This window comes from Pistacia vera, unplaced genomic scaffold (genome assembly GCF_008641045.1).
Source record: "Pistacia vera cultivar Batoury unplaced genomic scaffold, PisVer_v2 Contig19, whole genome shotgun sequence".
In the NCBI taxonomy this organism is placed as follows: domain Eukaryota; kingdom Viridiplantae; phylum Streptophyta; class Magnoliopsida; order Sapindales; family Anacardiaceae; genus Pistacia; species Pistacia vera.
Window position 1 is genome coordinate 324,397 of NW_022195990.1, and position 144,179 is coordinate 468,575.

Consider the following 144,179-nt stretch of genomic DNA (forward strand, 5'->3'; position numbering starts at 1 on the left):
AGCTGCTGGAGAAGAAAGGATGTTGACTTTGAACGAACTCGATGAGTTTCATCTCAAAGCATATGAAAATGCCCGGATCTATAAGGAGAAGACAAAAAGGTGGCATGACAAGCATATCCGGAGAAAGGAATTCGAAGTAGGGCAGAAGGTGTTGTTGTTCAACTCCAAACTTAGGCTTTTCCCTGGAAAACTTAAGTTTAGATGGTCCGGACCATTCACTATTACGAGGATTTACGCATTCAGAGCAGTGGAAGTTACACATGAAGATAAAGGCACGTTCACGGTTAATGGACAGAGATTGAAGCCATACATTGATGGGGTGATGAGTTGCAGTTCCATCCCAATCCGGCTTGACATCCCAACTTAAGGGATTGAGAGAGTCGAGCTATCGACTATAAACAAGCGCTTCTTAGGAGGCAACCCAAGTATCTTTAATTGTTTTGTTTTTCAGTTCAGTTTTGTTTTGAATTTGTTTGATTTCATTTTGAGTTTGTATGAGTTTTAATGTGTGTGTTTTTGGGTGTTTCAAGTGAAGTTTTCATTAAAGAAAAGGAATCAAAGAGTCCCAGACTTCGCCGCGGCGAAGAATACTTCTTCGCTGGAGTGAAGAGACCTTGAAAAAATGTTGATAGCTGCTGGACACTTTCGCCGCGGCGAAGGATTTTTCTTCGCCGAGGCGAAGAAAGAAAAAAATTTTTGTGAAAATTTTCCTAAGGCATTTCGCCGCGGCGAAGAAAGTTTCTTCGCCGAGGCGAAGTAAGCCTTGTGCTCTCGGGAAGTTTTCGCCCCGGCGAAGAAAATTTCTTCGCCGCGGCGAAACCTGAGAAAATTTTAGGGTTCATAAACGAAGAACGTCGTCGCGGCAACGCTGCTTTTCTATAAATACTAACTTTTCTTTTTCATTTTTCACGCATCCCTTCACTTCCATTTGAGAGAAAATTTTTCAAAATTCAATCTTTTGCTTCCCTAGTGCTTCTCCAACCAAATTTCTTACTCTATAACATTCCTAAACACCAAAACAACCCATTTCAACAACAATTTTCGCGAAAATTTCACAAAAATTTCTGGATAAAAAATTTGGGGTTTTTCAATCTGGGTTGTTTCCGGTTCAATTGGTGGCGAATACTCCTTCATTTTGGTAAGATCTCAATAACCCAAGGCTTTTTATCGAAAAATTTCAAGTTTATAATCATAGATCTGAAAATTTTATTGCGATTGACTTGAGAATTATTGGGTGATTTTGAGTATTGATATTGCTTGAGGAAGAGTTGTTTGGGCTTTAAGTGATTGTTAGGAGTGTGGGTATTGAATTTGTGGAGTGTTTGTGTTGAATTGAAAATTCGAAGTTTGGGGGTTGAATTGTGAATTTTTGGAAGTGTGGGTTGTTTTTGCAGGTTTGAAGTGGCTACGTAGAACAAGTAGGTCTGAATTTTTGGGGTTATAATTTTGGAGTGGAATTGTAGTGTGAACGATAGCTCCGAAAGTTAAGCAGCCATACAAGTTTTTCTGCAAAAAAATAAAAGTTTTAAGTCTATTTTGTAATTTGACAGTAAAATTTTTAAAATGTTGCAAATTATCCCAAATCCCATATAAAGTTTTAGGATTTTATAATTTGTTGTGTAATACATTGTTGATGTGCTGATTTGGGTGTGATTTGTGTTGATTTGGATATGATTTATGTTGATTTGGAAGCAAATTTACCAAAAAATTGGATCTGATTTGTATAAAACAAGATCTGCGGGTTATATATAAATTGGGCCAAACGAGTGAAAATCGAGCCAGTTCAAGCTCGAGTTAATCGAGTCATAATCGAGCTTTTCGAGTTGAGTCAAACGAGTTCGAGTCGAGTCACGAGCCGGCTCGATTATAAACGAGTCAAATTTTCCTGACTTGTGACTCGGCTTGAACTCGTTTAATGCTTAACCGAGTCAGGCTTGTTTAGGGTGATACTCGGCTCATTTATAGCCTAAGGTGTGTTGTCGACATCGGTGGTGTAATTTGGGGTGTTTTTGCAGGATTTCAAATTTGTAGAGACTTATGTGTACTTTTAGGGGTGATTTTGCTAGATTTCAAACCATTAGATATGCTAACGTCACTGGTTTGACCTGCCCATCAAACCAGTTCAACCGATCAACCCGAAACCAGACCACTTTGTTGGGTTTCACCCCGGGTTGGGTTTTAAAATACTGTTCATTATATATCAATGAATTAATAGCTTATTCGTTACCTTACGGCTGCCATTGGTAAATATATATGCAACGTAGTCATTACCTGCAAGAGAAACCAGCGCGACGGAGGAATCAAGGTCATCTTTGGTATAATGCTTTTCCTCTAGCAGCTGTTGAAAATAATCAATCTGGGTTGTCATGTTTGGTACAGTCATCAATGTGTTGAAGACTCAACTTCCTCCATAGGCAAAGTTCATACCACTTCCAAGGAGATCGCTTTTTACAAATTTTCTCCATCTGAAAGGTAGTGGTGATCTTATGCTCAAGAATGAATCTGCATAAATATATGTTTGGCAAATTTAAAATTATTAATCCTTCGTTATATTAAAAAAAATTGTAATGAAAAGTTAATACTCAAATATCTTGATTGAATGTTTAGATCAATTAATAATTTCAACCTTCTAGATTCGTTTCCATTAATTACCTTATATATTGAAGAAGTTAATGATAACGTGCTTGCATTGAATTTTTAACTAAATATATGCGAAGTCGGTTTATGGCAATTTTTAGGGGTGAGCGGTTCAGGTACCTTGCATTTTTTGGGGGAACTAGAACCGAAACTGCACAATGCAGGTTCTCAAAAAAAAGGAACGGGATCCAGAATCGCACAGTACAGGTTCTTAAATTCAAGGAACCAGAACCTAAAATACAGGTTCAGGTTCATTTCCCGGGTACCCTATAAAAAATCAATTACCCCCTTATTAGTTTAAAAAATGACAAAAATACCTTAAAAGTTTATAGATACACCCCTAATAAATTTTGATTACTTATTCATTTGTGTCCAATGTAACTCATAAATCCTCTAATCTCTAGGCAACACTTGAATTCAATCAATTCATATAAAATTCCTCAATCAAAACCAAAACCAAAACAATTAATCAAACAATCATACTATAAATCTATAATTTAATATTATAATTAATTAAATTTCTAATCATTTAATTAAGTATTGTACTAATGTTTATAATGGAATATTATAATTAATTAAGTAATCATACTATAAATCTATAATGTAATGTTATAATAAAATAAATTTTTAATCATTTAATTAAGTAATGTACTAACGTAGTAAATTACTAATGTTTATAATGTAATATTATAAATTTATAATTAATTCCTAAATTATTTAACTATATAATGTTATAATTAATTAAGTGATTATAATATAATGTAATGTTATTATTAATTAAATAATTATTTAATTATAATATAATGTTTTAATTAATTAAATTTCTAATCATTTAATTAAGTATAGTACTAATGTTTATGATAGAACGTTATAATTAATTAAGTAATCATTTAATTAAGTAATCATACTATAAATTTATAATGTAATGCTATAAATAATTAAATTTATAATCATTTAATTAAGTATTGTGCTAATGTAATAAATTACTAATGTTTATAATATAATGTCATAATTAATTAAGTAATCATTTCATTATGTAATGTTATAATTAATTATGTGATCATATTATAATGTAATATTATAATGAATTAAGTAATCATACTATAAATCTTTAATATAATATTATAATTAATTAAATTTCTAATCATTTAATTAAGTATTGTACTAATGTTTATAATGTGATGTTATAATTAATTAAGTAATCATTTAATCATATTATAAATTTATAATGTAATGTTATAATTAATTAAATTTCTAATCATTTAATTAAGTATTGATCTAATGTAGTAAAATTATTAATGTTTATAATATAATGTCATAATTAATTAATTAATCATTTAATTATGTAATGCTATAATTAATTATGTGATCATACTATAATGTAATATTATAATGAATTAAGTAATCATACTATAAATCTTTAATGTAATATTATAATTAATTAAATTTTTAATTATTTAATTAAGTATTGTACTAATGTTTATAATGGAATGTTATAATTAATTAAGTAATCATTTGTTTATAATGTAATGTTATAATTAATTAAATAATTATACTATAAATCTATAGTGTAATGTTATAATTAATTAAATTTCTAATTATTTAATTAAGTAATGTACTAAATTACTAATGTAATGTTATAAATTTATAATTAATTAAGTAATAATTTAACTATAATGTAATATTATAATTGATTAAATAATCATTTAACTAGTAATGTATTAATGTTTATCAATTTATTTTATATAATTAATTAATTACTAATTTACTACAAATATACTTTGAATTTGATAATTAAAGTAAATAACTAAATATTATATTATTATTCAATCAAATATATTATTTTATTCAAAAATAATTCTTTTAATGACATTAAAATACTTTTAATTGGTCATAATTCCAATTATACACTTAATTAATCAAAATTTTAATATTAATATATTATAATATATTAAAGTTTTTTATATGGTGTAGTTTATATGTAATAAGTATAATTGTATATTTATTTAATTAGGTTATTGTAAAAATTTAACTTTTTCCATTTTATTTTTTTATATGTAAAATTACAATAGACCCCTATTCTTCACAGATATTTCATTTTAACCCAAGTTCCAAAACTGGGTACTCGCTACATGTTCTTTTTTCTAGGTTCCGATTTTGGTTTTGGTTCTTACACATGTAGGAACCGGAACGGAAACCGCACAGTGTCGGTTCCAAAAAAATAGAACCGGAACCTACCTGCACAATGTTGGTTCCAGTTCCGATTTCGGTTGTACCCATTACCCGTGTTCACCTCTAGCAATTTTAGGACTTGGACAAAAATTCTAAAATTAGGTATTTTACATTAAAGTTGTTATTGTTAGTAGAGATATATGATAACAAAGTCGATAAAAAGAAAAAAAATATACTGAATTTGATTTTTTTTTTTTTTTTTTTAAGCCCATGCTTTCTTTAGACGTTCTAAAAGAAAAAAAAAAAATCAATATCGAGAAAGTAGATAAATAAAAAGAATTGTTGAAACAAATAATTGAAACTTTTAGCTTGATTCTTGACATAAGATGAAAGGTTCAAGTAGGGTATAAAGTGTGTTTATTTCCCTATCATATTCCTATTCTTATTCCAAATCAAAATGGATATTTGTTTTCCTATTCTCAAAATCCTTGCACTATTTTTAATTTTCAAATCCTACCTCGTAATAACCATCCAACTTACCTAACAATAATATTTAAAAAATACTATTCTAAATAACTAAACAAATGAACCCAAGAGTTTAAATTTATGAGTAGAACTAGATTGAAAATAATAGATATTCTATTAAATGAAAATATAAATGCATGTGCAGAAAGTCTGCATTAGAAGAATAAATATTCAATAAAATAATATCAGATAAGGTTTTGATCGAGAGAATAGTATTCCATTTAATATATGTGACTGAAAATAGTAAAATTTCGTAATGTCATTTTAACCATTTTTCTGAAAAATTAAAGAAAAACTTTAGCAAAACAATGGAGGGATTTGAAGCTGCTGATTGATATAATTCAAGAAATAGATAGAGAAATTAAACATACCAACATAATCAGTCAAGACACATCGATCCGAGCATCGGCCAACCAGTTTTCCAGGAAAGGTTATCCCATAAGGTTCATTCCATGCAGATGAAGATTTTGCCGAATTTCCAGTATCCGCATACGAGTCTCCGAAAACAAAAAGCTTAACAGCGCCATGGCGATGGCGATGGCCATGATGATGAAGATATGCACGCCTTCCATTCTTTGCAAGAACTCCTGCAATATGAGAGAGTGAACAAAATTAATGCAGAAGATACAACAAATTTCATGAAATGAAAATTTTAATTAAGAGATTTGTGTCACAAATTGAAGACTAAAAACAAAAATGGCACAAAGACAAAGACACTTTTAATAAAGGTCAAAAATAGAGTAAGCTAGAGAAAAGACTTTTTCTACTGTATCTCTTATTCAATTAACTGATAGCCTTTTAAATAGGCAACACATCAACGAAAAATGAACTAAAATTAGCAACAACTTTGACCACTAACTCATGATTTGTAAACACTACTAAAATGCCTAAAGACTAGGTCTGCACAACTGAATTCTAAGGACCCACGTGAAGGACTACTTTGACAAATTCATAACAAACCCTCCCTTAAACTGATGTCTTCAAAAATTTCAGTTTAATACAATAAAAAAACTCCGAAATCCCTCAAATATCCAGCTTACAAACAGCCAGCAATTCTATTAACTTCAGAAACGAAGGCAATTTGAGGGGCTTTATGAATATGTCTACAACCTGATCTTCACTTCTACAGTAGATGAGCTCAATTGTTCCCTTCTTTGTGAGATCTCTTAAGAAATGAAACTTCACATCTATGTGCTTACTTCTCCAATGTAGAATAGGATTTTTAGAGAGTTTGATTGCTAAATTGTTGCCACAAAAGATTGAAGTAGGCCCGTGTCTCTTGAAATGAAGCTCTTCAAGAATTTTCTTCAACCATATGGCTTGACATGCACATGAAGTTGCAGCAAAAAAATTCGCTTCAATGGTTGATAAAGTGACAATTGACTATTTCTTTGATGACCATGAAACATCCCCTAAACCAGGGGCGGATCCAGAAATTTCTACTAGGGTGGGCCAAATAAAAATCAATTGTATATAATATTCGTATTCTATTTTTCCAGTCAATATTGTCACAAAAACAAAAACAAAAAACAAAAAAACAAAAATTACATTTATTATTGTCCTCGGCGGGGCTTCATATTGAGGAATCGTTGCATGACCATCTCCTTATCAACACTGTCAAATATATCTTTCTCAACATATGGAATTAGGCTATCATTCAAGAATTGATCTCCCATCCGATTGCATAAATGAGTCTTCACAATTTTCATAGCAGAAAATGTCCTCTCTGCACTTGCAGTTGCAACTGGTAAGGTTAAAGCCAATGTGATGAGCAAATATACCAATGAGTTAATAAGATGCTTCTTCTTTTCAACCATTTTCTGAGCAAGACTGGTAATATCATTTAGTTCTGAAAAATCACTATTTGAGCTCATATCATCAATGTAATTATCAAGTTGAAATTCAAGTGCCATAAGATCAGTAGAAGAAAATTCAAGTGGATAAAATTGAGCAAAACAAACTAATTTTCCCTTATCAAATGCTTGAAAGCAATCACTTGGATTTAGGGAGGCCATGCAAATAAGTAATTTTGTATTACCTTCATTAAAACGACTGTTAAGCTCTGATAGTTGCAAATCTATTATGGCATAGAACAACTCAACACGATAATGAAATAAATTTGTCATCTCTCGAACATTACGCCGCGATCTCCCTTGTGCAACAAATTTCTCTCGCATATTTGGCATATCTATATTATGAGCAATGCGAAAATGAGAAACTTCATCAAGTAGATTATCCCATCCATTATTTCTTATCAACAATAATCTTCTTTTTGACAAGTGAACCAAAGACATAGCATTTATAATATCTTGATCCTTTCTTTGCAATGCTTGTGAAAGTTCAAATGTGATTCCCAAAATGTTTTTCATCATGTGCAGGTTAAAAGAAAAATCAAAAGAAGTCATATAATCCACCAAATCACTTGCTTCAACTCTATTATCAGAATTTTCAATAAGATCCTCAAGCACTTCAATAACAGATGAAAACAAATTAATCAAGCTCAATAAAGTCCCATAATGTGAACCCCACCGTGTTTCCCCTGGTCGCTTAAGACTAGTATCTTGATTAAGACCTTGTCCTGTTGAAAGCTCACCACTTTCAATAGCTTTTTTCACCTTCAATGCTTGTTTCTCATTAAGAAGATCCCTACGTCTAGGTGACCATCCAACAATATTTATCACACAAGAAACTTTCAAAAAAAGTCTCTCAATATTTGTATCCTTTTTTGCCACAGCTACAAGTGCTAATTGAAGTTGGTGAGCAAAACAATGCACATAGAAGGCATATTCATTATCTTTCAATATAAGTGCTTTTAACCCATTAAACTGACCTCGCATATTACTCGCACCATCATAACCTTGTCCACGTAATCTTGATATGCTCAAATTGTATTTAGAGAACAATGTTTCGATTCCCATCTTTAGTGACAAAGCAGTCGTATCCGTGACATGCATAATGCTCAATAGACACTCAACAACACATCCTTTTTTATTTACATAACGTAAGATAATTGCCATCTGCTCTTTGTTGGATACATCACGAGCTTCATCAACTAGTATAGAAAAAAAAGCATCTCCAAGATCACTAATTAGTTTGTTGACGGTTTCAACTGCAAATGCATTGATTATATCTTTTTGGATACTAGGAGCAATCAATTTATCATGTCCAGGAGCATTCTCCAATGCGACTAATCTATATTCTTCATTTTGCTCAGCTGTATAGTGTAAAAGTTCAAGAAAGTTTCCCCGATTCATTGAATTAACAGACTCATCATGGCCACGAAAAGGCAATCCTTGCCGAAGAAGAAACCGACTAGCAGAAATTGATCCTTTCAACCGAATACGATAATCTTCTCGCTGTTGGTCAGATTTCTTATTAATAATTGTACTTACATGCTGCTTTTGGTTCATCAAAGCTTGACAATTTTTCACAGCTTGATTATGATAGCTGTTAGGACCTCCAATATGATATTTAAAATTTTCAAGTCTCTTCCAATTGCGAAACCCATCAAGAACAAAAGAATCACCACCACTTTGCTCACCTATATCTGGTTTGAAAAGATAACAACATAAACAATATGCAGCATCATTCTCAATACTATATTCCAACCAGTAAGGATATTTGTCAAACCAAGAACATTGGAAACTCCGTTCATGATCACCAGATTTTGATTTGGGAAACTTATGGTTACGAGGTTGACAAGGACCCTTTTGTAGATAACGCATTCTGACTTGGTCTCGAACATTAGGATGATAAAACGTAATTCTTGGTCGAAATCCAGGATCAAAAGGAAGATTTTCCAAGTCAACTTCGAAGCAATTTTTCTTTGAAAAAGGTTGGTTTTCATGATCATTGACACCAGAACAAAGTTGAGATGTCTCAGCAATTGACTTTCTTTTAAAATATTTTTCCATATCTAAATACAAAGAAATAAAATTATATAAATACAAAGAAATAAATTAACTCACTAATTGAATTCTATAATAACTATAGAAATTCTAAATTTCCCAACTTAAAGTTTTTTAATCATCAACTTAAAGTCTTAAAGATTTAAACAATACATAAAAATAAAACCCTCCTTGATTCTATCTATATTTCTATTTCTATTATCTATATATTATTTTTCTTCCGAATTTTGGGACCACAAAACAATCATTTACCTATCACAAAATATTAGAATCTAAAAACTTCCCCTTTTTTCCTAAAAGTTTTCTCAATAAAAAATTCAATGCACAATGCTATTATACTAATACACACAAATAACAAAAAAACACTATACACAAAGAAAAAAATACTAACCAGAGAAAAAATTAACTGATAGAATTTTGTTGAAGAGGAATTAGGGAGAGCACCAATCCAGCACAGGAGTTGTGGAAGACGCCAGCGACCACCGCAATGACTTACTGAGGGTTTGCAAATTGCAATTGCAAAGGGAGATTGTAATTTTACACGTTTCATTAAAAGATTGAAGGTGGGCGGTGAGCAAGTTTTTTAGTACTAAAGGGGAGAGTGGGCCAAGACTTTTAGTTCTAAAATTAAGAGTGGGCCACAATTTTTTAATATTTTACAATAAAAATTAAGGGTGGGCCAAAGTCAAAGTAAATAGAATAATGTATTTAATTATTTTTTTTTTTTAAATTGAGGGTGGGCCATGAATTCACTTTGGATCCGCCCCTACCCTAAACCAAGGATAAAAGCATAGCCTGAAGTTCTTTTTCTATCATCTTGATCCCCAACATAATCACTGTCAGTAAAGCCAATCAAGTTTGACTTTTCTCCCTTCTTGTAGAGCAGCCCAAATTCCATTGTACCTTGCAAGTACCAAAGTATTCTCTTGGCAGCTAGCAGATGCATCTCTGTTGGATTCTCCATGTATCTACTGATGAGACTCACTGAATACATTATATTTGGCCTTCTTGTTGTTAAATACATTAGACTTCTTACAATCTGTTTGTAAAGAGTGTCATTAACCTTCTTTTCATTATGAGCTTTATTTGGCTTCAAACCAAACTCAGTTGGTGTACTCACTAAATTGCAATTGTTCATCTAAAACTTGTCTAAAATTTGTCGCACATTTTTTTTTTTGAGAAATAAAAATTCCAGCAGCAGATTGAACCACCTCAATGACAAGAAAATAATGCAGCATTCCAAGATCAGACATATCAAGTTCACTCATCATGGACTTTTTAAACTTTTCAAACATGGCCATATCATTTCCAGTGTAAATTAAATCATCTACATACAAGCATACAAAGAACATCTTTCCTCCATCTTCAATTTTAATATAAAGTGTATTCTCATATGGACATCTTCTAAAACCTTCCTTAAAAAAATAAGCATCTATATGGCTGTACCAAGCTCTCGGAGCTTGTTTAAGCCCCTACAAAGCCTTTTTCAACTTATACACCTTATGCTTATTACCTAGCTTCACATAACTAGGAGGTTGATCAACAAATACCTGTTCTTGTAGGTCTCCATGTAGAAATGCTGATTTCACATCCAACTGGAAGATAGGCCATGAGTTTTGAGCTGCCAATGTAATCACCAATCTAATTGTGTCATGCCTCACAACTGGAGCAAAAACTTCTTTGTAATCAACACCAAATTCTTGCTTATAGCCCTTGGCCACCAAACGCGCCTTGTACTTGTCAACTTCACTGTTCTCCTTCAACTTTGTTTTTATAAACCCACTTCACACCAATGGTCTTTTGCCCTTTTGGAAGCTCTGTCAACTTCCAAGTGTTGTTTCTTTCGATGGCCTCAATTTCAACATTCATAGCCTTCCACCACTTTAATTCTTTAACAGCCTCTTTGAAAGTTACTGGATCACAATATGAAAACAGGGCAAAATGGGTAAGTGGATCCTCAAAATAATCAATTCCTATTACCTCATAGTCTTGCATCCATACTGGCCTTCTTCTAACATGTTGAGAATGTAAACGTTCTATAGCATCAACCTGCTCATCATATGTTACTGCTGCTAGTGAAGTTTTAGATGTTGTAGAACCTTTATTTCGAGGATCTTCAAGAGTAAAATATGTGCTGGAAGAATTGGCTGTGGTTGGAGAAGTACTCAGATCTGCTGTAGGTGGTACCATAAAATATCAGCTGAAAGGAGATGGATGATCTTCTAGGAAAATTGATTTCTGTTGGGAATGAATGGTGGGCTGATTAGAAGTATCCATAAAAGGGAATGAATCTTCGTGAAAGTCACATCTCTGGAAATCAGAAATTTATTTTCTGTTTGATCATATAGCCGATACCATTTTTGATGCATAGGATATTCCATGAAAACACAGCGAGTGGCTCGAGGACCAAACTTGTCACTAGCCGTAGGATTAGTAGCATAGCACAAGCAACCAAATACTCTGAGATGGCTAATATCGAGAAGTTTCCCAAAAATAAGTTCATAGGGAGTCTTACTATTAAGAACTCTGGTAGACATCTAATTGATCAGGTAAGTGACTGTAACCACACATTTGCCCCAAAAGGACATTGGTATGTTGACTTGGTGTTTAAGGGCTCTTGCCACTTCTAAGAGGTGTTGATGTTTTCGTGTAACTATACCATTCTGTTGGGGTGTGTAGACACAAGAGCTTTCATGTATGATGCCTAGAGATGTAAAATATGACAAGTAATGGTGATTAAATAAATCACGGGCATTATCTGTTCGGATCCTCTAAATAGAAATATTGAATTGTGTTTTGATCATGGAAACGTAGGCCTGAGTTTTCGAAAGTGTTTGGGTTTCGGAGTGCATGAGATAAACCCATGTCTCTCGGGAGAAGTCGTTAACTATGGTAAGAAAGAATCCGGAGCCATCATGGTTAGCGGTGTGATAAGGCCCCCAAATATCAATGTGAATAATGGAAAAAGGACGAGTAGTGTTTGATGTGCTATATGGGAAAACAGTTCGGGATTGTTTGGCAATGGGACAAACTAGACAACTAGGTTGTGGAATGGAAGCACTATGACCTAATCTTTGATGCAAAATCAAGGAATTTTTATTAAAATTTGTATTACAATCAAAGAATTTAGTTTGAGTAATACAAGACAAAATATTTTGAGACCTATCCACAAAATCAGTGATCCAATAGTAAAGACTGTTATGAACCTTACCCGAACCCATCAGTTTCCCAGTCAAAGGGTTCCAAAATTCACATATGTTAGGAAAAAATTTAAACAGCAATTGTTATCTTGACATATTTTGGAAATAGAGATAAGGTTAAATCTAAAGGCTGGGACAAATAAAACATTACGGAGGACTAAGGTTTTGGTAAGTTGAATAGTTCCTATTTGGTTGCGAGAGCCATGGTGCCATTAGTGAATAGTTCGGCAACAATCTCCTGGGTTAGTGAGTTGCTGATCCATGCTCGGACGAGTGTGTTGCAGCGTTTCCAGCGCTTGAGAAGATGCGGTTCGACTAGTGGAGGAAGGTTTCCATCAATGAACCCTTCCTTATCCTTTGTGATCAACGATAGGTGGAAGTCACAGGCCTAAGTGGCATAGTTTTTGGATCCGGTGAGTGGTTGCTTGACAAGGATCAACTTAGCACCGTCGAATGCCGAGGAGTAGAGAGGGTTACCGAGTTCTAGTCTGTTGGGATTGTTCTAAATGATTTGGAATAACGGGTATGGATTTTGACAAGTTAGGTTGGATGTTTGACCCATGAACCCAAATGGGTTTTGGGGCGAATTGGGTATGGGTTTGTCAGAATTTTGACCCGATCTAGAATTCTGGTTTTGATTTTGGTTTTCAGTTGATTGGTTTAAGGGTGGTGGAGTTATGATTTGCGGGTTGGTATTTGGATCCATAAGGGAAGTTGTCTGGTTAAAATTTGGTAATACTATAGATTTTATAGTTTTTGGTAAAAGAAAATACTAACCCAAGTGCCTTTTGGAGGTTCTGGAATTCTGGCGAAGAAGGATTTGCTGAGAAGAAGGATGCTCAATCCAAGAGGCCTTGATTCACTGACTCTAAAAATGTTGGCTAGAGAAGGCTGTTGAGCGGAAGCAAAAATTAAATAGGATGCTCTGATACCATGTCAAAATATGAGCAATAAGATGCAAAAGAGACAACTGAGTTGCTGAAGAATGCAAGAAGCGGACAAAATGAAAAAAAGACTTTTCTGTATTTTTTTGTACTGTATATTTTGTACTTACAAAGTATTCAATTTATACAAAAAATGTAAGAATGAAAAAGGAATTTGATCAACAGTGTAATTACAGAATAAGCTTAATAAAGTAATTGCTGAAGTTGCTTCTCGATATCTTATAATCTGCTTGATTCCAGGATGCATAATTCCAGCAATTAAATGATTTCCTTCCTATATTGCATCAGATGCACTTTACTTGTGGGTGTTCAATGGCTTCGAGCTTGTGCTTGTTAAACAACCCTTGGTCAGATCAAATAACTACACAACATGGGCCAGAGATTTCCGACAAGCCTTAATCACCAAAGACAAAGAAGGGTTCATCGATGGAACCCTTCAAAAACCAGTTGAGCCACACCTCATCAAACATTGGGATCGGTGTAACACCCTCGTCCGAACATGGATTAGCAATTCCCTAACCTAGAAGATTGCTGTCGGAGTAACCCAAAGAGAAAACGCCCAAGAGATGTGGGCAAATATCAGAGAAATGTATGGTCAATTGGACCTCACAAAGCTTTTTACCTTGCAACAAAATCTTGCCGACATCAAGCACCACAATCTTCCCGTAGCATCATACTTTAATCATCTCTAAGCGATATGGAACGAGCGTGACACAGTTGAAGAACTGTTTGAAGGGCTATCAACAATTCTTCAACACATCAAATAGGTAAAAGATCAAGACCGGTTGATTCATTTCCTTATGGGTTTGAAAGACAGCTCATTCCCTTTCGCACTCAAACATTGGCGAAATCACTGTTGCCATTTCTCGGTTGCACTTACCAGCTTGCCGTCCAAGAAGAAAGCCAAAGGTTGAACTCGCAAGACACTTACCATGCCATTGAATCCACCACCTTCAACGTGTCTCAACAAAGATGGCAGCAAAATGGGTTATGTGATATGAAGGGTGAGATGGAAAATGGAAAGGGAGTCTTTTGAGTGGCTAGGGTTGTCTAGGGAAGAAAATAAAAATGTTTTATATAGTGCAACAAATGGTCTAGATCGATTCGCCCAATCCAATAGTCAAAAGGCCTCCTCTTATTTTAATGGATCCAATGGCCATAACTACAATGCATCCAATAGCCTGTATCCTTCAAATGGGTCCAATAGTGCTGGATCTTCTAAATCTAACAAATGAGAAAAATATTGTGATTATTGTAAGCGGAAAAATCACAACTGTGACACTTGTTGGAAATTACATGGGTGCTCTCCTAATCAAAGATCTGGGATCGCTACAGCAAATCAAGTTGTTCAAAATACTAATTCAGGAAACGAGATTGTAGCCCCCGTGATCAGTCTTGAACAGTATCAACAATTACTTTAGATGTTCAATCAAATTCCCCAGGCTAGTACGACATCTTATGCAAGTACATCTTTTTGTTTCAATTTTATTAAAGATAATATCTGAATAATTGATTTAGAGGCTAGTGACTACGTTATTTGCAATCCCAAACATTTCTCTCACACATCCACAAAATCATCCACATTTGTTCGTCTGTCCAAAGGTACAATTGCCCTAACTACAGAAATAGGAACCGTTAATCTTACCAAACACTTAGTTCTTCCCAATGTCTTGTTCGTTCCGACTTTCTGGTTTAATTTTATCTTTGTTTCCAAGATTTGCCAAGATAATAGTTGTTTTTTAAAATTCTTTCCTAACATATGTGAGTTTCAAAATTATTTGATTGGGAAACTAATGGGCTTAGGTAAAGTTCACAATGGTCTTTACTACTAGATAGGTGATTCTGATGCAAATTTTCAAAATTCTATGCCTTGTATTGCACAAAATAAAATTTCTCATTGTAATACAAACCTCAATAAAAATTCTCTTATTTTGCATTAATGATGTCATAGTGCATCTGTTCCTCAACCTACTTGTCTTAGTTTTCCCATTACAAAGCAATCCCGGACCATATTTTCAACCCACACAACCTCCATTACACGCCTTTTTTCCTTAGCTCATATGGACATTTGGGGACCTTATATCACACACCTAATCACGACGGATCTCGATTTTTCTTAACTACTGTTGATGACTTCTCTTGTGGGACATGGGCCTTCCTCATGCACTCTAAAACCCAAACCCTCACAAATATTACGAATTTTTTGTCCATGGTCAAAACTCAATTTGACCTTTCAGTTCAACGTATTCGAACTGACAATGCTCGTGATTTTTTTAATTCTCACAGTTCTTCATTATTTCCTCTCTCGGTATTATCCATGAGAGCTCCCGTGTCTATACCCTCAACAAAATGACATAGTTGAATGCAAACATAGACACCTGTTAGAAGTAGCATGTGCCTTGAAACATCAAGTCAACATACCTATTACTTTTTGGGATGAATGTGTGGTCACAACTAATGTTTTTAAACCCACCTGGGCCTGACCCGATCAAGGGGAAGGGTTTGGGTTGATCGGTCCGACTGGTTGAACCGGCCAGTCTGACTGGTGATGTCAGCATGTTCAATAGGTTTGAAATTTAGCAAACACACCCCTGAGAAATTACAAATTAGTATATATAGGTTTGAAATCTAACAAACACACCCCTTTTAACTTCAGATTTCATATCTTAAATAACTTTAAATCACCAAATTTCAACTCAATATTTAAAACCAAAAATTAAAAAGAAAAAGTTTTAATATTTTTTTTTCTCTTAACTCGTGCAATAATAATATTATATACGTTAAAATGGTAATGATAATAAATAAAGTTTTTCTATTTAAAAAATTTATTTTGATCTTCAAACTAAAAAAAATATATATATTATAACATTTAGATTTATTATTTTCAACTTTTGGAATAAATGCATTAGGATAAAAGTTAAGAAAATTTTAAGCATAATTTTCCCATTACCCTTTCACTACTTCTCCTACCTTTGCTTCTACATAACTATGGTTCACCAATGACCATGCTCACCAACTCACTGAGTCAACTCACTTCCCTTATTAAACCTCTATATTTCTTGGAACAACAACACTATAAGCAATGTTAAAGCCCTTTCACAAAAACCCATCTTCATTTCACCTAAAAATATTTTGTTTGCTTCTCTTCTTTGCCTCAAAATCCAGTTTTTATTCAACCAAAGATAAATCCCCACACTTGGTTACTAAAGTCTGCAAAATTTTATTTGATCTTCAATGGCAAAAAACCCAAACTCACTCAATTCCCAAACTGAGACCCTACCACATCTCCAAAATCATTGAGACCCACAAGAATGCAGACTCGGTTTTGCATTTGATTTTCTTCAATTTTGTTTTATATTTCCAAATGGATTGCACATCAAAATTGAAGAAAAGCAAAAGTGATTTGAAGTTATCAAGATTGAAGATGAAGAAAAGCAAAAGTGCAATTTTTCAAAGAAGAAATGAAGAATTGAAGATTTGAAGATGAAGAATGAAGATTTTGGGCGAAAACCGATGGAAGAGTGACAAAATGGGTTAGGGCTCGACGGTATGAAGATTTTGGGGGGAAACCGATGGAAAATTGGGTTTAGGAATATAAAAAGGGGGTTTTATGTTTGACCTGGTTTTTAGGAAAAACCGGTTGGACGACAAGTTGCTACAGTACCCGCGATCCAACCGCGGGTGATTCTGGGTGAAATGAACACCTCGGTTTTAGGCTCTCCTGGCTCTACTCACCAGTTAGGTCTCGGTTAACCAGTCTAATTGGTTGGGTCGTGCCGGGTTTTGAAACCTTGGTCATAGCTACTTACTTGATTAATTGGATGCCGGGTTGAGTCCTTAATGGTAAGACTCCCTATGAGTTTCTCTTTGGCAAGCCACTAAAAATTGATCATCTTTGGGTCTTTGGTTGTTTATGTTATTTTACTAATCTTGGGGGACATGACAAGTTTGGTCCTCAAACCACTCGGTGTGTTTTTATGGGATATCTGATGCATTAGAAATGCTATCGGTTATATGATCCAATTGCAAATAGATTCTTGGTTTCTAGAGACGTGATCTTTATGAAGACAACTTTCCTTTTATGGTCAGTGTACCACATCTGGCACTGATCCTCAATAGTCTTCTCATTTTATGGAAGACACCTCAGATGTCTCCCCACCAGAACGTCGTTTCACCATGCATCCTATCACTAATGTGAGACTATCCACGACAGATGCAGACCTTGCTCCATCTGTTCCGCATCATACAAACATTCCTCTAATAGCCCATCCCCACATTCGAAGAGTCCCCCTTTGGCTCCTGAACTTGCTCAACGTTAGCACGACCACTCAACCTCTCATTAGACAACTGGCTATGTCAGCCCTATTATACAAACTACCTCAGGTACAGTTAATCCCACTTCTAACTATGTCAATTATGACCAACTCTCTCTTACACACAGGGTATGTGTTAGTTAGATTTCTGCAAGTCAAGATCCTTCCTGCTATTCTAATGCTGTTCTACATACACAATGGCATCAGGCCATGGCTGATGAACTAAATGCCCTTGCTCAAAATCATACTTGGGTTCTAGTTCCTCAACCTCCTCACAGGAAGCCTATAGGCTGCAAATGGGTCTGCAAGATAAAACATTATACTGATGGGTCAATTGAACAGTACAAAGCACGCCTTGTTGCAAAAGGCTTCACCCAATATGAAGGCTTTGATTACCAAAAAACCTTTTCCCCGATGGCCAAACATGTTACTATTCAGGCCTTTTTGTTAGTAGCTGCTATACGGAACTAGTCTTTTCATCAAATGGATGTCTATAATATCTTCCTCCATGGAGACCTTCATGGGGAGATTTACATAGATCTTCATCCGAGACTTCACAGACAGAGGAAGAATATGGTATGTCGTCTACGAAAGTCCCTTTATGGTTTAAAATAAGCATCACACCAATAGAATGCAAAATTCATGGAGGCCCTTATGAGCATAGGTTTTGCTTAATCCAAGCATGACTACTATATTTTCTCATGGCCCAAAGGTACGTCCTTCATTGTTCTCATTATATACGTAGATGACATTCTAATCATAGGAAATAATGAGGATGCCATCCGTACCCTAAAGGAGCATCTCAATAGACATTTCCTTATAAAAGATCTAGGGGAGCCAAAATACTTCTTGGGGATTGAGATTGCAAGATCTTCAGCGAGCATATCTCTTAGTCAACGAAAGTATGTCCTAGAGATCGTGTCAAACTCTAGCTTATCCGCATGCAAACCAAGTGCCATTCCTATTTAACAAAACACCAAGCTCACAACCTAACAATATGACCATGAGACGTCATCTTTAGAAGTTGATCCTCTGTTGAAAGATCCCTCTCACTATCAGAGACTTGTGGGAAGACTCATTTATTTCACCATGACACAACCAGATATAAGTTATGTTGTTCACATTCTCATGCATGGGCCAAAACAATCTCATATGGACGCAGCAATTAAGGTGCTAAAATACTTGAAAGGATGTCCTGGCCTAGGACTCCTCCTTCAACGGGATGGAAATTTGGACATCACAGCAAATTGTGATTCAGATTAGGGTATGTGTCCTATGACGAGAAAATCACTCACTGGGTTTTGTATAAAAAATGGAGGGTCTTTTGTCTCCTGGAAGACAAAGAAACAGACAACGATATCAATTTCCTCAGTAGAGACTAAATATAGAGCCATGACAAAAACAACATGTGAGATCGTCTAGATCTTTGGATTACTAAGAGATTTAGAGGTACAAACATGAAAACCTATCACTTTGTACTGTGACAATGAAGCTGCTAATGATGTTGTAGCAAATCCGATATTCCATGAAAAGACTAAACATATAGAGATTAACTGTCATTTTGTTAGAGAAAAAGTTTAGGAAGGGATCATCAAGACCATGCATATTCGAACTGCAGCGGACATCTTTACAAAGCCTTTGTGCAGTCATCAGCATTCATATTTACTATGCAAGCTTGGGGTTTTCGATATTCACAAACCACCAGCTTGAGGGGAAGGGATGTAACATGAAATGCTGAAATCAATCATGCTAGAATCAAGCTGTGAAAATGGGTAATTGCAAATATTGTGCTATTATTGATTTCCTGTGATATTGTGTAATTATAACAATTGATTGTATTTCCTTTGTTAGTTTCCCAGTAATTGTATAAATTCGTGACTGTAAACATTACATTCAATTCAAAATACACATAATTCATAATCTATCTATTTTCTTCTTAGCATTCTTCGGCAATACAATTGCCTCTCTTACCCCTCCTTGCTTAGATTCTGACAGAAATTTCTCTATCCTTATACACTATGACATAGGGGCGGATCCAAAGTGTATTAATGGCCCACCCTCAATTTAAAAAAAAACAATAATTAAATACATTATTCTATTTACTTTGACTTTGGCCCACCCTTAATTTTTATTATAAAATATTAAAAAATTGTGGCCCACTCTCAATTTTAGAACTAAAAGTCTTGGCCCACTCTCCTTTTAGTACTAAAAAACTTGCTCACCGCCCACCTTCAATCTTTTAATGAAACGTGTAAAATTACAATCTCCCTTTGCAGTTGCAATTTGCAAACCCTCAGTAAGTCATTGCAGTGGTCGTTGGCGTCTTCCACAACTCCTGTGCTGGATTGGTGCTCTCCCTAATTCCTCTTCAACAAAATTCTATTAGTTAATTTTCTCTGGTTAGTATTTTTTTCTTTGTGTATAGTGTTTTTGTCATTTGTGTTTATTAGTATAATAGCATTGTGCATTGAATTTTTATGAGAAAACTTTAGGAAAAAAGGGGAAGTTTTAGATAATATTTTGTGATATGAATGATTGTTTTGTGGTCCAAAATTGGAAGAAAAATAATATATAGATAATAGAAATAGAATATAGATGAATCAAGGAGGGTTTTATTTTATGTATTGTTAAATCTTTAAGACTTAAGTTGATGATTAAAAACTTTAAGTTGGAAAATTTAGATTTCTATAGTTATTATAGAATTCAATTAGTGAGTTAATTAATTTCTTTGTATTATAAATTTATATCTTTGTATTTAGATATGGAAAATATTTTAAAGAAAGTCAATTGTTGAGACATCTCAACTTTGTTCTGGTGTCAATGATCATGAAAACCAACATTTTTCAAAGAAAAATTGCTCGAAGTTGACTTGGAAAATCTTCCTTTTGATCCTGGATTTCGACCAAGAATTACGTTTTATCCTAATGTTCGAGACCAAGTCAGAATGCGATCTACAAAAGGGTCCTTATCAACCTCGCAACCATAAGTTTCCCAAATCAAAATCTGGTGATCATGAACGGAGTTTCCAACGTTCTTGGTTTGACAAATACTTACTGGTTGGAATATAGTAGTGAGAATGATGCTGCATATGTTTATGTTGTTATCTTTTCAAACCAGATAAGGTGAGCAAAGTGGTGGTGATTCTTTGTTCTTGATGGGTTTCGCAATTGGAAGAGACTTGAAAAATTTAAATATCATATTGGTGGTCCTAACAGCTTCATAATCAAGCTGTGAAAAATTGTCAAGCTTTGATGAACCAAAAGCAGCATGTAAGTACAATTATTAATAAGAAATCGACCAACAGCGAGAAGATTATCGTATTCGGTTGAAAGGATCAATTTCTGCTAGTCAGTTCTTTCTCGGCAAGGATTGCCTTTTCGTGGCCATGATGAGTCTGTTAATTCAATGATAGGGGAAACTTTCTTGAACTTTTACACTATACAGCTAAGCAAAATGAAGAATATAGATTAGTCACATTGGAGAATGCTCTGGACATGATAAATTGATTGCTCTAGTATCCAAAAAGATATAATCAATGCATTGCAGTTGAAACCATCAACAACTAATTAGTGATCTTGGAGATGCTTTTTTTTCTATATAGTTGATGAAGCTTGTGATGTATCCAACAAAGAGCAGATGGCAATTATCTTACGTTATGTAAATAAAGAGGATGTGTTGTTGAGTGTCATTGAGCATTATGCATGTCACGGATACGAAGCTTTGTCACTAAAGATGGGAATGAAACATTGTTCTCTAAATACAATTTGAGCACATCAAGATTACGTGGACAAGGTTATAATGGGTGAGTAATATGCGAGGTCAGTTTAATGGGTTAAAAGCACTTATATTGAAAGATAAAGATATGCTTCTATGTTCATTGTTTGCTCACCAACTTCAACTGGCACTTGTCGTATGGCAAAAAAGTATACAAATATTGAGAGCTTTTTTTGAAAGTTTCTTGTGTGATAAATATTGTTGGATGGTCACCTAGACGTATGGATCTTCTAATGAGAAACAAGCATTGAGTGAAAAAAGCTATTGAAAGTGGTGAGCTTTCAACAGGACAAGGTCTTAATCAGGATACTAGTCTTAAGCGACCAGGGAAACACGGTGGGGTTCACATTAGGGACCTTATTGAGCTTGATTAATTTGTTTTCATGTTATGAAGTGCTTGAGATCTTATTGAAATTCTAATAATAGAGTTGAAGCAAGTGATTTGGTGGATTATATGACTTCTTTTGATTTTGCTTTAACCTGCACTGATGAAAAACATTTAGGAATACATTTGAACTTTCACAAGTATTGCAAAGAAAGGATCAAGATATTATAAATGCTATGTCTTTGGTTCACTGTGCAAAAAGAAGATTATTGTTGTAAGAAATAACGGATGAGATAATCTACTTGAGAAGTTTCATTTTTGCATTGCTCATAATATAGATATGCCAAATATGCAAGGAGAATTTGTTGCACGAGGGAGATCGCGACGTATGTTCAAGAGATGACAAATTTATTTCATTATCGTGTTGAGTTGTTCTATGCCATAATAGATTGCAACTATAGAGCTTAACAGTCGTTTTAATGAAGGTAATACAAAATTACTTATTTGCATGGCCTCTCTAAATCCAAGTGATGCTTTCAAGCATTTGATAAGGGAAAATTAGTTTGTTTTGCTCAATTTTATCCATTTGAATCTCTACTGATCTTATGGCACTTGAACTTCAATTGATAATTACATTGATGATATGCGCTCAAATAGATTTTTCAGAACTAAATGATATACCAGTCTGCTCAGAAAATGGTTGAAAAGAAGCATTATTTACTCATTGGTATATTTGCTCATCACATTGGCTTTAACCTTACCAGTGCACCGCAAGTGTGAGAGGGCATTTTTGCTATGAAAATGTGAAGACTCATTTACGCAATCGGATGGGAGATCAATTCTTGAATGGATAGCCTAATTCCATATTGAGAAAGATATATTTGACAGTGTTGATAAGGAGATGGTCATGCAACGATTCCTCAATATGAAGCCCCGCCGAGGACAATAGTAAATGTAATTTTTGTTTTTGTGACAATATTGACTGGAAAAATAGAATACGAATATTATATACAATTGATTTTTATTTGGCCCACCTTAGTAGAAATTTCTGGATCCGCCCCTGCTATGACATGATCATATAAAAGTATTTGATACAATATGACATTCTTTATATTTTTGATCGAACTTTGCCGACTCATTACTGTTAAGCGTCGCTGATAATTGTTATATTAGTACTATTATATAGATCATCTCTCGATAATTTTGATAATCACAACAATTATGAATTAGATTTTAGTTTTCGTGTTAAGAGTATGGTTGCATACTGCGTCCACATTATCATTACTTTGATTGGTCCAAATATGTACATCTCAAGTAACGCACTTCAGTGAGAGTAGTAGAGAATCATTATCTCATTATAATGACAATTAAGAGTGTAATTGTCTTCCAGATTTTTTTGGCAATCTCAATACTTAATGCACTAGATTTGTTTCCACATTAGGAAATTTAAAATAATAAATTATATCAATTATGAATTTATAATACAATAAATATTTAACCAGAATTAGCTTCTGCTAATTATAAATAGTAAAAGTTAATTTTGCAATATAGGTAATTAAGGAACATTAATAGATCTCTTTCCATTTAATTCTCCAAAGTAATACCACAACATTACCCTTCTAAACTAAAATCTGTAAAATAAAAAATAAAAAAATTGATTCCTAAATTTTCTTTATATTTATTCTTATGCTTAAAAACTACAGTAATAATTTTCTCAAGTGTTGATGATTGAAGACAAAATTATAAGCAGTAAATTAGGTGAATGTATGAGGCATTTACAGGGTATGGGCCGAGCCCATAACCCTGAGTTAGAATCTAAATTTTTTTTTTTGAAGGTATATATATATAGGATACAGTGACACAACAATGTTTTGCCATATGCAATTTGAAAAAATGAAGTTGAATTTCCACATTGAAATTAAATTTCTAAGTATCGAATTAGTAATCTAGTTTAACCATTTTTTTCAAAGAGTAATGTTGACGCTTGATTTTGGACGCCAATGACTCGCATGTGCAAAGTGCTGAGAGAGCCTTAGAAATTACATGTGATGGATCCATGAGATTTGAATATGGAACTGAGATTATATATGTTGCAGAAAACATAAATAATAGGCTGACAAGAGAGGTTTTTATAGTGGTTCGGATACTCAACAAGCGACTCCTACATCCACTGTTATTTTATTGATCTCTGACTATTTCTATGATTTTGCCTGTAAGGCATACAAAGATGAAGAAATACAGTGTTTACAGAGAGAAAGAATTGAGCTCTTATCTATGGTTAGCTCTCATATGCCTAGCCCCCCTCTTTGGGAAGAGAAGTGCCAATTTATACACTTTTACACTCAATGTAATGAGTGTTTTGCAAGTTGCCTTGACACATGGAAGGCTCTCGTCTATTCATCTCTTGAAAGGAGATAGGGTTGGTATGAATATCTTTGAGCAGATATAGGCTTGGCAGCTAGTACAAAAAGACATTTATTAGGCTGACATAAGCATGACTTTTGAGGCATAACAGAAGCCCTCCAGTTTTTGGAGTGCATAATCGCGCTTCAGAAACTAAGGTCTTTGATCTGAATGGCTGCAGTCTCGAACTGAAGAGCACGAACTGAAATCTGTTAGGACCACGACCTAAAATCTATTAGAAGCACGACCTGAAATCTGTTAGGAGCTCGACCTGAAATCTGTTAGGAGCTTGACCTGAAAGCAAAAAGAGCTCAACTTGAGAGCAACACGAGCTCAATCTGAGCAAAACGAGCTCAATATGAGCAAAATGAGCTCAACTTGAGAGCAAAACGACCTCGACCTGAGAGGTCAAAACGAGCTCGACCTGAAAGGTCAAAATGAGCTCAATGAGCAAAACAACCTTGACCTGAGAAGTCAAAACGACCTCGACCTGAAAGGTCAAAACAAGCTCAACCTAAGAGCACAAAAGATCAGCGATCTCAACGTGTGATCAGCGATCTGAACACGCGATTTGAAGCTAAAGATCAGCGATCTGAAGCCGAGGATCAGGACGACCTATGCGTGCGATCTGCCATCTGGCCACGCGATTGGAGAACTCTGACGCTTGCGATCTGTGATCTGGCCACGCGATCGGAGAACTCTGACGCATGTGATCTGCGATTTGGCCACGCGATCGGAGAACTCTAAAGCATGCGATCTGGCCACGCGATTGGAGAATTCTAATGTATGCGATCTGCGATCTGCGATCTGGCCACGAAATTGGAGAATTCTATCGCAGGTTTGAGATCTGAGCACGCCATCAAGGAACTTGGACGCAAGTTTGAGAATCAGACCTACATGGGCCACCAAACTGTTGACGCTTGATTTTGGACGCCAACGACTCGCACGTGGGAAATGCTGAGCTGACTCAAGAGACTTTTTGGGCTCGTAGTGAGGTTTCTTTCCTTTTCGCTGATCGTCAACGGGCCCCCTGCGATCAGTTCTTCTACTTTCCCCCCGACCAGACATACTGCCTGAAGCGCCGGAGTCGTGACGGCGGAGTGTCACCAATGAATTTTCTATCCGGAGGTACTTCTCCACAAGGTTATAGAATCAAGTGAGGGAACCATCGTCCTCATCTTGTAATTCCTTCCACAAGTCGGTTTGTGGACGAACTCCTGCTATGATGAGAGTCCGAACAGACTCTTCGGGAGTATGAGCCACCTTGTTGAGTTTTTTATGGAAACGGTCGATGTGGGACTAGAAGGATTCATCCCTTTCTTGCCTTATATTACTGAGGTAGCTCAAAGGCATCGAGAACTTTCGGTTCGCTTGAAAGTGCCTTAGGAATGTCGCGCTAATCTGAGGCCACAAATTGATCGATCCTGCTGGGAGCGACCTGAACCACCGTTTGGCATGGGAGGTTAAAGTCACTGCCAAACAACGACATTTTGCTAGATCTGAGACTTGGTGAAGCTCCATCAGGTCATTAAATTCATATAAATGATCATGCGGATAAGAATTTTCATCAAATGCTCCCATGTCGGGTATCCTGAATCTTGGAGGGAGTGGAGCGGCTAGCACTTCGGGAGAGAAGGGAGACGCAGACGTGATCTGCCCTTGCTCATTTTGCTGAGCTCTTAGTCGGTCTAGAGCTCGCTGCAGCTCCTCAATTTGTGGCAATGGAACCACTTGGGGATGGCTTTCACCTATGCGAGTTCGACCCTCGCGATTATGGTTGAGGAAAGTCTGGAGGTCGGGTTCCTCTTCGCCTCGGTCGATGGTTTCGGCCACTCTTGACACACACTGGCTAGAGCTGTGTGATGGCGATGAATGGTACAGGGTATTTTCATGACCTTCGCGGTGGTAAGTACAGCCTCGCGAAGTGTGGGACCCTCTCACACGGTGACGATCAAGATCGTTTTGCTGGCGGTGATAGAAATCGCCCCGCCCAACACTTTTATAGGGGTGTACTTGCGACGTGGCATGGGACAGCTCGGGCTGCGTCTTTTCACCGAGTCTCAGCGAGACTGGTATTCTGCTTGGGACGTGGTCAGTGTTTATTGGCCCTTTGGAGCCCATAGGCCCTTTTTTTGCCACCTACTTACCCTTTTGTCTACGCGCTGCAGTGCTTGCGGCATGGGTTATTTTCCTTTGCTGCGCTTTCGCGCGACCTGTAGGCGTTTTTGGCGGTTGCACCGCCCCAGCTGATTTGGATGGCACGCCTTGGTCCAAATGGTCCAACCTTCGATTGACTGTCTAGAGAGTATTGTCGAACCTCTCCAGGTAGCTTCTAATGGCAGGGTCAAGTTGTGAACTTGATGGAATATCCCCTGTAGCATTTTGCGGAACTGAAGGTATTTTGGAAAAGGTGTCCCCCTGGACTTGGGGGGTCCCTTTAGCACCCTGGTTGGTTCGCTCAGGTTCAGGTTGGTAGGCCATTTGCTGTTGTAGGACCAGTAAGTTAGAGATTCTCCTGATGAAGGATGAACACTAAATCAGGCCCTCCTTCTAGCGCCAAACTGTTGATGCATGATTTTGACACCAACGAAACGTACGTGTGAAATGCTGAGCTGGTTCAGAAGGCACACGTGAATGTAAGAGAAAATGAGAGTAAATACAATGGGGACAACTTTTAGAGTGGTTCGGATGCTAAGGAAGCAAGTCCTACGTCCACTGTTATTTTATTAATGATAGGGGTCAGGTCGCATTAGCTGATTGACTTACTAATTATAGTACAACAAAGAGTGTGCTATATTACAGAGAGAGAGAGAGTAGCTAATCAAGAGTCAAAATGAGCGAATCCCTTGAATAAGAGAGGAGCTCTCTATTTATAGTAGGATAGATTGAGCTAATGATTACTGAATCTGTGAGTTGGTGGGATTATCCATGCAAATCCTTCTTTATGTCACATTGCCTATCTTCTAGAGTGATTTACGCGATTCGGCACAGGGATTGGACACGTGGGATCACCACAGCTTCTGGCTGGTCTGGCGCGCACCCACTATTATGATAAAAGCAAGCTACGGGTGTACCCATGTTCTAACTTTTGCACGCTGACGGGGCCTTACGTCAGCCCTTATATTTTTCAGGCATAACAAGTAATATTACCTATTCCAAACAGTTATCCAAAATTTCACATTCCAAATGATGTATCATCATATAGGTACTATCTACGTAACATTCATTGTATTATCACTATATTTACATGCGACATATGACAACACATCATTTAGCATTATTGTTATTGAAATTTCAACTACTGTTATCAATTCATATGTGCACAATTTCTTAGTTCATCAATAGTAAAGCCTCTCATCGAGGGTCAATAACTTTAAAATGAGAAATTTTCAATACAGAAAACACTTTGTGTTTTTAGCTAACAGAAGAAGAAAAAAATTTATAATTTTTGATGAGTTAATTTTTATGTTTTTAAGTGTTAGTCAATGATAAATAAACGAAATTTGTATTTTAAAAACAAAAATACAATTGTCCACATCTGAAAGGACATTCCTCATAGAATAACTGTCGTATTAGGGGAGAAAAATACATACGATTCATTGACATTGTATTGTAGCGAAAAGAGGAAAACTAGTTTTGTCATTTGTGTGATGAAGAATGAAGGAACCGTACCATGTATTAAAAGATATTGAAGAGAACTGGTTGTGCTTGTGGGATCACATTTCAAGTTCAAAAGCTGGCTTGAAGTAAACCCTACCCAAAAGACAAACACTGCATTAAATTTCTTCTCTTCCACGTGAGAATGAAGGAACCGTACCATGTATTAAAAGATACTGAAGAGAAGTGGTTGTGTTTGTGGGATCACATTTCAATTTCAAAAGCTGGCTTGGAGTAAACCCTACCCAAAAGACATACACTGCATTAAATTTCTTTTCTTCTACGTGAAAAATATGCTAACCCTACACAACAGCTGTTCTTCAAGTATGTTGCCTACCCTACACAACAGCCGTTCTTCAACATTTTCACCACTATTTCTATCTTGTTTTTACCTTTTTTTTTTTTTTTTTTTTTTTTTTTTTTTTTTTATCTTTTGATTTTGAGCTCAGACATACTCTAGAAAAAAAAAAGAAAAAAAAAAAGATTAGGTACTAAATATTGTAAGAATGCCAAGAAAATCTGATCTTCAAGGCAGCTTGTTGACCAGGTATTGTGATCTTCACCTTCCTCTTTGTTGATATAAAAATATGCACCAACCAGAGAATTTCGATTGACCTTGGTGGGACCAGAATGGATGTGCGCGTGATTATGTGTAATCAGCAGTGGGTGAATAATAAATGCAATAAAGTAAATGGCAAAAATATTTTTAAAGTGGTTCGGCGAGGTAAACTGTTAAGCCTACGTCCACTGTTTTCTGTATTTGCTGTGAGAGCTTACAAGGTGAATTCTCTGCCAAAGTCGTAACCCCTTTTTCATCATTTGTGGGGGGTTTATATACAAGGTTTGTATAAAGGAAATAGCAAAAATAAAGGGATTACAATTGATCTGAATTGCAATTTCGATATTCTCGCGATTGGGTACAGTGATCGCGCTGAGATTGATGTTGATTTGGTCATTCCCGCGATATCTAGGATCTAAAGATATATGGGAATTGATTGAATGATCACTTGGGTTGTCCGCAACTAGCTTATGCTGGGTCAAACTATGTGTTGACGAGCTTGTGCTGGGTCGGACAACCGGTGGAGTTGGACTAGCCCTGGATCGAGCTATATTCTCGCGGTTGCCTGAGTTTGGTGGAAAAATTACACACAACATCTACCCCCTAGTGTTCGACGCTCGTTTAGAGCTTCGAAGACTATTACTCGATTTGATGCCAAGCTCGAGATCACCAATAGGTCTCCGGGCATAGGTTAGGTCGAGCTCCCAGGGTTGACCTTATATCCAGTCAACATGCTTCACACTTGTTCACTTCCTGTGATACCTTTGTCAAGCAATGATAATTATATTTCTGCAGAGTCATTTTATTCGTCCTAGTTGGACTTGTAATGGAATATCTGAATTCGCTCTAAGTTATGCATAGACCACTTATTGAAGGGCTTTTCGGATATGTGCGAGGAAATCTTTTGCTACAAGCAACTCCAATTCCGGATCAGTTGTTCACTTTGAGTGTTAGTCACCGGCTTAAGGCCGATTTCCTCTGACGTGTTTTTTCTTAAGAAACTTTCAAGTTTAACTTCGTCGATTTAGGATGTTTCATCCTCAAAGAGTTGGATTTTGGTGTGGCTTTTCGGGATAAGCTGCCTTTTTTCGGACTCTTGACTCCGAGTTCTGTTTTTGGAATATGATCGCATAGGTCTTGACCTTTGAGGCGATAAATAAATGCTAAGTAAGCTAAAAAGAATGTTAACAGTGAACAAAGAGAAATCATGAATAATACCTCTTTTATTGATCAAGTGCTTTGGCCGTGGGCGACCTTACAAAGAAAAAAAAACGCAAGTGAGACCCGAGCTGCTTATTGGTAATACCTTAGCAAATGCTCGGTGTTCCAGACTCGCAATATTGCTTCGCCGTTTATGCATTCCAGATGAAAAGACCCTGGTGCGAACTTTTCTGAGATCCTGAAATGACCCTCCCATTTGGGTCCAAGTGCCCCTAAGTTCGAGTTGTGGGTACCATGGATGACCTTTCTGAGGACTAGGTCGTCCACTTCAAAGTCTCTATTTTTTACTTTGGTGTTGAAGTATCGTTTGACTCGCTGCTGATATAAGGCGAGCCTCAGTTGAGACTTGGCCCGGTGCTCTTCAATTAAATCTAACATCAGTCGGAGAAGGTTTTCATTTACTTCCTCGTTGAAAACTTCCTTTTGAAACAAACTAATTCCCACCTCTATCGGGACCATTGCTTCACACTTGTCGAACTCCTGGTTGTTGTTCTATAAGACCACAATGCTTCGGGCAACTCTTCGGCCCATCTTCCTTTAAAGGCGTCGAGCTTCTTTTTAATGGTATGCTTGATGACCTTGTTCATGGCCTCCACTTGACCATTAGCTTGAGGCCGGTAAACAACGGTGAAGCTCTTCTTGATGCCAAGTTGCTCGCAGAAAGATCTGATGTCTTCACTGTCGAACTGTTTCCTGTTGTCAGTTATTATAGTGTGAGGGATTCCAAACTGACAAATAATATTTTTGTTGACAAATTCTTTCAACTTGTTCGACGTGGTGGTTGCCAAAGGTTCGGCCTCTACCCACTTGATGAAGCAATCAATATCAACCATTATGAACTTAACGCCCCATTTTCCTTGAGGCAAGGGGCCGATCAGGTCAATGCCCCAAATTGCAAACGGCCAAGGGCCTGTTAGAGTAGTCAATTCCTAAGATGGAGCTCGTGGAATATTTGCAAACCTTTGGCACCTATCACATTCGCGCACATAGTCCGCCACTTCATCAAAAATCATCGGCTAATAATACCCCTAGCAAAGTACTTTGTAAGCTAAGGACTTGCCTCTTGCATGATTTCCACAAATCCCCTCATGGATCTCTCTTAGAACATAGTCCGTGTCTTCATGATTGATACATTGTAGCAGCGATACATTGAACCCGTGCTTATACAATTTATCATTTATGAGTGTGTACCGGGCTGCTGTAATACCCAAGATGTCAAAGGTATGTTTCCAACTCAAAATAGTCTTTTAGATGTTTTCAACCTCCCATGACTTTAGGGATTATGCTAGGGTTTGTAGATTTTAATGAAACTTAAATTAAGGCTTTAAGTCATAGAATTAGTTGATGGCAAGTGTAGTTGAACTCATTATACATGAAGTTATTGCCATTTATGTTTTATGAGTTGTTATGTTTAAGTGAAGAAAATGAAGTATTGATGTTGATTGTGGCAAAACTTGTAGTATTGGAGGCCACATGGTGTTGAATGGCTGCTATTAGAAGTGTTGATGTGTTGTTTGTATTAACTTACAATGTTATAGTAATGATGGATGATCATGGGAATAAGGTTTTACACTTCCTTTAAGATGTTAAAGACTATTAAGGGGAGGTTTAATTGATCCATAAGCTGACATATTTGTTAATTGTCAATAGAAGTTAATACGGCATGGTTTAATATGAAAAATTCGGATTTAGCAATTTTAGGGGTTATGTTAAACATGCTTCAGTATTTCGACCATAACTTGACTTATAAAAATCGAAATGACATGATTCTTAAAGCATTAGAAAATTAAGACATAGCCCTATAACTTTTATGTTTATGCCAAGAGCCAATTCGTTTGAGAAATGGATGGAAATGGCCTGAAGAATAAACTTCTGGTTATTAAAGTTTAAGATTTAACATGATCAATTCTTATGATTATGAATTGATTATTAATGTATTGTTGTACTTAAGCCATGTACTAATGTTTACCCATTCGTTAGATGATCTTTGAAAGATATACATGGTCATGGATGCGAATGCATGATTAATGTTATGAAATGGCATGAAGATGCAATGTAATATATGTTTCAAGATGATGATGAATGTGAGCAAGAGGTAATGTAAATGGATTGATAATCCATAGATGAATCAAAAGTATTAAGCTCACTAAAACATGTATTTACATGCCATAAAATGTTAGAGATGCATATAGATAGGATGGAAAACGCATAAGCATATCCTCATATACCGGTTGAGGAAAGATTAATATATGCTTTAGACGCTAAATAATGCGTAAGCACGCCTCTCAATGATATGAGCTCTAGATGAATATATGTTTTAGATGCTAATTAACACATAAGCATATCCTCGTATTCTAGTTGAGGGAAGATGAATATATGCTTTAGATGCTAAATAACGTGTAAGCACACCTCTCAATGATATGAGCTCTAGATGAATTTGAGGCTAGATAAGAGGAAAGATGAATATATGCTTTAGATGCTAATTAACGCATAAGCATATCCTCGTATTCTGGTTGAGGAAAGATGAATATATGCTTTAGATGCTAAATAACGCGTAAGCACGCATCATGATGATATGAGCTTTAGATGAATTTAAGGCTAGATGAAAGGGAAAATGAATATATGCTTTAGATGCTAAATAACACATAAGCATGCCTCCCGATGATTTGAGCTCTAGATGAATTTGAGGCTAAATGATATGAAGTGCTTAAGACGCTATGAAAGGCCGATCGGCTAGACGTTAAATGATTCATATGCATTTAGTTGCATTACATGAGTTATGATGTTATTTACATAGTGAGATGATTTATACTCATGTTAGATGATATTTAGATGTTATGTCATGACATGTGATGTGTGTGCACTATGTTTACACACTTATTTGTATGTGTACACTTGATGTTTTATATGACCATGGGGAAGATGATGAAAAGTATATGAGTTAGTAAAGAAAAGAAACCATAGTTAGATGCAAAAGAGGTGTGGTATGTGAATGGATGTGTTTGAATGAATGTCAAATAACATACTTGGTATTAAAAGGATCATTCCTTACTGAGCTATTAGCGCTCACCCTTTCATGGTTGAAAGTTTTACAGGTATTCCAGAAGCGAAGGATGCTAGAGACAGTAAGGCTATACGTGAGGGGAGATAATTTATTGTCATCTTGACGTTTTATCTTGATGTAAATAATGTAAATGACAAATGTTTTTGAAACACCTTTTTAAAGCTTCCACCGTATGAATCAAAATGACATTAATATGTTTTGATTGATTGATGCCCAAATGAATTCAAGTTTTCATTTTTATTTTATTTTTAAAGGTACAAATTTTGATCCTTCGGTACATCTTATAGTAATGTTGTGGACATTATCATTATCCTTGCACAAGTTTTCTAAATACAACTCGTTCCCCAGACATGAATTCTCCGGATTCTCATTAAGGGATATTCAGAGGGTACCTAATTGGGGAGGGGTTTTACAGCTGCCTTTGTGCGGAGTGTTCTAGCTTTAGTTCTTTCCTCCGGCAGTATACTGTCCCTTAGATAGGCGATGATCACATCCATCCAACTGTATCTCTAACTCATTGTTAAAACTGGTTCGTGCGAAGCGGAGATGCTTGCTTTTGGGAGGAACTTAACTGGGATAGCATTAACCTTCTCTTAGGTCATTGTAGAGGTTAAATGGGCTAATGCGTCCACTTGTGCGTTCTTCTCCCTTGGGATTTGGTGGATTGTGAAAGACCTAAACTACTTGAGCTCGACTTCAACTAGCTATAGATAAGATGACATCCTGTCCTCCTTTGCTTGGTATTCCTTAGTAATTTGGTGGACCACGAGCTATGAGTCACTATAAACATTAACGGATTATGCCCCCATTTCCTTGGCGAGGCGGACCCTTGTGAGCAACGCCTCATATTTAGTCTCACTGTTGGAAGTGGCCAACCCGAACCTTACCGCGGCTCTGGTCGGGTTTCCCTCTAGACTTTCGAGTAAGAGTCTTGCTCCTGCCCTTTTCTCATTCGAGGAGCCATATACACATAAAGTCCATTACCATAAATCGTCGAGCTTCGGCTCCCATTGCTCGATTTCTCCTGAGGTACCTGCCCTTGGTGGGCTTAACTCACCTTTTGGCTAATAGGAAAATTCAGATATAAAGTCTGCCAAGGTCTGACCTTTGATCGTTGTCCTTAGGATGTACTTGATGTCGTGTTGACTCATCTCCATGTCCACTGAATTAACCTACCCGATGCCTCAGGCTTTTGCATTACATTCTTCAAAAGGAAGTTGGTCAGCACGTGAATGGGGATGCTTGGAAATAAGGTCGCAGCTTCCTGGTAGCGATGACAATGGCAAGGGCAAGGGCGAGCTTCTCCATCTCAGGGTACCTTGTTTCCGCGTCAAGTAGTCTTGTGCTTACATAGTATACCAGCCATTGCACTCTTCCTTTTTCGTGTACCAATGCTGCATTGACAACAAACTTTGATACTGATAAGTACAATAACAATGGCTTGCCCTAGATGGGCTTCGACAACAAAAACGGTTGTCCCAGATATTTCTTCAGCTCCTGGAAAGCTCTTTCACATTCTTTTGTGCACTTGAAACCTCTCTTTCCTTTCAGGGTCTCAAAGAATGGTAGGCATCTATTTGTGGCTCGAGAAACAAACCTACTAAGTATGACCACGCACCCTGTCAAGCTTTGCACCTGTTTTAAGCTGGTTGGGCTTCTCATATCGAGTAGAACTTGAATTTTCTCTGGGTTGGCTTCTACACCTCGCTAGTTCACGAGAAAACCCAGGAATTTCCCTAAGCTCACCCCGAAGTCACACTTTAAGGGGTTGAGCTTTATTTGGTATTTTTTGAGGATGTCAAACATTTCCCCCAGATGCTCAATATGGCTTTCTGCGACCTTTGACTTGACAAGCATGTCGTCAATGTATACCTCCATGGTCTTGCCAATTTAGTTAGCGAACATCTTGTTCACCAAACGCTGATGGGTCTCCCCAGCATCCTTGAGGCTAAATGGCATAACCCTGTAACAATAAATTACACGGTCAGTAATAAATGAGGTATGCTCTTCATCGGGTTGATACATCGGGATTTGGTTATATCCCAACTATGCATCTATGAAGCTAAGTAGAGCATTCCCGGTTGTCGCATCTACTAGCTGGTTGATCCGTGGTAGTGCAAAGCTGTCTTTGGGACAGGTTTGTTCATATTTGTGAAGTCGATAGAAGTCTGCTACTTGCCGTTCGACTTTTGACCAAGACCGGGTTGGCAAGCCAATTTGGGTATTTGACTTCTCTAATAAAGTTGATTTTCAAGAGTTTGTCAAATTTATCTTTGAGCGCTCGCGAGCACTCTGCATCCATAGATCTTCTTTTTTGTCTTATGGGTCAAGCTTTAGGGTTGAGATTCAACCTGTGACACATTACTTCAGGGTTGATCCCCACCATATCTGCATGTACCCATGCGAACACGTTGAGGTTTTTCTTCAAGAACCTTGTTAGATTTTTGGTCATTTCTTTGCTCAAATTGCTGCCAATCTTCAGTATGCGAGTTGGATCTTCCTCGCTGACATTTATTTCTTGCAACTCTTCTGTCGGCCCTTCTACAGGTTCTTCTTTATGGATGCAAGGATATATTGTATTCTCAGTGGTCCAGGGTTTGGCTTGGATTCTGCTATAACCATAGTTCTCAAGAGTGGCCACTTTTATGCCATCTGTATGGCCCGGTTGTAACATTCTCGAGATTCCTTTCTATAGCTTCTAATCATCACGACCACCCCGAGAGTTAGAAACCTCATTGCTTGGCAGCGGACTGATGTGACTACACTTAAGTCATCCAAGATCGGCCTTTCGAGGATGACATTGTACAAGGTAGGGCAATCAACCTTTAAAAATTCGGTCATCACTGTCCTAATCTTGGGCTTCATCCCCAGAGTCACGGGGAGGTCGATCGTCCCCTTGGGAACCAGGCTGTCCTCAGTAAATCCATAGAGCAGCGAAGGGCATGCCCTTAGATCTCTCTGTAAACCTCATTCCTCGGAAAGCCCCCAAGAAAATGATGTTCGTTGCACTCCCATTGTCCACCATTACCCTTTGCACTTGGGCATTACCGATTCTAACTACAACTACAATCGCATCATGATTGTGGCGAGGGGATTCTTAGCATTCCTCGATCATGAATCTTACTACCTTGCCCTTCTATCTAGGTTGCTTGGGCGGCTTCTGTTCACAGCTCATTATCTGGGGAACCGAGTCTATCCTTGCATCACGAGCATATTGCTCGCGAGCGCGTCTTAAACTTCCTGCTATGTCGAGCCCCTTGTAGATCATGCCTACCCAGACTTCATTGTTGGTGTTTAGTAAGGCTTGCTAGACCAGGATATAGGCTTGGTTCTGGTTCTGGTTCTGGATCTGGTTATTTTGCTTGCTTGGATTTTTGCGAGCTAGTGACATCCTAACAAATTCCTTTAATTGGCCCCTTCTTATTAGGTCCTCAATATCATTCTTCAAAGCTCAGCACTCGTTTGTGTTGTGCCCGATATCTTGGTGGTATCAATAATACTTTTGTCAATCTCTTTTGCTTGGAGCTCCCTTCATTCTTTCTGGAGCAAGCAGTCTCTTTGTCTCATGGGAGACTTCATAGATATGGGCTATGTCCTGAGTGAGGGGGGTGTATTTTGCGTACTGCAAGAAGGGCCACCTATCTCTATAGTTATCTGTTTTTTGTCTTTTCTGGAACGAACTTGTTGCGATCTATATCATTGTGTTCTTGGCCCTCGCACTTATCCGATAGGCGATCTTTTCGCCTGGCAGGGGCCCCACACACCAAACTTCTGGCTAATGCTACTAGCAAGCTCTCTACCCGTTGGTGTTTTGCGACCATCTGATAGAACTTGGCCAGGCTTACATGATCTTCACTTTGGAGTTATTTCCACAACTCCATGTTAAGTCTGATCCCTGTAATCAATAAAGTTTAGATGGACTCCTTCGACGCTTCTACAACCTTGTGAACTAGCAAGCTCTCTACCCGCTGGTGTTTTGCGACCATCTGTTCGTTCTAGAACCTTGTCAAGTATGAGGTTAATGTTTTGTCTTTCTCTTAACGAATGTTGCTCAAGTAGCTAAACGGCATTGTGAACTACCTCCTTTCTTGAAATTGTTGTAAATACAGCGAGAAGAATTGTTGCCAGGAGTTGATAGAGTTCGCCTTGAGCCTCTTATACCACCTCTTGGCATCTCCCATTAGTGTGACTGCGAAGCACCTGCACTTCGGCAAATCAGAGACCTAGTGTAGCTCCATAAGGTTGTTGAAATTATCGAGGTGGTCTCTTGGGTCCCCTCTCCCATAGAATTTACTTTTTGGCACCTTGAATCCTTGCGGAAGTAAGGCTTGGCGAACTTCCTCTGTAAATAGGGAACTTACTATTTCCTCAGCCATACCATTCTGGCGGGCTTTTAGATCGTCAAATATTCTCTGTACATGATCTAAGTCTTTGTTGTGGTTGCCCTGGTTGGCTCTGTTCAACCTCACTTCGAGCAAATGAGTTCGTAAATCTGTCGCTTGTGAAGCTCCTCTATTGTGCGCATTGATGCACAAAGTTGAGTCATGATGCCAGGTTGATAAGTGCTATCATGCTCGTTAGTTTGTTGCTCGTGACGTTGGTTATAACCAGAACATCGGTCATTGCCAGATTGGTGCACATGGCTCGTCTCGCGAGCCGACGGGGATCGATCTTGTCTTAGGTGTGGGTTAATATCGGCACGCTGACGCTGGGGATATCGTCGAGTGTCTCGAGGATGGTCATCGTCTTCACTCTCCTCAAGTGGCTGTTTCCTTGGCCGCCTCTCAGGGTTAGTTTGCCCTTGAGACTTGCGCTTGTAAGCGGAGTGCAGCTTACGATGTCAGGGGTAGTGGCCGCCTCTTGGCGCCGATGAACCGGAATGGCCGCCTGCAGAATTCATACCTATTGGGTGGCGCTGGTGAAGCACAGCTGGTTAAGATCCTGGCATGGCTACTGATTCCTTAGCTCAGCCACGTTTTGTTGCACTACCTATGCAACCATCGTTCTGATCATTTCCACAATTGGCCGTTGTTGGGATTTGACGTCCCTGTCCCCTGGTTATTCGCAACGTGCTGAGTCGGCAACACGGGTGGTTGGTGTCCAGTGACATCCTGTTGTACCTCGTGATGGGCGGTTTCCACATTCTCAAGGTTTTCGGTGGCGGTCTTTGATCTAGTGTGCACCATTGTGGGCTTGGATTAGGTAGGTTGTCGCGATTGTTCCCAGGAATTGATGTGATGTTGGCGAGGGCCCTTTCTCTAGCGCCAAAATGTTGATACAGAAATCTGCACCAACCAGAGAATTCCGATCGACCTTGGTGAGACCATAATGGATGTGCGCGTGATTATGTGTAATCAGCAATGGGTGAATAATAAATGCAATAAAATAAAAGGCAAAGAGATTTTTAAAGTGGTTCGGCGAGGTAAACTCTTGAGCCTATGCCCACTGTTTTCTGTATTTGCTATGAGAGCTTACAAGGTGAATTCTCTATCAAAGTCGTAACCCCTTTTTCATCATTTGTGGGGGTTTATATACAAGGTTTGTACAAAGGAAATAGCGAAAATAAAGGGATTACAATTGATCTGAACTACAATTCCGATATTCTCGCGATTGGGCATTGCGATCTCGTTGAGATTGATGTTGATTTGGTTATTCCAGCGATATCTGGGAATTGATTGAATGATCACTCGGGTTGTCCGCGACTACCTTATGCCAGGTCGAGCTATGTGTTGATGAGCTTATACTGGGTCGGACAACCGATAGAGTCGGATTGGTCTTGGATCGAGCTATATTCTTATAGTTGCCCGAGCTTGGTGGAAAAATCACACACAACACTCTTGCACCCAAAAGCTTCAAGTAGATGGATTTTTGTCTTCAAATGTTACCAAAAACATTATTTTTTTTTTTCTTTTGCTCTTTCCGTAAGCCTCGACGATATCAGGAAATTTATTGTATGTATGATATATATACTTATAAATATTTTTTAAATGATTATGAATGAAACTTGATAAAATTAATTAAGGGTTTTTTTTTTTTTTTTTACTTTAATTACTTAATGTTAAGGCCAAAAATCGTCTTGGGCTTGACGAGGCCCAATAACGAAATAAACATGTCACGACCCAAGGCCTCAACCCAATCCTGATTGGGCCTACGCTTAAAATCACCTTGTGAACTACCCACTCTATGAGTTGGGCTATCATATAAGTTAAGCTAAACTGGGTTTTAGCCCATTAGCCTGCAACAGTCTATAGATAGGAAAACAGAATCTCATCCTATTTCCTCTTCTACTAAGATTCCAAATCTTTCTCAAACTATCAAACTTGATTTGATAAGGTCAAGAAATCATATCTCTTTCATGATAGGGATTATCTCCCAAAATAGGACTTAGTGTCCTACTAAGATTTCAAATCTTATTTAAACTATTAAACTTAATCTGATAAGGTCAAGAAATCATATCTCTTTCATGATAGGGATTATCTCCCAAAATAGGACTTAGTGTCCTACTAAGATTTCAAATCTTATTTAAACTATTAAATTTAAACTTAATCTAATAAGGTCAAGAAATCATATTTCTTTCTTGATAGGGATTATCTCCCAAAAAAGAGGACTCAATGTCCTACTAGGATCCCAACCCCTTGGGTTCACTATAAAAACAGAGGCTTGCCCTCTCATTAAAGGGGAATCTCCCATAGTCAATCTACACTACTCAAAATCATCTATTTGCTCCTAAGTTCTTGCTCCCAAGAACCTGACGCCTCCGCCGTAGTCCAAGCCTCCGAAAAGACTCCTGGTAATTCTTCATCTCCTTAATTCTTATCAAATAATCTCTTTCAGCCTTGCTGACTTGAGCGTCGGAGTGCCTATGGCAAATAGCACCCCGATGTTTTCCGGAAGCTTTATGCTTGCCCTTTCATGTGTGCAGGTCTAGCGGATTGTCAGTGGCCTCAACCTCACAGGATCAGACCTTATTTTCACGATGGTAGATTTTTTGCATCTACAGTTTGGAGCCCACCGTGGGGCCCCGACAATCATTTGCCAACGACGACTTACAACATGGGAGGTGACACGAAACTCCTTTTGACTAACAATGTTAATCAGAAAATCCCATCACGATAAGAATTTTTTTCTTTATTTTTCTTCGTTTGTTTTATCTGTTCACATGCCATATTATATCTATTCGGCATATCGTAATTTATTTTATATTATATCCATTCAGCGAGTAGTATAAGACCTTGAAGCTCATATTATTGTTCTAAATTAATAATAGCTTCATATTATTATTCTAAATTAATAATAGAATAATAATATGTCAGAGTTTAAAGTGGTGTTCCTAAACCACTTGATTCATTGACTTTGCTTCAACAATCTCTCTTTTCTAATCCTCTATTCAGATAAGGCAATAGCTTCTATCTCTAACCTCTCTACAGGCGCCTTTTCACTTCAATCATCAAACCACCAGGTGGTCCGCCACCGTCATCAGAGCTTTGCAATGCATTACCCGCCACAAAACCAGTCAATTTGTTCATTCAAGAAGATGCCGCAATACGCCAACATCTCCAGGACCTCCGCTCCATTAAAAGGTAACTCAAACTCGACCAGCCTTGATCCAATCCCAATTCAACTTCACGGAGATTTGCCACCACTTTGAAACCCAAAACCCGTTCATTTGTTCTCCTAAAATCGCCCTAACAGCTTCTCCAATCACACAGTAAAATCCTAAAAACACAGCAGTAATCCTATCAAAACACCTAGAGTCATCTACTAAACACGAAGAGAAACCCCCCAAACAAAACCTGCTTAAGTGACGCCACCCCACTCTCGCCTAATCTCCTTACCCCACCGTATTCCAAAACTCCAAACTCGAACCATCGTCCCTTCCCAACCAATACATATCAACTCAAACCACCTTCACATCACAATCTCCAGCACACCTGTCACAAAAGCCCTCACGCTCCCCGCTATTTGCAAACTTTCCACTCCCCACTGCAACTCAGCACCACTAAACAACACGAGTAGTCCACTCAATGATATTTGGGTATGCACATACAATATCAACGTGCCACTTCGGATCAGCCCAAAAGTGAATCACGTGCCCACTCAACTTCAACTGGTTCAGCTCCGACATAGAAAGTAACACCCCTCTCTCCACTCAGTCCAGTAAGCATGGGTGGCAGCACTTGAAGGGGAAAGGTATGTGTCATTGTCTCCTTTTAACTACCACTGTATTCGGTTAAATCTTTCTCTATTCGACCCATTACTTAAATACATGCAGCCCATTTTTCCATTTAACTCACTCTTTATTTAGTCCATAACACATGCATATTAACTCTCTATTCGACTATTTGCTTAAAACATACATGCCATGCATGTCACTGCTCTAGCTTCAATCAAATGTTTTCAACTACAAAGTCGATCACGCCGACTGGGCCACAGAGCCCTCAAAGGTTTCAACTACAAGTCGATCACACCGACTCGACTGCAAGCTCCATACAAGCTCCACTTGGCATACACCATCGGATCGGCCCTGCCCGATTCACGGATTTACACCATCGGATCGGCCCTACCAGATCCACAGATTTACACCTTCAGATCAGCCCTGCTCGATCCACAGATTTACACATTCGGATCAGCCCTGCTCGATTCACGGATTTACACCTTCGGGTCGACCCTGCTCGATCCACGGATTTACACCTTCGGATGGACCCTGCTCGATCCATAGATTTACACCTTCAAATCGGCCTTGCCTGATTCACGGATTTACACCTTCGGATCGACCCTACTTGATTCACGGATTTTACACCTTCGGATTGACCTTGCTCGATCTACATATTTACACCTTCGGATTGACCCTGCTTGATTCACGGATTTACAGCTTTGGATCGGCTCTGCCTGATCCATGGATTTACACCTTCGGATCGACCTTGCTCGATTCACAGATTTATACCTTCGGATCAACCCTGCCCGATCCATGGATTTACACCTTCGGATCGACCCTACTCGATCCACGGATTTATACCTTCGAATCGGCCCTACCTGATTCACGGATTTACATCTTCGGTCGGCCCTGCCCGATCCATGAGTTTTACACCTTCGAATAAGCCCTGCCCGATTCACGAGTTTACACCTTCGAATTGGTCTTGCCCGATTCACGAGTTTACACCTTCGAATCGGCCCTGCCCGATTCACGAGTTTACACCTTCGAACCGGCCCTGCCCGATTCACGAGTTTACACCTTCAAATCGGCCCTTCCCGATTCACGAGTTTACACATTCGATCGGCCTTGCCCGATTCACGAGTTTACACATTCGATCGGCCCAGCCCGATTCACGAGTTTATACCTTCGATCGGCCCAGCCCGATTCACGAGTTTACACCTTCGATTGGCCCAGCCCGATTCACGAGTTCACACCTTCAATCGGCCTAACCCGATTCATAAGTTTACACCTTCAATCAGCCCAGCCCGATTCACGAGTTTACACCTTCGATCAGCCTAGCCCGATTCACGAGTTTACACCTTCGATCGGGTTAGACTGATTCATAAGTTTACACCTTCAATCGGCTCAGACCGATTCATAAGTTTACACTTTCGATCGGTCCAAACTGATTCATAAGTTTATACCTTCGATCGGCCTAGACCGATTCATAAGTAGACACCTTCGATCGGCGTAGACTGATTTATAGATTTACACATTCAATTGGCCCAGACCGATTGAAGGACTTGCACCTCAAATTTACAAGTCATCGACCCAATCCACATAACGATCCATCCGACCTAACGAGCTACTACCACTAATCCGCTCAGTCTGCACTCATTCGATTAAATATACTCTCTAAGCTAAATACTCTTTAACTTAGAGAGTGGGGGGCTAACTGTTAAGGCCAAAAATCGTCTTAGGCTTGACGAGACCCAATAATGAAATAAACATGTCACGACCCAAGGCCTCAACCCAATCCCGATTAGGCCTACGCTTAAAATCACCTTGTGAACTACCCACTCTATGAGTTGGGCTATCATATAAGTTAAGCTAAACTGGGTTTTAGCCCATTAGCCTGCAACAATCTATAAATAGGAAAACAGAATCTCATCCTATTTCCTCTTCTACTAAGATTCCAAATCTTTCTCAAACTATCAAACTTGATTTGATAAGGTCAAGAAATCATATCTCTTTCATGATAGGAATTATCTCCCAAAATAGGACTTAGTGTCCTACTAAGATTTCAAATCTTATTTAAACTATTAAACTTAATCTAATAAGGTCAAGAAATCATATTTCTTTCTTGATAGGGATTATCTCCCAAAAAAGATAACTCAATGTCCTACTAGGATCTCAACCCCTTGGATTCACTATAAAAATAGAGGTTTGCCCCCTCATTAAAGGGCAATCTCCCATAGTCAATCTACACTACTCAAAACCATCTATTTGCTCCTAAGTTCTTGCTCCCAAAAACCTGACGCCTCCGCCGTAGTCCAAGCCTCCGAAAAGACTCCTGGTAATTCTTCATCTCCTTAATTCTTATCAAATAATCTCTTTTAGCCTTGCTAACTTGAGCGTCGGAGTGCCTATGGCAAACACCACCCCGGTGTTTTCCGGAAGCTTTACGCTTGCCCTTTCATGTGTGCAGGTCTAGCGGATTGTCAATGGCCTCAACCTCACGGGATCAGACCCTATTTTCAGGATGGTAGATTTTTTGCATCTACACTTAATAATTTTTATTCTGTTATTTGATTGAGTTATAATTTTTTTTCTTTAGATTCCTTGAATTGTCGAAACGTAACTATGCAATTCAATGCTATGAAATCTTTAGTCCCCTAAAAGACAAATGGTTTTTTTGTCAAAGATTGTGATTCAGATTCTTTTTCTACATTCCAGGAAATTTCTTGCTTTTTTTTTTGTTTTTATTGTTCATTAATTGGATAGTAAGTTCTCTTGAGTTTTAATTTCAAATTTACTCTAATCTCATTTCATTATAAAATTTATTTATTTATTTTGTTTTACGTTAAGATTTAAATTAAAATGTTCAATATTAAGATGTTGTAGTAATCTTGTTATTAATTATTTTTAGTATTGTTATTCTTGCTACTGCCATGTTTTAGCAAGTATATATTGATTTTGTTATTTTAAGTTTCTGAATTTCTCCGGTATGTTCTTATTTCTCATATTTTCTTTTATATTTTTTTTCTTTATTTGCCGGTTATGAAACTTAATTCTGAATTTTTGTTTTTGTTTTTGTTGTTGTAATCCAACATTCATATGATTTTTTCAAATTTCAATATATATAATTTTTATTTTATTTTGCGATTATTGTTGATGATGAGGATACTATAAATGCTAAAGCTGTTGAGATTGTATTAGTCCAAATATATTTAAATTCACCAATAGCTATAAATTGTAACTTTCAAAACTGTGCGACGTTTTATAATGTCTAAAATCAATCATTTATATAAATCCTTACTTAACCCATAACATTAATTTTGTAGGGCATTAATTGCACAACTCAAATGTTTCTGCTGAAGTCTTGCAAGACAATACTGCCTTATGGCAAGGTTACCTAAAATTTCTTCACTTGATTTGGTAGATACACCTTCTTTCTTTTGCTTATTATACCTAGTAAAATATCACATGTATAATATCACTTTCGTATCATACCATCTTTAAGTTTTTTCCTTTAATGAATATAGGATCATAATATGATTTATCTAGGGCTTAGAGTTTGGGGTTAAAATTTGTCAAGGGTGGAATTAAGGGTGACCCCTCTAGACTATAGTCAAAGGTAAAATTCTGAGAAAAAAATGAAATTAAGAGCTTTTTGATATATATATATGTTTTTTTTTTTTTTTTTTTTTTAAGTATTTGAGGTATCCAGATCCACATTGGAGCCTGTCTAATCCTCAAGACCACGGAACACCCTACAAGCCCAATGGATCAAAAGGATTGCACAAATATGGTAGATATCTCTCCTAGCGATTAAACACAATACCCTTTGGGTATAAGTGATCACATCAATGGCTAAAGGGTTTACTATCCGACCACAAGGAGAGAGGTTAAAATAATAATTTATTGTGTGTTATTCAAAACAATTTGATTTCAAAAAGAAGTTTATCTTTAACTCTTGGTAAATAATTACGAGCTTGTTTGATATAGAATTTAAATATAAATTGTTTATTAAAATAAGGGATACAATAAATCATTTTGTGTTTGCTAGAAATGAGTTGGAACATTTTCGAATAAAGTTCCTAGAAATAATTCTAAAAACTACTATAAAGTTAGAAAACAAATAAAAGTTGTTTTCATAGTTTTCTATAGTTTTTAAATTGAAAATAGATTTTGAATATTAAATAAACTACGTTTTCAAACATTAAAAATATTAAGTTACAACTCAAAAATTTGAATTGTATTTTAGTTTTTGAAAATTATTTTTGAATAATAAATTTCTCAACCATCCTTTTTTTTTCCTCACCTCTCTTTCTCTCCTTTTTTTTTTCTTAATTCTTAAATTAGAAACAAGACCATAAATCTAAAAATAGTGTTTAACCCGAATTTCATACAGCCCACAACAGTGTAATGGCCCAGCACACTTAGTGGGCCGTACTTCGAACAAAACATAACGTGGTCATCAAGGGCTGTCATTTTCTTATCAAGTTTCATGTTAACCTAATTTTATTATCTTTAAGTATTTTACTTCTAATTTTTTTTTTTTTTTTGGGAAAAAATGTTCCATTTATCGTAATACAGATCTTAAAATTTAAAAATATAAAAGATGAGATCAAATTATACCACTATGTAAGGGTGTAATCCGACGATACATCCAATGTTATCTCAACTTGAGTCTCGACATATTTTGTGATGTTTGACATGACCCTTACCTTTACACAACTGTTTTTATACCTCTAAACTCATTATCTTAGCTTGACATGTCTCATAAATCCCTTTTTCAAAAAATTGGTTGATTCACGGTGGCACAAAATGTTCAGTGTTATCTGAACTTGACATGTCTTATCAATATCTTTTTCAAAAAATCAAATTATGTTATGTTCAACACAATCCCTAATTTTACATCGCAATTTTCACACCTCTCAGTTCATTATCTTAACTTGACAAGTTTTGGAAATCGCTCTTTCAAAAAAAAAAAGGATCAATTTATAGTTGACACTATATATTCATTGTCATCTAAACTTGACATATCTGTCAATCTCTTTTTAAAAATCAAATCATTTTATGTTTGACACAACTCCTTAGCTTACACCGCAATTTTTATAACACTTAGTTCATTATCTTAACTTAACATGTTTCGTTAATCTCTCTTTCAAATATCAATCGATTTACAACTGGCACTATATGCTCAGTATTATCTCAACTTGACTTGTCTTGTCAATCTATTTAAAAAAAAAAAAAAAAAAAAATCGAATAATGTTATGTCTAACAAAATCCCTAGCTTTACACCACAATTTTCTCACCTTTCAATTCATTATCTTAACTTGACATGCGTCAATAATCCTTGTTTAAAAACATTAATCAATTTGCAGTTGATACTATATGTTATCTAAACTTGACTTATCTTGTCAACTTTTTCTCAAAAAATGAAATCATATTATGTTTGACATAACCCATAGTTTTATATTGCATTTTTTACGCCTAGAAATTCATTATCTTAACCCGATGCTTCTCATCAATCCTTTCTTGAAAAACTTAGTCGGGTTATGCTCAACACAATCCTTAACGAGTGTTCTAAAACCCAGATCAATCTGACATGTTCGACTGGTCCAACCAGGAACCAACCCCTTCTCCAGCACAGAAACACTCAAAACCCGGTCTTAACTTATGGCCTGGATTGGAGTGGCAAAATAGTAACGAATCATCGGTCCGACTGACCCAGTAGCTAAACCGGGTCACCAAATCCTAATTACGGCAGCTTTCGAAGCCAACCATCCCACATCACACCACCATCAACATCACCTTCATCTCCACATCAAAACCCCCATCATCTCAAACTCTGATTGGCTACTGGTCGTCGTTGTCGCCACTTGTTTGCTTCGCGAAAATTGTCTTCCTCCCTGATTTCGACAACTTCTGGCTCCAACCATCCCACTTGGCACCACCATTAGCATCACATTCATCTCCACATCAAAACCCCCACCATCCCAAACTCTAATTGGTCACCGACTATCGTTGCCACCACTTGGCTGCTTCGTGGTTTCCTACCTAGATCGTAGGGGTTTGTTTTGTTGGATTTCAAACCTGCAAGAATTGATGTGTAATTTTACAGGGTGTTTTTGCTAGATTTCAAACCCGCTGGACATGCTGACATCACCAGTCCAACCGACCGATCCATTTTCGATAAGCTGAAGCTATGTAACATTAATGAAATATGCAATTAATGGAACCAAGATGACTATTTTAGTCCTTAAGTTTGGGCATTGTTTTGTGTTGCTAAAAGTAATTGTCAACTAAACTTTGTCAATTGAAAAGTTCTGGGAAGTGAGTAAAGAGAAAACCCATGATAATTTTCTTCTATGGCTAGGTCATTATCTTTACATTTTTTCCAGCAATACTACTGAATCACATTGTTTGCTCATTTGCTAATCCAATTTTCATGAATGACTTATGATACATCTTTTATATGGATATGAATTAATGGACTTCTACTCCTTCATAGTAAGATCCAATATCAAAGCTATCAAAGTCTATGATTAAATTATTATAAATGTGCCATCTACGTCCTTATAACATGGTATTTTGCTTCGATTGAAAAATATTAATGTTTTAAAAACAATATGTTTTCTATTCTCTTGTACGGTTGTATATTTGCTTATGCAAATCTTTTGATGTTAACTGTGATGCATATCTTCGGTGGATTTACATTTGATTTTCACAGTATTTAATGCTTCTTAAGTTTGTTTTTCTTTATCCTTGTATATATTTTTTTCTAGCTTTTTTTTCTTACGAAAATGCTTTTTAGATTCTTTTATTGGTAATCATCGTAAGTTGCACTGCCATGTTTGTCTTGTGCCTATCTAAAGCGATCAGGGTAAACCTGTGATGTGATACACTCCCATAAACAACCATTAGAAACAAACATAAGAATAAATCTGGGGTATGTTCCATAGACTTCTTGTATTGATAGATATTCAATATGTTGCTTGTCAGTGTCATTTCTAGATAGGATGGACATCTGTTGGAAGATTATTCATTATTACTTATTTTAATATTAAAAATCAACTAGTATTTTGTACTACAGTCAAGCTGAATGCTAACTAGATGGTTGTTGGAACACTTTTTGGGTTTGATCAGTTTATGAATCCATTGGTTGACAAATATAGTTTAGGTGAATGGCAATGAGAAAACTGATATAGGGTTGTGCTCGACACAATTCTTAACCAGTGTTCTAAAACCCAGATCGAACCGACTGGTCCAACCGGGAACCAATCCCTTCTCTAGTCTAGAGACACTCAAAACCCGGTTTTAGCTTATGGCCTAAATTGGACTGGAATAATAGTGATGAACAACCGGTCCGACCGATCTTATAACTTAATTAAGTAACCAAACCCCTAATTACGACAGCTTTTGATGCCAACCATCCCACCTGACACGACCATCAACATCACCTTCATCTTCACATCAAAACCCCTATCATCTTGAACTTTGATTGGCCACCACTCGTTGTTGCTGCCACCTGTTTGTTTTGTAAAAACCAAATGTCTTCCTCCCTGATTTCGGCAGCTTCTGGCACCAACCATCACACCTGACACCACCATCAACATCACATTCAACTCCACATCAAAACCCTCATGATCCCAAACACCAATTGGTTGCTGATCATCGTCGCCACCACTCGGCTGCTTTGCGGTTTCTTGCCTAGATCGTAGGGGTGTGTTTTGTTGGATTTCAAACCTGCAAGGATTGATGTGTACTTTTGTAGGGGGGTGTTTGCTAGATTTCAAACCTGTTGGACATGTTGACATCATCGATCCAACCGACTGGTCCTACCGATCAGATCAGGCAACCTGGGAACCAACCCCTTGACCAAGCAAGGGGCGATTCGAGTTTCGGAATATTGTCTTCAACTCAACATGGCTATTTCTATACCAGTCACCATAACTTTACATTCTACATTCAATTCATCTATTTATTTTTACAAGTTCATGTTTAACATTGCAAAATTGACATTATTATATATCGAGACATGTATATCATATTAAAATCTTCATGTTCTTTCTGATATCTCACAAAAGATTGTGTCCCCAACATTATAGTCATTTCTTCAAGTTCCCACATGAGAAATTAAAAAGCTTGAAAACAATATTATTTTAAAATTACATTAGGGAAAAATTAGTTCATCAAATATCCAAGTTGATGAAACTAGATTTCAAATGGCTTCAAGGGCCATGAACATAAAATTCAGCTTTTTTAAGAGACCCCATTTGCAGCAATGTTAAGTAATTTTCATTCTAATTTTTGTAAGATGATAATTAAAAATCATAATGTTTTTTACTTTTGTGGACCATTCCTTTATAAGCCACTCTCTTTATAGCTTTGCTTCCTGGTAGTTGATAGCTTTAATACCTTGCCTAGCTCTTCACCTAATTTCAATTCCTTCCATCATTCAACTTTTGGCTATTTGTGACACCCATGCTTTCTCAAACTTTTGTGGTTTCAAATTGCATTTTTTTATGATAAGGATTTTCCTAGAATGCCTATTTGTTGTTAGTATTATATTACTATATTAGCATGATGAGATTTTCATTTAAAATTAATCATATATGGTTACTTATTTAATAGATTTCCTTTTCAATATTAACTATGATCGTTACTATGGTTTTTTGACAGCCGCCCTTAAGGTGAGTGGTTAAAACCACTTATCACTAGGGATGAAAGTCAAACCAAGCCTCTCGCAAACAGCTCGATAATTGCTTGGACTTGACTTGACAAAAGTCTAATCGAGCTCGAGCTCGACTATTGTCACGAGTCGAGTTTGATCATAGTACAACTCGACTCGAAAAGTTTGCGAGCTTTTGCGAGCTCGAGGATGTAGTTTTTAAAGTTATAGGGGATCATATGAAATGTATAAGTTTTTAAAATTGCAAATCCACCCATATTCAAATAATCTAAAATCAATTTGGGAATTTTGGGGATTAAGAAATTAGAATCTCCTTCGCCTTCATACTTTGTCATTCACTGGTTGCTATTTCCTATCTCTCCTTCGCCCTTTTCTTCCCCCTCCTTCGTTGGTCACCATTTTGCTTCATCTCGTCTCAGCCTCTCAGGTACTGTGAAAACGTATTGCAACTTGCTTAAATTCTTTAACTTTCTTTATTCTTATTATTTGAAAACAAACTATTGAATGATTGAGATTTGCCAATTGATTGTTGGCTGAGGGGATCCATTATTATTGTTTGATGCCTTTTTTTTTTTTTCTTTTTTTGGACTGGTGGCTATGTTGCTCTTATGGGATGTTTGTGGGGCTGGTTCTCCATGTGGGGATGGTTGTGTAGTGTGGTTTTTTTTTATGCGTGGTTGTGGTTGTGGGGATGTTTGTGGCTATAGAGTTCAAGTTTACGATACCGAGCTCGAGTTCGAGCTTGATTCCTCAGGCTTGACTGGGCTCGAGCTCTAAGTCGAACTCTGTACTATAGCATCTGAGCCGAGCTTGAGTAGCCAAATACTCGGCTTGGCTCGACTCGATTACACCCCTTCTTATCACTATCTAGAAAAACACTATGCATCAGCGCCGAGATCTCATATCGGTATACATAATTGTAATATGTTGACGCCTTTGTGGCGTCAGGGTAGTGGTATTCCTTCAACGTAGATAAATTGCTTCAGTTAGGGGCGGATCTAGAGTATATTGGCCCACCCTCAAATTTTTTTAAAAAACTATTCATATGTAATTTTTTTTTTCTTTTTACGACAATTTCAACTAAAAACATATAATATGAATATTATATGCTATTACATTTTATTTTGGCCCACCCTAACAAGAATTTCTGGATCCGCTACTGGCTTTAGTGGAATACTAATTTTATTCCATAAGCCGATGTCATGCATGGATAATATTTTTGAATACTCTTTCAGGAAGATTATTAAGTGGATTCAACATTAATGAAGAGGTGCTCAACTCCCCCAAACTACTTGGTACGTCTGTAGGTATTTCATGATTTTCTTAAAACAATGTTCATACTTATAAGATTGGGGAGAGAATTAATTTAGCCGTAACATTGAAGATGCATACAACATCTGTACGCATAGCTTTCATATTCAATAGTGGAGATATACAACTGTAATATGTTTAAACCCCGTTATAATATGTTTTGAGGGACAACGAAAATAGGTTACATAGAACTCATTAAAAACTCTTGTAAAGGCAAATCATTTTCTTTATATATTCAACGATAATACTATACTTACAAAGAAATCTTATAAAAATTTACATACAAAGTGAAGTGACAAAAATTGAAAAGAAGAGTCAAACAAAAAGTTTTATATTCAATAACATAACAATGACGTAGGTTTTGCATGATAAGCAGTTGAACCACTTTAAAAAATATGTTTTGTTCTTTAATATTTTATGTTAATTACCGTACATTCATCATCGTATTATCCCATCGCTGATCCATCATGATTACCATACATCTTACGAGATTCTAAAATTATCAGTCACTTACCTCTGGTTGGTGTAAATTTTTGCATCAATAACAGTCAATTTTAATTAAATGATTTTACTATATCACCACGATGATTTAGTAAAATTGACTCATGTAAAATTTTCTAATTCATCTTGCCTTCAAGTTCATTGAATCGCTCCATACCCATGTTCAATAAATGATGTCTCAATTTAAGTCATTTAATACAACTTTCATTTCTTTTCCCAAAATAGAAAAAAAAAAAAAAGAAATACACATTTATATGCTGGGGATTACAATGTCCCTACCACTAGATAGTCTAGATTGGATTGTCACACCAAATCTGACAAGGTGTAACTTTAATTCCCTAATAAAGAAGATGTTGAAAACAAAAACAATATATAAAACAAACATTCATATTTTTTTTCGCTAAAAGTTAAATTATATGCCCCAAATGTCACCCTACAATTTGCTACTAATCTTTTGAGGTTGAGGCGGATAGTCCTTCTTTTGGGTCGGATTCAAAACATGATTAATTAACCAAATTAATTTAATTTATTCTAACTTAATTAACCTAATTTTAAAATTTCATTACTAATCATCTTATTGTTACTTTTGTAAAATATTATTTTTAAGGAATGATACTAAACATGTTTTTTTATTTTTTTCAAAAGAAAATATAAAATTAAGTTTTTTATCATCATTTTTGGCACTAATTTTTTTTGAAACAAATTTGCAAAATAATATTGAATTTTTTGATATTGTATTAGGATATCATATTGTGGGTTTATTTCATTTACCCCTTATGTGTTCGTTAAGCTAATTACGATAATTAGAAAGTATTATGTACCTCTATCATTTAGGTTAATATTTTGAAACGCCCAATAAGTTTAGAAATATAATGAAATGCCCCCATTATTGATAAATATTCTCATTAATTTGACTAGTAATATTTCTAAGAATAATACTTACGATTTTAGAAATTCACTTAAGCATTAGGCAATCATTTTTCATTAGATTTAAAAAAAAAAAAAAATAAAGGATATTTTTTAAAATTAAAAAAAAAAAACTTAAAATAAGATTATCGGTGATATTTCTAAAATTTGAAGTGATCAATATTTTAGATTAACCCAGACTTCAATCAACTATGTCGATAATATTTAACTTCAAGAAAACGATACTTTTTATTGAAAGTACAATTCGATGATTAAGATGATTCCTTGTATATAAATTATTGAATCCTAAAATAACAAAAATGTTTTTATATCTCTCTCTTCTAGGATATCATGTTCCATACATGTGAAAGACAATTATATCAAAGTACACAAATTTAGATTAATAATCCACACGACAACAAAGAGTTACGAGGCCGATAGACAGTTTAAAAGGAACTATAAAACAATTAAGGTTTCAAACTTAATCATATAAACATAATTTAATTAATTACATCTAATTAACTATCATACTTGAATCTGAAACTACATTATTAAAATTGCAATGAATCGAAAGTCAATACACTTAAGAATCACATCATATATTATTATTAATTTATGCAAAATACATTTCTTGAATTCCAATACAAATTATTCATCTCTCAATCTGGCACAAAAATCAACAAATCTTAAATTAAGCTGCAGAATTGAAATTAATTACACTTATAAGAAACTTCAAATCTCTTCATGCCAGACCATTTCCAATTTTCGCTTTGAATCTTTTTCTTTTTGGAACAGTCAAACTCCATTTTTCTCCTAAGAAATCACAATTAATTGTTTCCACTGGTCAGAAGTCATCTTCAACCTGCACCCACATGACTCCTGAAACATACCATTTTAACACATTTTCATGTGACTCTTCACCTATGTATTTAACTCAATTCTCAATCTCATATAAGTCCTGGTATATATAGATCTTGCATAGCACCCCCCGCGACCGTATTGCATCGAGCCAATTTCACTCAACAAATTGCTAAAATCCGAGGAACTGTTTTGATACCAACTCAATAACGTTATCATCATTTGATAAAAAAAAAATATCATCCATGTTTTTAACAATAGTTAATTATCTGCACCCCAGATAGTCAGATACTGAATTATCGATTTTTAACTCCCACCTGAAGCCCTCCCCTCAGCATAGCAGTGAGCCCAGGATCAAATTGAGGTGCAGCCCCAGGAGAAACAAGTTCAAAATCAAATTTGCAAAGCACGGAGAGGGCAACCATTTTCATCTCCACCAATGCCAATTCCTTGCCTAAACAAACCCTAGACCCGGCTTGAAAAACTGGATATTTATAGGGACATTGAGGGCAAAATGTACCACAATTCAGCCACCTTTCAGGCCTAAATTCCATACAATTTTGACCCCAAATTTTTTCCATCCGCCCCATTGCATAAGGATGATATGTAACCCTAGTCCCCTTCTTGACAAACATTCCATCCGCTAGAACATCGTCGTTTAGAGCAAATTTCGAGTCAAATTGTACCGGTGGATACAGTCTCATACTCTCATACACTGCAGCATGTAAATAGTGCATTTCCCTTATTTGATTATAGCTGGCAAGGTCTTGATTTGGCGGCATGAATTTCTCTGATTCGTCGCGAATTTTCGACATGACCTGTGGATGATGTGCTAGTAGCAGGAAGAATGCTGTCAAGGCTGAGGCCATTGTGTCACGCCCTGCCAAAATAAAGCTTATAACAATGTCCCTCAAGTGGTTGTCATCGTTGATGCAAGTCATGAATCTTGACAAAAGATCTTTTTGTGTGGAAAATCCTAGTTTCCTTTTCCGCATAATCACCTCCATGGCAAGAATATTCAGAGTCTTAATCGCCTGTTTGAGTTTTTTCTCCGTGCCAACGTTTAACAGCCTCTTGATCTTCCACACTAATGGCAATGCCACCATTGCTCTCTCGGCGGATAATTTCGATGCAAGATCAAAGGAATTCGCAAACTCAGAAATTGGCAATGAGGATTCGAGATAACAAGGGTCTAAACCGAAGGAAAACTTGCAAATATTATCGAACGAAAATCGTCGAAAAACTTCTTGTAAATCCACAACATTGCTACTATCTTTTACAGCAATTGATGATAAAAATGGAAGCAGTCGAGATTTGATCTCGTTGGTGACAATTTCAAACGCATAAGTTCGAATGGAAAAGCTAGCGAGTTCCGAACCTGCAACTTTTCTCTGAAAATGCCATAACTCTCCATCAACATTGAAAATTCCCTTTCCGAGAAGATCACCAACAATCATGGAGAATGGTTTCCCTTTCGGATAGTTTTCGAATCTGGATTTGAGAATGTGTTGGACATTTTCAGGATTCGCGGTGATTGTGTTGTCAAGAACATGAATCCGAATGGTTTGAGATGGAGATTTCTGAAGAAGATGAGTGCACCAGTCACAAAGATTGTTGAACTCTTTGGACCAGGATGATGAAAGATATGCATAGCAAATTTCACAATTGCATAAAACCTTCTTCCTCCGTAAATGGAGTAACAGGAAGAAGATAAACAGAAAGAGTGTTAAAACTAATGAGAAAAACACAAAACAAACATAAGTTTGAAGAAGAGACTCCATTATTGATGAAACAAGGCACATGTAGGTTAAGAGGGTGAATGCCCTTTAATTTAAATTGATTAAATTAATTGATTAATACCTGAAAGGATGATAATTTGGTTATGCGACCGACAGGATGAAAAAAAATCCAGTGAAACAGTACATATTGTGAAAGGATTTAAACGTGTTCAATTTGCTATGGCTAGAAAGCCAGACAATTTCAATTTAATGCGGTAATCATTTGATTCTTAATAGTATTGTTGACAGAAATGTAACAACTTTTCAAAAACATTATTTTTAAAAAACTTAAAAATAATGTTTTTTTTAATGACCAAGGGTGTTTGGTTAGCTTACGCACACTTTTAATTAATTTTCAGAGACTTTGAAACTATCGATCGGAAAAGAACTTCAGTGATTACCCCTATTAGTAATCGAGGAGGAATTCAAACTCAAGATTTTTTTAGTAATAGATTTTTAACTAATCTCTAGGGAACTTGAAACTAACGATCGGGTAAGAGTTTTAGTGACTATCCCTATTAGTAATCGAGAAGGGATTCAAACTTAAGACCTTTTGAATAATACACTCAAAAATTTATATCGAACCACTATACTACTCAGAAATAGTTGATTTAATGTTTTCTCCTACTATTTGTTATAAAAATATAATCTGTCTTAATTAATACTAAGTTACGAAAATAACTGAAACACGTTTCAACCTTGGAACACCACTATTTTTATATGTAAATTATACTTAATAGTTAATAGAAGTATAGAACACGATGAAGATGAATTTGATTAATTTAGTTTTGGTGAAAAAAAGAAGAAGATATTTATAATGGGATGGCATCCACCACGTTTAGTGCGGAATCTGAGACCACAAATTTAATTGATAATCAAACGTCAATCTATACGTCATCCAATTCAATTTAATCAAATATACTACCCACCTGCATTTGTTTTCTCTAATTAAATCTTACTTTCTTAATTCCATTAACTCTCTATAAATTTCTTAATTTCATCGTGTGACATTATTTAATAATATTTATACACAAAAATCTCAAGTGTGATTTGTTCTTATTTTTTGAAATCTAAATTTAGACTAAACTAATGAAGATGATAACTGAATTAATAATTCAATTAATTATATGATGAGTGCCATATCATATTATAACAATGTGGATGTTTTTTATGAGATATATAAATATCTTTTCTGGAAAGAAAAACAAAAGAAGAAAACTGACAATGGAACCAAAGGCCGCCAGAAATTTGCTGATGAATTATCAAGTGGATGTGAAACACGTTATGAAGTAGACATTGATGGTAATATGTTTAAATTTTGTTGTATACCTACAAATATTGTTAGTTGTAATGTCTCGATAATTCATAATGGAATTTATGATCAATACGTCCAAAAAATATATATCTGTGGCGGACTATGATTCTCTTATAATCTAATCTTGTTTCTATCATATTCTCAATAGATATGCAAATGAATAGTTTCTGATCACTAATTAGAGGAAAACTAAACCTAACTCAAAACTATACCCTACTACTTTATTGATGTAATTAATAAACTTGATTAAATGTATATTAGAGTACATCTTAATTTTTCTAAAACTAATGATGAATACATAAAAGGCTTTAAATATAAGAATATTTAAAAGTCACCCGAGCGTATCTATTAATTGCTAATGTATTTAATATTGGCCGTATTAACTTCATCACATTTCATTCAAGATCTAAGAACTGCATTAAAAGTCAACTGAATTAAACTAATCCACCAAACTCCATTAACAAAACAAAGTTATTATATATTAAAAGTTAAATAACTTTTTCCCGCCCAACCTTTGCCTTGCCTTAATAGAGACTTTTCCACCAAAAAAGTTTTAAAATATCACTTTCCCACCAAAATACCCAATGCCGATTTCAGCCGATTTCAATAACAAAAATTCTCTCTGTCGTCACCATTTGAACCTCGGGTCTCTTCTTTGCAAAACCCCTTTCACTCTGACACTTAATTTCTAGTCGATTATCGACCACTACAAAGCTAAGGTTTCTTGTTTGTTGCTGATTTTCGGTTGATTCCAACGGCGAATATTCAACCGATTACCACCGTTCGATTCACTTATCTCCACTCTACAAAACCTCTCTTATCTTGGCTCTTGGTAACTCGCCGAACGTTGGCTGTGAAAGTAAAGTTTATTTTGAATATTAACAGAATATAAACTTTCGGTGGCAAAGTAGTATTTTTAAAACTTTTTTGGTTAGGAAAGTGTCATTAAGGCAAACCTTGTGTCATTTATTCTATATTAAACTAATTAACTTCCATTGTTGGTTTTGCGGGGAAATCTTCCCGTAGGGATTTTTCTCCGCTCATTCCCGGAAAATTTATCATTATTATTTTTTTAAATGATTACAAAACTTTATTATGTTAATTACTATCTATCAAAATTAAAAATACACGCAAGATTGATAACACGTAAGATCAATTATTTTGTTTAATTACTTGTTAATTTGAAGGTTTAAATAATAAGAATTTACTAATATAATTAGAGACACATCATACATCAAACGTTTGTAATTTGTAATTTTCTAAACCATTAAATAAAAATAAAATATCTAATATAATATTAAATATTAAATTAAATATTATAGAATATTTAGAAAAAAAACATTTGATATTTTCATAAAATTAATAAAACTATATTCAATTTTAACATAATTTACTTGGTAAATTAATTGATTGATTCACAAATCACTATCACCACTCCAACTAATAAAATTAGTCCGCTTGTGAAGGGACAAATCTCATTATCCCAATATTGGTTAAGTTTAACATCATAATTAATTAACCAATTAATTAATTAAAAAGATAATTGAATTTGTGTAATTTGATATTTTTATTTGTGTAATTTGTAAGTCGTTTGGCAATTGTGTATACTTTTGTATTAGTTTTGAAACAATCTAATCAAATTTATTTATCTTTGGGGTAAATGACCCTTGAATAATAAGTTGGGACATCAATTTATTAGAGAATTTTGTAAAATTAACAAAATAACAATAGATTGATTTTATTATTTGACTCCCTCTTTAAATTATTTGTTCTATAAATTTAATAAAAATATTAGAGAGTATTATAAAAATAAATATCTAATTTTAATAAAATTTTATAAAATTAAACAATCTTTTAAGTGTACGTGTCCAATTGTCCATGACTCCATGTCACCATATGGCACACAAAATGTTTAGAATATTTTAGTGTAAATTAAATTAGATATTTGAACTCTTGTTAAAAAAAAATTAGTGATTAATCTCATGTAATATTATCATAGAAAAATATGCGTGCAATAATTAATTGTCACTAATAATAAGAGAATTCAATCACATAACTTATACAAATACATACACATTTTCTACCAAGTAGTAATTAAAGAAACCAATAATATGTATAACAAAGTAACAATAAGAACTAAGAAATATAACAAAAAGAATAAAACATTAGTAAATGAATTAAGTTATCACCTATAAGAGTATAAGCTAATATTAATCATACCATTTCATTTTAAGTTACTTTTGTTCCATAATTAAAATATACAATAATGAATTTAAGATAACATCACAAATTTTGATACATGAATTAAATTGTGGGATGCTAACTTTATATACAATCTAATAAAGGAAAAAAAATATAAATTTTTAAATCAATGTACACTTTGTAGGGCGGGGCAGGGCGAGTGCAGGCCTACCCTGGTCCTCAAGGTTCGGAGAATTTCCTAGGCCTCATCCCCGACCCCGTCCCCGACTATTTCAAGGAATCTTTGCCCCGTTCGAGGAAGGGCGGGTCAAACGCCCATCCCTATGTGTGATACGAGAGTTATTCACAGGTGTCATATTATATCATCAAATTTATAATGCAAATATGAACGTGTAACATTGTTCTTTTATGTGTAATTTATTTTTTTGACATTTAGGTCATTTTTCTGTTTCTTAGACAGAAGATCAAAGGTCAAAAGAGAAAGCTGGGTCATGTTGAATGGAAACTTTTTTTTTTTTTTCTTTCTCTTTCCTTGAGAATTGACAAAACAACCAACTTTGTATTGTATCTTTTTCTTCTACTAAGAAGGGACTCATAATTTTATGATTTTGACAATTTGATGTTTTTCAAATTTCATTTTTAACGACATGATCTAGCCATAAACATGATGTTATATGCATTTTATAAAATGCTCTAGTTGATTAGTAAGAAAACGCAAAAAGGTGAGCTGAAGAAAACAGAGGTAAGTGGAGAAGAAGACTGATATTTTTCATTAACCAATAATCGTAACTGTTACACACATTTATAATACAAAGGAAGGGTAAAATAGTAACTCCCAACACTAAACTTCTTTAACACCTGAGTTAACCCAGTCACCTATTCTTAATATCCTAATATCCTCCCTTAAACAAAACTTCTACTATTGCTTGTCATCACTCCAATAATGCATGTTACCAACTATTCTAATATCCACCCTTGAACAAAGCATCAATTCCTTTCTATACCATTCACCGGCTGCCTTTGCTGAGCTCACAATCAATTATTCTGCAAATAAAAGATGCAAATAGAACTGCTCCGAAATATGCAGATAGCACTTCCCAGAATTCCAAACAAACTTCAATGCCAGAATTCCAAAACAAGCTTCAATGTAGTTGAACTTAAATGGAAATAGAATTGCTCCAGGATTCAAACCAATCTATCCACAATTTTAACCAAAACCTTCAAAGAATCAGACTTCCAATAAGAATTGATTTCCAGAGCAATAAGAACTAATTTCAAGACAGCTTTAAACTTTCAACAAGAATCAGGACTTCCCATAAAAACTGACTTCAAGACCTGCACTTCAGACTTTCAACAAGAATTACCAGACTTCCAATAAAAAAACTGATTTCAATTTCAAGACCTGTACTTCAGACTTTTAACAAGAATCACCAGACTTCCAATAAGAACTTATTTCAAGACAGCTCTAGACTTGCACATTTCAATTCATCTCCAGGCTTGCACAAGAACTTCAATCATTTTTGAAGAATAACAACATCAGAATCAATAATCAATCTTCACTGATATCTATCAATAACCTTCACCAGAGTAGAACATAAACCACAAACTTCATCAACAAGAACTGATACAAAGAACTTCAATCAGACTTAAAGAAAACTTCATCAGAACAATAATCACCCTTCATTGATATTTATCAACAAATTTCATTCATAACAGAGCATAAACCAGCACACTTCACCAAAACAGAACACATTTTCAGATAGCTCCATTCATAATAGAACATAAACCTGCACACTTCACCAGAACAAAACACATTTTCAGATAGCACCATTCATACCAGAACATAAACCAGCACACTTCACCAAAACATAACACATTTTCAGAAAGAATTCCACAACTGTATGTCACTCCATTAATTATACACTAACAAGTGCCTTTATAGTAAGTTTTTCTCGAAGTGTTTCAAACTTGGAAGCTGAAAGTGCCTTAGTGAATATATCAGCTTTTTGATACTTGGTTGGAACATATTGAACCTTAACCTTGTTTGCTGTAACTTGTTCCCGTATATAGTGAGCATCTTGCTCAATATGTTTAGTCCTACCATGAAAGACAGGATTGGAAGCAAGAGAACCTACACTCTGGTTGTCACACCAGATAACAGGAATTTCAGTCAACTTAAGACCAATTTCAGAAAAAAGACTGCAGAACCAGGATATTTCAGTGGACCCTTGTGCAAGAGCTCTATATTCTGCCTCAATGGAAGAGAGAGCCACAACCTTTTGCTTCCTTGAAACACACAGCAGCCACTAGTTGACCTTCTGTCCAGTGGATTGCAGGCCCAATCTGCATCTGTGTAACACTTTAGATTAAATCTATGGTTGGGACAGAATTGAAGGCCATAATTGGAGGTGCCTTTGAGATATCTCAGTAGCCTTTTACAGGCCTACTAGTGCAGTTGTGGAGGGGCTTTTAAGAACTAACTGAGCTTATTTACTGAGTAAGAGATGTCAGGCCTGGACAATGTCAAATACTGCAGTGCACCTACTGTACTTCTGTAGAGTGCTGGATTTTCAAAAGGTTCACTGTCCTCAAGTGCAAGTTTAGCCTTAGCAGCCATTGGAGTAGTATAAGGCTTACAATTAACCATATTTGTTTTAATTAGTAGATCTTTTGCATATTTCTCCTGATTCATATGAATTCCTGCCTTATTCCTTGTCACCTCAAATCCAAGAAAATACTTGAGAGATCTTAAAGCCTTTAAAGCAAACTGTGTGTTAAGACCAGAGACTGTTTTCTGAACCAGATTGAAGTCATTTCCTGTGAGTAAAATATCATCCACATACACTAGAACATACATCAATGTGCCTTCTTTTTGATACACAAAGAGACTAGGATCTGCTAGAGAATGAACAGAGCCCCATCCAAGGAATACTTTCTTAAGTTTATCAAACCAGGCCCTAGGAGCCTGTTTAAGTCCATAAAGAGCTTTGGTCAATCTACAAACATGATGAGGATATTGTGAATGAACAAATCCTTCAGGTTGTACCATATAGACGTTTTCTTGAAGATCCCCATTAAGAAACGCATTATTAATGTCTACTTGTTGTATATCCCATCCATAACTTACAGCCAAACTCAAAATAATTCTAATAGTTGGAGATTTAACCACTGGACTGAATGTCTCAAGATAGTCTATACCAGGGGTCTGCTGGTATCCTTTGACAATTAACCTCGCTTTAAATCTCTGTATAGAACCATCAGGATTAGTTTTAACCTTAAACACCCATTTACAACCTACTGGATTCATATCAGAGTTGACTGGAACAAGCTCCCAGGTTTGATTGGACATCAAGGCATCATACTCAGCCTGTATAGCAGCTTTCCAGGATGGATAAGAGAGTGCTTCTGACACAGTGACTGGTTCTTTGGTATCTAGGGATGAAGAGGTCAGTACGGCAGTGTTATGGGCTTTGGTTTTTGCTCTAGTTAGCATAGGATGTGTATTTGTTTCAAAAGGCAAAGGTGCTGCTAAAGGTAAGTGAACTGCAAGTGGTATAGTTTCAAAGGAGTTATTAGAAGAGATGGTTACAGGTGACATTAAGGATTCTTCAGTCTCAGAGGTTGTGGACATAGGTGAGGGCTCAGCATTTTTAGAAACTTGAGCATCAGTAGACTGACAGGGTATGGAAGTTTGAAGTGAACTAGGCTGACATAAAACTGGAGAATGTATCCTGGTTGATGTGTTCCCATGATCATGTGTAGAATAACATTGTGAGTTTGTAGGTAATATAGGAGAGGAATCAAGTACTGTAGTAGGTATACGCCAGAATGAAACAGTAGGTTGATATGACTCATAATTGGGTGATATAACAGATGAAACTGGAGCTGAATTGGTAAGGTTTTGAAATGGAAAATCTGACTCATCAAACTTGACACTTTGACAAGTATAAATTCTACCAAAAGGAGCTAAGCACTTATACCCTTTATGATGTAGGCTATAACCAATGAAAGTATACTAGATGGTATGAAAGTTAAATTTGTGAGTGTTATAGGGTCTAAGAAAGGGATAAACGGCACAACCAAAAACTCTTATGGCAGAGTAGTTAGGGACAGTATGAATTAATTTTTGAAAGGGTGAAAAATTGTTCAAAACAGGTGTGAGAAGTCTGTTTGTAAGATAGGCAGCAGTTTGGAATGCATACCACCAAAATTTTAATGGCATGCTAGCTTGGACAAGGAGAGTTAATCCTTGTTCAACCCACCCCATCCCCCCCCCCCCCCCCCCCCCCCCCAATTTTTTTGATGGGTGTGTAGACAAGGATGTCTAAAAAGAATACCATTGGCTTTGAATTGTGTAGACAAGGATGTCTAAAAAGAATACCAGTGGCTTTGAATAGGGAACTAGACTCCTATATTCCCAACACACACCACACCACCCCCCACCCACCTCCAAAATCAATTTGAACACATTTCAAGGAGGTGTTAAATTGTTTCTCAACAAGTTTATGAAATTGAGTGAAGATGGTGTAGGTTTTGGACTTGGTTTTTAGAGGAAAAATCCAGGTGAATCTTATGTGATCATCCAAGAATTGGATGTAGAATTTAAAACCTTCAGGTGAAGGTCCCCAAAGGTCTGAGTATATGAGTTCAAGAGGTTTAGAGGCTTGAAAGGTAGACTTTGGATAGGTAGATTGATGCAACTTACCATACTGGCAGGCTGTACAAAATGTGAGGTCAGTTTTTGTGTGAAAAGGAATCTCCAAAGTTTTAAGAATATTAGTAAGAACTAAGAAGTTAGGATGACCCAGCCTTTTATGCCATATCATAATGTTAGTTTTCTGGACAGGAAAAGATTGAAAACCATCTAACTTAGTGTTAACAGACTTGTCAAGAACAGAGGATTGTAAAACAGTACTTTCATTAATAATAGGTGCTACATCAATAGAGGGTACATTGCTTGGGATAGAAAAATCAGAATACATGGTAAGATCAATGTATTCTCTACAATTTTTACCCTTATTGAAAGTAAAATATGCATTATATTTATTAAAAATTGAAGGAATCAGGAGTGATTGTTGAGACAAATCAAGAAAACCTTGATTTGAAGAACAAGGAAATGAGACAGAGCTTCTGCTATGATGCTGGACTTTGTGTGAAGAGGACAATGAAGGAGACAAAGCTACAATGGAAGTAGAGGTAGGGCAGACTGGAGTTTGAAGTTGGTACAGACCAGCCTTAAGTACTCCTTGGAGAAGGGTTGCTTTGGATGATTTGTCCTTAACAACACAATGATCATTGAAAAATTCAACCAAGACATCATTATCTCTAGTTAATTTGGAAACACTAAGTAAGTTTTTGGTAATGTTAGGAACAAATAAAACATTTCTAGGACACAAAGTCTTATGTGAACATGCTAATATAGCAGAACCAGTATGTGAGATAGTTAGCAACTCACTATTGCCAACCTAAAGCTATTCCCCTCATGTGTAATTGGAGCTTGTTGTCAGCTGGGAAAAATCAGAGGTAACATAGTCTGTTGCTCCAAAGTCCATGTACCATGCAGCATCTCTTATAGTAGATGGTGTGGCTATGTAATTGATGGCTGCAGGAGTCTGATTATGTGCCTGAGACTAAGCCATAAACACCTGATTAGACATGTTTGAGGAACTAACATTAGACTATATACCAGTATTGCTAGAGGAAGCTCTAGGAGCAGTTGAAAACTGAGGCTGTTGAGGCTGATAAACATTTTGAAACGGTAGTAACTGGTCTGTATTGGCATTTTGTGAGTAGTGTTGAGGAGGAATGGAAGGATAGAAACCTCCATGATAAGGTTCAGGTGCTCTTGCAAATCCATGAGGATTAAAATTGTTCCTTAGCATCGAAGAGTTTCCTGAGAAATTAACATCAAACCGATGGTAACAGTTCAAAGCCAGATGACCTATTTTACCACACACTTGACAGATAAATCTATTCCTTCCTCCTACACGACCTCTTCCTCTGCCACCAGAATAGCCTCCAGAAAATTGTGGTGTAAAGAATTGATTCTGAGGTGGTATGAATTGATTCTGAGAGGGTACAACCACTACTGGATTCTGATTAGGTGCAGAATATGATTGGTTAACAGATTGGTTGAAATTAGAAGATTGTGAGGTTGGAGCTAAATCAGTAGAGAACTGTGGTATGGATTGCAACTTCTTTTGTTCATTGTTCATAGAGAGACTAGCAACATTAGCTGAACTGCTATGAAATTCAATGTGAACAATGGAATTCATTGTACTATTAGCTTTTTCCAGCCTAAGTTCTAGCTTCTGTAAAACAATTTGAGCTTCTTGCACCGTTATCGGATCAACCTTAGATTCAAGCCTAGTGGTTATGTTAACAACTGCAGCATCATATTCAGAGTCTAATCCATCCAATATGTAATTCAACAATTCTTCATCAGTGATAATAACACTACTAGCAGTCAAACTCTCAGCATAACTTTTCATCTTTAGAAAGTAATCATGCATACTTAAACTATCCTTTTTCGTGTTTTGCAGTAAACTCTTAACATGCACTGTTTTAGCTTTCGACTCGGTAAGAAATTCCTTTTCCAATGTTAGCCATATATCAGTTGCAAACTGACACTTAGAGATCACAGGAAACATAGACTCAATAATAACCAACTCACCAGCAATTTATCAGTTCTCTTCCAAAGTAGATACTCTGAATTAGGTTTTTTGTGTACCTCTGAACTTGAGCTATCCAATTGAACACGAACAAAGGGTGTTGGACACGATATGAGTCCAGTGAGGTGTTCTCATGTCCATGAGCTCCAACAACAAAAAGGATCTGTGATTTCCAGAAACGATGGTTATCTCTTGTCAATTTTGGTGAGATTACAGGAAGTGTTGAAAAAGCAAGAGAAGAAGAATTAGAGAAATTGACTGAATCAAAAGAGTGTTTGAGACTTGAATCTTTATTTGCTTTGTCAAATGAGAAAGAAATTGGTGAGGGATCGGCCATTTTCGACGTTGGTCAAAAGCTCTGATACCAAGTTGATTAGTAAGAAAACGCAAAAAGGTGAGCTGAAGAAAACAGAGGTAAGTGGAGAAGAAGACTGATATTTTTCATTAACCAATAACCGTAACTGTTACACACATTTATAATACAAAGGAAGGGTAAAATAGTAACTCCCAACACTAAACTTCTTTAACACCTGAGTTAACCCAGTCACCTATTCTTAATATCCTAATAGCTCTCCACACCCATTTCCAGTAAAACAAAAATAGACCCTTTTTCTTGAGGATATTTTTTTTCAGATTTTGTTTTCTATAAGGATCCTCGTAAATATGTCACAAACAGTTATTACGATATCATAAAATAATCTCCACACTCATTTTGAAATACATTTATTATTAAAAAATTTGAAATTAAATATGCTCATATAATTTCAAAAAGAACCCATAGATGAAACTCTATATACCAATTCTAAATTAAATGAAATAATACGAAATTTTTTTTTTTTTTCAATTTCCATAAGCTATGTGACACACTAACTAATATGGTACTTGTTAGAAACAATTTTTGAAGGGTAGTATTATGCAATTTTTTTTTTTAGAAAAAATCAATTATTAATTTACTATTCATAAATAGAGATTAATTTTTAAATTACTAGTTCTAATGATAAGTAGAGGTGTAAAACATCTTGGATGCCCAATTCAGTTTGATAAATTCAATTGGGACTAATTTAAAGGAATTCGGCACATTTTTTAATGCTATCGAAGTATGACAAAACATAGTTGAATCAACAAATTAAATTGGATTGCCAAAACCTTTGTTTTTACTAATTAAATTTGTCTATAGTGTTCATAGGGATTAGGTATAGTATTTGTATATATGGTTTTAATGTTTGAAAACAATCTTTATTCAGCAATATTGTTAAAAAAATTATAATTTTTGAGAGGTATCCCAATACGACAATTTATCATACAATGTGTGTGAAAGCTAAACAAGAATCCCAATCATTAAGCAAGGTCTAAAGTCGAGGATGCAGACAACTAACAATATAAAAGAATAAATAACACAACCACAAACAACACAACAATATAAAAGAACAAACAACATAAAGATATAATTTGCTATATCGCCTATATCATGGGTAGTGATATGTTGGTTTTATTACATAAGGAAAAAAAGAAAAAAGAATATTATAAAACACTTCCACACCCATCACAATAGCCAAATATTTCAGGTTTACTCAAAATCTCAACCAAATCTAATCCTAGAGAGTTATTTATATAAGAACACAAACCCTAGTTTCTCCACAATAAGCTTTTTCTATTGAGAAGTATACCTGATTTGAGCCCATGTAAATTTGGGCTTTCAGCTCTTATTAGACTAAAATGTTGTTAGACTATCCATTAGCACTAACCCATACTTTTGACTAGGGCTGCAAGCGAGCCAGGTTCGACTCGACTTTTGTCAAGCTGAGCTCGAGCTCGAGCGGCTCGAGTACCCTCTCGAGCCGAGTTACGAACCACCCACTACTCGGCTCGATAGGCTCGTGAATGGCTCGAAAGGGTATAAGTGTTATTTTTTTAAGTATCAGGGGGTTATATGTGATTTACTATATCTAATATAAATTATCCCACTTCCTAAACCCTATCTTCTTTCTCCAGCGCCGACACTTTCTCCTTCCCTTTTCTTCATCTTTTTTCTCCTTCGTCTTTCTTCTCCTCCTTTTTCCTTTCTTCTTTACCTTTCTTCTTACTTCTCCTTCGCTCTTCCATCTCTTTCCTTCTCCCTCTTTGCTTTTCTTTTCTTTCCTATTCTCTTTTCTTCTATCTCTCACAGTCAATGGAATTTTGAGTCATATATTTGTGGCTATTTGGCTTTGGATCTGATGATGGTTGGTGATGATTAGTAGGTTGGCTTTCGATTGGGGCTATTTTGAAGGATTGTTGGTGGATTGCTTTGGATTGAGGACTTATAAACGAGTGGATCGCGAGCTGAATTCGAGCTCAAAATATTTAACGAACTCGAACTTCAAGCCTGGTTTTCAGAGCTCGTCGAACCCAAGCTCGAGCTCGAGCTCGTTAAATTTTCACGAGCCAAGCTTCGAACACCGTAGTGTTCGGCTCAGCTTAGCTCGTATGCAGCCTTACTTTTGACCCAAATATTAAGCCCTGTATCCAGAAAAATCTTGTTAAAATACATCAATTAATAAGGAAGTTGTGAGATGTAGATTTATAGAGGTAGGTGGTTGATATAATTTATTGATAGAAGAGGTAAGTAAAAGGTCAGTGCATAGAAATTTCCTTTGAGCACTACATTTTTATTTTTTTAAACCAAGGTGTTCGGACTAACTTTTACGCATCTCGAATAATCCTCGAATGAGACTATCACAACAATCCATCGCCATGACCCTCCATTTAAATCGCGGATGCTCAAATGGGGAATTGAATCTGAGACCGTTCGCCTATCCACACTATCCAATTCACCCTAACCATTTAGGCTATCTAGGGATGGGTCTTTGAGCACTACAGACTAACTCTTACTAACCAACTCCTTCAATAAATTACATTAAACCGCATTTCTTTATAAATTCACATCTCACAACACTTAGTAGTTGAAATATTTTTACATGATTTTTCTAGATACAAAACTTAATATCTGAGGTAAAAATATAGCTAATGATAATGGATTAGACTAGTGTCATATGGGTTTGATAGAATTTGAAGTGGGCCTGATCCTTACCCAATAAGGCCTTGTTGAATGGGAGGATTACCCCCTCTTATAAACCAATAGGCTTGAGCGTGCCTAGTCGGTGTGGGACTCCAACACTCCCCCTCACAGTCAAGCCCATATGTTGGGTCATGCCTATTGATGGAGGTAGTTGCTGGCTCTAACTCCTCTCCCGCTGGTCAAGCGCTCAGCTCAACTGAACCTAGGTTCTGATACCATGATAGAATTTGAGGTGGTCTGACTCCTCACCCAATAAGGCCTTTTTGAATGGGAGGATTACCCTATCTTATAACCCAATAGGCTTGAGCGTGTCTAGTCGATGTGGGACTCCAACACTCCCCCTCATGGTCAAGCCCATATGTTGGGTCATGCCTGTTATTGGAGGTAGTTGTTGGCTCTAACTCCTCACTCGCTGGTCAAGCGCTCAGCTCAACTGAACCTAGGCTCTGATACCATGATAGAATAAAAACCTGGGCTCTAGTCAACACTGTTCTTTTTATACTGATACAGAGAAAAGATTAAAGTGAAAGTGAGCTGAAAGTTCTACTTAAAACGACACCACTTTGGCCTATTATCAAAAGCATCCAATCACTTAACAACTTTGCACTTTCATCCTCTTATATCAACAGGGTTTAATATAAAAGACAAACCCAAAAAAGAATTGGACTAAATTAAATTTAATATTCAAAACCCTCCTTCAACTTAATATGGAGTAAAAACAATAATAGGGTTAATTGATTGGACTATCTTCAAGCAGACGTAGAGCTTGTTTGGCGAGCTTATAAATATTAGATTATAAACAGTTAGTGCTTATAAGTATTTGAAATTTAAGCAATTACGTGTTTGGTTAAAGTACTTATAAGTGACTAATAAGTACATTTTATTATTAAAATGAACATTATTTTATGAAATAATAAATAAGTTTATATAATGGAATTTTAAAATTAAATAGAGGTAATGTGATAATATACTTAATCAAAGTAGCTTATAAGCAGAGTGCTTTGGGTGTAGGGTTTAGGGTATAAGCCAAAAATAAAAAAATTAGGCTCTACCAACTTATTTTTTTGGCTTATAAGCCTCCAAAAAATACAAACAAACACATCGAGTCACTTTATCTGACAAAATTCCATAACTGCTGCAAAATTACTCCAGCTATCACAACTCCATTCTTGTTACAAAATTACTTTATCTGACAAAATTCCATCACAACTCCACCACTACTGCAAAATTACTCCAACTGACAAAATTACTTCAACTATCACAACTTCCTTACTGCTGCATCACTTCTAAAATCAATAATGCTACGGACACCAATTTTTTTCACCGAAAATTTTTACCGAACAACATGACATCCAATTAGACGCAGACACGTTGGATAGAAAACAAGTCTCCCATGAATGGACAATCGTCCAACAATCATGGACGACCGTCCATACTTTATGGATGACTGTTCATCACAAATGGACTCTCGTCCATATTTTATGGACGAGTGTCCATACCGTCCAAAAAATTTTAAAAACAAAATGATTGACACCCGTCCATTTAATACGGACTAGCGGTCATATACAATGGACGACCGTCATCATTATGTTTATACATTTGCAAGGACTTTTCCTTCAGATTTCGGCGCATTATTGTCACAAAGGCTACCCACTTGCTCCATATTTCTTATCAATTTTTGTGTGGTCATTGTTATTAGTGAAATTTAATTGGTAAGTCAAGGCCAAAACAGGACCTTCTGTTTAATTTGACCTCTAAAAATAAGTTTTGAATTTACATTCATTTTGAAACACTTTTTTATCTACCAGAGGAACTCTGTATCTAGACATTGGCTCGTGTTGTGGCACAAGAATGGTGACGCATTCCAGATGACGTATTATATTGGAGCAAATCTCAAATGTGGGTTAAATAACTATGGACGGTCGTCCATTGTATATAGATGCCCATCCGTATTAGATGGATGGGCATCAATCATTTTGGTTTTAAAATTTTTTGGACGGCCGTCCATCTTATATGGACGTCTGTCCATAGTAAATGGACACCCGTCCTATAATATGGACGGAGGTCCATTGATATTTTATGGACGATCGTCCATTCGTGATGAACGGTCGTCCATAAAGTATGGACAGTCGTCCGTGATTGTTGGACGGTCGTCCATTCACTAGAGATGTGTTTTCTGTCCAATGTGTTCACGTCTTACTGGCTGCCACGTCGTTCAGTAAAAAAATTTGGTGCAAAAAGTCGGTTGACCCTAGCATTATTCCTTCTAAAACTCCTTCTAAAACGAATACAATTGCTGTTACCAATTATAAATACCAACACATAAACTACTTCAGTCACCATTTGAAGCTGAATATCATAAAACCTTATTGCAGACTACTATTTCAAAAACAGCAACAATAGACAACACCAGACTACAAATTACTACTCATCTTGCATAATACCTCATTTTAGACTACTATTAAGCAACACCAAACTACAAACTACTACTTCATCCTGCATAACACCTCATTTCAGACTACAAACTTTAGCAACACCAGACTATAAACTACTACTTCAACCTGCATAACACCTCATTTCAGACTACTATTCAGCAACACCAGGCTACAAACTTCAGCAACACCAGACTACAAACTACTACTTCAACCTGCATAACACCTCATTTCATACTACTATTTAGCAAAACTAGACTACAAACTTCAGCAACACCAGACCACAAACTACTAGCTCATCCTACATAACACCTCATTTCAGACTATTATTCAGCAACACCAGACTACTAGTTTGACCAGCTTATAAGCTCGGACAATATGAGTAAGAAACCCAATAGTTAATTGGACTATCTTACATGTCAATATTCTTTTATTTTCACATTTTTTTAATGTTAAAAACAACCTTGCCCAATGTTGAAGTTCAGAAAATTAGAAGAATAATTGAGAACTATGAAGGCGCCTTTGGAAGGTAGGATAGAACTGGATTGCATTGAACTAAACTGTTAAGTTGATGAAGAAATTACAGAAAGTAAATAATTCCATACTAATGCTAACATTGCCACTTCCTAAATACCATCTGCCTCTAAATTATGTTTATCACAAACTCAATTGTAATCTTAAAACTGCAGCCTCAAAACACCGGCTAGAGTAGTGGATAAAGTGAAGGTTTCAGAGCTGAATAAACTGCAAGCCACCCACTTTGTGTAGGATGTAACAGGTCCCAAAAGAACGATGACTCTGGATCCTCGCATACCGAGTACTGTTTTACTCCTTTTTCGTCTACATATCCACACGAGTATCCATTCAGTCCAACACAGCATGACTCAAATGGTTTCTCGAACTTCGAACGTCCTACAATTAAAATATAAAACAAGAAATTATTTGACTAAATATATATACCAACCTAGTTATTCTCATATGCGAACATCCTGAAGGGCTTACCATGGTGCTTTTGCTTGAATGCAGACATGAATGCTTTGTAGAGATCCAAAATCCTGAAGACAGATTTGTGAGGACAACTGATCTCATTGTTCAATTTGCTCACTGCTCGTTTCAGGATGCTGTTGTGGTACTTAGAGAGATCATTAAAAGTTTTACTGCAAGATTGATCGGAAGTTTCATATACGGCAGGCAAGCAACCCACAGGCTCCAATCCTGAAACTACTACTTTTCGGACTCCAAGCTATGTATGCGTTTCAGATTGATGACAAGTTGCTTTACGATAGATTCCGAGAAGTCTGGCATATACCGTTTTGTATAAATCAAACATTAGACTTCAGCTTCATATACAAGAAGTCTAATCCTAACTGATATGACTTTTAATATGTCTTATGGTAGTTTTTGAAAGTATGACATATATTATTATGTAATTAAACATTAGACTTAAGCTTCACATACAAAATTGTGATCCTGACTGCTATGAACATTAAAATGTACTGCAACATTAGATTAATTATATCAGTTTGCATTCATAATTTGGATTCCGACTTTATATATCTAGCATTACTGTCAATTAAGTAGTTTATAGTTTACCTCAAGGCTGCCGTTGGTAAATACAAAAGTCATGTAGTCATTGCCTGCAAGAGAAACCAGAGCGATCGAGGAATCAAGATCTTTTTTGGTATAAATCTTTTCTTCAAGTAGCTGTTGAAAATAATCAATCTGGGTTGTCATGTTTGGTACAGTAGTCAACCATGTCTCGAAGACTCCAATTCCTCCATATGCAAAATTCATACCACTTTCAAGTTTGTCTCTTCTTACAAATTTTCTCCATCGGAAAGGTGATGGTGATCTTATGCCAAAAAACGAAGCGCACAAATAATTAATGGACATATGTAATTTTAAAAATCTTCATTATAATGAAGACTTCTGTAATGAAAAATATAAATATATATATATATATAAGGAACAGACCTACATAATCAGTCAAGACACGTCCATCCGAGAATCGACCAGCTGGTTTTCCAGTAAAAGTTATTCCATAAGGTTGACTCCATGCATGAGATGAATTTCTTGCCGAATTTCTGGTATCTGCATACAAGTCTCCGAAAACAAAAAACTTTACAGAGCCATGGCAATGATGATGATGGTGATGATGGTGACGATGGTGACGTCCATGCCTTCCTTTACATGCAAGAACTTCTGCATGCAAAACACGAGAATGAACAAATTAAATATACAGAAGATACAACAAATTTCATGAATTAATGAACAACTTTTAAAGTGATTTGAAACTTGTTGAGATTATTGCACTGAAAGAGAAGAGTGTTAGGAGATCGTACAACAAAAAACATACATTCAAAATAAATAATATAAGAATAAAATCACACCACACAAAGAGACACAGTATTTACGTGATTCAGCATAATCCGTCTACATCTACGGATGAGAGAAATCCGCTATAGTTTTATGAACAAAATATACAAGAGTATACAACACCATAAACTCGGTACATAAAACAGAGCGGAAACATCCTAGTTTCTAACCACGCTCAACCTAGTACCTAGAGTGGAAACGATCCCCGTTTCTAAGACATTCTCCCCATGGTGTTTAATAACATTTACATCAAATACCCTGTGTTCTCACATTCTCTCATTCTCTCATAATTTTGAATTGGTTCTCACCCCTATATTTATAGGTAGTATATGAGATATTTTATTTCTAATATGATTTATATTTCAATTCATGTTAGGACTCCTAAATTTATTTCTTATTTACAATTGCATTTTTTACCAAATAGTTTTCTTAAAGACATACAATTTCACATGAGAACAAATAAGAAAGCAAGCCACAATATCCCAACAAAGGGGAGAACTACAAAGAGCAAATGTGTTTGCTTCTCCATTGATGAGCAGCTTATGGTTAATTTAATTAACTTAGTGAAATACAAATAGTCATGAATTTATAGCAATGACTTAAACGGTTTCATAAGTGACAAAGTTTAGATCGTTATGATCTTTGAGATTATTATTTTTATTTGTATCTTAATCTAGTATTATTATTAGGTTAGATTTATCAATAGTTATTTTATTTTACCTTTAGGTTTATTGTTATTATTATTGTATTATCCTTGAGTAGCTATGAATAAGGTCTATCAAATAAACATTTCCTTTGTTAGTTGATAATGTTGTTAATGATTAATTTAATCGATTTAAGTTCGGCAAAAGTTTCAAGAAAGGATATCTCTTATCTGACATTGATATATGATTAATATTTTTATTTTTATACTTGCAATTCATTATAATTCTGTGAAAGAAACTCTAATCTCTAATGAAAATCATTAAAAAAAAAAATTCACCTTATAAGAACCATGCTAAAGTTTAATCTCTATCAATTAAATGTATAAATCGAAAAATGAAAAAACATTGTGTAGAAAAATTATGCTCTTAAGCCTATCCCACTTTAAAATATTTGATTTATCTTATATTATTATACTCTTTTATTATAATTATATATATCACATCAAATTATGTATATAAAAGTTTGTATTGTTAATTTGAGTGTTATTAAATACACTTAATGACCTGCTAATCATCATCTAAATAAAGAGAGCTATTAACCCTCTTCAAGAATTGATTAATTGATCTGATTAGATAAGTGATTTTGGAGAATCATATCATTTTACTTCTGATAATGTGATTTCTATTTTATTTTAATTTATTCTATTAATTAGGGTTTTGTCATATAATATTCGTTTACTTCCAATAATTTCTATGAACAAACTTGGAGCTGTTTATGTTCTGCTGTGTAACATATAAGGGGAGCAAGTGAGATGTTCAATCTTTGTATATGATTTATTTGGTGTGGCATAACATAACTCAATGGATTTATACTCTAAATTTTTTGTGCAGTACAAATTTGGAAATGCATATAGTTTATTTCATTTCTATTTTTACCTAGCTTTTTAGAATGTATAAAGTATCCCTATCACAGGGGTTTATTGACAATCTCAAAGGTAAATGATAACACTGAGAGCAGCATCTTTCTGATAACTACAATACCATATCAGTTGTATTCGGTTTTGAGAAACAGAATGAAAAGCTAAGAAAAGTTTATTGATCCCTAACTACCTCTAAGTAGTTTGGCGATTCACTTGGACTCTTCGATGTATTACTCAATAGGTCATGAGTTCAAATCCTCATGACTATTAATAAGGGCTAGCCACTAGAAGTTTACATGACCGTTAACTTGAGAGGTCCGAGGGACTAGTTGAGGTGAGCGCAAGCTGGCTTGAACACTCCCGAATACGAAAATAAAAAAAAGTTTATTGATCCCAAAATTTGTAAAAGTGAGACAGAGATGCCTCGCAATTTCTGGACAAAAGTTAGCAAGTTTTTATCATTGAAAAGCAACATTATATTACCAACACATTGGGAACTCAGATCTGTAGTCACAAATAAACTGACGGTGTTGTCACTTGTCAGAAATCTTCTTCATCTACTGTCTTCGAACAATTTGTGTACGAGGGAGGGACGGAAAGTTAATACTTCTGCATTCCAAATGCTCGAAACTAACACTTGTTTTAATAAACAAGCACACCTACATGTACTTAATTTCTTCTGATTTTTTATGTCATATAACTGTCACCCTGTGGAAGAATCCCATAGAATGTATAATCTGGCTTTGCCAGGTGACATTGGAGACTCTTAGACACTCACTCCTACAGACTGAGCATCTATCGCAAAACTGCCCTCTCTGATCGACTCTGACCACTGAGATGTTGTTTGTCCGATGAAGCAACAGCTTGCCTTCCAATAACCACCACTTTTCTAAACCCAGTACCAATTTGAACATGCAGATCGCCATACTTGCTTATGAAGACATTAAGCCATATCTAGAGTTGTTTGAAGTTCAAGAACTTGAGCTCTAAACAATGGTTTTGAAATTGGGACATATCTTGGATTACAGCAGACTTTTACCCCTTGGTTTCTAAAGGCATTGGTTGTGTACAATTTGGAGGCAGCTTATTATCTGGAGGCAATTAGCAGTGGAACCACCGCCTCCACCAAATTCAGAACAAATGCTGACACTGCTGCGGACTACACGTTGGAGAATAGATATGTCAATGGCAAAGGCAATGCAGTCCTCATTCTGGCTTGAGATACAAATATCACTGCGTACGTCCATAAAGAAACATAAACATAGGGGCCTCTCAATAGATACCAACCATTTAGGGGGTTAAGTGATAGTAATACAATGCCAACGTTTTGTTGGACTACGAAGACGACGTCGTTTTCTCCTTCCAAACTACGACGTAGAAGTTCACTGCCGCTTTCTAAATAAAAAACAACACCGTCATCACTATCTTTATGCTAAATATCACTTAAGTCCATGATCAATCTAAACATAGGGGCTTTATTGATATATACCTACCAGTTAGGGGGTTAAGTGATATGCCCTAATATGGCATCATTTTCCAGAGCGAGAAAACGATGTCATGTCAACCTCGTTAACGAAAGCGTTTTGTGTAAGCGAAAACTTTCCCATAAAGATGATGTCATTTCATTTTGTTCAAGACGACGTAGTTTCGCTGTCTTTATGGTAAAATTAAACATATGGGCTTTAGTGAAATATACCTAGCCTTTAGGGGGTTAATTGAGATTACGCTATTCGGCATCATTTCCTGGACTACTAAACAGGTGTGAACCTCCACCTTAACGACAACGTTTTGTCTAAGGGGAAAACGTTGTCGCATGCTTTCCCTAGTAACAACTAGTCGTTTTCATTTTGCTCAAGGCGACGTCATTTAGTTTTCTTCTAGGTAAATATCACTTAAGTCCATGAACAAATCTAAATAAGGGGCTTTATTGATATACACCTAACCATTATGGGGTTTAGTGATATTATGCTATACGCATTGTTTTTTGGTACTAAACGATGTGGTGTTGACTTCCTTCTTAACCAACATTTTGAGTATAATGTTGTCACTTACCCAACCAAAACGATGTTGTTTGATTTTGTTCAAGATGACGTCGTTCCGTTTCCTTTATGATAAATATCACTTAAGTCCATGAACGAATCTAAAAATAAGGGGTATATTGATAAAATAAAATAAAATTTATAATGAAATAATAGATTGTTATACTTGCAAATTAATTAAATAAATAATTTTAGTAACTAATCTCAAGCATACAAGAATAATCTTATATTTCATAACCTTTAATACAGATTCATCTACACAAACTAATGTGTTTTAATATGATTGAATGATTTTGAATTAGAGATAAATTTAACAATTAGGACGTGTTTGGTTGGGTTACTGAGGTAATGTTATTTTACATTATTTCATTATCACGTTTGGTTGTCAGGTAATAAAATATTTTGATAATCTTCTAAAACCAATAGTAATTGATGTTGATAATATAGGAAGTAATATGATTACCTCTATTTTCTTAGATATTTTAAGATTACTTGGTAATCTTATTTTTGTTACAATTTTATCCCTTATTAATAAATTTTTTGGACAAAAATACTCTTATTTTGAAATTAATTTACAAATATGTTCATTGACTATTTTATCCTTATATACAAATTTTTTAGGACATAAATACGCTTAAACTTTAAAAAAATTACCCGAGGGTGGTGGCCAAATCTAGCCACCACCGCCGACAGCCGTCGACTGATGACGGAATGGTGCACAACCGGTCGGATCTGATCGGTCGTGCGCCGTTAAGGCCATTCCCAGAGATTCATGGTCGAAAATAGTCGTTTCATGGCCAAACATCTGGCCTTTTCACGACCAAACATCTGACCTTTTCACGGCCAAACATTTGGCCTTTTCATGACCAATATTTGGCCTTTTCACAGCCAAATATCTGGTCTTTTCATGGTCAGATTTGTGGTCATTTCACAACTACATCTTTGGCCATGAAACGGCTACAGATCTAGCTGTTACCGACCATGGACCACATATTCATGGGTGAAAAAGGCTTTACGACGCACGACCGGCCAAATTTGGCTGGTTGTGCACCATTCCGACAACTTTCGACGGTGATGGCTAGTTGTTGACAGTGACTTGGGGTGGGTGAGGGTGATTTTGTTATAAATTAAAGTTTAGATGGTTGTGGTGTTTTAGCAAAATTTTAAATGTAAGGAGTTAAAAGAAATTATTCATAAAATAATATTATATTAATATTTAAAAAGAAGGACAATTTAGTAATTTTATAACATACCTACCAATTTATCCTCCTAACCAAACATATTAATATAACATACCCGACAATTTATTCTAACCTAACTAAACATATTTTCCTAAATATTCTCAGTAATCTTCAAAGTAATCTATATTCCATTAATATAACATTCCCTATAATATAACATTCTATGAACCAAACACACCCTGAGGGTAAAAGATATCTGAAGGAATACCACACCAGCTTATAAGGAATAGTTTGTATAATTAGTCTATATATGCAGCATTACTCAACATATAAAACTTGGTTGTAACACCCACAACAGAGCAACACATCCCACTTCATCCTCTTCTATTGGTTACAAACTAAATCTCTGCAGTAGAAATCTAAACAATCAACTAATCAACCATGTTCACATCGAATTAATTACTAATTAAATGTGAACATTTCTCAAATACATAAAACTTAATTTGCACAAGTACTTACTTACATACATATAAATTCTCCAACATTATAATCTTCCTCTTAACTATTAATTTGTTGCAATGGAGTAACTCATCACTAACTTAACGGATTTTTTCATCAAGGGTAGATCGTAAGGCATAATAAACAGCTTTCCAGCCATTCTCCGAAGGGTGTATATCGTCCCAAAAGAATGATAATTCAGGGTGTTTGCATACACTGTATTTCTTTGCCCCACTGTCATCTATACTGCCACAGAAGTATTTTTGTTCTAAACCCACACAGCATGGCTGCAACAAAGTCTTCATCTCCGAATTCCCTGCATTAATTATAAGATTAAAAAAATTGTTCTATATAGAGTATATATAAATAGTTACACAGATCAGGATTCTCTCCTTTATACGAGAGAATTCATATTCATAAACGCATAATCGGAATAAAAAAAAATGAACTTTTTTTGGATTGGTTTCTAATCATTATGAGTAACCAATCCATTTGGGAAAGGCTTCAATGCCAGCGCTTGCTGGCGTGGGGGCATCAACTTCTCGATCAAGTTGCCCTAACATTTCCTGACGCATTTTCTTACGCCAAAATTAGGTTACATCGATGCAGGAAACGGCTATACCGGCGTCTGTCGTGCGTCGATGCAGCCTTGTTTCACTAGTGGTGTGACATAATATAAGTTAGAATTTCTCATAATAAATTTACCTGAAAGTTTTCCATTCTTGGTTAATGTAGACATGAATGCAGCGTACAGATCCAGCAGAAATATGACAGAATCCTTGTTCTCATTGTTTAGCTTTTGCACTTCATTCACCAACGCCTCGTTGTGATACTTCGCGGCTGCATTGAAAATTTCAGAGCAATTCTGATATGAAGAAACGACAGCTGCATTGGGCAAGCACCCCATCGGTTCAACGGTAGTAACAGCTATCTTTTTAATCCCCACTGCTTGAAGACGCTTCATATTAATTAAAAGTTGCTGAATAATATTTTTCGTGAGGTCCTGCAAACCCTATTAATGCGTAGAGATCACACATCGTCAGTGCTGGGATAGTTTATCGGATACTATAGAAGGTAATTGAAAGTGCTTTTTTAATCTTATAAACACTTTTGAATTTTCTCTAAGTTATTTGATTGTATTTCAAAAGGGTTCATACAATTATAAAAAAGCTATTTTATGGCTTCAGGAATAAGCTCACAATTTGAGTTTTTCCAATAAACTCTTTTTGGGATTTCAAAAACTTTTATTATATCAAATATATTCTCAAATTACTTTTATAATTCCACCATATACATATTAACAATATATATCAATAATATTTTGCTTACAACTGAGTTGTACACAATTGAGTAATACAAATAGAATGATTACAATGTTCTTTGTTTTTTATCTATTTGTATGATTCAATTATACAACTCAGTTTCAAGCATATCATTGCTCTGTACATATACCCTTCTTTTGAAATAAAACCCTATTCTTTTTTCTTTTTTTTTTTAATCTATAGCCACCATCTCAACAAAAATAACTCTCCACTCTCCCACAGGATCGAAATCTAACAAATTAATTTCATAAGTATATAAAGTCTTATAAATTGCGCTATGATTTTTAGTTTTTATTTTATTATGTAAGTTCCAACCATTAGTAATTTTGATATTTAAATTGCAATTAGAAAATCTAATTTTTTATTTCATGTTATATATATTATTAAAATGAAATAACATGTTGTTAGTATATGATATAAATCAAATAAATTAATATGTCATATACCCTTTTTATAATTTTTAATAATACAACCAACAATCAACCGTTTAAAAAGAGCTTTTATAATTAACAACCAAACAACTAATTAGTCATAAGCTTTGCTACGTAACCTCTTCTTGAAAAAGAGAAAAATTTAAGAATGTACCTACTCGTTCCTATTATGCTTAATTTCACCACATACTTTATCTGTCCTTTAAATATTTATTAATTAAAGTAGGTATCATCGTCAATTATATATAACTTTACTTAAATGGCACATTGAATGACAATTATTAGCGTTCTAATTAAGAAAGAAGAAATAGATAACCTACCATAATTAGCCAACATAACAAAGAAACAGATAAATATTAGTTCACCTACTAATTACCTGGACATTGTTAATGTCATTCTTCATAATATAAGTGAGATAGTCATTCCCAGCGAGAGAAACCAGGGCGATGGAAGAATTAAGGTCGTGTTTGGTGAAGACATTTTCTTCAAGTTGTTGCTGAAAGTTGTTAATTTGCACAGTCATGTTTGGTTCATTCGCCATCGTGTTGAAAACACCAGTGCCTCCATAGGCAAAGTTCATTCCGTGTTGCAGATTTGATCCATTCTCTGACTTTCTCATTTCGAAAGGAATGGGAGATTTCATCCCCAAATGCGAGGCTGCATGTATATAGAAAGTTCAGAAACATTTTCTGGTTTAATATAATGAAAATCAGAGCTGGAAAACAGTAATGTTACGCGACTTAATTGATGTGACTGCTTAACACATTGGTTAAAACGAAGCTACTTACTTATCTAATTGTTCTCTGATCAATATGATGCTGACACATAAACAACGTTATTGGAGCTGTTTTACTTGGTCTTAATATTTTAGATCCACCATTGAGAATTTTCAATGAAAAACCAAAGAAAAGTTTTGGCATTAAAAATGGAGGGATTGAAAGCTTCTGAGAATATTACATAAAGAGATAAAGAGAGCACAGACCTAGAAAATCAGTCAAGACACGTCCATCGGAAAATCGGCCGGCTGGTTTTCCAGGGTAAGTCAGCCCATATGGTTCATTCCAGGAAGCTGCAGATTTCCCCCAATTTCCAGTATCGGCGTACGAGTCTCCGAAAACAAAAAGCTTTACAGAACCAGGGTGATGGTGATGATGATGATGATGTCCATTCCTTCCTTTCTTTGCAAGAACCGCTGTATAATAGAAAATGAGCAGAACACAAATGCATTAAATTCATATTCAAAGTGCAACAAACTTAATTATTATAGAAAAGTGATTCAATGTCGAGACCAGTGAAGATTATTGCAGTTAACAATAAAAAGAGAACTAAGAAGAGGAAGTGTGTTCGCTTTTCCATTGAAGAGCAGATTGGAAAGTAATGGAAGGAAATGTTATGAATTAATGTTTAGAGAAATACAATAATGTATAGTGCATTTATATCAAAATGCATTGCTCTCATTACTCGAACCTGTGACTGATTTAAACGAGGTTTCGTAAATGATATAAATTTATGTTTGGAGTGACCTAATCAACGCTAATTGCCAGCTAAAACGAAAAATGTTTAATTGGTACTGTTGTTTATGCATTTTCAAGAAATTATTTATTGAATATGAAGTTATCCGACCTACTTAATTAGAATAGTTTAAGCTTTTAAGAAAGTAGTAAATTAATGGAATTTCTAATATGTCAAAGTTAAAGGTTTCAGTTGAAATTTCTTCACGTAGTTACATTTGAATTTTTGTCACAACGTTTGAGTTTGGCTTGACCTAGTTCGTATTTGTTTTGATTTTCGGTCTTGCCCATCTATTTTTGTCTTGTCCATTTTGGGATTAACATGCTTCGATCATTTAGAATTCAATTACAACTTAAATCTTGTTTTGAAAATAAGAAATGTAAATATAGAAATATTTTTAAAAAAAATAAGTAATTTGACATTGAGAAATAGTAATTTTCTTGTTTTTCATCATTTTGAAGTCCGAAAATAGTTAATTAAGGTCTTTTCGTTGAGTTATGAAAATAGCTTATAAGTAGCTAGTGCTTATAAGCTAATTTGAGTTATAAGCATTTAAAATTTAAGCAGTTACGGTTGATTAAATACTTATAAGTTATTGATAAGTAGTTGACGCGTTTGGTAAAATGGCTTATAAGACATTTTATTATTAAATGACTAAAAAGAATTATTTTATTTTATCAATTAATAAATTATACGATAAATTTTAAAATTAAATAAGGAAAAAATAGTAATATACTGGTCAAATTAGACAACTTTTTTTTTTTTTTTTTTTTTTTTGGCTTATAAGCCAAAAAAAAAGTACAAACAAACAAGTCAACTAATTTTAGAGCTTATAAGCTCAAACAAACACCCTCTAATATTGTTGATATGCGAATATGGAAAAGAATTTATTTCCTTATCTAGGAAGATTACAATATTATTATGATATATTCTATCCTTATTAGAGTGGTGATATTGTGCTGGACACTAATACACTTACAACCCAATCCCAAAAAATTTCTCTATAACCCCGACGTGACGGTAGCAATTGATCAGCTCGCAAATAGGTTCTGCCTGCCAAATACTAGCTGACCAATTAAGTTGTCATATCGAGGTTGTGAGAGAAAGTTTGTAAGTTGTGTTGTGAGCCAATTTTTATCCTATTGTTTCCTTACTTAGAGAGATTTAGATATTATGACAATATTAGTTTCCCTATATGTTTTTAATAATATAGTTGTGTATTCATATAACAATAACAACAACTTAATACAAACAATTCAATTAAATTGAATACATTCTTCTCTCTCAAAAATATCTCGGGTATACTCCGGCTCTCTCAATTGTCTCTCTTGCTCTCTCAAATATATCTTTCGGGCATATCTGGCTCTCTTCAATTGCCTTTTTTGGCCTCTCAATTCTGATAGAGTATCAGAGCTCAGGTTAGGACAAGAGTAGCTTTATATGGATATATGCATGTCTAGAAAATTTTGTAACAAGACAATAAATATCTAAGGAGACTAGGTTTTAGTGGATGTTTGGACCCCTCCCGTGTTTTCTGGGAATTTTCCTGGTGCATATTGTCCTGGGTTATTGAGTTTTAACAAGTGGTTTCAAAGCTCTCATCGTCTTAATGAAGCTTCCGCTAATCAACCCACTTTATCCTTAAGTTTTGCTTTAGCCTACAAGACACATAGGCACTCACGTTAGATAACCAAACAAGGTGAAACACAATATCACTACTTTAAGTAAGGAAATGGAATATCTCATAATAATGTTTGTAATCTTCCTAGGTAAGGAAATAAAATATCAACATTCTATATTCGCATGTCAAGAACCCCCCTCAAGCTCGTGGTTTGTATATGTCATAAACTCTAAGCTTGCGTAGCAAATGCGAATGGTGTCTACCATTAGATATGGGATAAGTAGTACTTGAGGAAGGAGCCGAAATGGTTGGACAGACATAGTCAGCTGTCCAAATGGGAGGTCAAGTGAGACTGGATGACTGTCGCTGAGAGACTATCTCCAAGAAAGGAACAACAGGAGTCATTAGGGAAGATGTTTGTGAAGTGTTGCCAGAAGGAGAGTTAACAGGACGATTCCGGTTGTGAGTTAATTCAAGGCAACGCTTCATAACATCTTCCCCCAATGACTGTTGTTGTTCCTTCCTTGGAAAAAATCCTTCGACGACGGTCCTCTTGTCTCACTCGACTTCCCATTTGGATAGCTGACTACATTTGTCCAACCATTTCGGCTTCCTCTTCGGGTACTACTTATCCCACATCTATTGGCAAACAACGTGTGCATCTACTATACAAGCTTAGAGTTTATGACTTATACATACCACAAGCTTGAGATGGAGTGTTGACATGCGAATATGGAATGTTGATATTCTATTTCCTTACCCAAGAAGATTACAAACATTATTATGAGATATTCAAGTCCTTACTTAGAGTGGTGATATTGTGTTTCCTTACCTAAAGGGGGCGTTTGGATTATATAATATTTTATTATAGGAGAATATTATATTAAAGGAAAGATAGATTACCTTAAAGATTACTGGGAATATTTAGGAAATGTGTTTAATTGGTTCGAATAAATTGGTGAGTAATATGTTTGGTTGTGAGGATAAATGAGTGGGCATGTTATATAGATTACTAAATTGCCCTCATTTTTAAATATTAATATAAAATTATTTTTTGAATCATTTGTTTTAACCCCCTACATTTGAAATTTTGCTAAAACACCCTAGCCATATAAAACTTTAATTTATAGCAAAATACCCCCACCCACCCCAAGCCACTACCGACCGCCGCTTGCAGTCGACGAAATGACGCACAACTGGTCGTATATGGTCGACCATGCATCGACAAAGCCATTTCCAGCCATGGATCTATGTTTCATGGCTAGATCAATGGTCGCGAAAAGGCCAAATCTTTGGCCGAAAAAAGCCTTAATGACGCACGACCGGCCAGATCTTGTTGGTCGTGAGCCATTACGGCAACTGCCGCCACCAACTAGCTTTGGTGGCTGGCAGTGGACTTGGGTGGCTAGAGGTATTTTATTAACTTTTAAACTTTTTTGTGGTTGGAGTGTTTTAGGTAATTTCAATGTAGGAGGGTTGGGCTAATTTTTATTTAGTAGACATTTGAGGACAACTGTGTCCAAAATGGTATTTAATTAAGGGCAAAATAGGTATAAAAGTCAGATTACCTACTAATCTTTTAATACCAGCCCCTGGGGAGGATATCTGATTACCCTCTACATTATCAACAATAAACACTACTTGTAATAAAAGACACCCATAATATTTCATTAGTTGCAAACCAAATAACGGAATCTTGCAAAATAAATGAAGATTACCCTTGTTATCATATATTACCCAATCCAAATGCAACCAGAGAGATTACAAATAATATGGCAATATTATGTTTCCTTACATAGTTACTGTACTTTTGTATAAATAGGTTGTGTATTCACATAGCAATACATATCAATTCAATACAAACAATTTAATTCAATTGAATATAATTCTTCTCTCTCAAAGATATCTTTTAGGCATACTCTGACTCTCTTCAACTGTCTATCTTGCTCTCAAAGATATCTCTTTGCCTCTTTTGCCCTCACAAAGATATCTCTCAGGTATATTTCGGCTCTTTTCAATTATCTCTTTTACCCTCTCAATTCGGACAAATATAAATATTAGATTAAACAAATTTTGGATGTTAAAAACACTTAGAATAAACTCAGATTTTAGATAATATCTTAGTTATTGATTTTTTTTTTTCCTTATAAAAAGACCAAGAATTAAACATCTTAAAATTTTTGAGTTCCATCTCAAAGCATCCATTTATGTAAATTATGTTAGTGGTTGAGATTTAAGAAATTGATTTCTTGTGACTCCTTATGGGTGGAACATTTCAAAAGAAAAATAAATAAATAAACAAACCAACTTGAAAAATAAACAAAATAATTTCATTAATTCAAAATTACAACTAGAAAGACACCATGATTCACAATGTCCCTGTATCAATACCTCCACCAAGATAGAAATTAATCTTCTCTTCCCTACAAATCTAGACATTCAGTTAATTATGTCAACATTTATTAAATGCATAAACTTGTACACAATTAAATGCTGCACTAGATGTATATGTATCAGAGACGTTCGAGATTCTTTCTTGATCTGAGCTTTTTCCTGAACAAATAATCTTCTCACTCCGCGCTGCAGTCATAATCCTCCTCTTAGAGGATTTATTGTTATTAAAAAAAAAAAATTAATGAATCATTTTCTTAAATAATCTTAATCTTTCCATCATCAATTTTCAGAGTCTGTCAAGGCTAGGTCTCAAAGCATCATAAACAATTTTCCACCCATTTTGTGAAGGATGGACATCGTCCCAAAAGAATGATTCTTCAGGATTTTTGCATACTCTGTATTTCTTTTTCCCGTTCTTATCTACACTCCCGCAAAAATATCTTTCGTTTATTCCCACACAGCATGGCTGCAACAACGTCTTCATCTCAGAATTTCCTGCATCATTCAATGAAAAAAGGGAAAAAACAAATTTTCCATATATATAAGTAGTTGATAATGATAAAATGTGTTTTTCCGACCAGCTTTTTGCTGATGCAAATTTTAACATCAGGAATAAAGCACATTTCCCAATGTAAAACAATGGTCAGAAAATATTATAACTTGTCTTCTGATGAAGGCTTTGGGGTAATAAATTTACCTAAAAGATTTCCATCTTTCTTTAATCCTGACATGAATGCGCCATAGAGATCTAGGAGCAAAATGAATGAATCCTGGGTGGTGTTGTTTAGCTTTTGCACTTCATTCCACAACATCTGGTTGTGAAACAATGCGACGGTGTTGAAATCTTCAGTGCAATTTTGATATGAAGAAAAGGTGGCTGAATTGGGCAAGCACCCCATAGGCTCAATGGAAGTAATAGAAATCTTTTTTATTCCCATGGCCTGAAGGCGCTTCAGGTTGATTGAAAGTTGTCGAATGATACTCCTCGTCTGATTTCGCAAACTCTATTAAATGTGCAGAGATTGATCAGATACTAAGAAATGGTCGTGAAGTAAAGAATATATATAGTTAATTTGTTTAGCAACTTACAATGGCATCTTTGATGTGATCATTACTAAGAATGAAAGTGGAATAGTCACTGCCAGCAAGAGAAATGAGAGCAATGGAGGAATCAAGGTCCTGTTTGGTGTAAACATTTTGATCAAGTTGTCGTTGAAGATTGTCGATTTGAACTGTCATCCTTGGTTGATCCACCAAAGTGTCGAAAACACCAGTGCCACCGTATGCAAAATTCATGCCATGTTGTAGTTCTGATTTATTCACTGAATATCTCGCTTCGAAAGGCGTAGGAGATATTATGCCAAAATGTTCAGCTGTATATAAACAGGAAAAAGCTGTATTTAAATTCTATATTGAATAGATTTGACCCTGATGCATATCATGGTGTTCAGGTAATGCAAATGAAACAAGAGAAAATATTCAACTGTATATATGCAAAAAGGAAAAATTTAATCAATATATAAAGTATTATCATAAGATTTTTTATATTCTTGTTTTTGAAATGAAAAATTTTCAGATATATTTGTGTAGTCCCTGATGCATATCCTGGCATTAAGGTTATGCATATGCAACAAGAGAGAGTAAAGGAAGAGCCAGCTTACCGACGTAATCCGTGAGGATACGGCCGTTGGAGAACCGGCCGGAAGGTCTTCCAGGATAAGTCATTCCATATGGTTCATTCCAGGAAATTGTAGTACGATTTATCCTGAAGTTGCCTGTATCACCATAAGAGTCTCCAAAAACAAAAAGCTTCGGGTGGGCAATAGGTTGCGATATGTTTTGCAACTCTTGTTTTGCATGAATTCCTGCAACAATTAAAGTGAGAATGAAAACTGATTGAACTCCATTTTCTCATAAAAAAAATCAAAATAATTGAGTTAATTATGCTAACCTGTAAACAATGATATTGTCAAGAAAAAGATGAGAAAGTTGAAGGTTTTAGCCATTGTTAATGTTGAAGAGTTGCCAAAATGAGAAGCTTGTAGTAATTGATATAGAAAGTGAAATGGAGAAATGAATTTATACGCAGATTGTCTTAATTAACAGATGGACTTGGAGTTGCAGCCAGATAAGTTTTTTAACTTTTATTTATCTGGAGCTATTTAGTTTTGAAGTCCCCTTTAATTCGGATTCAATTATTTATTTTGAAAAACAAATTAAAGATACAAGTAGTTGGTTTCTTATTAAACGGTTATTGGCTTTTGTTTGACAATTGTTTTGAACAAATTAGGATTCAAATTACAATTTCTCATTCATAGTTGATCTGTAGAAAACTGTTGTTGTTGGGACGTGACACCCTGTAACGTAGAATGACTTATTCTATGATGCTGATACAATATCGAGTCAAGTGATACATTTGTCTTGTTGAACAACCAATAAACCCAATATACATGCTACATAATATTGTAAATTTTTTCATTTGCAATTATTTCTTTTAAAAATTTGCCTTCAGAAATTACATTTGTTTTTGGGGAGCAAGTCCTAAGGAAATTTACAGACTGACCAGAAATGCCATGAGAACCCAATACCAAGATTTGAGTAACTAATAATCTAGTGATCATTTAACCAAAAAAAAAAAAAAGTTTGTGGCAATGCACAGAATCTTTAGTTTGGGTTGGGAACTCGCTCTTTCGCTCTTCTCAGCCTGCCTGTCTGGGGCGGTTCTGGCCGTATCTTGCCGGAGTTGGCTTGGCAACATCGACAACAATCATCCAGCCATTGATAATCTACAAGATGGACCAAAACTTTAGCTACATAAAGATCTGAGTGAAGTAGATCAAGGACTTGTAATCAAACTTTACCTTGCCATTCATCTCTTTCAGAGCAGCACTTGCGGCCTTCTCTGTAGTGTACTCTACAAATGCATAGCCTTTGGATCTCTTTGAAATCTTGTCCATTATTATTTTAACTAAAGAAAAGTGATTCATCAGCATTGGACCGCCATCAACATGTAATAGAAAACTTCAAAAATTTTGTTATTTAACTGAAAATGTACCTTCAACAAGCTCGCCAAAGCCTTCAAATGCTGCACGTAATGTTTTCTCAGATGTATAAAATGAGAGGCCTGTGAATAGAATTAAAGAGCATAAAGCACTTCTGTTATCAAAAAGATGAGAGGGGAGAAAGAAAATTACCGATGCAAGAAATCAACAAATGAATTACGATAGACGAACATGTAACCCTTTCATAGAAGAGTAAATCACAGTATGTTACATCATATTTCTGAGAAACTAAAATTGGTGAGAACTTAAATGGTAAGAACTCAATAAAGCATTATACTCCATTAGATCCATTGCCCTAGGCCACCCAAAACTTTACAGTCACAGGCAGAAAATTCATAAATAGTACAAGCTTGACAGTTCATAACAATAAAAAGCAAGCATGAAACAGATAAGAATTTGATATTGTTTAGAATTTTAAATACTACTTACCAGTCACAAAGAGCTTCTTTGTCTCAATGGAGTTTGTTTGATTTCCTTCTGAATCTGTTGGAACCACAGAATTCTGCAAATTTGTACCTGAGAAATTACATACAGTTACTCTACAATCGAAAATGACCATAGAGATGCATCTGAAAGGACATCTTAACGAAATTTTAAAACATGAGGAGAAAGAACAAAGATGGTTAACTTCTTATAAAATCAAATTAAGTTCATAACAATTTATATCGACATACAAAGATATCAGTGTCTTGTCAGATAACTTAATCACTAACTGCCCATTTTTCATCTGGAGAAGGTTACTTAGTAACATAATATCTTCCATTATATGTTAAAACATTCCCTGGTGAAAAAAAAATTGTTCATCTGACCAAATAAAATACTTAAGGAAGACATTAATGAACTAGTACTGAGTTCTACAGCGCCCTAAAGGACAGACTCTAATGTAAATATAATAGCAATTGCTAGTACAAGTTCAATGGACTTTGGGAGTTAAGTTCAGGCTGCCATCGGAATTTGAATGAGTATTAGTGAGAAACAAAGTTGCGGACAGCAGTCCTGACATAGATGCAATCATCAGAATTCAGTAAGGCAACCCAAATTAGAGGCCACCCAAACAGAGCAGTGTCCCTCTGCCTCAGGGCAATAGTGGTGGGCAAAATTAGAGTTTACCCAGCCATCTACGAGTACTAGCTCAACAATACAAAGATGACAAGGTAGATTCAACATTGGCTTCAATGATCTTGATAAGGTAGTGGAGTGAATATCCTGTCGAGATATGCAGATGATAGCATGAAAGCCTTATTGAAGATTAGCTGGGAGTTACAATATCAGAAAGATAAGGACAATGTTACGAGAATCAAATTTAGCTCAGTATGGCAGAATATCCTGCGGAGATATGCAGGTGATAGCATGAAAGCCTTATTGAAGATTATCTGGGAGTGACAATATCAGAAAGATAAGGACACTGTTACGAGAATAAATTTAGCTCAGTATGGCAGAATAGTGCAAAATTCAGTTCCTTGAAGGCCGCAGGAGAGCAGTAGCCAAACTAGAAGGATTTATAAGCTGCAGGCAGCAAGAGGGAACATCAAAGTTCAGGTTGGTAGAATAGCAGAAAGCTTAGTTACTCAAAGACCACAGGGAAGTAGCAGCTGAATTTAGAAAGGGTTACAAGGTCGCAGATGGAAAATCATGAGGTTCAAGCTAGGACTGCTTGGCTAGGAGCAGTAGATGGAGAAGACAGACTGGATAACCTTAAACTCATGACTCAGTAGGACACCCAGATGATTCTTGATGTGATAGAAGATGTGCTCCATGTTTTAATCAAGATGTGCAGATTTAGATTGACCAAGAGTGCACACATTGCTTATGCTGAGCACTAGCAGTGTATTCAAGTAGAGCATTTAAACCTCTACATTGTAGTTTGCAGAGCCATTTCATATCATAGAGCTGTCATATATTTCTTTTACAATAGAAGGTCAGTCAAGCATCATAATCAAAAACCCAAATTTTTCCAGACATAATTGGTTTAGACTTGAAACCATTCGTGACATCAGGATTCAATAAACAAATAGTCAAACAACCTTAAGAGATGACGAATTTAAGCTAGTTAGGAGACAGATGTGAGAAAGTTAAGCAAAGTCACAAACCTACATAATCTTTATTTTCTGAACCAAAATTCTCATCTGGCTGTGGCTGGACAGACAAAACACCTGGGACACCTGGAAATAGACAACAGACGTACTCAAGCTACATTTTATTTTATATCACAAATGTGGGTTATTGAGAAAAAAACATGCTTACCAGCAAGTTCCTTTGCACATTCCTCATCAAGTTCACAACAAAACCCAAAGTTGGATTGCCAAGAAACGTGGTATATACACATTTGTGCATCCTTCTCACTGCATAAAAATCAAGACTTTGCCTTCAGGGTGGAGAGAAACGAAGTGATGTCAATAAATATCGATTTATACTTACTTCCCCAAAACCTTGGTTAGTATGTGAGCATAAAAATCGACCATCTGTGGCTTTGTAACAACACCAACCCCTGGCTTGTCCATTCGAACAAGCCAGCGTTTCGTATTTCTCGCAGGAAACAATAGTGTAGTTCCAATTTGTGAATTTGGTAGATTACTCAACTGGCTATTTGAGCAACTATAATCTTTTTCCATAGAATTATAATCTGGGTCAGGCCTAACAGACAAAACCCCGGGCAAACCTACAATAAAAAATAAAAATGAACAATTAAAACAAGGACAAGGCACTCAAAGCTAGTTTTGATACCTCAATTGCTCTACACACAGAAAAATTGAAAGACTCCAATATATTAACAATAAAACAAGAACTCAAAACAACTCAAATGACACTTTCTTACGGTAAAGTATTGCCTGAATTTTCACATAACAGAGAGAAGAAAACACGTACGAGCGAGCAGACGAGAAGTTTCTTCATTAATATCACAACAAAAACCGAAATGGGTATCACAAGAAGCATCATATATACACATTTGAGCATCCGTTTCACTGCACAAAAACACAAAGAAAACAAAGTTCAAACACAGAACCAAGAAAATAAGCAATAACGGCTGTCAAAACGAAACATTTAAACCAAACCCACCTGCCTAAAACTCTCTCAAGAGTCTTGACATAGTAATTAACGATTTCTGGCTTAGTCTTAAGCCCCTCTGATGGTCTCTCCATGAGCACCATCCAATGGCGCCGGTCAGTCTCAGTGGACGACAAAGAATTAGAAGTGAAAGGAGTAGTTGCTGTTGTTGAACTGGATAAATTTAAGCTTGTTTTACCTGCTGATTTAGAATTGAAAGGTGAAGAAAAGAAAGAATGAGTTGAGCGAGTCTTGTTACCATGTGAAGTGGAGAAATTTAAGCTTGTAAATGCAGTTTGGATATGGGTTTTGCAGGGTTTGATTGGGAGGTTCAGCGAAATGGTGATGCTGCTGGTGGTAGCTGAGAGAGACAGAGCTTCCATGTCTGTTCTTTAAGGTTTTATCACAGAGCTTCCATCTTTCTACTTAACTATATAATCCGTTTATTTGTTAAAGCTTTAAGGGTGCCATTGTTAGGGCTCAAATTATATGGGTTCATTGAGAATTTACCTGATATTTTCCTTTTGGGTTGCTAGTTTTACTAATCTGTTTGTTTTGTAGTAACTAACTAAGGGTCCCATTGTCAGTTTTTAAAAGCTGTGGACTCTATAAATTCGTATATTTAAGGGTTTTAATGGTAATTTGCCTTTTTGGCCTTTTACCTCTCCTTTTATTTATTTCATATAATAGTTTAATACATTATCAAAAAACCTCTTTAAAATATAAAAAAAAAAAAAAAAATCTTTTGAAAACAACAATAACCCGTTAAAAACCTCAAAACCCCATTTATAGGATACTATTTAATACTTTTATATATGAATGGATATGTGTAATATTAAGAATTATCGAAATAAATCATTTTTTTTAATGTAATTTTGAGAGCCGACAACTTGTATTTAGATAACATACACTATCTTAGAAAAAAAAATTAATTCTTTTTTTTTTTTTTTTATGACTAGAGAATCCCGTGGGACCCTAAACCTCCTGGCCAAGTAAGAGTTCCAATAATCACTCCTATTAACAATTGAACAGTAACTCAAACTTAGAATCTCTTAAATAATATACTTAAGAGTCTCTAACTCCCTAATGAACCACTCAACTACTCATGAGTATAATGTATATTAAAATTTATTTAAAATTTATTATAATACATATGTATAATGTATCATATGTAATACATTATATATTAAAGAGATATTATATATGTTAATATTTATTACTTAACACAATAATACATAATATTATACTATTAATATATAATATATTTATATATATGTATAATGTATTATAATTATCATTTTGATATTTGGATTCATTATAATCATTAATCAGGGGCGGATCCAACACNTTTTTTTTTTTTTTTTTTTTTTATGATTAGAGAATCCCTCAAGACCCTAAGCCCACTGGCCAAGTAAGAATTCCAGTAACCATTCCTATTAAAAATTGAGAAGTGATTCAAACTCAGAACCTCTTGAATAATACATCGAAGAATCTCTAACTCCCTAACGAACCACTCAACTACTCCTGAGTTGGTTAATTTTTTTTAATTTTCGTTTTATGTGTTTGTGGTATTATTCTTTGCATTATGTAGATGTTTCTTGCTTGAGATTCTGCGTACTTTAAGTTAGTATTCAACTAAGCTTTTTTTTTTCCTCTCTGACTTTAGTGACAACTGATGTAGTTTTATTGGAAAACTGCATATGTAGGTCCGTTTGTTTCAATATTTTCCCTTATCATGTTCCTGCTATTCCCTAAGTTTGTTAATTTAACACTCCCAAAAAAAGTTTAAAATTTAACAAAAACACCTCTATCACTCACATTTGCCAGATTTCGACCACCACCGTCAGAAGGTGGCCAAAATATGGTATAATGCATTAACAGTTGGATCTAACCAGTAGTGTGCCGATATAGCTTTTTTCGGGCAGATCTATTGTGGATTTGGCCGGAAAAGGCCAAATCTACAACCAAAGATCTGGTCGTAGCTAGTCGTCAACGACGGCCAAGATATGACCGTCGTTGATGACCAAACGCAACTAGATCTGACTGGAAAAAACCATCTCGGTGCATGACCGACCATATCTAGCTGGTCGTGCACCGATACGACTCCAACCATCCTCCGATGGTGACCGGTATTTAATGGATGGGTGAGGATGTTTAGGTAATTTTTAATGTTTTTATTTAAGGGGTGTTTAGTAAATTTACAAACCTAGGAGGTGTTTTTGTAATTTTTAAATCCTACCTTGTTATTCCCACTTAACTCTTACTGCTTCAAAAATAATATTCTGAATACTAAAATAAACACACCCGAAGAAAATTTAATATTTACAAATTACAACTCAAACCCTCACAACACTATCTTACAACAAACTACTTGAATTGGGTAACTACAATTAGCTTCAAGTTANAAAGTCAGATCTACAGCTAGAGATGTGACCGTTGACGACCAAATCTTTGACAGTAGCTAGCTGTCAACGACGGCCAAGATATGGCCGTTAAACGCGACTAGATCTAGCTAGAAAAAGCCATCTCGGTTTAATAAATTAACAAACCTAATGGGTGAATGAGATGTTTTTATAATTTTTAATGTTTTTATTTCAAAGGTGTTTAATAAATTAACAAACTTAAGAGATATTTTGTTAATTTTTAAATCTTATTCTCACCCAACTCTTAATATTTCAAAAATACAATTCTAAATACTAAAACAAACACACCGTAACTTTACTAGGATTGAAGAAAATTTAATATTTACAAATTACAAGTCAACCCTCATAACACTATCTTACAACAAACTACTTGAATTGGGTAACTACAATTAGCTTCAAGTTAAAAGTGGTGTTTCAATATCTTCCTCTTTGTCACTGCCTGAATTATCTTCTGTTCTGAGCGTGAAAGCATAGCACAATGCGATCATCTGAGAAAATTAAAATGTTCAATCAGTTAGGCGAACGAGAAAGAAGAAAGAGAGAGGGCAAGAGAATGAAGAGACGAAGAGAGGAGTCGTAAATTACCATGCATATAGATGCAACAACAATGCTGAAACCTTTGCAGTTGAAAGGGGTATCACTCGAAAGGAACCATGCTGATGATCATATAAACAATTTCAGAAATGAAGCAATATGGTCTACTTTGGTTTTGGTATTTACTCAAAACAGTGAGAAGTTAAAACTTACAAGTCAAGGGACTCATTGCAAGTGGAGATAACAAACTTGCTATTGATTGTACACCAGCAATAAATCCTTGTGCCTTTCCCTGTTACAAACAATCATTAGCAAAAGAGGTTTTATATGGAAATGCTAATCGCAGTAAGAGAAATATTAAACATGGGAGTGCAGATATGTGTATTCATTAAAGCCAAAGAAAGCATAGTATGAGATACTCCATAAACCTGATTGTTTAAACTTGTAGCCTTTGAAATGATGGTGTAAGTCTGCATAACCAAAAATTGATAGCAAGACGACAGTTAAAAATGGACTCGGGGAATTTCTTTGTTAGACTTGGGTACTATTGCTAATGTTTACAGAAATGGAAATAGAAATTGAAGTGTGATAATACTTACAGAAGGTTTCACAAGGACGTAAATGACACCAAATGAGGCACTTAGGTAAGGCACCTGCAGTATGGAATGACTTGCTGTTATTGATGTTAAAGAAACTTTTATGGAACTTCAACATGATGACAAAACTATAAACCCTAAGGCGTTCATCTCTTGAAAAAGGTTGTCATGGTGTAATTCTTCTAATCAAAGATTTTATTTTCTAGAAGTTGAGGAACAATACAGAAAATAGCCTAAATTGTCACATTCATATAAGATTTTCGCAAAGAACAAAACTACCAAGTTTGTAAGAGTAAACCATTAAAGCGTACGAGAAAAAACTAAAACCTAGACTGTTCCATGAAAGCATCCGACCTGTGATCTTAACTAGAACAAATTATACTCTCATGAGAGAATAAAAAATTTAAAGAAAATGAAGAATACATACCCAAGATGCCCATGCCAAGCCATAGAACAATGCCTGTACCGAAAAAGCAAATCGTTAGATTTTCCTTCTCTTTAATAAAACAAAAAATTGTTTTCCTCTTGTTGCTGATAGAGTGAGGCCACTTACATATGCTATTGATGCAAGCAAGGCTATGCACAGTATCACCTTTTCTCCCACCAAAGGATTGAGAAGAGGGAGCACCACAAGCTAGTATAAAATAAAGTAGAAAAAAACTATGGTAAGCAAGACTACTCCTCTTTTCTACTTGTTTTTTTTTTTTTTTTTTTTTCTCAGTGAACAGCCATAAACAAGAAAACTATGTTAAGTAATGAGAATGTTCTGTCAATGATTGAAGAAGTATGTAGTAGACATTTATTAAAGAGCAGAACAGAATAAGCTCTACAGAAGCAAATACCTGCGATACAATGGAACCTACTCCGACCATCATTAAAATTTCTGAAAATTGATCCTTGCTAAAACCAAAAACTGCCTTCAAATAATACTGCACAAGTAGTTATACTGAGTCAAACATCAATGTATACAAGTTTAGACAAATTTCACACGTCATTATTATTCATTATATTAGCCAGATCGTGTCCAAATACAGAACACCAACCATGTTACTATGATATGATGGCAATGCTTAGTTACAAAGCAGTTCTTGTCTCAAAAATTCTCAAAGAAGCGACTCTGTAGGAAAGAAAACGAAAATGTTCATTTCTGTAATCTTTTTATTAACATAAGAGTTGAAGTAAGATCATTGTTCTTGTTTGCACAGCACTAGGTTTTACCTATCAGGAAGACTGCACTTCTCAGGAATAATTATTTTTTTCCAACTGTGAACGTTAAGCTTGTTTTAGTTAAATGGCTTAATGCTTTATTTTCAAGGCATAAAATAAGCCAAGCATCCTGTCATGTGTCAATTGAGAAGCATTAAATTTCTATTTTAACTACCCCTTGATCCATGAAGGATTCCTATATCAAATTCGCACTAAAGATGAATAAGATAGTATTTACTAAATTTATAGTAACTTACAAATAAGACAGTAGTGATGCCGGACATTCCCAACTCGTAAAAGAAGGAAACAAAAGAAATTCCTCTGAGTGTTGGACTGAAAAAGCAGGAGGAAAAGAGAAAAAGAAATGGAGCTCATTAACCAGAATACGAAATAAAGTTTTTGGCATCATAAGAATCCTTAAATAAAGAAAAAGGTAAAGAATATATGTTAATCGTTTGACAGAAATATTGTTATCCAAATGTTATCAGCATAAAACATGAAGGTAGAAATACCTGCCAACAACTATCAATGCAGCATCTCGCATTGATTTGTATCTATTTTTGAGGACCATAACTACCTTCTGCAAGAAAGTTGATTCTTGGTGTCTCCTGGGTGCAGATTCAACTGTCTCAACCAGAAAGAAATACATGTAAACAGGACAAAAGATCAAGAGAGCTATTGAAACCTGAAACAGAACCATAACGAAAAAAGATTAAAAATGACCCTATAAATAATTAAAAAATAAATAACTGAGGCTAATGCTAAATTTAAAGCAGTAACATACGGGGAAAATGCAGTTCTCAGGAAGGAGCAAAGCCAATAAATTTCCTAAGACATGAGACGCAGAGAACAGGCCTGTAATCCAACTAAAGGCTGCAGCTCTTTTGCTGTCGCTCACAAAATCTGCCTGGCAGAGGGAAGCAAAAATGTGAAATATAACATTCTCCATCCGCAAGCACAATAATTAGGATGAATAATTCTTACTGCATAAGCAACAGCGATGCAGAAGATGCTCCCTTGGCTTATAATATATGATATTGTTCGAAGTGCATAATAAGCGTACACAAAATCTTTGGACTCATTAATAGCAAGTAAAGCTGAAAAGGCACAACCAAGAGAAGAAAGGTGTAAATACAAAGCACAATCTTGATTGTATCATTTATACACTGCACAATACTGGAGTAGCTGATATATCACTGATTAATATACCTGAGTAATTAGAATGAACTTTAGTGAAAATATATGATTAAAAATTCACTGATCCAAAAATGGAAAACTTAATTTTCAGTTTCAGGTGAAAGGTCAGTGAAAAACCATCACATCAATTGATATCTCCTATTTTATTTACTTAAAGAAAACACCGGCATTAACTGATTTTCAACCTTGGAACAAATGTCATCCCCCATCCCTTCGCCCTGCCCCCCAATAAAAATTCATTTTCATATCATCAATTTTAAGTTATCAACAAGAAAAATTCTCACAGCATTATGTAAGTGTAATGAATCTGGAAAAATGTGCTTGTGCAACTTACTGAAAGGGATAATAGTGGTGGAGACAGTAAGAATGAGCAGTGGTTTACGCCCATACTCATCTGCAAGCTGGCCTAGAAGTGGGAGTACGACCATCTTGAAAATTCCAACAACCTAGAGACAGAAGAATGCGTGAGGATTGTTTCTTTGAACAAAATAAAAGAGGAATTTATTCTTTTAGTTTATCATTAACATAATTCGATATCATAGTTATTCAGTGTCATGAACATCTACCATAGCATCCTGTTATCAACTACTTCTTTTGCGGCATTCCCAGTACACTATCTAAATAGTATACCACATTGATAAACAGAACCACCATAAAGCCTAATGTTTAAATGCATTAGAAAATTCGAGATTAAATACCAGGTTCATCGTCAATGTTTTCAAGCAACTGTGAAATAAAGGTAAATAATGGCATCAGCGTGTGAAAATCAGTAGGAGAATAGCAATTAGTGACCTGGACCATTTTATTATCGTTCCCATTCCCCCTTACTGAAATTCTTTACCAAATTCATGTCCTAAATAGTCTCCTGTCCCACATTTTATAACTTTATATGACCTATTAACAGTAAAATTAAAGCAATAATCATGAGTCCCATTCTTTAGTAAATAGCAAAGGAAAAAGCTAAAGTTATAGCAACAGACAAATAAGTTGTGCTAAAGAATTTAGCAAGCCACAAACTTGGTATCTTTGGGACCCATACTTGCTTCAATAAAAATATGTAGTCTCAAGCAAGGAAATATTCCACTCATCTAAATCCCACACAAGCACGATAGTATGCAAAACATTCATCATGTCATCATATTAACTAGCCCACTTCAACAGTGAATCAGTGATCCCAACATATTTACCTTTCTTCCTTTTTTTAGCATATATTTAGGAGCAAATCCAGTAAAATTTCTGCTTATGCTTAGCCTAAAATGGCTCACAAAAGCTAACCAAAAGCACCATCTCACCAGACTTAGAAAATCTACCTTGTAAACAAACTTAAAATAGAATAAAATCCTCATTTAAACTTTTGCGCGCATGGAATCAAAAACTTTTTCTAGTGAAATAGCACATTGCTTAACTCTAAAGTTTCTATATAGCATAAACTTAATCTGTTTATTGGATCACATATTCACTCTAGTAATCAAGAAATCAACTTTTCTTATGCTTCCTGTAGCTCCTAGAGCATATATTTGTCAATAATCATACAAATCCGCTGTCGGTTCTTAAGTTAATGTCATTAAATATTAATAATTCAGACAAATGAAACTGCCCTTGTTGATAGGCTAACCCAAAGAAAACTTGAACATTAACAATTTTAGATTATAGGTCGTTTTCATCAATCTCAGTTGGTTCCAGCTCACTTGTCACCAATTATCTTCTAAAATTAAAAATAAAGTTTGATGTTAACTTGTTCAGAAAAGATATTAATTAATCCCTATCTCCAATTCAATTATTGATGAGACGAAACTGAAGAAGTTGGACGCTACTCAAGAAAAAATGCGAGGGATTATGAGAAAAAAATATCATTCCTTAGCAGAAATTAGAATCTAAAGCTTTCTCAGAATTTGAGCCACAAAAAAGAAGAAATAAAAAAACAAAAAGGGCTCTCTCACCTCTCAGAAAAGTATGCAGCTATCATGATCAACTGAAGAATTATGAAAGCAAAAGATGCAGGAACCAGCCAATTTTCAAGAAAAACACTTCTGTCAAGAAAGTAAAACAGAACACTCTGTTTGGTTTCTAAGAAAACAAAAGAAAAAGTAAAATAGGAACCAGAAACCTTCAAGCCCACTTCACCAAAACAGAGCTTAAACAGCTCCATCAGACACATCAAGCAATAAAGCTACTGAAATTTGCCAGAAATTCAGATAGCAAAACATCTAAAATTTCGAACTTACAAACCAAAAAAGCCCAGAATTGAACAGACCCTTATACATTCCTGCTCATTTTCCTCCATTTTCTCACAAACCAAACAAACAAAAGGGCTGAAAGGAGGCAAACACAAACACAAACACAGAAAAGCTTATGCATAAACAACAACAGGAATTCAATTCAATTTCTTACCGTTTGTCGAAGACCACTAATGTAAATAGCCAATTTTCAAGATGCAGGAACCAGCCAATTTTCAAGAAAACACTCTGTTAGGAAAGTAAAAAAGAGCACTCTGTTTGGTCTCCAAGAAAACACAAGAAAGTAAATTAGAAAAACCAGAAACCTTCAAGCCCACTTCACCTAAGCAGCTTCATCAGTCTCAATCAAGCAATACAAAGCTTCATTTTTTCCATTTTTTCTTTTTTCCACAAAAAAACCCAGATAGTAAAACATCTCAAATTTCAAACCTTATAAACTAAAAGTACAGGAATCAACAACCCCTTTACATTTAAATTGTTCCATTTTCTCACAAACCAAATAAAGCTTAAACAGCTCCATCAGTCACATCAAGCAATCAAGCTTACTGAAACTTGCCATAAACCCAGATAGCAAAACATCTCAAATGTGGAACTTACAAACCAAAAAAGTTCATAATTCAACTATTTTGTCCCCTAACATTACTGCTCATTTTCCTCCATTTTCTCACAAACGAAACAAACAAAAGGACTAAAAAGGAGACAAAAACAAACACAGGAAAGCTCATGCATAAACAAAAACATGAATTCAATTCAATTCCTTACTGTTTGTTGAAGGCCACTAATGTAAATAGCCTCAGAACAAGTGGACTCCCCGGGACACAAAGCATTAGTAACAACATCAACAAGAACAGAAACGGTCATCTCCTCAGCAATCCAATGGATAGAAAGCGGAAACAACAAGTGAACCAGAGGTCTCAATTCCCAGAACCCACAATTTTTCCAGGCCATTGGTGTCAACCCAGTTGAAAAAACTCAATCACCAGAATGTTGTTGTCGTTTAGATAATAAAGAAAGTGATGAAGAACTGAACAAGTTAGAAGGACAAAGGATAAGGAAAGAAAGAGGAGTTGAATTTAATGCTGGTTGTATTATTAGTGTTTGTTGTAGGAGACAAAGAAGGTGGGATGAAAATGAATTTGACTGGTAGGTTGAGAGTTCACTATTTATAGGAACGTAAAAAAGCGATAAAGCGGGAGTTCATGTGGAGAAATGTGTAGGAGAAGACAAGTGCGCGTGTTGACGTGTGTCATGGCTCTTCTTGCTTGTGTTTTGTGTCTTGTTTTACCACTTTTGCTGCCACCTTCTTCTTCTTATCCAAGATGACTCAGGCTTACTGTCTTAGTGGATTTCTGTCGTAGATTTTTACCTTTTTTCCTTCTTTTTTTTTCTTAGATATTCTGAGATGAAAAAGAGTTTTTATATATGATTTAACGTTAAATTAAATACATATTATATAACCTCCAAACGTTACTTTTTCTTTATCGAGGTGAATGGGATAATTATACGTAAAATGTAAAGGCCATAAGTGTCAATTTCAAATTATCTACTTATATAATTGGTCAAGTCAATTTATACATACGGCATCCAGCTTCAATGTATCAGTCATCAGACCTTATCATATAATAACATTTCCCCAATTTTTGGTGCGAGGAACTTTCAGTGTTTTAAGGCAACCCGCAACCCGCAGATTTTGCGAAAGAAATAAAAAGATTCGTCGGTCTTAGAATTGAATATTTAGGTAACTAGTTTAACTAGTTTGACGGTTTATTTGAGACTCTTAGAAGATATTTGATTAAGAAAATATTAGATTATTACGAATGTTGGATTACCTTAATGATTCATGAAAATCTTTAAGAAAATATGTTTGGTTAATTGATGGGTATGTTATATTAATATATTTAGTTTGGAGGAATAAATTGGTAGGTATGTTATTTAAATTACTGAATTGTCTTCTAATTAAATATTATTTTTTAATATTGATTATTATTTGGATTATTATATATAACCACCTTACATTTAAAAACTTAGCAAAAACTATCCCATAATAAAAGTTTGAAAAATCAACAAAGCACCCCCACCAACCCAACCACTGCCGACCGTTGGAAACCACCGCAGGCCGCTGGCAATCTAACAGCGCACGGAAGGCAGGAAATGGCCTCCGTGCACCGTATGGCCATTTTCGACCAAATTTGGCACTATTTGGCCGAAAATGGCCATATCGACACACGACGACCATTTTCAGTCTTCCGTGCGTCGTTCCGGCGGTTGGCCGCGGCGGTGGTTGCCGGCAGCAGGTGGGTGGGGGTGGTGGCCTGGGTGGGCTATAATTTGCTTTTAATTTAAGGGTAATTTTGTCCAAAAAATTAATTAATTTGGGTGAAATGGTAAAAACCATATTCATGTAAATAAATTCAAAAATAAGGGCATTATAGTCCTAAAATTTTATTAATAAGGAATAGAATTGTAACAAAAAAAAGATAACTCTAATAATCTTATAATACCTAAGAAAATGGAGGTAATCAGATTACCTCCAATATTATCAATAGTAACCACTATTAGTATTTGAAGATTATCAGTATCTTATATTACTTGACAACCAAACATGGTAATCAAGTAATATAAGATGACTTAACCTTAGTAATCCCAGATAACCCCCAATCAAACACCGCCTTAGATGTATCAAAAGGTTTTAAGTTCGAATTTTCACGACTACTAATAAGAGGTAGTCACTGAATGTTTATCTGCCCATTAATTTCAGGGTCTTAAAAAAAATAGTTGAGATAAACACGTAAGCTGGTCCGAACATCCCAGATACCCAAAAGAAAAATTTAAGTTTAAAGAGTAACTATTTTAAGGGCTAAATTGATAATATAATAAAAAAAACTTGATACAACAACTAATATACTTTTATTTTGTCTTTTCTTCTATAATAAAAAGATTAACACAATATTATATATGTTAAAAAATTTTAAAATATTAAACTTTGGTTATTCGATAAGACGTCTGGGAAATAAAAATCTTGTCTTTCGTTGTGTTTTCTATTTTAGGTTTATAATAGTTATTTTTATAAACTAACTATAAAGATGTAAATGTTCCACTCTGAAACCAGTCGGTTTTTTTTTTTTTTACTTTTTTTTTAACTAAACCTTAGGGGTGTGTATGTAAAACATTGATAATTAACCATCATTAAATGATCTAATAGTAAAAAAGTAAAAAAAGATTTTATAAGTTTCTGAATTTAAGTTTTTTCAGGCATTGATAAGAATAGTCACTGAAATTTTTACTCGATCGATAATTTTAAAATCCTAAAACATTAGTTAAAATACACGTAAACTGACTCAAACACCTCTAATGATAAAAAAAAATAAAAAACCTCAATAAATATAAAATAGGCATGGTGATTTCAAATTATCTCCATGGATAGCCTTGAAAGAGAAAAAGACGGTCAGGTTTTGATCAACTATTAAGACTTATTCTCTTAAATTTACATAATCTGTTAATTATAAAATCAATGAAGCCATGGATGAAGAAACTGGGGACCCTCCCTGGGATATTGTGGCGAGGACGTCTCTTATAAATTAGATGTGACAGATTATCTTACCTACCAAATAATAAATACTCTTTTATTAAAATAAAATCGAGTAGAAATTATGAAGTTGTCGGTAGTCAGGAGAAAGTCAGTTTGATGACTCTTACCAGAAAATTTGGGCGAGGGAGAAAGTGATGGAGATGGACGTTTACGTTAAAGAAAAACAGATTCTTTTACTTTAAACTTAATCCAAAAACAATTATGATTAGATTAACCAATTCTAAATTATATGATTATGCCTTGTAATCAGTAACAATTTACTTATTTTATCATGTAAAAGTGAGATCACACAGCCGGGCATGGTCCCCGGAGTGTGAGAATTTTTTTTTTTTTTTTTTTTTTTATCACCAAATACCAGTTATACGTATATTAACTAATCATTCGAATTCTTGAAATTGTCAATCGTATAAGAACCTTAATGATTATCTTTATTAATGTCTGAGAGAAGTCAAACCCGCTAACTCATAAAATCTCATTTTATCTTTTAATCATCAAATCATCTAATATGGTTAAGTTTAAGATTTAGACTATCATAGATAAGATAATAATCATAACCAAATAAATGATCACCCATGAGTAAGATAATTAATGCTATTTAAGCTCATTAAATATAATTAAAGAAGAAATTAGTAAATAATAAACTTTGTTAATATCTAACACTGTCCGTCCGACCCACCTTTTAGCATGAAAAAATTAGAAAAACCTCCCTTTTAAGGGAAGTTTTTAAATTTCAGCGGCAAAATCTTGGACTTTTTAAAGAAGGTTTGTAATAATTCTAATAATTTAAGGTTGTTAAAATATACAAATATCTATGATGAAGTGTATTTGAAATTTATGTTAATGAAGTGCAATTGATGAAGTCTATAATGAGGAATATAAATTAATCTTTTTTCCTAGGTTTTCTATGAGTTAACGACTTTTCCAATGACACTTACTTTCCACTTTTAAATATCAATTTCTCACCCAAAGATAAGCTTTTATTGGCGGCGAACGAAGAGTAAACTCGATTCATTTTTTTGGAGGCTTTTGAAGATGAGAGATGAGTCTTTTTTGGTAAATGTGATTGGTGATCGTAATTAGTAAAATTTGACTTGGGAGAAGGTTGTGCAAACCATAATGTTCATTGCTGACGATATGTAACGTCATGGGAGTAAGATTTAGATGAGTGTTAACCGGAAAAAAATGATGATAATGTGAGATTACAACGATGTTAGAATCGGCCAAATTGGTGATCAATGAAAAGTTCATTAAATGTATTTTTTTAATGAGAAAATGTATTTTAAAGTTTTAGAGGTAAGAAAGTGTCATTAAGCCACTATCTGGATGGAATCAACATTAAACTTGCAAACCAAAAAAGTAAAATTTGTAATATGCACTTTTACACGACTGTATTATAACCGCAACCCTTTTTCCTTGACTCCCAAAACTACTTAAAATAACGTGCCTTCACAATCTATGTGCATTACACTAGAATAAACTAAATCCACCCACATCCAATAAACTCGTGCATAATAGGAATCAAAAGCTAGATATAAACTAGTATCAACGCCACTAGCAACAGCATAAGATGACAGAACCAGGATGCAGTAATCATAATACGACTTCTAACTAACCCCAAAAAATCGACTTGATGGTTAAAGAAAATTTACTTTCTTTATTGACTTCCTAAGTTCAAATTACTTTAAAACCACTTATTACATTTATAATTTACCTGAAATATTGAGCTAATAAGATGTTTAATAGACTTACAAAATTAGTTAAAGTTTGATAAATTAACTTAAAACACCTTAGTTATATTCTGACAACATGGGATAGTACAGGGAAGGTCTCACTCTCATCAATCATGCTAAAAAATGGGCACGAAGTTTAAGGCAAGCGTCCAACTGATCAGGTAGTTGCAACTACCAATCCATCAAATAATTTTTATTCATCTATATGATATGGATAGTGCAAAAACAATGAGTTTCGGATCCTAAATTTTGGTAGCTATGTGCCCCACAAAGATAATTAGTGATTACAGAAACGCCAGACAATTTTTGTCACTAGAGATACAAATCATACAGCACCCAAGCCCTATCCACTGCAATTGGCTGACAGGAACAACATAAAATACCTGTACTTGTAAATAAAGTTCATCAGCCCACAATCTTTATTTGCTCCTGTACAGGAAGGCATATCAGAGACCTTATCCATCCGGCTATTAATCAGAGTACACTATGCAATGGAAAAATATTAAAAGGCTCGACTACTGCATCTGGCCAGTTAGTGCTGCCTCCTCATCTTCAGCATCTAATTCTTGCTCTACACCTTTAACCTGTATAAGCAGAAAATTTCTGTAAGCAATAAGAAAAGCCAAGAGCTAAATTTCCATGCAATCACCCAGCAAAAGACTAGCTTGTGTCACAAATAATGGTTGGCCAAGGCAAAAGCATAGGCTAACTACTGAGATAAGGCAGATAGACATAAAAAACAAGGACATATACTTTCAACCCAAAATCCTGAGATGTAATTACATCTGCAAACAAAGAAATTGTTATGCACATAAAGTCATGTGCATGCCTCCACCAGAACACAGCATGCATGTTATGCCTACAAATTATAGGGTATGAGATGTAGAATAAGAAATCAATTGCAAGCACACATATAGGTTATTATCAATAAGTTTCTGTTTCTTGTTTCTTTCTTCTTTTTTCTTTTTTTACCCTGAAAATCCCCTGGCATCGCACTGGATTGGGACCAAAAATTCATAGATAGATGACCCCAAGAGAATTTGAACATCTTACCTCTTGGTTAAACCATGATCCATATAATTAGATCCATCCCTTTGGTCATCCACACTTTTTTTGCCAAAAGGTTTATCATAATCACTCAGTTATTTAAGAGTACAGTGAAAAAAGTTAAACCAGTGTAATTTTCTTTTTTAAACCAGAAAATGATTGACATATTCACCAAATAAAATACTTGCAGAAAAGGTGAATAGCGGTCCAATAGATTATACAATAGTAGTTCAAGATAGCTCAAAAGAATAAAAAAAAAAAAAGATAGCTAAATGTGCAAAAATCCCCAGTTCAAGGGGAATATGTGATAGGTACCTGAAACCTAAAGCCACTCTCACCAACATACTACACAAGCTAGAAGAATTGATTTTCCAAACACCAACTTTTTTAGTAAAAAATCTTGTTTGGGCTCTTTCATGAGTATAGGCCCAACCTTAAAAACTTTGCATAACACAATCGTACAGAGATAAGACTGACAAAAAATGCACAAAACTACAATACAAAACCAAGGTTATCACATGTTACCTCAGGTACATAATGCATCAGCATATTTTCTATGCCAGATTTCAATGTGACAGATGAACTCGGGCAGCCACTACATGCTCCTTGCATTTTCAATTTGACAACTCCAGTTTCACTGGGGCATATAGACAGTAAACTTCAATTAATGCCAATTAGCAAGCATGAAAAAAAACAATGCATAAAATTAATTCTCAAATGTTAAATATATTACTGTAACCAGATGAATGAAAAAAACAATGTATAAAATTAATTCTCAAATGTTAAATATATTACTGTAACCAGATGAAGGAAAACGGAAAACCTACGGATCAAATCCACAGTATTCAATGTCTCCTCCATCATCTTGCACTGCAGGCCGAATACGAGTCTCTAGCAGTTCTTTGATCATTGCAACAGTTTCTGAGTCATCCTGCAACAGCAAAGATAGCATCATAATCATTAAAGCAATACTCATTCTCAAAAGTTTTAACGATGATGATGAAGGTAAAAAAGACACTTAAATATAATCATTTTGTTAGCAAGCAGGATTCAACAACTCAAAAATGCAAACTAAAGAAGTTCGAAAATACTTCATGAATAGCAGTGTCCTTGGCTGTAGCAGTTTCTGAGTCTAGAAACAAGGGCTGCCCCGAAGAATAGAAGTCCATGATTGCAGCAAAAATTTCAGGCTTAAGGATATCCCAAGAAACATCATCTGATTTTGTTACTGTGACAAAATCTGAACCAAAGAACACTCGAGTAATACCTGTATCGAAATAAAAAAAGGTTTACCCTACTGATTATTTCATAATTCAAGTAAATAATCACCAAGGACAATGATAACAAGACAAAATATATAATTTTTTACTGATTACAAACATTTAAATAAACATGAAAAACTGAAAAGAAAAAAAAAAGTTGATAGAAAAATTAGTAGTCACTTGTCCACCTTAAACAAGTTTGGGGTTATCAATTCTTTTAACAACTAATGTGTTTTGGAATGAAAAAAAAAAAAAAATTCAAAATCTGGTTGAAACCAACGGAATCCACCAAATAAAAGTACATATTTTTTGCCTCAAGGTATCTTCATCAATGCTTCACCTGTTGGTTATATAGGTGACTCAATATAGAACAAATTTATCACATTTTTTTGCCTCAAGGTATCTTCATCAATGCATAACCTGTAGGTTATATAGGTGACTCAATATAGAAAAAATTTATCCAATCCTGGTAGCTGCAAAACGTTTCAAGAAAGAAACATAGGGCAACAAAACCCAGTAGTCTTCAACAACTACTTCCCTCGTGCTCTCAAACAAATGTATAGACAACTCTCTCTTCTACATAAAACCACTTAAGACTAGATATTAAAGTCTCTTTAATGCCTCCAAACACTCTGCTTCTGATATTGATCAAAGTCAAAAGTTCAACATCATTCTATAATTGGTTGCCTTACTATAAATTATTATAGTAAGAGAACCAAACATGTATTTTTCACAGTTTTTGGATTTAATAATAAAAAAACAGAGTTTCTGAAAATAGTTCTTATACACAGCCCCTAAATGCATAAGAATAAAGCTTTGTTTAATCCACTAAAACTGGGCTTCCTGGGTCATCTTTAAAGTCTCAAAACTCCAAGAAGGAACCTATAAAACTTCTAAGTAATAAATTCACATGGCAAACTTGGATAATTAACACTNTGCAAAACGTTTCAAGAAAGAAACATAGGGCAACAAAACCCAGTAGTCTTCAACAACTACTTCCCTCGTGCTCTCAAACAAATGTATAGACAACTCTCTCTTCTACATAAAACCACTTAAGACTAGATATTAAAGTCTCTTTAATGCCTCCAAACACTCTGCTTCTGATATTGATCAAAGTCAAAAGTTCAACATCATTACTATAATTGGTTGCCTTACTATAAATTATTATAGTAAGAGAACCAAACATGTATTTTTCACAGTTTTTGGATTTAATAATAAAAAAACAGAGTTTCTGAAAATAGTTCTTATACACAGCCCCTAAATGCATAAGAATAAAGCTTTGTTTAATCCACTAAGACTGGGCTTCCTAGGTCATCTTTAAAGTCTCAAAACTCCAAGAAGGAACCTATAAAACTTCTAATTAATAAATTCACATGGCAAACTTGGATAATTAACACTGGACCATGTCTTCACATAGCAACCGACAAATTAATCATTTATGCCACTATCAAGCACTCTTACAATTCACATTTATCTATTATTTTGTTCTACTTATGCATATCAGAGTTTGCACATCTATTTGTATTCTAATCTAAACCTCAAATGCAAATATAAATTCTAAAGAGAGAAGACAAGCAAGGCATTAATCTTAACACTAACAGAAACAAGGTATCCACTACAAGGCTTTGGGGAAAACATGTGGACCTTCATCAAACAGTTCAAAAAAGAAGAGACATGAATGCCAATTTTTTTTTTTTTTTAAATAAAAAGATAAGCAAAATTCAAGTCACTAACATGAGCAGCCGAGCGTCGTTCAAGCTTACCATCAATTCCATAAAGTGCTTTTGCCAATGGAGAATTCATAGCTGCACGCGCATTTGGGAAATCTGCACTTCCAACCTCCATAACAGGCTTCCCTGGATAGAACATGAGAGATGAAGGATTCGGTGTCGACTGCGTTTGTATAAACATCGTCCTTCTCTGCCCTGTGCAATAGCACCATCAAATTAATGGCTATTTCAAACTTCTACATTTCCCATATCTTATCAGCGACGTGTTTCACTTCCAATTTAAATTTAATACATAATAGCAAGAAACCATTCTACATTCTTTAAATAATAACAAATTCAGAATACAAGGAGCTCCACATTTCGGAAACTGTTTTGAAAAATTAGAATATAGTTTGAAGTATGAACACAATCTCAAGAAAAGAGCTTTCTATTGTTCCTAGAAATCATATCCGCTTTTAAGAATGTATTGATGAATTGGTACTAGCTAAACAAATTCTATTAAGTTCTTCTGTATCCCTTTAAAATTAAACTAAAAAAAGAAAAAAAAAACTTTTTTTAATTAAATGTCATATAAATTTTAAATAAATTAACAAAAATCCTACCGCAAGCATCAGAACGAAAACCAAATCAAACCAAAAGCGAGCAGAAATACAGCATGAAAACATAAGGCCGCGTTTGGCAACATGTAAATGNATTAGAATATAGTTTGAAGTATGAACACAATCTCAAGAAAAGAGCTTTCTATTGTTCCTAGAAATCATATCCGCTTTTAAGAATGTATTGATGAATTGGTACTAGCTAAACAAATTCTATTAAGTTCTTCTGTATCCCTTTAAAATTAAACTAAAAAAAGAAAAAAAAAACTATTTTTAATTAAATGTCATATAAATTTTAAATAAATTAACAAAAATCCTACCGCAAGCATCAGAACGAAAACCAAATCAAACCAAAAGCGAGCAGAAATACAGCATGAAAACATAAGGCCGCGTTTGGCAACATGTAAATGATGAATAACAAAAGCAAACAGCCCAAATAAATTACCTCGAAAAAGGTTCCATTTTCCGGATGGAAAAGACGAAACAGGGAAAGTCTTCAGAAGCGTAAAATTTTGAGAAGTGATTGAATTTGATAAATACGACATCGTTTTGGAAGAAGAAAAGATAAAACAGCCATTTTTCGCTTCGCCGAAACCTAATCGTCGCTGTTGACACGAAAGAGACAGACCTCGCTTCAATACTCTTGCCAATCCCCTCATCACCGCTTCAACCACAACACTTCTCTCCGTCAAAGTGTTTTTTTTTTTTTTTTTTAATAATTTATTTTTCTCTGCGTTATAATGGCGGTTTTGCGATTCTTGGAGGTGGATTATAGAGGTTGTTACACGAATTCGGGTACAGGAAAAGCCGACCCGATATAGACATAAAAGCCCAATTCAAACCACGCCCATCAATCTTAAGAGCTGGATCTAGATCCAGGCCCAGCCCAGCCCAACGGACAGACCCACCCGCTTCCTTGCACCATTGTCAAACTCAAACCCTATCTGCCTTTTTGTCTTTCTGAATGTAGATAGAGATATCATCTCGTCAAATATTACAAACACTTTCTCTCTCCTCTCCTCCCTCTCTCTCTAACGCCTCCTCATGATATTCTTCTTCCACACGAAACGTCGTCGTATGTTCCTTCCTCCTCTGCCACTTCCTCTTTCCCTTCCTCATCATCTCTCCCTACACTCGTTCCTTTAATGATCGATTTCTTCTTCAGCTTCAAAACCCTAGAATCTCTCTCCCCTCTCGCCCTCTCTCTCTAATTCTCAATTCATGGAGGGCTCTGTGTCCGATGATCTCGGAGCACCGGAATCATGGGAGGTCGCCGATTTGGACGCCACCATGACCCGATTGGGCCTCTCCTCTTCCTCTTCGATCCTCGATTCGAACTCCCGCCGTCAGCTCACTGAGTCCGGTTCGAATTCGAATTCCTTGGCGTCTTCTTCGTCACTTGATAAAGTCTCCGACGACGTTCTTAATCAAGTTGATCAGTTCCTTCGCGAAGCCCTGCAAAACCCTCGCGAACGCCTTTCCAGTAAGTTGCTTTTAATGAGCTTCGTTTTTTGACTTTGTGAATAGATTTAGGGATTATATCCAATTGTAGCTTATTATGCTAACTTGTGATTTTCGCTTATTTGGGGTTTTAATTGATGGGTATGTTATTTGGCTAGTTGAATTGCGATGATGGTGACATCTACCATTTTTTAAAATGATAGTTGTGTGCCTCCATTCCTTATTTATTTGTTTGATAATAGATATTACGAATATGGTGTTTTGTGCTGCAAATATTGCATTGTTATTAGAACTCGATGACGGTACTCTGCATTTTGCTTTAATTGAGGTTACGCTGCCTTGGAGTGGGGATAATTTGTTGGTTTGAGTGTATTTTTGTTTTGTCTGTTCTCGGTACAGGAGGGTTTTGTATGAGCAATGTTATAATCTTCATTGTGTAAGGTGGGTGCTATGTTTGATGGGATGTGCATTAACTTTGGGGTGGTAATTGCTGTCTGCTTTATGTGTTGTTAGCTTTGTTATTAGATGATTGTGAGACGTGTGAGAATGGGTTGAGAAGAATAAACTTGGAATAAGAATTTGGCATGAAAGTGGGTAGGCTTAATCTTTTGATTGAAAGTACGATGATAGATGGTTGATGGGATGAAAGCAATAACGGTATGGAGGAAATATTAATGATGTACAAGCAAGACAACTTAAGCATACTATGTTTCAATGAAGTGTTTCTAGAGATGGAATTTAACGTTGGTTTCGTGGCAATTTATTAAAACAGGAAAAAATGGTTTTTTGGAAAGTCTAATTGGATAGGACCATTTTATGAAAGATGGCGAGGGAATGATAGATATTAATAGTGGGGAATATATACTGTTACATTGTATAAGTAAATTGGATTAAGCATAGCATCCAAAATTTGGATAAAGAAAGTGAGGATAATTAAGGCTTATGATTTTCTTCTTGATCATTGTACATGATTGAGAGAATAAAATATAGAAATAGAAGCACTAAATTTGAAAAAAATATATATATAATCCTGGAATGGGCTAGGAAGTAAATTTTAAGGAAGGTGTTATATTTTTTTTTAAAACCGGTCTTAATTTAATTATAGGATCATGTGGAGAGTTTGTCTGTGCTATAAGTATCAAAGGTAAAAGACAGTTAGAAAGAAAACTAGACAATTTATGCTATGGGCTCAGATGCCATGAATTTTCCTTTCCCCCTTAACCACACAACTCACCCCATGGAGTTTCCCTGTGAATCTATTGATTCTGAATCGTAGGATCAGTTGATATGATAGATGATATATTATTTTTTCGTAAGGTGATTAAAGTTTTGTTAAGCATAATCTACTGACTACAATGGCATATGGAGCTGGGATGCAGTCAATAAAGTTCATAAGCCTACTATGTGTTATGATTGTAAGGCATATTTTAACTGCCTGCTTGTTATAGAAATTATTACATGTTTGTGAGCTTGAATATCATGTTCATTTATGCTTTTGATGGATGAGCAAGAATTTGTTCATGTCATTCATTTATGTTGTGTTCATTAGTATAATAGTATAGATTCCTCTGTTTATAATAAAGATTTTAATCTCTTTTGTTCAGTTCTGCGGATGGAGCAAGATGTTGAAAAGTTCATTCGCGATCCTGCTCAACAGCAATTAGAGTTTCAGCAGCTGCCTACTTCGTATTTACGCTTGGCTGCTCACCGGGTGGCACAACATTACTCATTGCAGTCAATGGTTTTGTTAGACAATAATTTACCTGATGGTTCTGGTTCCAGAATCATTGTCCGAAAGACTTCTGAGTGTAGGCTTCCAGTGATTCGCTTGGCAGACATCCCTGTAAATTTACCATCAGATGAAAGTGGTGGGGCTGTTAAGGTTGCAATTAAACAAAGGCCACTAAAGAAATCACAGACTGGCGGCAACTCAAATTCAAATTCGTTAAAGTCCAATAGTTCAAAAAGTGTGGAGGAAAGAAAAGAAGAATATAATAGGGCCCGTGCACGGATATTTAACTCTAATAATTTCAGTGGTGGTGATAGTAGAAAACCTGAGAATGAAACAAAGTTGCCTGATGGTCCCTTGGGAATGTCTAAGATGGAAGAAAAATCTGTTTCTGGAGCTTCTGATATAAGTTCTGGTAGAGGTTCGGTTGATTCTTCTATTGGTAGAGGTTCGGTTGATTCTTCTACTGGTAGAGGTTCGGTTGATTCTTCTGCTGGTAGAGGTTCGGTTGATTCTTCTACTGGTAGAGGTTTGGTTGATTCTTCTACTGGTAGAGGTTCGGTTGATTCTTCTACTGGTAGAGGTTTGGTTGACTCTTCTACTGGTAGAGGTTTGGTTGACTCTTCTACTGGTAGAGGTTTGGTTGATTCTTCTACAAGTAGCAGTAGACCAGCTAGAAGTAGGACAGAGAAAGAGCCAGTTGGTAGGTATAAACCAAATAATAATAGGGTGGCTATCTTTCGGGATCGTGAAATTGACCGCAAGGACCCTGATTATGACAGAAGCTATGACAGGTATTTTGTTTATTTTATTTTTAATTTTATAATGTTTTTGGTTGTATTTTGGGCTTTGAACAGTTTGCAAACACTTATCAAGGTTATTCAGGATTGTTGAAATTTCTGTTTTGTTCCTGAAGAGAACAATGAAAGGATAGTGTATGCCATGTTCTTTTCTCATCTGTTTTCTCCTTCAAATTGGTATGTGTTTAGTTATTGATCAATACAATCGACAAGGGCATTTGCTTGACTGTCCAAGTGACAATGATCTCTCAAACTATTTTTGCTGTGAATGTTTAGGAGTGATGCTACAGTTATAAAGTTGGGATCTCAATTGTTGTGGTTGCTGACATGACAACACCATATTAAGTGTAGGATTTATGTGAAGTGATGTTTTTCCTATATTTAATATGGTGTTAGCACATCAACAGCTACGTTAATTTGAGATTCAAAGTTGGTATCGCAACTTGGTATACTTACTGATGGTGTTATGGTATGATATTGTTGCCCTCTGGTCATTCTCTCTCTTTTTTTCTCATTCATTTCTTTTTTTGCTTTTTGTGAACTGTATATGTAGCTTTGTAATGATATATTATGTTTCAGAATTCAGGACTAGCCTCCCAGTTTGCAGTTGATTTGCAATTTGCAACTGTCCACCCAGAAGCATTACATAGTCATTTTTGCCTTGAAAAATACTGTCTTATCAATCAGTCTATAATCTTCTGACTACAAAAGAATTTAAGTCCTTTTTTTTCTGGACTTATATCTATATCTAACTGTTTGCTCATCTTTCAGCCTGTTGGTCTTTGATTGTTCATTGGTTTTTGAGATAATTTTGTAATTTTGTAATTGAGCGACAACTATGAAAGCTAAAGACTTTTAGCTATGATTTGAACACAGATTACAGTAAAAGGGGCTAGGTTATTGTTTACATTGTGTGACAATGGTTTGATTAATTTGTTACTCTGTCAAAGTTGCGAAAAGAAGAGAGGACATAATAGTGCTTGATGGAAAATCTTAAGCATCATGGATGTTTGTGAATTTTAAAATTATATTGCTGGAGTTTGTGTCTCAACTGTTCTATTGAGTATTGTTTTGAAAACTGTGCTTTTTGGTTGGATTAGTCGAATCATACATATTACATATCATCTGTTTTTCTTAATTGTTCAGGTATATGCAAAGATTTGATCCTGGGTTTGGGTTCAATAGTGCACCATATTCCATACAGCCTATGTACGCCCCTGCTTTGAACTATAACACTGAGTTTCCTCAGCTTGGATCTGCCCATAGGCCTCAGATTTCTACTGAGCACCAACCTCGTCCACTTCCTCAACATCTTCCTGGGCCATGGGCTGCAGCTTCAACACCTGCAGGACTTAGGTATGGTCATCCAGAAACAATGATGGCACCATTTAGTCCAAATCATGTTGGTGCACACTCTGCATCTGCCATATATATGCATTCTTCACAGTATCCTTGTCAACGCCCTGGAATGCCTTTCATCCATCCTCATGAACATCTTCATCAACCTTTTTCACAGGTATGACAATTTCAGTAGCTTTCTTTTTCTTGAAAAATGGCAAATATTGGATTCTTTATAGGGACTGAACATCTTTGTTCTCACATTTTGATAAGAAACAATGAAATTTAATATATGCAAAGAATGACTTACATGGAAATGAACAAGCTGTCCACACTATAACTGGGGTATGTAGATGTCAAAAAGCGCTGTAGATTGCTAGTCTGGGAAAGGATCTCATCAAATATTCAAGCCCTACTAAAACCTAGTAGTTACAGAACTTTTCTGTACTTCAAATCAGATAGGAGCTCAAATTTTAATTTTATCCCACTATAGCAAAACCTCTTTCCAATGTAGAGTTCAAAAGATTGTTCAATTTCTTTCCAAATAATCAATTAATAGCTCATCACTTTGCAATCCCACAACATGCAGGTTTCTTTTCTCTATCCAGAGCCATACTATAATATATTCAGTGTTGTAGAGCAGTTGAATAGGGAAGCCAACCAAGAAATTTATTGAAATAAAAAACAATGTGAATCAAAGAAAGAAAAAACAAGGGGCTGAAAAAGGAATAAGATGATGATATATGCTCTAATCTCGCAATTTGCCACGGATGCACCTTTGAGGGTTTGAGAGCATCATTGATGTTGTTGGTATATATATTTGGTTGTGCAATGGTCCAACCAAGAATTTCACTTTACAAGGACCTCTGGCTTCTTCAATATTTTATTTGATGATTCAAAGAAAAGAGCATTGGACTCATCAATTACTACCTCTTTGACAAGCTGTCTGTGATCTATGCATGTACTAGCATGGTGCTAGAATTCTAGCCTGCACTGTAGAGTAGAATTTGGTCGGTAGTAAATGTTGATTGTGTAGTCGATGAACTACTACCACATAGTTGTGATTGCAAAAGAATGCAGCATATATATGATCCTTCCTTTGAATATATCTTTTTCTTCTGCTAATAAATAAATTCTTTCATTTGCTGTCTTGAAACTAAACTGATCCTTCCGTTGAATATTTTTTCAGATCTTGAATCCATAATTAACTGTCATTGTGCTTATGCAGTCTCAACAGCAACCTGATGCAACTTTTGGATTAGCCCGGCCCCGATGAGGGGCTTGGGCCATGCCTGCGCCCTGCCAACTGGTACTCGAGCTTGAATTATGATGGGCTGACACTGGAATAGGATATCCAAGTTGGCAGGAGTGCAGGCATAGAGAGCCGAGGTGGACTGGGGTGGAAATGTTTTTTAATGGACTGCCACTGATCCATTCTGCCATTCTCGGTTTCTCACATGGAGGTCGCATCCGTACTGAAGGATGACAAAGCTCCATGGCTTGAAAGATCCATTATTTTGGATGATTAGTGAGCTCTATTATCTGCACCAATGATGGTGAATGGAGCTAAGATCAGTACTGTGGTAGCTTGTAACATGTGCACTGAATTGAAATGAAGGTATGCCGACCATTTCATTCTCCCTCTTTTTTTATAGGTCCTCTTGTCTTGTCGATGAAACCTTTCTTTTTCAATTTTCATATAAAATAAATGAATATGCTGTTTTTGTCCCACTGCAGCATTACGAGCAGCGAAAAAGAGAATATGGTTTAAGGATTTTTGTGTGGGAGCTGGAAGTTGTATTTGGGTTGTAGGAAGTTTGATTTGGTGCCATATTCGGATGGAGAGTTGCTCACTCAATAATGCTTCGGTAGACCATTTCATTGATATAATGAAATCACATCATGTACCATATGAACAATGTTTGATTTAGTCTGTAATTGGACCTTTCGATTAATCTCTATAATTTTGTATAAACAATTTCATTCATCATCTTGTAGATCTTTGAAGCAATGTTTTAAAACCCAACTCGGGCCTAAACCCAGCAAAGAAGTCGGGTCCTAAGTTGATTGGTTTCACCGGTGGGTCAAAGTGGTGATGTGTCACATAAAAAATATTTCGAGATTTTTGAATCACGTTAGCATAGTCACTGGTTTCACTAGCTATTATCTCATCCAAAATCACCTTGTCGCAACCACTAGAACCCTCAACCTCTCCTCTTCAAAACTATACTCTTTATCCTCTCTTATCACTCGTCGATCGTGGGTGATGAAAAACGTGTTTTTTCGGTTGTCTTTTGTCTGATTTAGGTTGTGTTGTGCGACGAAAACTCAAATCACCAACACCACCATTAGACTCATCGGCTATTCACTTACAAAACCGTCAAAGTTTCAAAACCATTACATCTACCAATTGCTAGCAATGGAAAAAGAGGTTTTCCAGTAGTCATTTGCTAGATTAAGGTCGTTTTGAGCAACGAAAACTCCAATTACCATGATACCATCACCATTAGACTCATCGGCAACTCCCCTACAAATCCTCCAAGACTTCCAAGCCATTCTACCCACCAATTGTTGGCAATCAGAAGTTAGGGTTTCGTCGTTTCTTGGCGAAATTCCAACGAATCTGACAACTAAAACTTAATCAAACACCATCTCTCGATTCAACATGATCCAACCTTCAAAACCCCCTAACCTAGTTTCATGTTTGCTCACCGAAAGTAGTCGTTTTTTGTAATTTTATTCTTCAAAAAACGATTGGACCGACGGGTTCCTACGGTACCCCTAGCCCAACCCCAAGTGAATGTGGATCAAATAGACCCCTTAGTTTTTTGACTCTGTCGACCCAACTCACCGATCGGGTCTTGGTCGAAGGGGTCCAACCGACCAGGTTGAGTTGAGTTTTAAAACAATGCTTTGGAGTGTGTGTAATTAGACCTTTGGATTCTTTGACTTTAAGCCAGACGTCTGGATTTTGGTGAAATTATACCATTTAAATTTGGGTAAAAATAGTTTGAGATAAAGGTTGGATAATATTATATATGGGTTACACTACTAAATTTTGCTAAATATAAAAACGAAATATTTTCATTTATAACTATCTTTAATAATATTAATTTCCTTAATGTCAAGATTTTGTTTATATGACAGATTTACTCATAAAATCACACGACTTAATTTAATTTTTCTCAATGAAAATAATAATGACAAAAATAGTTTGACTATACTAGACTACTAAGTTTAGTATTATTCAATATGATCTAATATGTTTTATTGTTTTAATTAGATCATTCAATTAAATATTAAACTATTAAATGTAGCATAATCTATGTTATATATTAAGAATATATCATTTATTGTTTTATTGAAGGTATAATTGGTAAGACATTAAATTCTTCTTTTAAATAAATTCAGAATATTTTGCAAAAGTGTAATTATTGGGTTGGTCATATATGTATAAATCCCAAGATTGTTTTTATTTAACTAAATCGTTAGATAAAATAATTTTATTAATATTCTATATTAATTCATAAAAACCAATTTATTATAGTTAAGTATTTAATGGTATTAGAATAAAGTTGTATTCTTCTAATTTTTTAGAAGAGATTTGTTGATATTTTAGAAGAGCTCAAGGAGAGCAATTTATTTATTTATTTCTGTCAAAGTGGTCATAGTAATTAATTCAAATATGTTTAATAAGTAAAATGATAATTTCTAAATATCCCTCAATCAATTTAATTTGAGTTAGTGCATGAAAATATGTCTTTGAACTCAATTAAACTAATTAGATGGTTTTTAATAATTTGTAGACAAAAAATATGTTTCTTTATTTCTGATTTAACTACCAACCATATACTAATTATTATTACCCTAATAAAAAATTGGACCAAAGATAATTATGATCTACACTCACGAGGTTTTGAATTGGATTTTTTTTTTTTTTGACTTGATGATGCATTCAAATATCATTTTTTTTTTAATATTAAACAAAACATAGGGGTGCTTTTATAATTAAAAACATTTAATTAATGTTACCTTTAATCATAAAATAAACACTTGCATAATTACTTACTACGAAATTAAACATTTAATAGACATTATTTTAAATTTATTTTTAGAGTAAGTGTTTTTAATTGAAAAGGTTTTTTGCAAAAAAGTTAATTTAAAGATCAATTTTAAACTATCATTAATTGATGTGAATTTTGAGATGTATGGAAACCACCAACCATATATTGATTTCTTTTCAAAATTAATAAGAACCCTCGATAAATTATAATTATGGTCTCCTTAAAAAGGTTTAGACTTGGATTTCTTTTGACTAAATGGTGGCTTTGTAAGTGTTTTTCATGTGGTAAAAACAACGTTTTTGTGTAGTCAAAATCATATTTACTAAAATCTATTATGCATAGTTGAAATAGATAAAAACGCTTTCCATGGTATAAATTAATGTATGGAAGCACTTTTTTAGAATACATTTTGTAGATATATTTATAGAAGCTATATTTTTTTTTTGGTAATCACGGCGTTTAGTCCAGTTTGCACGTACTTCAACTAATCCTGAGACCCATTAAATACCCTACAAGCTTAAATAGTCATGTAAGCCACAATGTTATTGTGGTTATACCTGGCAAACGGGCGGGTGTACCCGCGGGTCAACGGGTACGGGTAATACATATTTCGACCCGTGAAAAATTAACTCGTACCCGACCCGCCCGTGACTTTTACGGGTGGACCGGGTACTACCTGCGGTACCCGCAGACCCGCAAATTCAAAATTAAAAAAAAAAATAAAATAAAACTTATGAATGACTCGTCTCGTCCTCTCACAGTCTCATTCTCAAGTCTCAACTCAAACCCTAATCTAAACCAAAATAGCAAAACTTATCAGAGAAAAAAAACAAAAAACGCAACAGCCATTCTCTTCCACAGCAGCTCCATAGCCTCCACTGCTCCAGTCCTCTCACAGCAGCTTCACTCCCTCACTCTCTCACTCTCACAGCAGCTCCACTCTCCCTCATTCTTTGACTTCTCTAACGGCAGCAGCAGGTCACGGCAGCAGCAGCAGGTCACGGCAGTAGTAGATCTCACTCACGGCAGCACCAGTCTCCACCAGCACGGCAGCACCAGTCTCCTCTCACGGCAGCACCAGCACAGTAGTAGCAGGTGCCAGCAGCAGCAGGTCACGGCAGCAGCAGGTCACGGCAGCAGCAGATCTCACTCACGGCAGCACCAGCACGGCAGCACCAGTCTCCTCTCACGGCAGCACCAGCACGGCAGCAGTCAGGTCAGTGTGGTCTCTTAATTCAAACCAATCTTGTAGAGACGAATTGAAAGTTTGAAACTGAAAGAAGAAAAGACAAATCTTGCATGACAAAAAACTGCTCTGTAGGCTGTAATAATTTTGAAGACACTACTGGGACCTTTATTTGTTCAGAGAAAGTGCTCTTAAGGCCCTGATAGTTAAAGAGAATTTTTTTGCTATTGTCTCTCTTTTTTCCATGGTTAGCTTATGGATGTGGTTGCTTAAGCATTTTGTAGTTGACTATTTGTTTTCGTAACTCTTACTGGGTGGGCAGGACCTTTAACTTAAACTTCTTTGGTTTTGGGAAATAGGAAAAATATGTTTGAACTTTTTTTTTTTTTGTTTAATTTCAAGGTCTTTGCTTGTGTGCATGTGTGTTCTTAACTCTTATTGTTTCTGAAATTCCTATTATTCTACTGTGTAGGTTAGTAAACTTTTGATCTTTGAGCTAGATATTTCCGTAAGAGCAACCTCACTTCACCATTCTTTTTCCGCTTGAGTCAAGGTTGAGGGACTTCTAAGAGATAGTTGGTGATGGATTTGGTATAAAGTTAGAGCATAAAGTAGTGAATCTTTTATGCTTGTATTGGCTGATAATTTTGGTCAACCTCTGTTATAGCATAAACACTAGAATATCAGCCTCAGGCTTACAGATAGCTTTTCTAATGTTGAAAGTTGTTATTTACTTATTCATCTTTATGTTGCTTTGTCAGAACTTAGGAAGAGTTTAATATGGAAAACAGTAAAAAATATGAAAAATGTAAAAAGCTGCTTCCATTTTCACGGGGACCGTGCCGCACGGGCGGGTACGGATCATGAAAATGTCGACCCGCGAGAATTTTTCACCCGTTAACCGTGACCGTTCCACCCATGACCATTGCTACCCGGACCATACCGCCCAACCTGCCCATTTACCAGGTCTAATTGTGGTAGAAAACCTAATATTTAAACCTAAGAACTCAAGAAGGGAGCAAACTTTCTGACCATTAGACCAACCGTGGGGTTTACAGAAGCATTTCTTAACATAGAAAAACATTTGTAATTCCTTTAAAGATTAATTTTATTCGGACACTGCAAGATGATGAGTTTAAAAATGCTAACGGTTTTCGGAAAATATTAGATACCTTCCTAAAATAATAAAAACCCCTTAAAAATATCCCAAAACCCCTTACAAAATTAAAAAGCACCCTACAAATACCAGAAAAACCATTGTTAGGGGAGTTTTTAATGCTTTTCTAAAATTGTTGTAACGCTTGAGCATCATCTCTCAAGAGCGAATGAAATAAATCTTCCTTTAAAAAAGAAAATATTTATTAAACACTTTGTGAAAGATTTTTGAATCACTCCTTTTTAGAATACAAAATATGCAGTTTTTTTTTCAAACATTATTCTCTTCTTTCATGCGTTATATATTAGGTATGGAAACAATAATACTTAAAGATAGAAAAAGAAGTATTTATAAGTACTTTTACAACAAATGTTGGGTTTTACGAAAGAAGTTTTATTCGAATATACATTATAATTAACAACCATTTCTTAAATGTCAAAAATACCGATTTTATATCTGTCTTTTTTCATGTTTACTTGTTATTTAGTTTCAGCCTTGCAGGATAGAAAAACACTTGAATTATTCTTTTAAAAAAGAAAAAATTACTACACACTTTTCGAAATACATTCTTATCGAAAACGCTTTCATAATCCACACACTTTTGGAAATTTCATAAAGACCTTTCTATATCACTCTCTTGTTTTATGGTAGTTATTATACTAAAAACAACAATCTAAAGATAGAAAACACACTCAGAATCAATGTTTTAAAACCCAACCTGACCCGTTCGGTTGAACGGTTCGGCGGGAATGGATTGAGTCAGGTTGGGCCGACCTTAAAATTGAGGGTGTGAATCACCAGTATGACCCGTGATTGGATCGGGTTACGTAGTAACCCGCAATCCAACCGTTTTAGGGAAAAACCGAGTGAACCCAATTTCAAATCATGATGACTTCGACCAACGTTCAACTATCAAACAAGAATCAAGGTTAGGGGGTTTTGAAGAGTGGATCACGATGAGTCGGGAGGTGTTGTTTGATAAGTTTTAGCCATTGGAATTGCCATAATTTGGCAAGAAATGACGAAACCTTAGCTTTTGATTGCCGACAATTGGAGGGTGGAATGGCTTGGGAACTTTGGGGTTTTTGAAGGAGTAGATGGTGAGTTTAAGGGTGGTTGGAGTTGTCGTTGCACAATAGAGCTGGAATTCAACAAAGGACAGTTGATCGACGCAGTGACGGGTTGGCAATCGACAAGTGATGAAAGGAGTAAAGGGTATGTTTTTGAAGAGGAGAGGATGGGCGTTCTAGTGGTGGTGAGGGGTGATTTTGGGTGAGAAAACAACCGAAAAAAACAAAAAAAAGGTCGACGTCGACATGGCTAATGTACCCTAAAACAGCAACAATGCTAACATGCACTGAAAATAAAAAATTTTGAATTTTTTTATGTTGAAGTCACAGGTTTGACCCATCAGACCCAGCCACTTTACGAGTTTAACCCGGGTTGGTTTTTAAAACATTGCTTAGAATTACTTTGATAAAAAGAAGAAAATATTTACTAAATACTCAAGAGAGATGTTTTGTTCCAAAATACTATCATAATCCACATCCATTTTAAAAATCTCACTCTCTCTTTTATGTGGACACATTATGTTAAGAAACACAATCTTAGATATAAAAAAAAAAAAAAAAAAAAAAAAAAAAAACCCTTAAAATTACTTTAAAACCAGAAAAGAAAATATTTACTAAACACTTTGACGAAAGACGTTTCAAACATATTATTTATAATCCACATCTGCTTTTCAAAATATCCAAAAAAAAAAGCTATTTTGTGTATCACTCTTCTTTCATATGAAGGTATTGTGTCTAGAAAAAACAATCTTAAAATAGGGAAAAAAAATTAAAATTACTTTTAAACAAAAAAAAAGCAAGAAAATATTTACTTAAACACTTTCACGAAATCATGAGGTTTTTCAAATATAAATATATATAATCCTTTTTCTTTATCACCTCTCGTACTTCATGTGTATGCATTATGATTAGAAACAAAAAAAAAATGGTATGTTCCCTAAGCATCTCTCTTTTAGTTTCTCAATAAACTTGCTTTCTACACTACTTTTTTCGTGCATTGCTCTAACAACTTAACTAAAGCTTGTGCTTTTTTTGCATTTCTAATCATGTCTTATCCCTTTTTCTCTCTATGTGCAGACGGTTAAAGTTTTTTATAATCATCCTCTTCAGCTTGAAAAAGGCAGACAAGATGGCTTTGCACCTGTTTTTATTGACACCCATTTTGCTTTCAATTCTTCACAACATTCATTTGTTTCTGTTTCCAAATTAACTCTCTCTTCTCTCAGAAAAACAAGGTTTCAGGGTTAAGAGTTTGCTTCTCACCCATTTCTCAATTTATTATTTTAATTTCATAGCTAATTATTCTCTTAGTCCTAAAATTATAACGAACAATATCTTTTTCGTTAGCCCCGCCTAACTTCTTAATTTCGCCGTGTCAAACGGGCAAGAAATGATATTATCTATGCATGCATACATTTATCATGTCACAAATTCATTTTTGGATGATTTTGTTCTTTGAAGAACATTTATCCAGGCGTGCATAACATTTATTATTTGTTTCACCTTGTTAAGGCACATTTCATTCTTCAGCCAGACATATTTATCTTCCCCTTCTAGTTTTCACTCTCTTCCAGTTTCGGAAATAACTAGGGAATATTTAGTATTGCTACTCTGTCTTGAGTAGAATCCTGCTTTGAGATGTTTATCTAATTTTTATTTTTATTTTTTTTGTTTTATTTTCTATGTGCGATTTCAGGGCAGGATATGGAGAAGCTGAACACAAAGCTATATTTGCAGAACTGTTACATGATTCAAGAAAATGAGAGGCTGAGGAAGAAAGCTCACCAGCTCAACCAGGAGAACCAGGCTCTGTTGTCCGAGCTGAAGCAGAAAATGTCGAAAGGGTACCCAAAATCCAATGGTAATGGTGAACGGAATCATGCCTCGACTTCATCTGAGAATTCTGTTAACACCAACAAACCTTGATCATATAGATATGATTGTTTGGCTACATCGGTCTCCATCTTCCTCATGCCGATGTTAATGTCCGTACAAAGTATTCAAATTTGGTAAGATTTGTCATCAGCCACAGTTCATGTTATATTCCGTATCCATCTTATTGGGAAAGAAGAAAATGGAATAAAAGCTTTTATTTTTTAAATCAATATTGTAATTTTGAATTAAAGAGTTGTATTATGAAAAAATGAAAATAAATTAGTCTCTCTGTCCCTTGGTTACGCATACAACAAAAAATGACTTATCCGATATTATGGTAATTAAAAACTCACTAATAATCCACGCTTAGCTTCTTGTCTATGCTGGAGAAAGTTTCGTAAAATGCCTTGAAATGTTTGTAAGCAATGTCTACATCTTCCTTCCCGCATACCTCTCTCACGCTGCAAGGAATTAAAAATATAAAAATAAAAATTGCTTCCTTAGTTTATTTAAATAAAAGAAAATTTGAAAAAATAAAAGCCATGGTGCTAAAGTTTATCAGCATTATTTAAAACATTCTTGAATAGCTCGGACAACCATAATCAGCAAAATATACCGAAGTTGCAGTTTGATACATATTTTATCACAGTTTGATTAGATTCTACAGAAAGGGATCAATAGAATTTTATCTCAGATGTTAAACATAATTACATATTCCGAAATCAACACCCAAAGGAACGTAATATGCATGTATGATAGTTTAGTTGGTGTTCTTGAATCAGCCATCTAATGTACCTGATACGTAATGAAGTTACTGGTACAAAACCTTGTAAATCCCTACTAATTATGCCACAGACCGTACAACTAGAAATTGCAAATCCTTTACAGCAACGCACATACTAGTCCCACTACAACTTAGGACAAAATGCCTAAAACTTTACCTGACCTGATTCCAAAATATTTTGCTCCTTTTCTCACATGAACAGATACAAAAAGTTCAGCCTACCCCACATCAACTACAAATCAACTTAATACCTGTGCATGGAAAGCTGAGGTATGCCACAATCAACAGTTCGAATGCCAACCCCTGAAGCGAGAATGGGCCCTATGGTGGATCCACATCCCATATCATTTCTTACCACAAATTCCTAAACAGAGAAATAATTCAAGATAAAAATTAGAAAATCTGATATTTCAACGCTTAAACAATTTCTCAGTTTCATGATATTATGTTCCTCCATAAAAGATTCCCTGAAAAGGGAAAGGTTAATATGCAAAAAACGTGATTTTTCAAACAAATTTACTGCACTTATATATCATCAATAAAGGAAAGGTCTATTGACTTCATCTGGCCTCATAGCGCCAATGCCTAACTGGAATTGACCCATATTGATAAGCACATAAACTGAATATAATAAAAACAAGTAGAATAAATGTTTGACAACCTAATCCAACGGTCATGAAAACATTACACAATTTTCTTTTGAACTTCTGTCACCTTAAGTGTTGAAATCTCAAATCTCCATAAACAGATTTCAGATTGTATAGTTTATAGTTCTGTCCAGACGCAATACTTCACAAAATGTCTTAGCAACACATTAGATAAATGCCTAAATCTGCCTTTTATTCTCAGGTTAGTGATAGCAATACATTGCAACCACTCTTTAAATATTTCTTTGCTAACATACAATATGATAGATAAAACACTCTCAACAGTATGAATATTAGATTACTCAGATTAGAATACTCAATTAGTTAAAACCTTGTATCAAAAACATGAGACCAAAGAGTTGAACATGAAAATATCATAGGATGACTCAAAGATGACACCAGAGCAAGGTCACTTGCAAACCAGTGTAAGTATGAATTAGTTGGATCACCTCCAATTGAAGTTTTAACATAGGCTTTAAGTGCTTAAGTACAAAGCATTAAAACCTAAAATTGACAAAGAAATTAGAATTAGAGTTTACTTATATTCACAACTAACTGAAGTGATGGACGGCAAGTTCACTGCGACAAGAGCTTGAAAATGTCAAAAAAATTTACATTCAAAGTTTATATTACTGTGTGGTGGAGACCTAAACTTGAGCTGGCAGAAGATTCAATAATGTACCCAAGAGATTATCTTCATAATCAAATACGACAATGATCAAAGCAAGAAAAGAAATTTACATTCCCCCTCTTTCCTACAAGAACTCAGCTGGCAGTTACCTGAGTTGGAAGGTTATGAATTTTTGCAATCTCTTTAAATAGAAAAGCTGTCACTCCACTGGTAGCATAGCGCTGATTTGCGTTGTGCTTGATCACTAGACCCTTATGCATTTCTGGGCGATGGTTTTCTTCATGTTTCTCAGAAAAATTTGGGTGAACTCCATGGGCCATGTCTGCAGATACTATATATACAGAGAGCAAGTCAGATAGAAGGATTAATGGTTATGGTACCACAAAATGCAGAATGGGTGAACACAAGTTTATCTAACAGGTCTTAATTAACAGGGATCCTAATCCAAGTATTTTTTACCTCATATCCATGCAATAAAATATACCATATCAGGAAAATTAAAAAAAAAGGATCAGTAGAACACCAGACTTTAGACAAAAAGGCAAAAACTGAAAGTTAAATCATGAATAAAGTTAAGCCGATTGCATGGGAATCAAGAAAAAAGCATAACTTGCCAAGAAATCTGAAGTTAAATGGTAAGGATAAAACTAGATTTATAAGAAATAAGATATGCAAAATCTTACCATAATCTTCAACAATACAGTATTAATGACCAAGCGTTTAGAAACTCCAAGAAAAAGATCCTTAGCTCTTTATAATTGACGTAGTATCTTTCTAAGAAGATCTCATCTCTCTTTCCCTCCCCCAAAGCCCTTCCATATTCTATAAGGTATTTTAAACAATTAGCTGGTTCTGCGGTTTGGTACTAATGTCCACCTCAATATCCATAAATGCCAAGATTAACTTAAGGAGATGTTGGTCAGCTACAATATTCATACTACTCCACAATTTAGTTTGTCAACAGCCTTACTGTGAACTGGGGAAAAATAAAAGTTCCCTTATTACTCCCCATAAGAATATAAAGTTTCCTAAATAAAATCAATAGGTTACATCCGGATTCTCAAATTCAATGTTGTCAAAAAAATTTCACCTCATGCAAAAAATTTCTTCTTAAAGTCTATTTCTCACCTCGAAACCAGCTAAGAAACTAAAAAGTTTTATAGCCTTATAATGGACGAATTTAAAACTTACCAAGAAATGACTGGCGAATTGCACGCTCAAAAGCACTCTCACCAGCGTACTCATGTGCTAAGGAACCAACAATGCGTCTTATAGCCTGAAACATGGTTGGTGCACCAGCTCCTTGATATGAATCTGAGCCCACCTGTTGAACAGAAGTTACAACTTAGAAATAACTTGCCTTAACTACGCAATCCAGCCAAGGGATACCAAAGACTACCCGCACACAAATGCTGAACTGAACTTGAAAACGAAGCAAGAATGTGTAACAACATCTATTTTTGACAGCCACTTTAGGAAAGTATGGTGTTCCTAACAATATAACATGCAAGTGAAGCATGCATACCCATCTTCCATTATCTTTGTGATATAATGATACAAAACTTACAGAAATTGATCTGAATGGTGAATGGTGATTTTGGCCTTCTAACTCCCTCTGTCCATTAATGATACCCTCTAATATAAAATCAAAGATATATACTTGTTTTTAAGACAGAAAATACAAAAGTGGACCCAATGTTCACAAAAGAGGCGAAAACCCGGCAGAGGGATGACTTCCATGATACAAAACGGCAAATTAAAAAGCACTAAAGGCTAAGGCTCTTACAAGTAATAATTCCTACGATTATAATATTTTAATAAGCTTATTAACAACCTAACCGTTGTGCCCAATTGCTTTTCGGCAAAAGGTATAAAAAAGGGAACGACATGTTCACATGTTAAGCATACAAAGAAGGAATAAAGCTCATTTTATTTGACGTTATGAACTATTGCGAAAACATTTACCTCCTCATTGTCAAATAAAGCAACCATACGAATAGCGTGTTCACTTGATATGTCACTAGGTGATCCACATGAATCAATAAGAGCTCTCAAAGCACAATAACTTGAAGCAAGATTATCTAATCTTCCAGAAAATATAAACTCATTGTTTGCACCTCCAAGGCAGCTAGGTTGGGTATCACAAATGTTTAGCTCAATGCTCACTATGTCATCAATTTCACAACTCAGCTCTTCTGACAAAATCTGCAAATTAATATCACAAATAAATTTAAATACAAATTCTATAACACTTCCACCTTTTAATAGTTATGGAGTGTCCTATGGGATTGATGATGTGATGTGATAATATACATACAAAGAAAACTTTCTTTTAATAGTAATAAAGTCAATAGATTACTAATTTGTATTACAAATAAATTTAAATACAAATTCTACAACACTTCCACCTTTCACATGGAATTCCACATTAGTCACACCATTGTCTCAAACAAGTGGCCAGCTAATAATTACATTTCATAAATTTGCAATAACCGTAAACAGATTCATTTTCACTTTGTTGCAGAAGCTAATTGATGCTGATTTATTTCATATTATATAAATTAAAATTTTTGAATTTTTATAAATAAAACAGTTTCAACATCCATTATATCCATCAGACACCTTTCTTTGCCGTTATTGGTGCAGGAAAAAAGCACCAAAGATAAGGCAAGCTCAGTTTCCAGTCATGCCATTACCAGTTATCTTTCTGCACTTACCTTTACTTCCCAACTGACAGTAGAGATATGAAAAGACATACCTGCATAAGTAGGGGATGATGAGCAGCCTTAGAAGATGACGAACTACTTTTCTCTTTTGGCTGTTGTGATGCTTCCTCTGATTTGGTTGCAAGTAGTGGAATGAGGTGAGTTTCCAGATTTGGCTTGAACCCATCCTTGTTCACAGTGCTGTGCTAAACAACCCAAGAAAGAGAAGTGAAAGAAATACATAAGGAGTGATGCTACATATACAAACGAATTATACAAACTATTCCCTACAAATTGATGTGGCAACCCTATATGTTTGACATATCATCATTCTAATTTGTTTAAATTATCTCTAATTTGAAATTATCCACTCACATTAAAACACCTCAGGTTGTATGGGTTGAGTTTGTATATGTAGTATTATTCATACATAAGTGAGCATACAAGAATATTCCCAATCCGTCAGATAAAAGCAAATGACTTCAATGCATACGATGAGAACCTATTACAGAATCAGAATTAATGGAAAAAAATCTTATCATAACCGCAGAACTAATAAATCTTCCCAATTTAAGAAAAAGAATATAACTATAGCTAAAGTATTCTGAACTTGTGACTATCCATGGTTTCAACAGCTACAAAACATTAATTTTTAACACATCTGGTGAACCTGAATTTTTACTTCTTATAAGTAGGAAGTCTAAAATTATAATATTGAAGCAGATTTCAGGTTACTATGAAATTAGCATATGAACTACAAGCAGATTGTTCTACTATTCATAACTTGAAATACTTCTAAAATATTAAATAAATAAATAATTTTTCTCTCTCTCTCTCTCTCGATATATATACACACACACACACGCGCGCGCGCGCGCGCATGATTTAATTGATTTCATCAAAGAGAGAGAGAGAGAGAGAGAAAGACCACAATGCAAAATACTTTAAGATTTGGACAATCATGATATCATCTCCAATTAATATACAATTGAAAGATTTAATAACCCTAGTGTTTGACTACTATGAGCATGACAGCATACTGCGGGACAGTAGCAGTCCACCATTTCTTGCCCTGAAACAGTTGATCTTAGGTGATTTGAGTAATTTAGGGGGAAGTAAAAAGTTGCTAAGATGAGGTGGCAAGATGTTTTAATAACTATGGTCAAGATGATCTCCAACTTTTTAATACAAATAAACCAAATTCACCTGGTAATTTATTTATCTTTCTCTTCGTTATTTCTTTATACTTTCATCATTGATCAGTATATGAAACTTAAGCATCCTCTAGGAAGAGAAAATTCCATTTGTTAATATTGGGGAAAAAAGTGAAGAGTTACTACAATCAATACACATAGCAGGATCTCGATCAGAAAGAAAATGTAATGCTCATAAAAAAAGGATACAATATTACCTTTAGATATAAATAATATGATCAATCATCATAACTTTTTAAGCCAATATGATAAATCATTATAATTTTTTAAGTCATCATACTCGGTGATGCCACACAAAATTGATTCTTTAAAGGAAAAAGAAGCAAACCGATCAAGATGAATGGCCAATGTAGGAACTCGTAGTAGAGGTCTTTCCACTTTGACAAGCTTGTGCAGAAAAGAACCATCACTACCTCTGATTATAACCCTTCCTGCAACACTTAAGTCTCTATCAAACCAAGTATGCCACAAACCACCTCCATAGGTCTGCACATTCACCATCAAATAACCAGCCTTGGATGACGCAGACTTGGGTTTAAGTTTAAGACAAGGGCTGTCAGTGTGTGCAGCAATAACATAAAAACCATTTCCAACAGTGTACCTGCAAAAGCATAAAATGAAAACCTTTCAAAAAATCTTCTCAATAGTCCTAAGCAGATCAAATTGTGTTTGAAAGTGTATAGAGAACTTTTGAGCAAAAGCACTTTATAGACATCAAGCACTTTATAGACATCAAACTACGCTATATAAAAACACTAAATTTAGACAAATGCATACGCCATACAACATTGTAAACTAGAAGTATAGCATTGCAAAAAATTACAAAATGATGTTTTTCTAATAAAATTGTGGTATCCATAACATAACAGTTCTCGAAATTCACACGAAAAAAAAAGAAATATTAATAATTTTAAGAAATAGATTGATTAAACTCACTTTTCTCCCACTGCAAAAGCAACCAAAGAAGACATATTCCTAGTAAAAAAATATCGTCCACCAGCCTTGAGCTCCCACTCCTCATTCTCATTTAGCAAATCAAAACCAGCATCAATCAGTAACCGTTTCGCTTCAGCTGCAAATAACATACAAAACCGCTGTCAAATTCAAAATCCAAAAAATTCCTCAATTATAGAAAATGACAACGTATTGAGATATACCAGTAGCGTGAAACGGCGTCCAAGACTCGTTTAAATAGTCGAGAAGATCACCGACTATGGAGCCGCTCGTCGAAGAAGTGTGAGACACTGTCCTGATTGAGTCAGAGCGGGAACAGTGAGCTGTGGAGAAATTGTGGAAGGAACGAGGAGAAGAGCGCGTGGAAGCGCGTGACAAAAAACTTCGAGGAGGAGAGAGTTTGGAGAGCAAATTTGAAGGTCTGGTGATAATTGGAGATGGAGAGTGAAGAAGTTGAAGACGAGATAGTGTCATGGCGGCAGCAGCCATTTGTATTTTTGTTCTGTTGTGTGGATACTATATGTTAGGAACATGCTCTTTGCTTTCTCTGTGCAGATTTATTTGAAATTGGGAAAATGATAAAGTTGGGAAATGTCACTTTACCCCCTTTCTTTTTATTAGTTAACCATATATACGGTAATTATAAAACAGCAAAACCTTAATTAAAATGAAAATTCTAATGAGAAACGAGATTTAGAAAGGAATTTAGATATACAATATGTAGATATAATAAAATATAATATAATAAATAAATATAATAAAACATAACCTTTATAACAGAATTTGACTTTTAAATAGGCAGAGCAATGGGCCTCAGAAATCTGGGCCTCGTCCCATCTTGCCCAATATACGGGGATTTTCCGCTTTTTGCGAGGATATGGGTGGGGATGGGGAGTGCCCTTCCCAGTGATGAACCCAGGATTTTAGCCCAAGGGACCTTTACAACTCCGTCGTTGTTTGTCAATCAACTATTAAAACCTTTTAAAAAATCATTAAACTTTGAACAAATAAAATAATATAATCAAGAAGGTGAAAAAAAAAGAATGCAATAGTACAATATTTTCTTACTTGAATAAATTTATGAGAAACAGAACTTTGAGCAAATGTGTTGAAAATAATATCCAATTCAAAAGAAATACAAGAAAATTTTTACGTGGAAAAAACTCTTCAATGTGAAGAGAGCAAAAACCCTAAACCTAAACCCTAAATCTTGACTTAATTTGCTTTCAATTCAAATTCTTCTCTTATCAATTGATGTTATTGATGTCTTATGAAAATTTGTGATGAAATTGAAGGGAAGAAGCAAGGCCGGAATGGAAAAATAAGTTGAGTTATATGCAATAATGTTTTATATGATTAAGTTCTTTAAAAAATTAAATAATAAACAATTATGCTTACTCTTAATACTAGATTGTCATGGTTAAAGTTCAATAAATGATTCAAATTAAATTATAATCTATTTTAAAACTGAATATAAATACTAAATTAAAATGTGTATATCATGCTAATGTTGTGGTGATTAGTTTATGTTCCTCTACTTGCTTGCTACTATTGTTGAGTTGGAGGAAGCAAGAGAGAAGGCATTTGAATGGGGTAGATGTGATGAACTTCCTATTGCTTTTGTCTTTAACTATGTGAGGATGGATGATGAATTTCATGCAAAGGAGGTTTAATGCTTTCTAAGTCTTTTGGGTTTTGTTTGTAAGTTTTTAAGGTTTACATGTTTAGAAAACTATTTTATCAAGTTGTTGGTTCGAAATTGAATCTGATAAGCTGGGGGTAATATTAAAGTTTTTATACTTTTTTGAAGGGTTGAAATTTCATTTCGTCATTTGATTCTGTTAAAACTTTTGTTTTAATAAGGCCTTATATATGTGGGCCTAATAAGAATTACGAAAGGTTAAATAATTAATTTGGCAATTTTATATTTATTTTTTCTTTAAAAAATCCAAAATTTAGAGCCAAGAACCGTTGTCGACTGTTATCGTGTTCAGTTGACTTCAATTGTCCAATGGCGGGAACACTCCAAACCCTAATTTTCGCACCTGAAACAGCTAAAACGCCGTCGTTTCGTCACCGGAACCTGCATTTCCCTTCCAATCGTTCGGTTCTCCTTAGTCGTTCCGTCAGTTTCAACCACAGCCGTTCAATTTCAAGACCCATTAGAGCTACTCAACCTTCCGATCAGGTTCCGGGTTCTCCCAAGGACTTTAATTGGGCAAAACCCTTGTCGAAGTTCGCCGCTGATAATTTTCTTCCTTTAGGTAATTTTAACCGAAAACTTTGAAATTTACTTAAAATCGCCTCTGTAGGAAGCACTTTCTGGAAAATCACATGTGAATTGTTTATTTTCTAAAGCTATTTCTAGTGTTCTTTCTTCAATTAAAAAAAAAAAAAAAAAAATTACTTTGCAAGTGCTTCTGCTATAAGCACCTCTAAGTCTTCCACTTCAACCAAATACTAGAAATTGACGTAAGGGGCTTTTAGCCTATAATGGTGTTAAAGCACTTTCTGAAAAAGCACATATGAATTTGATTAATAATGGATATTTTTTTTATGTGCAGCTCTTATAGGTGGAGTAACATTAGGACTTGCAAACCCTAGTCTAGGCTGTCTTGCTGATAAATATCATCTATCAAAAGTTAGCACATTTGTCATATTCATTATCTCAGGTACAGATTTTGCATCTCTCAATTGTTTCAAAATTTTGGAATGCTTTATACGAAAGCGCTTTTGGGTTAACTAGGCTTTCTACAAAAATACTATGTAATATGATTTCTTGAGAAGTACTTTTTTAATAAATAGCTCAACTGCTTTCTTATCTAGAAATGCTTTTAAAAAGCGCTTGTCAAGTGCTTATGAAGATCTAATCTCAAAAAGCATTTTATCAGGTGCTAAGAATTTAACACAAAAGCACCTTCAATCTTTTGAAAACTATTTTAATGGTGTCAAAAGCGTTCCCAAACTCACTATTAACTTATTAGTTTATGTGATTTTGTGATTTCCATCTTAGGCTTTGTTTTGCTTCCTAATATAGGTTTGACATTGCGTAGTGGAGAAATTGGTGCTGCGGCTGAAGCATGGCCTGTTGGAATTTTTGGGCTAGTATGACCTTCCATCTTACATGCCATTATGCATTTTGTTGGTTCATTCGCTATGGTATTTTGTTTTCTTAATTGATTTTTGTTTCAATTTCGTCTTTTCAAGTTTGGGTTTTATTTAGATGTGTAAACTGATTCTGCATTTGGCATACTAGATTCAAGCACGGATATTGTATCACAGAACTAATAAAAGAAAATAGATAAAAATATAACCAGGAAGAGAAGTGGCAATATTGGAGAGGAAGCTTTAAATTGGATGTCTTACAATGCTAACCTTGAATAACAACCTACTCGTGTTAAAGATGTTGCAGCTTTAAGAAATTTTAAGACGAAAAAATTCCTCAATTTTCATTTTCTTTTTTGCATTCAATTTTCTGGGAGTAAATAATAGCATTATTGAAGTGGAAGACAGATGCTGGGAAGGACAAAATGTCCTGTTGAAGACCATGAAAGCTGAGAACACAAAAATGTGATGTTAGTTTCCCATTTAATGTTGCCTCCTTTTTTCCCTTCTAGAACCATCTTGATCATAAAAGTGTTCATGCGACCCAGTTGCACAAGTATCCCTTATGCTGACATACATGTTAAATTGCTTCTCCACTTATCAATGCAGTGCTCGATTCTATTATTTACTCCATGCTTCTCAAAGCTAATATTGCAAGTCCATCTCCAGCCTCAAGAATTTGTTACAGGTTTGGCTATTGACCTTACTTCTTTTCTTAACCTTCTTTTTTTTTTTTTTTTTTCTTTTTTTTTTTATATTCTGAGCTTAGTTGTGAAACTCATTACACTTATGTTGGTTACAGGAGTGGCGATATTTAGCTGTATGCCAACTACATTATCAAGTGGAGTGGCTCTTACTCTTGTATGCCAATCCTTTGTTTATCATAGTTGCAATACCACACATCTTACGCTTTTGAGTTTAATAGTGATTTGAATTTCTCATTGCAGCTTGCTGGTGGAAATTCTGCACTTGCTCTTGCAATGACAGTAATATCAAATCTGCTTGGAATTTTGATTGTAAGTTACTCATGCAAGAGTGACATTTTATATATGTGAACTATTTGGGATTTGACATGCATTAGGCGAACAATTTTTTTTTTTCTGGGTGGTCTCTGGATCATTTTTTCACATCTACAAGATCTGGAGTGCAATCAATAAACTTGCAACAGAACAGTCTCTAGATATTGCTGACTGCAAAAAATATCAATTTAATGGTACAGATGAATGGTTTTCTGATCATTGAGTTGCTGCTGATATTATATAAGGCACTCTCTTGTCTATATTTCTTTGATATGTATATCCATGCACGTTGTATTTTCACTTTAATTTAGATAATCAAATTTGGAACTTTCCTTGTGAAGTTGAATGATTCAGCATAATTGGCTTGGTGTGATGCACTTTCTTGTTGTCTTTTTTATCTCCCTTACTCTTATACATACATGTGCACATTTATCTTATTCACTGGTTTCTTTACTTCATAGAATGCACTTGCTTCAGTTTTTCTTGCTAATGTCATATTCATATTTTTGGTCTCAGGTTCCATTTTCTATCTCAAGATTCATAGCTTCTGGAGTTGGTGTTTCTGTTCCAACTGAGCAACTTTTCAGAAGTCTTGTTCTCACTCTTTTAGTCCCTCTAATTTTGGGAAAGGTGATATCTTCGTTGCCCTTATCAAAGCTTGAAAGAAGAAAATCCCTGTGATATTAATAAATTATAGTGCATGTGTTATTTATTTATTTATATTATTATTATTTTGGTTGGAGTTTTGGGTTGGGAAAGAGGGGGGGTGGGGTGTTGTTGATGCAGCGTTGTAGAGTGGCTTTCGAATGTGTATCAAAGATTGGCGAATTAGATTACAGCAAAGTGAAGGAAGTCTAGTCCTTTTACCTTTGTCCAATTTACATCATTGTTAGTGAACTACTGCTGAACTGGACATGAACTTTGACTCTTTGTTCAGAAGTTGACATTTTTTGCATGTGCATCAAGAAATAGTCATGTCAACATCTTGGGGCTGGCCAGACAAATTGTTTCCATCTTATCACTACTCTAGGAAAATTTGATATGGCCAGGAAGGTGCATGACAATGCCTAGATACATTCTAGGAGGGCTACAGTATGTTTTGCACACTTCAGTTTGTTCAAAATGGGAGTGCAGAAGAGTTTTTTCATTTTGTGATACTTCTTGATAAAAAAAGTACTAATGCTATGGAATAATATAAAAAGATTAATATGCTATACCATATATGTGTACACAAGGTTTTGTTGTTGCAAATAGTAATTCATGCCTTTATCTACAGGTCTTTCGAGAATCCTTCAGAGGTGAGTGTCTCTCTCCCGTTCCCCTATCACTTTCTTTTCAAAAATATTTTTGATACATCTGATGTGAGTAGACAGATAGACCTTAAGCATAAATGTTCTCAAAGTAACTAATAGGTAAAACTGTTATAGCAAAGTAAGCAAGGTGTTATTGGCGATTCCTCGACCACAAAATGAATTAAAATAGTAAGAAACAAAGAAGGAAGTTCCTATTGTAAGACTTTTACCAAGGAACTTGTTTGTTAAAAACTAGCACATAATGTTAGGTCTTTCTTTCTTGTTTTTTAACATCATGTTTTAGTTTCATAAACAAAGGCATGGATAACCTGGAAATAATTTCTTAACATTTAGAATCAATCTAATTTTTTGTATTACAATAAGGTGGTGTCTATTTTAAACGGCATCTTTAATGCCTGTAAATATAGCATCTCATTATTAGTCATCATTAAATGTGCAGTTCCCATTAAAATTTAAAATGGATTTGATATGAATAGAAGGCCAAAGGTTTCTATGAGCATAGCGAACTAGATTCATTTAAGAATTCCAAAAGCAGGAAAAGAAGCCTACTCTCTGCTGAAAATCAAGAATAGGGAAAATGAAGAAATTTGAAACCACCTTTTTTTATCTCCCATCCTAATCTGCCCACACTTTAATAACATTCTCATAGAAGAATGCTAAATTTAAGCAATTTGCAACCGCTTTCTCCTAAAAAGGCAAGCTCAGAGCTTCTTAACATGAAGATAATGAAGAAATGTGTGATCCATTTGCAAGTACTCTACCTCTTTAAAAGCATTCCTCCAATAATCACGTAATAATTTATGGCATTTATCCAATTAGTATATGTTCGTTGCAGGTTTGGCAGAATTTGTTGATCAAAACCGTAAACTTTTTTCAAATATAAGTGCGATCTTCCTCAGTTTGGTTAGGCTTTTACCTTGATTTGAATTTTTTAATTTTAAATTATGCATAATTTCATATAATTTACTAGTTCAATTTCAAAATGTACCATAATTATAATATAATGGCACTGTTTGTCATTCTAGATTTTGTGTTCATGAGACAGAGATTTGGTTTTACAATCCCTTTTTGCAATGTTCGGATCTGTAGATTTTTGGCATGATCTAAATGGTTTTATAAGAATCTTTGGTCTATATTATTATGGTATCTAAGCTTAACCTGAATTATCATTCCAACAAAACTTCACTGCTTCTATCTCCTTGAAAACACTGAAAATATGTTTGCTTGCACTTGTATGACTTGAAGAAAGAGGGTTTTCTTTATATTTTTGAGACCTTCATGCATTCATTAGTGTTTTTGTTCTTCTCTTTCTTAAGTTATGTCAGCTGGATGGCTCTTCAATGGCTAGCACATGTTCTTTGGTGGTTGTACAAATAGAATCCTTGCAGATGGACTAGGTTCTGGGTTTAACTAGTAAAAAATCTCAACTGGATATGGTACTATAGTTTTTTATTTGAAGAAAATGGATAGGAAAGAAAATATTATGCATGAGCTAGTTGAAAGGTGCTAAGAACATTTTTGAGTCACAAATGGTATATGTAATAAGAAGAAACTTCAATGGCACTGTTATTTTGGGAAATTTGGAGCTAAATTTTATTGCATGCCACCAGCTGAGACAAAAAAGTGTGGTGTATCAAAAAAAAGGATTATCTGAAATTCTCTTCGTTGTTCTTGTGTTTTTTGTGGTTTGCATCATTGTGTGATCTTTGCCTACACTTGTTTTACATATTGCATTGATCTTCACAATGTTTCTTTTCCATGTAAACGTTTTCCATGAATTTTCTGTTAATACTTTCTTATTACAATTGAGCATGTGAAACCCCGTAAAACTCAAAATTGGAATATATCTTGGAAATAGCATCTAATCTTCAGAACCGCTTCTGAAGAAGCAAATATGAATGTTATGTCATAAATAGGGTAGATTTTTTTCGCTGTTTGGTTGGAAATCACATTAATCTCTAAAACCATGGTGGTCTTTCAGGTGCCTTGGATACAAGTGAGCAGGTCAAGGTCATTGCTGTTAATGGTTAAGCCCACAGTTTTTCTTGTGGCTATTGGAATGGGAATGTATGTTCTTCAGCGTTAATGCCCGTGTACTCTTTGGTGCATTTGTATGATTATTTGATATTTATAAATATTTTGTTTCTAATATTCCAGTTCAATGGTAATATCAAGCTACCATAAAAGTGAAAAAACTGTTGTGCACTCCATTTAAGGAATAAACGTTGTAGCAACTGTAACGATTTTGTTATTATGATATTATCCCGATTACAGGTTGTTCATGCGTAGAATTGATGTAGGTGTCATTTTCTGAATGTGCTTGTTCATGTGACATATTCCATCTCTCTCAGGATTTGATATTTGATATTGAATGTTTATTAAGCTGAGGTTGAATAGTTTGATAAAACCTTGATATGGTTTCTTCTAAACATTTTTATATCAGATTATTTATTTATTTTTTTTCTTGGTGCGGGGGTCGGTTGGGGTATTTTGGCCATGCACTCGCAATTTGGTTGCACTGTTATCCTTCTTGAACTTCAAAAGATTAATATCAACTAACAAAAGGAATTTCCTTGTATTGCAGACTTCTACATCTCATCCTATTAGCTTTTAATGCTATTGCCGTAAGGAGCCTCTCAGCTGTCTCTGGTGGCAGTCAATCAGTCTTTGCCAAGAAAGAGAATGCCAGTGCAGTTGTTCTTGTTGCAAGCCAGGTCCCTTGAACGGAATATTAATTCTCTTCAATACTATCATAATACACAAATTTGCATAATTCTTTCTCCTTGAAGAGATATTACTTTGACTTATGCTATACATCTCAAGTTTCTATACCAACTTTTGTGTTCTAAGTAATGTGGCTTTAGTTTATAGATACACATCATTTTCACAACCATATACTTCACATGTTACCAGTAAATTATGACACATCACTTTGGATACAAAGTTTGAGATAAGAACATGGAATTTATAACTTTATTTTAGTACTTTATATCTCCACTGGAAAATAAGCGGAAAAGTGGAAACTTGGTTTTTTGAATCGTCTTTCCTCCTGTAATCTAATAAAAATAGTTCTTCTGCTGCTGTTTTGTTCTGAATTGACCTTGCTTTATATTGCTCACATTCTTTTGTAGAAAACTCTGCCTGTGATGGTGGCAGTTGTGGAGCAGCTTGGTGGTGCATTTGGAGAATCTGGTTTACTGGTTCTTCCCTGTGTTGCTGCGCATTTAATTCAGGTCAATTCATTATTTTTCTCATCCTTCCATTTTTTGAAACTTTACTGTTTCTGACTTTTGAAACACAATGTAGATCATCATGGACTCTATTCTTGTCAACTTCTGGCCTCGGAAAGGTCTCTCATCCAACAATTTCAAGGTAGCTTGAACAACGGGGACACAGACCACAATACTTTGATATGAGCAGCTTTCTTTGAAGAACATGTTGATTGTCCGTGGAATTGCAAGTAAATTATAACTGCAAAAAGCTTAAATCTGCTAGAGTTATCTGGTCAGTTCACTTGCTATTTTATCCACATCTGCCCATTCTTTTGTGCATGTCAATATATGTTTAATTGTTTATCAAGATTATTTGCTTGTATTTTTTGTTAATTTATAAGTTTGGATTGACACCGACAATCTTCATCCTAGTACCTTGTATTGAGACTTATTTATAATTCAATTCAAATAAATATCTTATTATGTGTAAGGCTGGATTTGAGTCGATCAAATGCTGCTGGTGAATGATTGCTGATATATCCTAGCTGAAACTTAATGGCTGAAGGATTAAAGGCAAATATGATTTTCAATAATCTTTAATCAAATGGTTGAATATTGATAATTACTGAAGATCAAGCAATTGTCAATTGAATGACCGATAATCAATAACCTCTGTAATTTAAATGTCTCGTGATTTTTATGCCCACCAAAATTCTGACTGTAAGTACTCCGTAATTTTGATTTGCATACATATTCTCTGTAACTTAACAACTTACAAAATTGAATTTTCTTTGACTTGATCATGGAATGCTAAATTCTCTGTTGTCTAGTGTTACTATATTTCTTGGAGGAGGTCTGTTCCGTTAGTACAATAACAGTTTAGGTTGTTAGATATCATACGGATTAATAATCACTCATAAAATCAGCCGTTTGCTAACATAAATTATAGCTCAATAGGAAATAATTTATATAGAAACCAAATGTTGAGTTCACGGGATGCGAAAAAAACATCAATTCATTGCTTTGTGCTTTCTAGAAAGCAAGTGTCATGAGTGCAGACTTAGATAAGTCCGGAATAGTTTTGTAAGTAAATGACATTGATGAACAAAGTGTCCGTGCTAGTTAAATCAAACTGAGGTTACTTCTTTATGAAGTAAGAGAGCCTTTAAGATAGATTCACTCATCCCGTCTAGAAGTGGAAACAAGTGTCCACCACCCTGTAACTCGTGGTATTGAATCCATGGAAGTCTTTTTGCTATGTAGCGTTGCAGGATTACTGGCACAAGCCTATCTTCATCACCCTGCCATATATGAACAGAGCCTTCACCATCAGGAAAAGGGTTTTGGAGATCCATTGGATCAAATTCCCAGCTCCCGAATCCTATCATCATGTCACGATGGTTGGACTCGAACGCTCCTTGCTGAAGCACTTGTGACTGCATAAAATAGGAAAAACAGAGCCTTAAGTAAAAGAAATTTTATGAATGAATAGAGGGTAAATTAGGAGTACCTTGTGTGTTTGTCTCCCTGCAAGCTTAGAGAAAAGTTGTATATCTTGAGGAGAGAAGATTTCAGGATGACTTGCTGCAACAGCAGATCCAGGAAATAATTTGTGTGTGTTCCACCAGTAGGTCAGCCATGGAGCGTAGTGGGTGACACGAAGAGCCCATTGATCCTGTGGTAACTGTAGGTTGTAAGCTTCGGTCGATAAGTTTCTGGGAAATCCAGGCCACCAGTAGTTGATAACTGGAGCAATCAGTGTTGCTCCAGCTAGCCTGTGAACACTCCAAAAATCCAGCTTGAAAGATCAGCTACCAATTCTAAACAATTTAGATTCAAATACGATGACAGATTTGAATATCAAATATCTACTCTATGAATAATTATCTAGTCAGGACGTTAATATCAAGATAATGTTTAAACAGTGGTGGACTTATTATTAGGGGATTGTATTAATATTACAGAGGAACCCAATGATATTTAAGCATGATCTTGATAAAATTAATGTTAGGACGTCATGACTAGAGAATTTTCGTCTACTCTAATACCATGTAATTAACTGCGGACTTTACCCAATTGTATGGGAAATTCTAGACTCTAGTACATTGAATCATTCGTATTTGTCCTCATCCGATGTTTCAAACACGCTTACTAACCATGCCATTTGATGTCGAAGAGTTTCATTTCGTAGTAAATTATATCTGAGAAATCTAGATGTGTTATTGTTACCTATGGGGGATGAACTTGAGGCAGCTCCAAACTGTTTGACCTCCCATAGAATACCCAACAACATAAAACTTGGATCCAAGTCCTAACTGATCAGCAAGCTCTTCTGTATCCATCGCCAAACTCTTTATGGTTCTCTTCGGATTCGGATCACTCTCGCCATATCCTGCTCTGTCGAACGACACAATGTATATCCCAAGTTCCTCAACAATTTCCTGAAATGAAAAATACACAACATCATCAAAGTTAACTCACTACATTCTGGACTTGGAACAAATGAAAATTTCAGAATCATAATAATAAATTAGGTAAAGAGTTGAAGTACTTGAGAGAGGTTCTGTGAAATGACTACATCATGTCTGCAAGAGCCAAAACCGTGGAAAAAGATAATCTTATGTTTGGCCAAATGTTTTGGCAAGCCATGCTCCTTGTAAGCCAAATGCCTTCCATCTCTCAGCTTTATTCTAGGTCCTGTAATGGCAGGGCCGCCGGGAGAGCCACAGATTTTTGGAGGTGGAGGAACGGTAGCATGATATGCCCACGCCAGAAACCCGATCAACAAGACGACTATAATTCCCCGAATCATTTCTAAAAAAAAATTTGGATAAAAAAATTATGACCCTTCAAAGCAGAAATGGTTTTTTGATCAAATAAAAACTCAATCGAACTAGAACTGTAATGCTTCCACTATTAACATTTAATAATGATGAGATAGTTCAAGCACTACAGAACAAGAGCACATACAAGAAGCACAACTCATATATTTATTTTATGTCACAGTTACATTAAAACATATATTTATGTTTATTTGACTTGGGATTTCGATTCATATTACTGAAAATAGACAAACGAGCAATCCAAAAAGAAAGGCATATTTACAGTATTCTTTGTGGGACATCATTATTTGCTTTCACAATTGACTCAATTAATTAAAAATGCCAAAAGGGTCTTCACCAAAATCAAGATATGAAAAATATATTTTGCTTTCAAGCATCAGAAGTAAATACAAAAAGTGTTTTTACATGAAACCAGTATATTGATTTGTGTGTGAGAGAGAAAGAGGAAAAACCTGAAAGAAACTGATGAAGAACAAGTGATTTCTACTTGCAGAAGCTGATATTTCTGCTTAATCCCAAATCAATGACATAATAATTCATTCACCAGCCCCAGAATTTTTGTTTTTTCAAAAGTTGCTTATTAGTATGAAAAGAATGGCAAAGAGTTTACGCTAAGCCAATCATATTTATACAAGCAGGAAGCCAAACCAAACCTGCTTGGAAAAAAAGGGCTTCAATGACTTGCAAAAAGTTGCGCAGGTCAACAAGATACATCATGCTACGTAAAGCTCGTGTTTGAGCCTTGTTTTAATTATTTTATAATTAGCCACTAATTCTAAAAGAGTTTATGAAGCTGAGATTTTTTTCTGATATTTCTGTTCAACAACTTTTCCTTTTAATGGCATTAAAGAACTTTAATGTTGTGAACACAGCATCATTTTGTTGACTCATGTCTTTGTAATTAAGCATATCCATTATAGTTGTTGAATTGAAACATTGAATTGAGTAGGTAAAGTCTTAAATGAACTTTTTTCTTTTTACAAAATGATCTAAAAAAAAAGGGGTTTGTTTTGGTAACTCATAAGTTCAATAACCATCTACGGAAATTAGTAAGTGTCACATCTCATATCACTAACAAAAACAATTAACGTTTGGGTGAAGTTTAAAAGTACATTTGTGTAGATTAAATGTAAAACAGACTATATTTACTCAGGACAGTTACAGAAAGTATAATACAATGATTCTAAATAAGATAATGAAGCTAGAGTAACATTCCCTTATTTTTATTTTTATTTTTTGATAACTGAGATGTCCGGGCCAGCTTGCGCGCATCTCAACTAATTTCCAGAGCCCACTGAACACTCTACAAGCT

General features: G+C 35.1%; 10 protein-coding genes and 2 pseudogenes across 15 annotated transcripts; 3 read left to right on the forward strand and 9 right to left on the reverse strand.

The window, feature by feature from the left end:
• The first annotated feature begins 11,707 nt into the window (after positions 1–11,707).
• LOC116127190 (uncharacterized mitochondrial protein AtMg00820-like) lies at positions 11,708–18,170 on the forward strand. The gene is made up of 2 exons (XM_031412841.1): positions 11,708–11,791; positions 17,907–18,170. Exons 1-2 carry the CDS (start codon positions 11,708–11,710, stop codon positions 18,168–18,170), a joined length of 348 nt encoding a protein of 115 aa, XP_031268701.1.
• A 53,102-nt stretch (positions 18,171–71,272) lies between these two features.
• Positions 71,273–73,384, reverse strand: LOC116127191 (annotated as a pseudogene).
• A 1,812-nt stretch (positions 73,385–75,196) lies between these two features.
• Positions 75,197–75,756, reverse strand: LOC116127192 (annotated as a pseudogene).
• Positions 75,757–78,052: 2,296 nt separating this feature from the next.
• LOC116127214 (GDSL esterase/lipase At5g03610-like) lies at positions 78,053–81,413 on the reverse strand. Its single transcript, XM_031412869.1, has 5 exons — positions 81,270–81,413; positions 80,963–81,172; positions 80,357–80,637; positions 78,933–79,239; positions 78,053–78,543 (listed from the first exon to the last, which is right to left on the reverse strand). Exons 1-5 carry the CDS (start codon positions 81,334–81,336, stop codon positions 78,329–78,331), a joined length of 1,080 nt encoding a protein of 359 aa, XP_031268729.1. The 5' UTR covers positions 81,337–81,413; the 3' UTR covers positions 78,053–78,328.
• Positions 81,414–85,793: 4,380 nt separating this feature from the next.
• LOC116127193 (GDSL esterase/lipase At5g03610-like) lies at positions 85,794–87,513 on the reverse strand. The gene is made up of 5 exons (XM_031412842.1): positions 87,459–87,513; positions 87,169–87,372; positions 86,597–86,880; positions 86,205–86,511; positions 85,794–86,002 (listed from the first exon to the last, which is right to left on the reverse strand). The coding sequence occupies exons 1-5, from the start codon at positions 87,511–87,513 to the stop codon at positions 85,794–85,796; spliced, it is 1,059 nt and encodes a 352-aa protein (XP_031268702.1).
• Positions 87,514–87,953: 440 nt separating this feature from the next.
• On the reverse strand, positions 87,954–92,031 carry LOC116127205 (organelle RRM domain-containing protein 1, chloroplastic). Its single transcript, XM_031412856.1, has 9 exons — positions 91,627–92,031; positions 91,435–91,532; positions 90,988–91,228; positions 90,814–90,911; positions 90,660–90,731; positions 88,999–89,085; positions 88,563–88,631; positions 88,369–88,475; positions 87,954–88,293 (listed from the first exon to the last, which is right to left on the reverse strand). Exons 1-9 carry the CDS (start codon positions 91,995–91,997, stop codon positions 88,207–88,209), a joined length of 1,230 nt encoding a protein of 409 aa, XP_031268716.1. The 5' UTR covers positions 91,998–92,031; the 3' UTR covers positions 87,954–88,206.
• A 1,850-nt stretch (positions 92,032–93,881) lies between these two features.
• LOC116127204 (hippocampus abundant transcript-like protein 1) lies at positions 93,882–100,949 on the reverse strand. Of its 2 annotated transcripts, XM_031412854.1 has the most exons (15): positions 100,570–100,949; positions 97,905–98,016; positions 97,358–97,470; positions 97,158–97,280; positions 96,886–97,058; positions 96,631–96,706; positions 96,010–96,096; positions 95,721–95,801; positions 95,595–95,627; positions 95,171–95,224; positions 95,000–95,041; positions 94,785–94,863; positions 94,623–94,693; positions 94,393–94,525; positions 93,882–93,970 (listed from the first exon to the last, which is right to left on the reverse strand). In XM_031412854.1, exons 1-14 carry the CDS (start codon positions 100,753–100,755, stop codon positions 94,433–94,435), a joined length of 1,323 nt encoding a protein of 440 aa, XP_031268714.1. In that variant the 5' UTR covers positions 100,756–100,949; the 3' UTR covers positions 93,882–93,970; positions 94,393–94,432. The 2 variants fall into 2 exon arrangements, with proteins under 2 accessions (XP_031268714.1, XP_031268715.1); XM_031412855.1 differs by lacking the exon at positions 93,882–93,970 and having other exon boundaries at positions 94,350–94,525; positions 96,886–96,997; positions 97,136–97,280.
• A 4,355-nt stretch (positions 100,950–105,304) lies between these two features.
• Positions 105,305–110,508, reverse strand: LOC116127203 (nifU-like protein 4, mitochondrial). Its single transcript, XM_031412853.1, has 6 exons — positions 110,207–110,508; positions 109,199–109,360; positions 107,265–107,440; positions 107,001–107,104; positions 106,699–106,810; positions 105,305–105,710 (listed from the first exon to the last, which is right to left on the reverse strand). Exons 1-6 carry the CDS (start codon positions 110,418–110,420, stop codon positions 105,642–105,644), a joined length of 837 nt encoding a protein of 278 aa, XP_031268713.1. The 5' UTR covers positions 110,421–110,508; the 3' UTR covers positions 105,305–105,641.
• A 215-nt stretch (positions 110,509–110,723) lies between these two features.
• LOC116127199 (cAMP-regulated phosphoprotein 21-like) lies at positions 110,724–116,926 on the forward strand. Of its 2 annotated transcripts, XM_031412849.1 has the most exons (6): positions 110,725–111,244; positions 112,827–113,372; positions 113,454–113,745; positions 114,898–115,267; positions 116,318–116,707; positions 116,827–116,926. In XM_031412849.1, the coding sequence occupies exons 1-5, from the start codon at positions 110,983–110,985 to the stop codon at positions 116,363–116,365; spliced, it is 1,518 nt and encodes a 505-aa protein (XP_031268709.1). In that variant the 5' UTR covers positions 110,725–110,982; the 3' UTR covers positions 116,366–116,707; positions 116,827–116,926. The 2 variants fall into 2 exon arrangements, with proteins under 2 accessions (XP_031268708.1, XP_031268709.1); XM_031412848.1 differs by having other exon boundaries at positions 110,724–111,244; positions 112,827–113,745.
• A 3,368-nt stretch (positions 116,927–120,294) lies between these two features.
• LOC116127213 (probable aspartyl aminopeptidase) lies at positions 120,295–131,884 on the reverse strand. 4 transcript variants are annotated; one of them, XR_004127590.1, is made up of 11 exons: positions 131,579–131,884; positions 131,358–131,493; positions 130,750–131,022; positions 129,261–129,408; positions 128,468–128,707; positions 127,694–127,826; positions 126,652–126,833; positions 125,476–125,588; positions 124,794–124,901; positions 124,351–124,468; positions 120,295–120,426 (listed from the first exon to the last, which is right to left on the reverse strand). XR_004127590.1 is itself a non-coding variant. In XM_031412866.1 (9 exons), the coding sequence occupies exons 1-9, from the start codon at positions 131,862–131,864 to the stop codon at positions 124,793–124,795; spliced, it is 1,620 nt and encodes a 539-aa protein (XP_031268726.1). In that variant the 5' UTR covers positions 131,865–131,884; the 3' UTR covers positions 124,599–124,792. The 4 variants fall into 4 exon arrangements, 1 of the variants encoding a protein (XP_031268726.1); XR_004127591.1 differs by having other exon boundaries at positions 120,295–120,398; positions 124,351–124,536; XR_004127589.1 differs by having other exon boundaries at positions 124,351–124,536.
• Positions 131,885–133,359: 1,475 nt separating this feature from the next.
• On the forward strand, positions 133,360–140,477 carry LOC116127212 (probable sodium/metabolite cotransporter BASS4, chloroplastic). Its single transcript, XM_031412865.1, has 13 exons — positions 133,360–133,639; positions 133,940–134,047; positions 134,413–134,480; positions 135,090–135,168; positions 135,283–135,341; positions 135,428–135,496; positions 136,016–136,129; positions 136,776–136,797; positions 137,648–137,715; positions 138,794–138,879; positions 139,397–139,526; positions 139,944–140,045; positions 140,119–140,477. Exons 1-13 carry the CDS (start codon positions 133,387–133,389, stop codon positions 140,191–140,193), a joined length of 1,233 nt encoding a protein of 410 aa, XP_031268725.1. The 5' UTR covers positions 133,360–133,386; the 3' UTR covers positions 140,194–140,477.
• A 541-nt stretch (positions 140,478–141,018) lies between these two features.
• On the reverse strand, positions 141,019–143,528 carry LOC116127209. Its single transcript, XM_031412863.1, has 5 exons — positions 143,320–143,528; positions 142,576–142,838; positions 142,254–142,465; positions 141,535–141,799; positions 141,019–141,460 (listed from the first exon to the last, which is right to left on the reverse strand). The coding sequence occupies exons 2-5, from the start codon at positions 142,834–142,836 to the stop codon at positions 141,152–141,154; spliced, it is 1,047 nt and encodes a 348-aa protein (XP_031268723.1). The 5' UTR covers positions 142,837–142,838; positions 143,320–143,528; the 3' UTR covers positions 141,019–141,151.
• Positions 143,529–144,179: the final 651 nt, after the last annotated feature.

Bases quoted from the DNA above. Each gene is read 5' to 3' on its own strand.
- LOC116127199 (XM_031412848.1), top strand. From the start codon at position 110,983: ATGGAGGGCTCTGTGTCCGATGATCTCGGAGCACCGGAATCATGGGAG. The intron at 111,245-112,826 runs GTAAGTTGCTTT...TCTTTTGTTCAG, and splicing joins CCCTCGCGAACGCCTTTCCA to TTCTGCGGATGGAGCAAGAT. The intron at 113,746-114,897 runs GTATTTTGTTTA...TTAATTGTTCAG, and splicing joins TATGACAGAAGCTATGACAG to GTATATGCAAAGATTTGATC.
- LOC116127203 (XM_031412853.1), bottom strand. From the start codon at position 110,420: ATGAGGGGATTGGCAAGAGTATTGAAGCGAGGTCTGTCTCTTTCGTGT. The intron at 109,361-110,206 runs GTAATTTATTTG...GCTATTGCACAG, and splicing joins AAAATGGAACCTTTTTCGAG to GGCAGAGAAGGACGATGTTT. The intron at 107,105-107,264 runs GTATTTTCGAAC...TTGCTGTTGCAG, and splicing joins AGGACACTGCTATTCATGAA to GATGACTCAGAAACTGTTGC.
- LOC116127214 (XM_031412869.1), bottom strand. From the start codon at position 81,336: ATGGAAAAGCGAACACACTTCCTCTTCTTAGTTCTCTTTTTATTGTTA. The intron at 79,240-80,356 runs GTAATTAGTAGG...ACGCATTAATAG, and splicing joins ATGACATTAACAATGTCCAG to GGTTTGCAGGACCTCACGAA. The intron at 78,544-78,932 runs GTAAATTTATTA...TAATTAATGCAG, and splicing joins CAAGAATGGAAAACTTTCAG to GGAATTCGGAGATGAAGACT.
- LOC116127204 (XM_031412854.1), bottom strand. From the start codon at position 100,755: ATGGCCTGGAAAAATTGTGGGTTCTGGGAATTGAGACCTCTGGTTCAC. The intron at 97,059-97,157 runs GTATGTTACTGC...GTTCTGTTTCAG, and splicing joins CTGAGAACTGCATTTTCCCC to GTTTCAATAGCTCTCTTGAT. The intron at 96,097-96,630 runs GTAAGTTACTAT...CTACTTGTGCAG, and splicing joins GCATCACTACTGTCTTATTT to TATTATTTGAAGGCAGTTTT.
- LOC116127190 (XM_031412841.1), top strand. From the start codon at position 11,708: ATGGCTAATATCGAGAAGTTTCCCAAAAATAAGTTCATAGGGAGTCTT. The intron at 11,792-17,906 runs GTAAGTGACTGT...CAATGGCATCAG, and splicing joins GTAGACATCTAATTGATCAG to GCCATGGCTGATGAACTAAA.
- LOC116127209 (XM_031412863.1), bottom strand. From the start codon at position 142,836: ATGATTCGGGGAATTATAGTCGTCTTGTTGATCGGGTTTCTGGCGTGG. The intron at 142,466-142,575 runs GTACTTCAACTC...TTTTCATTTCAG, and splicing joins TTTCACAGAACCTCTCTCAA to GAAATTGTTGAGGAACTTGG. The intron at 141,800-142,253 runs GTAACAATAACA...GAGTGTTCACAG, and splicing joins CTCAAGTTCATCCCCCATAG to GCTAGCTGGAGCAACACTGA.
- LOC116127213 (XM_031412866.1), bottom strand. From the start codon at position 131,864: ATGGCTGCTGCCGCCATGACACTATCTCGTCTTCAACTTCTTCACTCT. The intron at 129,409-130,749 runs GTTTGCTTCTTT...TGTTTAGCACAG, and splicing joins TTGGCCATTCATCTTGATCG to CACTGTGAACAAGGATGGGT. The intron at 128,708-129,260 runs GTATGTCTTTTC...ATTAATTTGCAG, and splicing joins ATCATCCCCTACTTATGCAG to ATTTTGTCAGAAGAGCTGAG.
- LOC116127212 (XM_031412865.1), top strand. From the start codon at position 133,387: ATGGCGGGAACACTCCAAACCCTAATTTTCGCACCTGAAACAGCTAAA. The intron at 136,798-137,647 runs GTGAGTGTCTCT...TGTTCGTTGCAG, and splicing joins CTTTCGAGAATCCTTCAGAG to GTTTGGCAGAATTTGTTGAT. The intron at 140,046-140,118 runs GTCAATTCATTA...AACACAATGTAG, and splicing joins TTGCTGCGCATTTAATTCAG to ATCATCATGGACTCTATTCT.
- LOC116127193 (XM_031412842.1), bottom strand. From the start codon at position 87,513: ATGGCTAAAACCTTCAACTTTCTCATCTTTTTCTTGACAATATCATTG. The intron at 86,881-87,168 runs GTAAGCTGGCTC...GTTTATATACAG, and splicing joins TATCCTCACGGATTACGTCG to CTGAACATTTTGGCATAATA. The intron at 86,512-86,596 runs GTAAGTTGCTAA...CACATTTAATAG, and splicing joins ATCACATCAAAGATGCCATT to AGTTTGCGAAATCAGACGAG.
- LOC116127205 (XM_031412856.1), bottom strand. From the start codon at position 91,997: ATGGAAGCTCTGTCTCTCTCAGCTACCACCAGCAGCATCACCATTTCG. The intron at 90,912-90,987 runs GTAAGTATAAAT...ATTTTTATGCAG, and splicing joins CTAACCAAGGTTTTGGGGAA to TGAGAAGGATGCACAAATGT. The intron at 88,476-88,562 runs GTACATTTTCAG...ACTTTTCTTTAG, and splicing joins CTTTGGCGAGCTTGTTGAAG to TTAAAATAATAATGGACAAG.